Source organism: Prionailurus bengalensis, chromosome D2 (genome assembly GCF_016509475.1).
Source record: "Prionailurus bengalensis isolate Pbe53 chromosome D2, Fcat_Pben_1.1_paternal_pri, whole genome shotgun sequence".
Taxonomy (NCBI): Eukaryota; Metazoa; Chordata; class Mammalia; order Carnivora; family Felidae; genus Prionailurus; species Prionailurus bengalensis.
Genome location: NC_057351.1, coordinates 22,993,293 through 23,137,471, shown reverse-complemented (window position 1 = coordinate 23,137,471; position 144,179 = coordinate 22,993,293). Strand labels below are relative to the sequence as shown.

At 35.8% G+C, this 144,179-nt stretch overlaps 1 protein-coding gene across 2 annotated transcripts; it reads right to left on the bottom strand.

Moving 5' to 3' along the window:
• Window positions 1–23,485: 23,485 nt before the first annotated feature.
• Window positions 23,486–142,593, bottom strand: CABCOCO1 (ciliary associated calcium binding coiled-coil 1). 2 transcript variants are annotated; one of them, XM_043596431.1, is made up of 8 exons: window positions 142,273–142,556; window positions 129,769–129,872; window positions 123,987–124,156; window positions 112,537–112,681; window positions 107,298–107,370; window positions 29,624–29,746; window positions 29,058–29,198; window positions 23,486–23,879 (listed from the first exon to the last, which is right to left on the bottom strand). In XM_043596431.1, the coding sequence occupies exons 1-8, from the start codon at window positions 142,432–142,434 to the stop codon at window positions 23,805–23,807; spliced, it is 993 nt and encodes a 330-aa protein (XP_043452366.1). In that variant the 5' UTR covers window positions 142,435–142,556; the 3' UTR covers window positions 23,486–23,804. The 2 variants fall into 2 exon arrangements, with proteins under 2 accessions (XP_043452366.1, XP_043452367.1); XM_043596432.1 differs by lacking the exons at window positions 123,987–124,156; window positions 129,769–129,872 and having other exon boundaries at window positions 142,273–142,593.
• Between the last annotated feature and the right edge of the window lie 1,586 nt (window positions 142,594–144,179).

Sequence of the window (144,179 nt, the reverse complement as noted above, 5' to 3'; positions counted from 1 at the left end):
AGACACAGAATGTGAAGCAGGCTCCAGGCTCTGAGCTGTCAGCACAGAGCCCAACAAGGGGCTCAAACTCACAGACTGTGAGATCATGTGCTGAGCTGAAGTTGGACGCTTAACTGACTGAGCCACCCAGGAGCTCTGTTCTTAAAATCCTGACACCATAAGAAAGTATACACTTGTTGGTATACTTGAAAGTATATACTAAGGGGGATTGTCAGGATTTTCTTATACCCCATGGACACTTGGACTATGTGACACTGAGGGTGCCTTACAGTGCCAATATTATCCAGGAATGTGAAAGTTCTTTCTTCAACAACTTTCTTTCCAAGTGAAGGACATCCAGCTTTTGACAGAGTGTCAAAGGATAGGAAGGATGATAGGAAACCCACTACTTTAGCCAGGTATTGTTTGGGATTTCTGTCATTGTGAAGATTTATCTCCCTACCCCCTATTGCTTCCACAGAACCTCTCTTCTAGAAGAAAAAGGGCCCATCAAATCCCTCCTCACATGACAGATCTTCAGTGTTGTCTTAACTTCTCTGAGTCATTCTTCATTGGGCTAAACATCTCTATGGTATTAACTGCTGTCCAGGTGTTTTATCATCTTGACCACTCCTGTGGAAACTCCAGCTAGTTAGGGTCTATATTTAGAAGACAGCATGAGGAGCTGGGGGTGCTTAGGTGAACAGAATTGTAATATCAACACTGAAGGTGGTGCGGTATCCTGGATGTGATCTAACCAGTGCAGAGCAGGCAAAGGTTCAGGAATCTCTTTCTGGAATCTTCTCATGTTCTTGTTTATAGGAGAAACATCTGCCTCCAAATACCGAAGTAATCCAGGCTCGTAGGCAGTGCCTGAGATTTGATATTTCTGCTCTGATACCCAAAGAACCACGTAAAATCAAATTTATTCGAAATCTAAACCGTGATCTCTAAACTGACACCACATTCAGCTCCTCCTCCTGACTTTGCTATTTCTGAGAGTGAGACACAGATTCTTCCATGCATCTGTGGTTCCTCCTTTTTCTCTTTCCCCTCCTTCCAAATGGCTGTCATTCCTCCTCCGTGGGGCATCCTGCTTCTCCTAGTCCCAGTTGCTTTCCCGATTATTCAGATCTGCCTTTCTACTGATACTGGGAATGGAGAAAACATAGACATTCCTGTAATACTTTATACAATCAGACTTTCTTTGAAGGTCACACCTAGGAGGGAGTCCTGTAAGACAACGGCTCTTCGGCAGTGCTAACCTGGGTTTTCCTGAAACACACGTGCAAGAGGCAAAAGGGGCATGTGACAAGAAGAAAATGGAGAACGAAGCTATCTGTCTTCTGAAAGAGCCTAGTGTTGAAAGGGCCATGGGGCAAACACAACCTCAGACTGGGTCATCATCTACAAACAGTTAAAACAAAAGTTACTCCAGCCACTGCTGCACCCAGAGGAGTGGGGCAGAGGTTCTGATTGAGAACTTTGATTTCCCACAGATTGTTTGAGTCTTAAATGAAATTTGGAAAGGTTCCCTGACATCAAAGGCTGTTCCTTTTGGCTAATCGATTGAGTATGTTGTGTCTGTCCTCCCCCGAGTCCCCCACGACTGGGAACATATGTCAGATTCTCCCTTTGCCAGTAATTTGGAGGCTTGTGATAATAAAACATCCTTTTTCTACGTAAAAGGAAGGGTGGTCCTGGGGAATGTTAAAGCAGCAGAAAACAGCAATGATTTACTCCTCTCTGAAAAAAATATACAAAGCGTGATCCATCCATATCTGAATATCATTTGCATAATTTGAAAATAAGACATTGAAGGGAATAGGCCCAACCTCACGATCCTGTTCACGTTTACATCTGGAACAGCTGCCAGGGCCTCTCGGAGTTGATTTTGTTCAGTTCTGCAGGGCTGACTTGAAATCCAGGCAGAAAATGAAAGTGAGCAAATTTACCTCTGGCATTCAAAGAAATGCTTTTGGTCAAAGTGAGTATTTCTGACCATGACTCATTTTCAAAAGAAGCATTGAATTCGCTTTGTCATCTTTGCCTGGATCAGGCTCAATCGGCCCTTTTATGACTTTTAAAATATCCTGTATAGCCAGGATGGCATTTATTAGGCTTCAGCTATTCAATATTGCATTTCAATATATAAAAGTCACTGTTCAATTGAATATTGAGTTTTCTAAGGAAGTAAACCTAAAGAAAAGAAATTTGCAAGAATCTAAAATAAATGAGTTTGAGGAAGATCAAACTGCCCTTTTGGCTGTTTCAAAGATCAAAAGATCTCTCTTTTATAGAATTCAGGAACAACGTGAATAGCCTCTTTCCTCTACCGCAAAGCCCCATTTTTTTACGATCATTGATAGCTTGGGACTGCACCATAATGGTATGAAAGGCCCTGGGGAGGCGGGAAGATGGTTGTATTCCCGAAAAGCACCCAGGACTTTTGCGTCTGAAATAGCAGGTTTTTCATTTAATTTAATCTTGAGCCCAATAGAGTGAGAAAATGAAAATCTGTCCTCATCTCCTTCAGGAGGAGGGGTGGCCTTGAAAGGCTTGAGAGGGTCCCCTGAAAATTGTTTTTAAAGCCTGCGTGGTATTTTTGTCTCTACCTCTCACGGATGCTGGATTATATGTAAGGAGGCTCTCTTTGAGGTCATACTGTCCTACGGCCCACATAACCTTAGAGAGTTACCTAATCTCTACCTATGTCCCTATTGCTCCCTGTATAAACTGGGGATAATATGTACCTCTCTGACTTAAGTTTCCTCCAACCTGAGGGCCTTTGCTGGTGCTGTTCCTTCAACTTGACTAACTTGTGTGCAGCCCCCAAGATTCAACTGGACTGGCTTTTCTTCTGGGAAGTATTCTACAAAACCTGAGACCTAGTTATGCTAACCCCCTTCCCCCATCAGATAGGGTGCTATGGTTTTTCCTTTGTAGCACTTGCCCCAATTACAGTTGATAAAATTCTGTGTGAGTACTGGTGTCCTATCTGGTTCCCCCTGTAAAGGATTAGGAAATGGAGTTTGTTCATCAGTGTCTACAATAAAAGGAAAACCACTACGTGTCGAGTGAATGAAATTAATGGAGAAAAGTCCGTCACACAGAAGGTGATTGGGAAATGGCAATTCCTATTTTCCCAGTTGTGAGCTCCACAAGTATTGGGGTAGCGCCTCCACAGAGTGGCTGCTCCAAGAGCATCTCTGGCTGTGCAGATGAACTTCATTGATCATCTTTCCCTCCAACTGCCCGTTCTTCACCTGCCCATTTTTTTGTCTTCTCTCTGAGAGTATGTTATTGACTTTCAGAGAGATTCTTGTTCATCCCCTTATGATGCAAGTTTTCTCTTTCCAGGGATGGTCATGACTTCATAGAGCTCTCTCTCTGACATACCTGCAGCGAACGATGAGAAGCTGGGTGGTGACCAGGGTGTTTCCTGCCCTGGTTAGAGGATTGAGTGGGAGTGGGGAGGGTTGGGGACGTCAGCCCAGTAAACCTTACAAATTGGGTTCACTTTTAAACATCACCGTCACCATTGTCATCCCCATCATCATTAACAACTAGCAACAACTACTTTGCAGTTTAAAAACGCTTTGCTTCCCTGTCTAGGAACAAAACATTCTCATCAGCATTGTAAACCATTCATGTTTGGAAATTTACCATTAGAATCCTGTTGCTTGGGTTGAGGCAAGTACCCATGAGAAATTACTTTTTTAGTTATTAACTACCTTATTGTGAATTAATTTGTCAACTCATTTCATCTGAGAACATAAGGCACTTGGTTGTCTGTGTAGGAAGAAAGTGTCTTTGTCAGAGTTTAGTTGCAGTAACAGAATCCATTCTAGCTATTTTTAGCAGAAATGGAGTTAATGGACAGAATCAAGAGTTTACAAAAACCCCTAGAAGAGCTGGAGGAGAAATCTTTCAGCCAGATGTCCAGGAATCACACCCTAGATCAACACCCCAGAACCTGCCCAGAGAGGAGCTGCTCTCTCTGCCACGATCTAGAAAGTCATCCCCACAACTGCTGACTATTGTACCTCACTGTGTCTATTCCAGCCCACACCAGCAAAACACATGCCCTTTGCTGGCCTCTCAGTAGCCACGGTGCTAGGGGTTGGACCCTGGAGAATCTGTTAGAGTTCCCACCTGTCTCTACACTTGCTGGCTAGTGTAGCTCCCACCTCAAAGTCTACTTCCACATTTCCTGGAGGAGTGTCTCGTTGGCTGAAGCTAGGTCCCATGTGGAACCCAAACTGTGGAGCACTCTGGGAAATGATACCACTTAGCCTGTCAGCCTCTGCAGGGCCATACAATGTCAATGAAGGGGTACAGATGGACTAGAGTGAACCAGCCTGGAGATTCTACCACAGGAGCTGTATGGTGGGAATGCAGGGAAGCTTTTTGAGAGAGAAATGGAGAAGTTTTTTTCTATTTATTTATTTATTTATTTAGAGAAAGAGAGAGCACAAGTGGAGGAGGGGGAGAGAGAGAGAGAGAGAGGAGAGGGAGAATCTCAACCAGGCTCCACATGGTCAACGTGCAGAGCCCTGTGAGATCATGACCTGAGCCGAAATCAAGAGTCAGATGCTTAACTAACTGAGCCACCCAGGCACCCCAGGACTGGAAACAATTTTGACTGACCTCAAAACTATGCCTAGACCTAGTCCCAGTTATCAGTAAATGCAGTATCGGGGAGACATTATGGTTTTCTTTGGATAGGTGGTTTTAAGATCTGCTTATAAACTTATTTGAGTAAATAGCCTCCTTCTCCTATGCCCTTGACATTTACGGTGGGGTGTTGGCTTGAAAACTGGTTCCCATATAAGGAGGGCAAGGAGAGACCCAAGAAGGAGGCAAACCACTCCAGATGGATAGGTGGAATATTTGGTAAACAAGGCAACTTCCATATGAGGCTTGTCTTGGGAAACTGCAAAATGAGTAGATGTCTGTACCCTCCTGCCAGAATCCTTAAAAGTTAAAATAGAGGTCTTAACTGGGCTCAGTCATGTATACTGTCCAGATGGTCTCAGCAACATATTGTTCTCTCAAGGCTACTTCCCTGAAACTGGCTCCCAGTGTGGGAACAATGGGTAGAATCTTTGTTCCAAGGACAGGGGAGGTGGTGGGGAGCCCCTGATTGTCGGGGTCCAGTTCACAGGTAGGCTGGTGGTCAAGTCCCCTCAAGGACCTCCTCCAATATGTTTTGGTTCCTTCCTTACCAGGGGAGGCAAGGTATTCAGATTCACCTGCAGCTGAGTGGCCTCCCTTCAGGTCTATGTCTATTTGACTTAGAAAACCACCACAGAAACCAATTCGACAATAAATTTCATATAAAAAAAAAAAAGAAAAGAAAAAGAAAACCACCACAGTGGTTGAAAAGAGAAGCTTTGGATGTTACCCAGGAGTGTGTGGCACTTTTTTACCTACCAGGTAAATCTGTTTCCCTGATGAGGAGATCCCAAATGAAAGCTCAGAGTTACTCATTTTGAATGGATCATGGAAATCCCTCCGGGTTTTGGAAGCAGGCAGTCAGTAGTGCTAGCCCGCCATCTTCTTTTTAACATTCAATCCAGCAAACACCTTAAGCTTTAATAAACATCTTCTCCTTTAATAGTGTTGACTCCAAGCTAATAAGGCAACTAACGAATCAAGTGAAGGTAAATTTCTCATTAACAATTTATTTAACTTTGTTGAAGAGAGCAATTCCAACTTCTGCTAATTGAGTTTGTAACAAAAAGATGGATCCATTTTACTACCACCCTCAGGACCTTAATCAAACTCTGGGAAAGGTAAAGTAACTCTCATTAGCAGACTAAGAGGTAAAATCCAGGATGGAACGGAAGGTACCAGAACACTGTTAAATTCCAAAAACTTCAACAGGATTATAAAGCAGAGGCACAGACTGGCATTTCACAGTATTTTGAATTTTATTTGCCAGAGGAAGAGCCCTTTGACTTGAAGCTAAAGCCGTGTGTAAGACTTTGAAGATGCTGGCTTTAGGGGGTGGGTGATGTGTTCAATTTCTCCCCCTTTACTTCAGATCCCTCTGTGGAAGGTGAAAACACGTGCTGGGTAGACCTGTAAGGGGACTTACCCTTTGCAGCTGATCCAAAGCCTTTCCCTCTGGCTCCAGGAGGTGGCTGTAATTTAGGAGTTTTATAACGAAGGTCTGAGCAGGACTGCCTAACGGGACAGCCCTGCAGGCAGAGGGACATGTGGCGTGTCTGTGATCGGCCAGTGATTGAATTTGAAGGGATTTAATAATTCTTGAAATTCTCAGCTTTTTCCTGAGACTTTCCTCTGGAAGCCTGATTAAATGCGTATTATTTCTTCTTAAGTGATTTTACAGGTCGTTTATTTTGGATTTATGAGTATCAACACATTTTAAAAGGTATTAGTGAGCAGTACTGCTGCATACTTGTTCTCTAAATCATTAACTTTACTCTCTATCAGCATCAGGTAATAAGAAATCTTTCAAATATTACTTTGTTTTTTCTTCTTATGTATTCATTCAGGCAACAAATATTTTTTAAACACCTTCTGTGTGCTAGGTCCTTGAGATATTCCAATGAACAAGACAGGCATGGTCTTGCTCTTACTACATTGTAGAAATTAACAAAAAAAATGTTTAGTAAAGTTCATATTATTGTGAAGTCATGGAGAATAAATTTGAATTTAAATTAGTCTTCCCTTCCCAATCAACACTGCAACCAACAAATCAAGTTCTATATGGAGAGGCACAAACAGGATATGATTCCTCTGTATTTTCACATATGCTACTGTGTGGTAGCATTTAAAGTAGGAAGATGAGGTGAATTGGGGGAAAAACTCTCCCTTTTCCTCTGTCACCTTCCCCTAAGGTACCTGTTGTATAGAATTTGAAATTGTCCCATTGTTCTAAGTCTATAGCTCCAAAAGAGGAAATGTCTATAGTGCTGGCAGAAACCCTTAGGTTGTCTGTCTTGGGAGGCACATCTAGCTTTTACACCTGCCTCTAAAACCTGCTCTTTGTCTGTTCATGGGGCTGGGGTTGTAAGGTTCTGGGACCAAGGTAAAGGGAATGTGAGTGACTCATTTGAATCATGATGGAGAAGAGAATCAAAAGGTCCAAACCAGATAACTAGAATGATCTAGGAAACAGGAGAGGTGAGGCAAATAATAGCAGAAAGGCTAGTCATGAGGTCAGAAACAAGGTAGGTCCAGGTGAGGATTCAGAATGGGGGCCGTAGGTAATGTTGGGCCCCAGGGAGTGTTGGTTCTCTGTATTGATCCGAAGCCAATTTTTGTATGTTGTGGGTGGAGCCTTGCCAGCGAGAAAGCTCCTGTTGGGACTCAGTATGTGGGGCTCCCCAGAAATGGCCAGCTGTGCCAGCTGGAAGTCTCCCTCAGAACAGCCTGTTCTCTTCACCCTTTGGAGAAACCTGGATGAAGAAGGATGAGGCAGAAGAGCCAAGGATGCTACCATTTTCTCAGAAGATAATGCAAAACAGAGAATTCAGCCATGTCTATGAGGCTTGAGACTTGACAAAGTACTTTCCCACCCATCTCTCCCCATGGACCAGATGCAGGTGGGTAGCTAGGGGAGTGTAATTCTCCTTCCTTGACAGATGATGAAACACAACGAAGGAGCAAGTGAGTTTAAGGTCACATAACTATATCGGGTCAACTTAGGGCTTCAGCCAAAATCTCCTCATTCCAGCGGCAACTCTCTTTTCAGTACAATTTACATAATATTCAAATGATATGTAAAAATAAGCAAATGATGAAGCAGAGCATTACAAACGTATTGACTCATTGGTACGTAAGTTGTGGGATTGTAGCCAAGTATCTGTGATTCGTTTAAAAGCTTTGGCAATTCCCCCTGGCTGTCTCCTTTTCCACCATTTTGGCCCTGATCGGCACTGGCAGAAATGTGTCTCTGAGTGTTTACCACACCTTCTTCCAACAACATGCAGACCGAGCATTCCATCTATGGCCACAGTCTTCAGGGTAATTAAGATCTGGAGTACCAGGAAACATTTTATTCAGTAAGATTCCACTCATTTGCTTATTCAGTTGCTAAATTATCTTCCAGAAGTAAATCAGAAGGTTTTACCATTCTATTTGCTTGCTTTAGTTGGAAAATCTGAGGGAAATGAGTCTAATTCACTCTTCAAATTTCTAATTAAAACTTCTTACATTTCAAACTTTTTGACAGAAAAAAAAAGACAAGAAACATTGTGTAGAAGGCAGCTCTGAGAAGACACAATCCATGTGTGATTGCTTGAGCAGGAAGGGTTAAATGAGGCAACAACAAAAAGCTGCTTGTTTTTGCTTGCTTAAAAAAAAATTCAAACCATCTCCAAATGTAGCTTAATCCATTTTCAGACTCTATACATTATGCATCAAGGTTTTGTACAAAAGGAATTTGAGAGGAGTGTTTGCATGAAACCACTTCAGTGGATTAAATTTGCAGTTCAGCATATTAGACTCAAAAAGTATACAAGACATTTGAGAGTCCTGCCTCCTTCCCTTGTGTACAAGGTTCCTACTTCAGGTAAATAACTATAACTTTTTAAGAATGGGTAGATTCCATCAGCTGTCCTCAAAAAAAAAAAAAAATAAGAAAGGATTTTGTGTCCCTTCCACTTAGTGATGACAACAAAAGCTTAAAGAAGAGAAAGAAGAGAAAATTGAGAAGGTTGGTCTCAGTGATTCTGCAGATCCTGAGGTTCTTTCAGGCAAAGCCACCCTACCCACGGTAGAAAAGCTAATGTGACAAGTCATTCCCAATAAAAGGAGTGCACACAGATACCTCTGTAGTAACTATAGACGTTACTCAGCTTCAGTGCAAAGTTGAGTTGCCACTATGGTTAAACATCTGGATCAAAAGCTCAGAAGTGGTCACCCAGATGTCTTCACCTAGTGGATGCCAAAAATCATTGAGACCATTTCTGGGTGTTTGTAGGGCCAGCTGTATTTTTATTTCCTGTTTAAGTCATGAATTGTTGGAGTCTTGGAAACATAGTATCTCTTTCTTCTTTTAAAAAATTTAGTTTTGGGGCGCCTGGGTGGCGCAGTCGGTTAAGCGTCCGACTTCAGCCAGGTCACGATCTCGCGGTCCGTGAGTTCGAGCCCTGCGTCGGGCTCTGGGCTGATGGCTCAGAGCCTGGAGCCTGTTTCCGATTCTGTGTCTCCCTCTCTCTCTCTGCCCCTCCCCCGTTCATGCTCTGTCTCTCTCTGTCCCAAAAATAAAAAAATAAAATAAACGTTAAAAAAAAAATTTAGTTTTTATTCTTTATTTTAGTGACAGAGAGAGAGAGAGAGAGAGCACACAAGTGGGGGAGAGGGGCAGAGGGAGAGGGAAAGAATCTTAAGCCGGCTCCATGCTCAGCACAGAGCCTGACATGGGGCCTGATCCCATGGCCCTGGGATCATGACCTGAGCTGAAATCAAGAGTTGGATGCTCAACTGCGCCGCCACGCAGGCACATCTTTATTTCTTTTTTTTAAAGGATGATCCACACTCAGCATGGAGCCCAGTGTGGGGCTTGAACTCATGACCCTGAGATCAAGACCTGAGTGAGCCAAGACCAAGAGTCCAACGCTTAACCAACTGAGCCACCCCGGGGCTCCTATTTCTTCTTACCCAGAGAACATTCACCACTGAAGGGACACCCTTTATGGTGGCAATCAAGCAAGGGTCTGGAGAACCTCCAAAGCAACCCATTTCTGGACTGTTAATGATGGGAGGTCCTAAACTGACAGGTGAAGTCTAACCCTGGCATCATTACTGTTATAAGCCATGGGCTGTCCAAACAATCTAGAAAGCATCTGAAAGTTTCTATAGTAACTTGTATTTATTTTTTTTAAAGTGTTGAAAAGTTCCCAGTAGCATGGCTGGTTGCCTGGGCTACAATGTTGTGTTGACAGCTCCGGTCCTTTTCCTGGCGGCTGAAGACCCAGGACAGTGACCAATGAGAGGGCAGCATTTTTTCCTGAACTTTTCATTAGGCTGGTGATTCATTTTGAGACCCACATTTTATGAAGGCTGTGAATTCAATGCAATGTAGCTGTTGAGGTGTCTACATTCAAATTGGATTCCATTAAGTTTATGACGTGATTAAATGTCTGAATCATAAGGAGTCGGGGTTGAATTTATGTGCCTTCTGAAAGCACTTTCGAAGACTGGCAGCTTCGATGAGTGTAATATGATGCATGGGATTGAGATAACAAACCTAAAGAGACACCAACTCAAAAATAACAAGGATCTGAGAATTGAGGTGGGTGTCACTCTTGGACATAGAGAGTGGAACTGTTATTCAGCGTGCATATTTTTTTTCCTTCAGAATATTTAATTTGGAGCATTAGAAGGGACTTGAAAGCATTGATTGGGGTGCTTGTTAAAAATGCCAATTTCTAGGTCCTGCCTTCTGATTTGGAAGGGATGGAGTTGGGTACAGGAATTTGAGAACTCACTAGGGAAAACACTGATTTAATCATCTTTCATTTAGTCAACTGATGTGCCTCTTCCATGACCTAGCTCACAGTTAGTGGTAAGAGCACAAGACTCAGAACAAGATCTCTTCAAGGTATCCTCAGAGATCTTTCATCACCCACTTAGTTCTTGCTCATCCACATTGATATTTATGATGTGGAAATGATCAGGTGTGACAGCTATGTGTGCCGTGTTCAAAAACTAGAGAACAACATGAGATGGCAGAAAGAGTGAGTCAACGGCATACTGCATGTTACCAAAAAGGAGTTCTAATATCTCAACAAAATTTTTGAAGTACATCTTAACATGTCAGGGTTAAATGGGAGTTGCACAGTGCTATTTGAGTCACTTTTAGACAATTTCTGGCATAATAGCACACAAAATACTTTCATTTCTGCATTTCCCTTTATTGATTTCTTTGACTTTAAATACATCAAATATATAGCCCTTGGAAATTCTAGAATTGATGAAGTTACAAACTTTTTCATTATTCTGACGATTTGTATTTATTCTTTAATTCTTTCATTTGTGAATCTGTTGTTCAGATCCTTTGAAATTTTTCTATTGAATTGTTAGCATTCTTTGTATTGATTTTAAAGAGCTATTTATATATTAAAGCTATTAATTTCATATCTGTCATACATCTTGCTGAAAGCGTTTTTTCTCTTTTATTTTTTTTCTTTTTCTTTTTTTTTTAACTTATGGTGAATTTTCTTTCACATGGAGCACTTCAAAATTTTTCTGTAGTTAAAATTATCCTTTTTGCCTTTCTTTGTGATGTTGTTTCATTGCTTTTATTTGTTAAAGCTTTTCCCATCACAAGATTAGGAAAAGAATCATTTACTCTTTCTTCTAGCTGTTCTGTAGTTTTAACATTTGCATTTGCATTGAATGCTTTAACCTATTGATATGCTTGGTAAAATGTAACAAATAGAACGTGGGTATGTAACAAATAAACATTTTTTTTCTCAGTTTCTCCTCCCAGCATGATTTCTTGTAGATTTCTTTATTTTCCCATCTCTCCTGAAACTAGAGTTATTTTTATCCCTATTGTATAGATGAGTGAACAGAGACTTAGACAGTTTACACTGATTTTATCTACAGGGGGCAGGTCTAGGAATGGATCTCAGGACTGAGGGACTCCAGATTCATCATCTCAGCCACCCAAGTAAATTTTGCTGTAAAACAAATTCTTGGTATGAAGGCCATTTTAGGGTTCTCTATTCTGTTTCACTAATTTGGCGGCTATTTTTTCACTAACACCATACTTTAAAATATTTTACCTTTGTAATGTTTTTAAATTGGAAAGCCCTTGCCCCTTCTATTCTTTCAGCATTCATGTTGATCTCAGACTAGCATTGGCAATTACAAACCCTGAGATTTTCCACTGGAATTACATTTGAAAAGACATCTTTACTATATTTAAACATTGCATCTAGCAAAAAGGCCCTGTAGGGGAGTTTTATATTTTTCTTCAGACAGGTCCTTTACATGTCCTATTTTCACCGTAAGTATTTGGTATGTGCGTCACTACTGTAAGAGACTTTTTTTCCCCATTATATTTTGTAATCATTGTTAATTTATTGAAAAATCAATAATATTTATTTTTAGCTGATTTCTTTTTTTTTTTTAGAATGGGGCTTCATGGGCTTTCAATGTAGATAATCTTATGATCTGAAAACAATAGTAATTTCAGCTTTGTGTTAATTACACTTTTAGTTTCTATATGATGTTTTATTGTAGTGGTAGGAAAAGCTCCAGTGCCAGTGGTGAAAAGAGCCAGCCAGCCAGTCGGCTTGCTTTCTGCTCTCCTTTCTGCAAAATATTTATGAAGTACCTACTTTGCCAGGCACCGTGCTAGACGTTGCAGACAGAGCACAGTCCCTGCCCTCCTAGAGCTATAGCCTGGACTGGGAGACAGATATTAGACAGGTATTCATACAGTTACTCCATTACTTACTCCCCTTGTCTCATTCTTGGCTTAAATGAGAATACATCTGGTCTTTCAATTTTAAGCCAATTTGAGACATTCTTTAACATGCTGTGTTCCTTTAAGACTAGTTTCTAGGTTTTGAAAATCTGAAAGTTTTAGGAAAAGGCTTTTCCGTGTCACCTCCTTTTACCAACTGTCAATCATTTTATAAACAATAAACCCGAGGCACAGCGGGGTAATGTGGCATACCCACCATTCTGTGGTTTCTCCTGACAGAACCCTCTGTGGAGTCCAGCTCTAGAAGTGGTCTCAGGACTAGAAGGGCAATGTGTCTATTGCTTTTTGAGAACAGTAGCCTTTTTGGGTGGCTCTTTGTGCTTCCCCTTGTCCAAACGGTACCTGCTGCTTTCTAATGGTTTCCCAGAGAGCACAGGGAAGATACCCAAGCTTCCAACAGCTTGGTCCAGAAGCTGGCAAAAGGGCAGTGACAATGCAGGCTAGTGTATAGCATCAACCTGTTAGAAGCAGTGTTTATTTCTCATTAGTTAAAAACATAAAGTTAATTAAAGTGTATAGGAAATACAGCAAACATTTTAATCATCACCAGTACTCTCACCACCAAGAGATAACCTCCATTTTGTTTGAATGCTTTTTCTTTGCCTATCAAATTTTCTGCAGAAAACACATTTCATATTAAATGATAGATTTTTCCTTTTTTTCATTCAATATTGTATCATAAAGAATTCCCCAAGTCTGTAATGGCCTCATCTTTTTGTTTGTTTTGTTTCCTCAGTTTAGCCCTGACACATGAGTTTTGCTTTGCAATGCTCTCATGATTCATCTGGCTATTCATTTTGAAATAGTTCTAACAAATAAAGGAGCCTATGAGGACACCTTGAATAAAGACACTTAACTGAATCTGAAATAGCCACACTTGGTTGAATGAATGATGGCCATGTCATCAAAATTTCAGCAGAAAGGAAATGGTAATAATAATTCAATATGAATCTAGCACCTTAAGAGCTGAAAAGGTTTGGTTTCAAAAATTTCTAGCTATTATTCATAGACATGTTGGAATGCAGGTAGCTTCTTCCATGGCAAACATTTAAAAAACCACACCTACCCATAAGAGGTAACAATCAGCACCAGTAGCGTAATCTTTGGAAAGGACAAGATTTCTTTCTCCCCCACCCCCCACCCCCCACCTCTCTCTCTCTTTCTCTCTCTCTCTCTCTCTCTCTCCCTGTCATCCATCTATTGCTCTCTCTAAATTTGGAATTTGAGAATTCTGAGAACAGTAGGATATTCCGAAGCATGAAATGTTGTGGATGGGGCAGATGTGTGGTTGCCTACCCGATGGCCATTCTTGCTTTTCTCTCTGACAGACGCTCAATTAAAAAAAAAATAATGTTAATTTAGTTTTGAGAGAGAGAGAGAGAGAGAGACAGAAAGAGAGAGGCAGTGTGAGTGGGGGAGGGGCAGAGAGAGAGGTTAGACACAGAATCCGAAACAGGTTCCAGGCTCTGAGCTCTCAGCACAGAGCCCGATGCAGGGCTTGAACTCACAACCTGCAAGATCATGACCTGAGTCGAAGTTGGACACTTAACCGACTGAGCCACCCAGGTGCCCCAGAATCTCAATTTTATAGTCTCAACTTTGTCTATGATCTGCGTGTGTCTTTTATTTTAACCCATCTACTATCCAAACCAGAATATTTCAGAAACACATGTTCATTTTTAGAAATAAATATGGTTAATATCGACAGCACCCAACATATCAATACTTCCTCTAATAAGGGACTTAGCCAAGTTCCTGTAGAGGTATTTAGTAAATAATTTTTAGTGAATTAAAGAATACTTCAGCTCCGGAAATAACCTGGGTTGAAAGGAAAAACTACTAGCAAATTAATAATTTAGAGTCTTATTTATACTTTTCTTATTATATTAGAGTAATCCCCAGCTAACCATAGACATTTAAAACTTCACAGGCCTCTCTTAAAGTAGAAAGTATTTAAGGTGTGTCCTCTCATGGGAAATTCCTGAGTGTGCAATTCATCACACTTGTGAGGCTTAGTCAATTATTTCATAGACTGTCAGTCTAGGAAGGGGCCGTGGGCTTATATAAACTAAGAAATAATTACCTTATGTAATAAAACTATAAGTAGGTCCCTAGTTAATGAATTTGCTAGTTGTTTTCCCAGTTTATAGACATTGACCCATGTGAGACATATTACATATGCATAAACACAGACATATTCATGGAGTTAATTAGGGCACGCTAAATTGCTGTAGCAGATAGACCCAGGAATGAAGTCACTCTAAGGAATGGAAGTTTATTTCTCCCTCATAAGACAGTCTGGACTTGTGATCCAGGTGGGAAAGTGTCTCCTGCCGCATGGTCACTTAGAAACCTAGGCAGATAGTTGCTCTATCACCTTCAAATTGTCACTCTCCTCACTGCCATCCAGCAGAAAGGCGGAAGAGAGAGCAGGGGGAGGAGTTGTCTGGTCTTGAGCAATACCCTTCAGGTAGCGCCTTTCCCTTCTGTTCACATTTCACCGGCTGGAGTTTAGTTACATGGCCACACCCAACTGCCACGTGACCTGGGAAATGGAGTCCCATCATTCTAGGAGAACAGTTTTTGGTGGACAGCTTCTGACATGCATGTGATGTTACAGACAGAGCAGTAGGCTGGAAGAGTCTCCTGAGTGATCCCACCCTGTCTAGGCTCTTTTCCACTCTCCCCCCTGTGATTAGAATCATCTGTGCACAGTGCAAATGTGCTTGTCCTTCATCAACAAGCCCCATATCTCTTAAGACCTTTCAATAACTCCTCACTGTATTTCCGAAAAAGACAAAACTATCCTGACATACAAGGCTTTGCATAATCTAATCTCCTCTTACCTAAGCATTTTCAATTTTGCAAGATATTCCTTCTCACTATGAGGCTCCTGCCACATGGTCCCCTTTTCACATTCTCTGCTTCCCGTGTTCCCTTTTCTCAGGGACTTTCACACTGGCTGTCTCTTTGGCATGAAAACCCTTTTCTCCCCTCTTTGCCTCATTAGTGCCTATTGATCCTTTAAATGTGACTCTCCCAGTGGAACCTTTCTAGATTTGGTCAAAATCCTCTAAATAAGTTCTCACTGTAGAAGAGTGTATCTTTTTTTTTTTTCCCCAAGCACCCATTACTCTTTTGCTTTTTGCCTGTGTGACTGATTAAAATCTAGTCTTCTCCCAATAGACTATAAACTGCACGAGGTCAGCAATTATGTCTCTTTTAGCATAGATTCTTACCCACAGAAGATACTTAATAACATGTGTTGAACATAAGTATGTTTGGATAAATGAATGAATGAATGAATGAAGATCTGTATTCTACTTTTGGCCCTGCCACAAATTAACTGTGTGATCACAAAGTCTTCCCTTTTCAGGGCCTCAGTTTCTTCATTGTGAAAGGGTCGAATTAGATGATGTTTAAGACCTTCAGCACCATGATCCTATGGTCCTACAATTTGAAAATTGAATCCTGTGGGTCATGAAGTTTGTTCAATCACTCAGTTACATTTCCTAAGCAGATGTAGCAAGTTCTGGGTCTGGCAAGGTAGAGTGAGAACACTAATTGTTTCATTTTGAGTTTCAGTGCAAACTTTATGCTAATCCATAAAGTCCAATAACAACTGAAAAGAAGATTGGAGAGGGTTAATGAAAAATAATAGTATTAGTTATTATACAGAAAAAGGTAAGTAAATAAAATCCACAAACATTTTGTTGATAGTTGTAAGATTAGCTTCTGTAGGGGGTTGGAAGATGAGCACTGTTACTTTCATTTTGGTTGAATTTAAAACTTGGTTTTATGAAGGTCATGTATTGACAATGAATGAATATTTCATTGGTGTAAGAACAGGTTTTTTTCCACTTTTTTGATTTTGAGATTGATATTCAATAAAAAGGATGAATATCCAAGCTATTTTACCCCCCTTCCTTTTTTTTTTTTTTTTTTTTTTTTTTTTTGGTGATAGAATGGCAGAAGATCATTTTCCATGCCTGATTTCAAGTTGTTGGTTATCACTTACCTATATCATCTATCTATCATCTATCTTCTCTCCTTTTATCTATTTAAAAATAGCAATTTCCATATTAAACCCATATTATATAAGACAAGGAATGCTCATTGAGAGAAGTCTTAGTAGGATCTAGAGGAAATTTGCCTGAGAACAGCTTGAGAGACTGGAGCCATCTTATTAATGGTTGATCTCTTTATTTAAGGTTGGCTGATAGACCATATTATCATGTTATATTGTGGAGTTGGGTACTTAAAAGGAACCAATATACCCTTGCTTTTATAAGTCATGCACGTCTTTAGAAAGTTTCAACATCTACCATGGAACTGAGAAGGTAAGGTGAGGCAAGACTGATGATGCTTGTAGTTTCTCTTAAAAATGGGACCTTTATGAGCATTTCTTTTTCCTCCTAGTTTGCAAGATGGCTCTATCTGATTTTTCATGTGTCACTAGAAAGGGGATGTCACTACACGAGTGGTGACATCTGATTGGGGGCATCTTTCCTTCTAATTAATTTTGTTTTGTTTTGACATAGATTCTTCTGAATTAATAGATAATTTTTAAGAACAGTTTTAGATATACAGAAAAACTGAGTAGACAGGAGAGACACTTCCCACATACTGTTCCCCTGCCTCCCCACAGTTTCTCCTATTATTACTAATTATTACTGTTATTACTTGTCTTACATTAGTATGGTACATTTGGTACAGTTAATGAACCAATATTGATATATTTTATTAAGTAAAGTTCATCTTCATATGTCTTTGCATTTCCTTTTTCTGTTCCAGAATCGCATCCATGATTCTACATTTCATTACTTGTCATGTGTCTTTAAGCTCCCTTTGGCTATTGACATTTTCTCACACTTTCCTCATTTTTGATGACCTTGATGGTTTTGTGTGGTACTGATCAGGTATGTTGTTGGATGCTCTTCTATTGGACTTTGTCTGATGTTCTTCTCATGATTAGTCTAGGGTTATGCATTTTGGGGAGAAGTATATATGCCATCAACATGATTTATGACTACTGATGTTGATATTAATCATACTGAAGAAGCAGCATTTGCCAGGTTTCTTAACTGTAAGGTACTCTTTCCATATTGTATTCTTTGGAAAGAAGTCACTATGTACAGCCCACATATAATGATGGCAGTTACGGTCCTCCTCTTTTGGAGTAGAGTATCTACATAATTTATTTGTAATTCTTCTGCAAGGGAGATCTGGACCAAGATTCTTTTAAGTAGGTGGGCTTATTTGGATTTGGGGATATTCTAATAAGCGTTTTGTGGCTATGATTATGCATATATATTTTTAGATAAGGCAATATGACCATGGCAACATGATGGGGTGGAGAAGGTACTGGATTAGGAATGTGAGGTCTAAGGTTGCAAACCAGCCAGGTTACTTATCAAAAATGTGACCTGGGTATACACATCTCCTCTGAGAGCTGCTTTGTGTGATCAGAAGTTCTACTTGGCAATATCACCTTACTTGCCATCTTCGCTGTCTGGAACAAATGTTCCATGGCGTGGCCCATCGCTGGTTTCTTTTCGTACCCTGGTTTCAGCTTGAAGGTCACCCCATCCAATCAGAGTTCTCAGAGCACCCCAGGTAAGGTACCTCTCCCAAATCCCAGAACCTTCTATCCCATGGCTTTGTATTAATCATTACCATCATTTATTGTTATCTAAGATCCTCTTATTTGTTCACTTGTGTATCATCTGCTTCTAGATTATAAACTTTATCAATTCTATGAACTCCTGGAAGTCAAGGACCTTATCTATCTTACTACATTTGTCCTACCTAGAAAGTGCCTTGAATATATTAAAAGGAAGACGCTGGGGCACCTGGGTGGCTCAGTTGCGTAAGTATCTGGTTGTTGGTTTCAGCTCAGGTCATAATCTCATAGTTTGTAGGTTCAAGACCTGTGTCGGTTTCCACGCTGACAGTGTAGAGCCTCCTTAGGATTTTCTCTATCTCCTTCTCTCTGTTTCTGTCTCTGTCTCTCTCTGAAAATAAATAAATAAACTTAAAAAAAAAGAAGAAGAAATAAACATCAAATGACCATTGGAGACATCTGCAGTGAACATTCTCTGAAGCTAAAAATTAAGTAAAATAACACAAAACTCTTTGGTGGCTCTGACCAAGAAACGAGATAAGCCAATCTCCACAGCTGGTGCTTCCATGAAAAAGGGAGTGATCCTAAAAACAAAAGAGATTTTTAGTATTCTTTCTTTGTTTTGGAATTTGAATTCCAACAAGATGGTATTATTTTGATTTAGATTCCTTTTTGCTTGGGAAACTTAAATTAATAGGTATTTTGGCTGCCACGAAGGAGTACTGACTTCTCTTATTTAACAAATCAATGTCCAAGGGGAAAAAAAAAAGACTTTGATGTCCAGAAGAGGGACGTCTTCCTGAGGCTCTCTGAAATTTGAGATGTCAGAAGTATTTCTCCTCTACAATTGTTGGGAAAAGGAGCACGTTTATTCTCTAGGGGAACTGAAGCATAATGAAATGCAATCTAAGAACACGCAAACTTATTATCTACCAGGATGGTTGAATGGTTCCAATCAAATGGAGGATAGAAATAGGGGCTTTATATTCGGATTTTGGAAAAATTACTCCACAGCTATATTTGGGCGCAACAGTGCCTGCAAATACCTGAAATTGTGGCAGTCTGTGGCTGTTCATAACATAATGAATATATTTTCTCTTTGAAACTTATCATGGGGGTGAGGAAAAAAGTGCCTCAAATTATTCCTGCAGATGGAAGAAAGATATCTTCCTGTGGATGGTAAGAGAAAGGTTGCTGCTTGTCTAAGTAATAGGTTGGTATTGGTTTTTAATTGGCTCTTCAAAAGGCTGCCTCTGTGCCAAAGACTGCTTAGAGTCAGTGAACCCTGAGACTTAAAAAAGTTAAAATTTTTCTTTACTTCTCCCACTCATAGGAATTGCTAAGAAGTGGAGGTTAGCATCATTAGCAGTAGGAATCCTTCTATGAAAATACTATTTTCCTTGTCTCCATGGATAGAAGTCCTAGCACCAGGGAGATGACCTTTCTAAAAAATACTAATCTGGTGTCAATTTCTACTTAAAACTTATCAACAAGTTTCCATTGTTATTAGTTTAAAAATGAAATTCTGTAATGTGGTCTATGGGACCCTGGGAGAGCTCTGACTATGGCTAAATTGTTCAGCCTCTCCTTGTGTCCCAGGGACTTTGTACATACTTCTCTGCCTGAAATTCCTCTTCCTTCACCTTCTTTTGTCTAGTTAATTCTATGTACTGCTCAGTCCCCAAATGTAAAAACCCATGGGACACATTCCCGACCTCCCAGACTAGATAAACTCCTTTGTTCAATACTCTCATAATTTCCCAAAGTTTGTCTTTATCACAGTTAGTATCTGTTTCCCCTATAGATTATCAGGGCAGAGACCAAGTCTGTTTGGCTCACTACTAAATGCCCAGGGATATAGTAGGTACTCAGTGGCTATATACTGGATAATGAATGAATGAGTGAATGATAATGAATGAATGAATGAACACAGCTGAATTGTACATTTCATTCTTGCATAACTTTTCTAAATACTTAATATGCTAATGATAAGATGAGTTTGTTCTTTTTTTTTTAATTTTTTTTTTCAACGTTTATTTATTTTTGGGACAGAGAGAGACAGAGCATGAACAGGGGAGGGGCAGAGAGAGAGGGAGACACAGAATCGGAAACAGGCTCCAGGCTCTGAGCCATCAGCCCAGAGCCCGACGCGGGGCTCGAACTTCCGGACCGCGAGATCGTGACCTGGCTGAAGTCGGACGCTTAACCGACTGCGCCACCCAGGCGCCCCGAGTTTGTTCTTTTTAAAAAAAATTTTAATGTTTATTTTTGAGAGAGACAGAGTGTGAATGGGGGAGGGGCAGAGAGAGAGAGGGAGACCCAGAATCCAAAACAGGCTCCAGACTCCCAGCTGTCAGCCACAGAGCCTGACGTGGGGCTCGAACCCACAGACCATGAAATCATGACCTGAGCCAAAGTCAGTTGCTTAACCGACTGAGTCAACCAGGCACCCCAAGTTTGTTCTTTTATTATATAACTAATAACTAATAAAAGAAAGTCCAGTGTTTACTTTTCAAAGTTTCATGTTGGCAATGAGAGCTCAATGAAGATAAAGGTGAAGAATGTGGGGTTTGTGATCATACAGGCCTAAGTTCAAAACCTGTTTCTACCACTTACTGGTAGTGTGATCATGGGAACAGTACTTAAAAATTTTCTGAGTTTCAGCTTCCTCATCTATAAAATAGATCAGGCCTGGGTTTGAAGCCCTCATCCATCAAGTAGTAATTGTACAAGTTGGTTCAAGTTAATAATCTCTTTAAGTTTCAGACTCTATAACTATATAATGAGGCCAATAATTCCTATCTTTCTCTGTCCTAGGCTTATTAGGAGGATAAACACACAGACACACACACAGACACATGCAAAGGCACACATACACACATTTGCCTATAAACATACCAATGGTGCTCAATTTGTGTAGAGTAAAAAGATAAAAGCAAATTAACACAACAGTGTGACATTATGTGCTACCTATCAGAATACCAAAGATAAGAAATTGGCCAATGCATGTTGTCAGTAACAATGCAGAGAGAGATAGGCATTCTCATACACTGTTGGTGAAATATCTTTTAAAGGCACTAAATTTGACCTAGAAACTTCCCTTCCTAGGAACCATACAATCACATGTGTTTATAAAAATGGCAATGTAGCATTGTGATAGTAAATTGCTGGAAACAATAAAAAGTTCATCAATCGGACTAGTTTAAAAGTTATGAAATTGATAAAATGAAATATTATATGGTCATTAAAATGTAGAATTATCTCCAAAATATATTATTTGATGAAAAGACCAAAGTAAACAACAGTGCAAATTACGTTTTTTAAAAAAGATCACTCTCTACAAGCATCCAGTGTTTAAATGGGTTAAAAATACTTCTCTAAGAATTTACTGGAAGCTGCAGTTGGCTTGTGGGGAGAGAAATGAGGGTGCCCAGATTGGGTGAAATTTATTTTTCATTGTCTGCACTTCGTTTTTGTTGTCTTTAACTGAGTGCATATATTCCTTTATAAACTCAAAATTAATTGAAATGAGCTGCTGCTACCATGGCTGCTCTTCCTCCTGTTATTAGAGGGTAGGGTTAGGCGACAACAGAGACCTCCGGGGTCCTCCAGCATGAAAGATGTAGGCGGCACAGTGGCAAAGTGGTTACCAGGGGAGGACACACTGGTCTACAGGTGCCAATAGAGAGACAGAGAAGGCCAGGAATTCTGGCAAAGAGGCTGATCAAACATTTGGGCAGTGGGTATGAGAGATGGCCTGTGCCTTTTCGGGTATCCTAAGAGGCGAACAGAAGCCAAACCTGACAGCAAGTGTCCTTTAATATGAATTTATTGGATCCTTATAATAAAAATAAGTATCATCCTCATTGAATAGATGAGGAAATAGAGGTTGTGTAGTTTGTTCAAAGTCACATACTAGCCAGTGGCGAAGCCAGTCTTTTCCAAAGGCATGCCTTAGGTGTGCTTATTAGTATCTATGTAGTTTTAAGGGATCTTACTCCTACTTTTTTATTCACTTTTAGACTGCCGGTACTCTTGTTCAAAATAAGCACTTTATTAGAAATGCGGGTCCACTCTGTGCCAATGATTGCATTTGAAGCTGTGCTTGGTGATTTCCAGGAGCTCCTTTATTCCATTTGTGGTTTCTCTAGTTTCACCTCTGTTTTCCCTGGAGAAAAGACTGCTTGGCAAAATCAAGCCTCACAAGCCCTCCTACTGATCTCCTGTGGCCATCAATGTTTTCAGCTGGGAAGGACAGCTCAAGGAAGAAGCACAGCGTATCTCCAGGCCTTCCAGACTAGGAACCGATGAACAATAAACATGGCTTTATCTTAAGGACCACTCTTGGCTTTACTGATCAGCACAGTTAGAAAACTATCAAATGCTGTCAGGTCTGTCTCTACCTCAGATGAATACATTTTGGGCAATCCATCTGATACTGATAGAGTTAGGCCCAAAGTTAGGATGTAGATAGAACATATTCAACCAAGTACCTCTGGTTCCGGTATAAACTGGGAATTTCTTTTTTTTTTTTTTTTTTATTAATTTTTTTTTTTTTCAACGTTTATTTATTTTTGGGACAGAGAGAGACAGAGCATGAATGGGGGAGGGGCAGAGAGAGAGGGAGACACAGAATCGGAAACAGGCTCCAGGCTCTGAGCCAGCAGCCCAGAGCCTGACGCGGGGCTCGAACTCACGGACTGCGAGATCGTGACCTGGCTGAAGTCGGACGCTTAACCGACTGCGCCACCCAGGCGCCCCTAAACTGGGAATTTCTTAAAGGAACTCTCCCCTTCCTAGTAATGTTCTCCATTCTAGGATACTCTGAAGTCTAAGAAATTTGGAAAGGATATAGCTCATAATTAATTTAATTTATCCAACCTGAAACAATCAATTGGCAAATGGATATTTTTCTTCTAAAATTATATTTTCATAAAGGTATTTAAAGGCTTGAGATGTTTTCAATCATTCTACTGCAATATAATGGTTAATTTTAAGAGCTCTGTGAGTTTGATTTGTATTTAAGATTTTTACAATCTATATATAGGTTGGTCTTTAATAACCATTTATACATTGCTTCTTTTTATATAGGTCATGTATTCTCCTGGGAGAGTAACAAGATTAGAAATAACAAATACGGTACAGAATAAATTAAAGTGTTTCAAACTGCATTATATAATTTCAGAAAATTGGTTTCACACTGAACGTTTAAATAAGAAAACCAAGCGATTTAAGGGGAAAAAAAACCCATAGTATATGCATTTTAATTGCTATTGTTTAGCAAGTTTTATCCTTGGCCATGTGGTTATCTGTTCACAGGGCTCCAGTAATGTGGCAGTTCATTGGGTCAATATGGATAAAATTATTATTATTTTTCCTTATTTAAAAAAAGCGGGCTTCATTCTCCCTGAAGATGAATAGCATTTATTAGTCAAAATGTCAAAGGAGTATCGTAAAAGTAATTGTATTTTTATATATAATTCTCCAAACTCTTGTATACAGAATGTTCTTATTACACTTAGTGCAATAAACTCAGAGGCTGTTATGGGACAGGAGATAGCAAAATGGGGGCCAATACTTTTCTAATTACTTAGGATAATAAAAAGTGGGGCTTGGTTTCCCTCTCCCAACGAAAGGAAGGATATCTGCTGCTCTGGAGAGTCTATTATTCTGGCTGGTTTTATTTGTTTCTCTGAAGTTTAGCATCACTCTCCCTGCACTAAGTCCTCAGGCCTTTTTCAGTTTTTCTATTCGTGCATTGAAGGCCTCTTCCTGTATTTGCAGCTTTTCGTTTATCTCGGTCTGTGAAGACAATCATAAAAAAGTGGTTATGATGAAGCTATCTTTTGCTGCACATTGTCTTTGCGGTTTTGACATACTATAGTGCCTAAAGACAGACATTATCCCTCACACACCTTCCTGTTTTGCAGACAGAGCCGTGTTTCGGCCTGTAGTGATGTGATAACACTCTATCATATTTCTCCGCACACTCCCCATGTATAGCGTGGCTGCTGCGAACAGGAAGTGGTATTTGGACAGCCATTTTTCACACAGCCTCTTGTTGGCAGATAGGCTAATTTATCTGTATTTTCAGACAGACTTTACCAATAAGCACCGAATCAGAATAACTGCTCTGGCCTCAGTTAATGCGCTCTTGTTGGTACCCCCACCCCTGTTCAATGATGTTTTTGTCTCCTGTGTAATACATTCTAAATGGGATCCCAGAAAGCCTCTGTTGTGGTATAACAACTCAAATAATCTCACAATTAGAACAATTCTGATAATTAAGAATATTCATCATACATTATAACTCTTGGAATTATGCCACTTTGTGGTATAGTTTTGGTATAAAAAAGTAAAGCGATTGCTGACAGGTTTTAGTGTTTGCTGCAGCTGTGATAGCATTTAGCCTCTGGCAGTGATATTCTGTGGGCTGACATTGCTACCTGCACAATTCCAGAAATCCTTTTACATTATCTGAACATTAGTAGTCCCGGAAATGTCTTCCCTTTTTCATGATAGATAATAAAATTAGGTATAGAGAAACCAGTGGTAAGCAATGTGGTAAATCTAGTGTTTTGTTTAGGGGATTTTAAAAATGTTTATGCATGTATGAGGAGTAGTTTCTACACATAAGTACTAATAAGCAATTCGAAGTTTAGAATGTGAACATCTGCAACGTAATTTGATGTCCTCAGGGTAACTGTATTTTGAGAAAACATCTATTATTTCAATTTTTACAGAATAAATTTAAAAAATCAAATACTGTTTTGGTCCACATATAAATTTTCATTCTTATTTATTTATTTATTTATTTATAAGTGTAACCATAACAGGTAGTTTCAAAATGTATACCCTGGTTACCTTACCTGATGAGATTTTGTTTCACCTTCACTTAAGAATCAGTATTTCTGAGAAGATGGCATTGGTGTCAACAATTCTGGATCCTCATGAAAGTATCCTTCTTCTTTGGTTCAAGTTTTATCAAGCCCTACAAGTTTTATCAAACTCTGGCCTCTGGTTTCCCATTGTATTCCTTTTTTTGTTTCCTGGTGTTTAGGTGGAGGAGGCAAGGAAGAATGAACTTGGTTCTCAGGGTTACAAAGGAACTCTGTCATTGTTTAGGAGTCACTGATCCCCTTGGGCATGATTTTGGTAGATCTGGAAAGAGCACTGGTCTAGGAGCTGGAGACCAAGGGATTAATTTAGTTACATAATCTTGGACAAGTCACTTGGCTACCTTGGGTATTAGTTTTTACCTGAAAAATTAAGTGATTGATAATTAAGTATGTTAACATTACATGCTAATTTTTAAATTCTTAATTCCAACTCTTGATTTTGTGATATATTCACCAGTGTTATATTTCATTAGTATGACTTTGTGAATTTGTAAAAATTTTTTTAGAGAGAGCGATCGAATGCAACTGGGGGAGAGGGGCAGAGGGAAAGAGAAAGAATCCTAAGCAGGAGCCCGATGCGGGGCTCAATCCCTCAACCTTGGGATTATGACCTGAGCCGAAATCAAGAGTCTAATGCTCAACTGACTTACCCAGGGACCTCCTTGAGAAATATTTTTAAAATGTGTTACTCTTGTTTCTTTCTGGCATGCAACATATTAGACCATATAGGTTTGAAGAAATAATCTTGTCTCAATTCCAGAGGATTGGGAAGCACTACTCTAACTAAACAGTTAATTCTTTCCACTTTCAATTCATGTGTTCTATGTCCACTAATAATTTCATTTCTTTTGACTACGGATATGTACTAGCATTGATCAGCCTCAGTTTCCCTGTGTCACCAGTGTTTTCACATTAACCTGTAGATCTTTCTGGTATTTCACTGAAACAAAATTCACGGACACAGGTGTGGGCTTTGGGGAGAAGGTTCATGTGGGTAAGATGTGTACCCATCAGCACAGTGCACTGACAGAGGGGAGCTACGTTTCACAGCTCTGGACTGCGGTGATCAGTACTTCAGTTCAGGCACAACCAGCAGAGCCTGGATGAAAAGACTCCCTGTCTGGTCAAGAATGAGATTGTCAGTCTACCATGTCTCCTTGTTATTCCTCAAACACTGCTGAACAGATAAGCTGTCCTAAGACCACTAGCAAGTGAAAGTTTCTATTTATTTTAAGGGAAGAATGGAAAATCCATGATCTGGGCTCAACAGCCTCTCAATGACCACTACCTTGTGGTGATGTCAAATTCAGCTTTTCTAACCTGGAAATTCAAATTTACCTAAAAATACCTAATGTCCCAAGATGGCAAACTTCCTTCAAGGTTTTCACATTATTTTACCCTATTGCTTAGACAGGGCCAAGAGCCAACATTTAATGTAAGAATTTAGTGTTAGTATTCATATTTCTCTGAAATGTAATTCTTTAAATATATTAAAGTTTGCTCCATTGGGTATAATTTTTATTATACAACTCAGGGCCAAAATAATTTCATCTTGAATGTATCTTTAAAATTAAAATACCTAAACTATATAAGCTTAAAATGTTTGCTCTCTTCAGTAATAATTTTAATTAACATCTCAGGGCCAAGATAACTTCATTCTTAATAAATCTCTAGAACTATAAAGTGAGTCGATGGGAAAGTAAGTGGATTAATATACAAAATGTAAAGATTCACACTACATTCTCTGAAATTTCTGAGCTATAGAAAGTGGAAAATGCCTGAAACCACACTGGAGAAGGAGCTCTAAAAAAAACTGAACCCAAAACATGAATTTTCTAACTGCCTTTTCCTCTAAAAATCATAATAACAGTATGGCTCTTAAATAAAGGAGGGGAAAATATTGGAAAATTTAAAACATCTTACAAATACTCATTCATTAAATGTTCCCACAGCAATTCAGTGTATTCATACCCTAACCACTTACAGGGGGCTACCTTTGAACAGGCATGCTGCAGTTTTAAGGGCCATTGACGCTGGAAGGCAGGGTTTAGAAGGCGAGAATAACTTACCCATCTAAAACAGGGGAAGACATTTAGGTAGGCAGAGAAATAATTAAACTTGGAACCTGACCAAGACACAAGGGTAAACACTGAAATAGTGCCACACCACGGTAGTATTAAAGTATCCAAAGTAGCTTGGTCATGATATTAGGGGTTATGTGGTTTTTGTGGGTAACACTGGAATTAGAACTAGAATCCAGGTCATAGCTTCCACTTAGGGCCTTTCATCAGTTTCTGACCCTGGAAACTCTGGACAAATGATTTAGTCTTCCTGTGTCTATCATTTTTCAATTTATTTATCAGGGAAGTGCCTGGCTAATTCTCATGTAGTTTATGAGGATTATTAAGCGAAAATACATAAAGGGGTTTGTTATCTTGAGACATTGTGTAAATCCACATCACCAAGCCATTTTATTGAAAAATTGGCAGTAATTGGCCCAGGCTAATGTCCGTGAATACACTGAAAATGGAAATGGTTGTGGCACCTAAAGGATCCGCACCTCCCACCCCTCGTCCACGTTCTTTCTATGTCTAATCACACTGGGATGAACCAGCTAATGAACATCCAGGCCTGGCAAGGTTGGCTTCAGGCCAAAGGGACAATAACACACACATATAACAATCATACTCTGTTACAGAGGAGTGATATAAATGCTACAAACACTAACAGTAAAAAAAAAAAAAAGTCAATGAATAGTTAAAAATACACTGCTCACTCCATGGAACATGGCCTCGGTAAAGATGTTTTCAATTTGGGGGCCTGCAAACAATTCTATTACTGTCTAGTAGTTCCTCAGCAATAATTTCAGAGCTGTAGGATGGCAAAGGAGCCCAGGGCCATGATTATACATAAACTATATTTAGATGAAACGTTATCAAATCTATAAAGCAGATATGTTCTGAACTCAGTTTATTTCAACTGCACTCTGCCCTTCCACACAGTAACCAGCTATTACATTCATGGGGTTGTTAACAATAAAGCTTTGTGTGAAACGTGTTCTACCACTATTTCTGGTAAACACTAAACACCCCTTATTAAGCCGAGGACTTTGGCTGATTCTGTTCATATCAAATCATTAAACGTTCACATAAATAGTGCATTAACATTTGATGATTAACAAGTAACAAGGTATGCTTATGCCAAGCTAACTAATCTTTTGCTCTTTCTAAATTAGTTGTTAATACAGTATGCTTTTTATATATAGTCTCATGTTCAGATAACAATTAAATCTTTCCCTGAGATGCATTAATATTTGAAACATGTAGTATATTGTTCTATTGATTCATAGTCATTTCTATAAGAAATTATAAATCTTCTTCAAATTTGCAATTCACTTGGTTAATCATTTTGCCTGGAAAATGATGCAAGCCTTTGTGTTGAGGTAGAAGTGGTTTTTGTCTTGGTTTGCTTTGTTTTCTTGGACAGGAAAAATATCCACGCACAGAGTTGAACTGACGGATACATCATTGACAGTTGCTACCAGGACAGCTGTTCCATCACTATTTCCATGCAGCCTTTGGTGTAAATTGCTTATTAGTGATATGTAAAATGGAACAAAGTATCTGAGAGAAAACCTCTCTCAGAGAGTAACCTCTGAGAGTATCTGAGAGTACCTGAGAGAAAGATTTGAAAACCTCTCGTTAGAAATTTGGTGAGAAGACTTCCTGAAGAATCAGTGTTTACTGTTAGCAATGTACTCCATTTACTCTTGCAGGAGCAATGTTTACAGTATGACAGGCACTAAGTCTTTACCGTGTTATTTTTTCGGTATCAGTGCCAGATGATTTTGTAAACTGGCAACACACAGCACACTAGGTGCTGTTAGTGAATCTGTTTTGTGATCTTCTGGAATCTCCGATGACTCAACTGAGAATTATGTGGAGATGTTGAACTGAGGTCCTCCATCATTAAGCATCCCTCTTGTTAGCAGAGTGTGGATAATATTTACAGACCTAAGGTGGAGGTTGCCTAATTAACCAATAATAATAAAGTAAGTGAGCACGCTATCAAGGCTGAGTACCTGAATGCCGATTAAAATATCATCTGTGACTTGACCCAGCACTGATTTTATATCTTCAATGGTGAAACCCACTAAAGGATCCGCATCGGAAATGTTGGCTTCTGACTGGAATTCCTCAGGGACTTGTTCTTGATCCAACCCCTGGAATATCAAAAGAGAACAACACTCAAGTGATTTCAGGAGCATTCAGTGATCTATATGTAACCTCAAGTTCTCTTGGGTACTTTTCTACAAGGAATGATGCCAGTTCGAAGGAGAATTTGATTTGCTATTATCCTGCATTTTCATTATTCATGAGCATCTTGACAGATCAAGTCACGGTGGCAATCAGTGCTTACTCTTAGGAAAGTGGAGGTGGAGACTGGGGAGGCTGGAGAAGGAGAGATTAAAATTGCTAAACCGTTCTCATCTGGCCCATCTGTGAAGCAACCCTAAAAGAAGTATTTGTATTGAGGTAGGAAAAATCAGAGGGGAAAGAAAATGGAAGAGCATTTGCTTTCTTTCCTCCTGCCCTTAGAGAATATAACACTGAGATAAGGTGAATTAGGAGACAAAAGGAAACATACCTTCACTTCTGCATCCAATGTTGGGGGTGGTTCTATGAATGTTGAATAAATGTCAAATGAGATTCCTTCTTCTAGAGGATCTGGGAGGAGACCACCTGAAGGCTTGACAACCTCTATCATTTGCTGGAGGGGAAGAAAAGAACTGTATCATGACAAAGCCTTTGGTGAGTAACCACAGTTTTGGCCAATCCATTAATTTCTCTCTATATATTATAATGAATATATAATATATAATACATAGCATATATTATATAACATATATAATAGGTAATCAAATTAATTAAAAGTATATGCGATTTAATATATAATTATATATAATTAATATAACTACACATATAATATATAATATTTATATTTATAAATATATAATATTTATATATTAAATATATATTTATATAGTTCCAATTCTATTATATTTTAAGTGCTATCTCCTCTGAATTCTTGACACCGCTGCCCTGTTAATTCTCTATTGCTTTTTGGTCTCTGTATCTCTGTATCTTATAATTAGCATTTTATTCTTCCCACTGTCTTATTCTCTTTCTATACTATGTGGTTAGAACTTTATTTTATACTGCCTTGATCTTTAACTGTTTTATGTGTCAGTGTGTCCTTCCTGCTGCCTACAAGCTCTCTGTAGGAAACCATGTTTTAGATCTTCTGCATGCCTTATCCAGTTCTGGCAGAGGTTGGGTTCTTGAAACACCCAATGACAGCCTAATGGTGATTGATGTTACTCAGCAGAGTGCGGCTGTTCTTGGGGGCAATAACAGAGTGGCCACCAAGAACTTCGTGATGAGGACAATAAAGGCTCTAAAGGTTAATGTATAAAAGCCAGCACACTGTAAATCAGGGGGGATTTGCAAAATCAACCAAAAACACTGGGGACAAGACAAGACTTCACCGTGAGCATTGAATAATTCTAGCAAATGTGCAAATTTCAGGGAGGGTGATGGGTGGCCAACAGCAAAAATGAAAAACAGGAGTCAAAGAAGTCAACTTAGGCAGTGTCCATTCCACCCTGACTCGGAGGTTAGAAAGAGATGAGGTACTGATGGGATCAAACATCTGAATCATTTAATTAGTTCCTTTTGTTCTGATTCCATGTTTGACAAGCAATGTTTTGATCACAATTTGACTTCCCATCTCAATTGATCTGTAAAGACATGCTCAGTTGAGTGCTTTGATTTTCATGCCTATTACATTCTTCACTGTAAATCAGTACATTGATGTTCTAGTTTGTATAGTAAGCTCTCACGAGCTCATTTTTGAAGCCCTGAGGTGAAGTCACCCACTGTCTGCTGACAAACTCAGACCCTGAGCATACAAGTTTAAAGACAAAACTCTAGAAATGCAGAATATCACCAAATATTCACCATCCTATGGGACCTGGAAAATCTGAAGTCATCATACATTAATTTCTGACTTCTCCACAATAGTTCATGTTAACTTACCTGTTAAATATGTAATAATGTATAACTTACGTGTTATAATATTTCATCATTTGAATATTAATACTATTATTTATTACGATAGGTTTGGGAAGGTCTCGGAAGCTAAGCTATTATCTAGCCATCCCCATATGTTTGCATTGAATTCATATTATTAATTTTAATTCAATTTTATAGGAAGTTGCTAGTTTGTATAGATATATAGAAGGACAGAAGTGTTAAAATTTATAGTCAAGGCAATGTAGAAACCAAGCAATTAAATGATTGTCTTATGGTCAACTCATTACTAGTGACAGGATGGGGATTTAGACCCACTGTGCCAACTTCTTGGCCCATGTGGTTTTCAGTATGCACGTCATCATGCCACCATACTTGGAAATTATTGATATTATCAATTGCTTAATCTCTTCTGTTAGGTGACATATTGTTGTTCACCAGATTTTCATCTCAAATTGACTAAAGGTTAATCAATATAGAATACAAAAAAAATATCAGAGCAATTCTTTTCTCTCATCATGTTTATACGTGATTTTTTCCCCCCAAATGGGATGTACAAGCATTTTCATCTTCCCACAAAATTATTTGTACCTTTTTTCATCATGCTTGTTTTTCATCCTCCCAAACCTTACATTGCTCTTTATTTGCCCAAACTAGGAAAATGAAACAGCTAAATATATTTTAGTGTCCTTTGCAACATTACAGGTAAAATAAATAAGTTGCACATGGGAATCCAGAGACAAGGGCAGATGATGAGGTATTTATTTAGTAGTATAGACTCTAGCAGAAGGTGAGGAATAGGAATTTGGGGGAAGTGGAGTTGAGTTAGACATTGGAAAGAGAAGAGAAAGGAACTGAATGGGGTTTCCTGAGTTTACTGTAAGCACTGAGAAAGAAAGCATGAGGTAATCTGCAAAGTAAAACATTTCTTTTCATGAAACAGAATTTTATTTTGTTGCTCTTGCTAAATATGTCTTACAGCTCTGCTTTTCTACACACAGGTAGGGCTTTCTGCTAATTTTCTCTCACCCCTTGGTGGAAGTTCTCAGTAGGTCACCCCTGCATCCTGGTGGTAGCAAATTCTTCCCCCTGCCCCCCTGTGCCCTTCCTTCCATCGGATCATATACATAACTGCAAGCAGATATGGGTGCTCAGTTTTTTCACTCCATCCCTCACATCCCCTTGGTCTGCATTTCTTTATATGGCTCATCCAAAATACCTGCCAACTGCCAGTCTTCCTGGTCTCTGGCACTGGTTGTGTGTGTGTGTGTGTGTGTGCGCACGCACTGGGCACACACTTGGGAACTTGGGTCACTCCCAGCTCTACATTATTATTTTTTTGGTGGAGTGAAGCTCCTGTTTATCTCAAGAACCTCTTTTGCTTGATTTTTATGAATATAGCTCATACGGGAATTCATTTGATTTAATTCCTGCACAAAAACTGGGGGTGAGAATTTCTCTTCTTCAGAGTGTCTTGCATACTATCAACGAATCAAATCACAGCTACATTTTTCTCTTTCACAAAGAGTTACATTTGGCTGTGTTAGTAAAAACACTGTAAAGGAAAGAAAAGTCCGGTTTCAGATGGGAGTAAATATAAAGTCATTTCATTAATAATAAGAAATGTACTGTCAAATATATAGTTTGAAATAAACATAATACCAGAAGCATCATAGTGATTTTTCCCCCCACTAAGTAGTCTTTTTCAAAAACGAGTTTAAGGAAAATTAGAATCAATAATTGTGGTGAGAGCACAGAGCCAGCAAATATGTTTAAATGAAACCGTCTGATGAAATACTTTCTTAAAAAAATACAATTAGGCCTTTGTATTTTTTTTTAACAAAACCTCATGTTTTACAACATCACTGGTTCTGTAATAAAATCTATTTAAAACAGAAAGACATGGTCAGCTTTATTAAGTTAGATTTTCTGAAAGAACGTTATAATTTCCTCAAGTCTATGAATAGTTGAAGCAAATTAAATAAAGCTAGTTTTATAACTATTTTTATACATTCCTGTAGCATTGTAATTGTCTCATATTTTTTTTCCTCAAAAGTCTAATACGTTACCTCTTAAACCTCAAAAAATAAAAACAGAAGAAAGATCAAGTGTGTTTATTAAAAAAACACTCCTCTTTGGTACCCTGTGTTAGCAACACCCTTTCTTCTTCTATAAGAGAATAGCACCCATAATCTTCAGATCAAGAAACAAAGGAAAAGACTTTAAGTGACTTGCCTGGGGCCTAATGCTGAGATTAAAAATCAGGAGTTTCTGATTATACACATACATCCATTTGGCCAAATGATTGGTTTTGCTTGACTTTCAAATACCCCCTAAATATTACTTTGAATGTAAAGCAATAAATGTGTTTCTCTTGCCATTTTTGAATGCTTGCACACAAATGGATATAATAAAAACAATCATGTTGTTCCATGTGAATGCCATTTATATTTTTTCTGATAATGAGCAGACCATTTGAACCAAGGTGAGTACATTAAAAGCTCTAATAAAGAAGAGAATAGATTTCTAAACAGAATAATGGACTGTTAAGTGAACATACAATAAATAACATCTACAGATGTGGTCGCTAGAAAATTAGTTTTGCATAACTTACCACTATACATTTCCCCCAGATGTTATCTGTTACATGAAAATTAACTTAAGTTAGTTATATTGTTCATTATGTGCATACTGCATTAGCATTATTTAAGATGGTTTACAATCTGAGCTTTAGTGGAATTGTACTATGGTATTTAAAGAATATCAAGTAAATGGTTTTTTGGCATAATTTAATACTCGTAAGTACAAAATTTCATCGCTGAACATTATGTAGGTTTTAAAAAATCCAAGATCTTTACTTTACAAGCCAAATGAAATCACTAGAATACTTTTAAGACTTTACATATTCAGTATGAAATGGACATCCATCATGGGAATAAATGGTAGGAATTTTGAACCCCCTTGGAACTAAGTACAGGGACAGTTTAGGTTTACAAAATGCTGACAGGAATTAGAATCTCCTTCAGATCTTTACTATGTCTGAGAAAAAGTATAAAAATTTTATCTGAAAACTGCATTACTTCCTGCTTTCTTTTTCTACTTTGTGTGTTAACATCATTGATAGTATCAACTCTGGTTAATTGTTTTTGCTATTTATTTGTTTTTGTTATTGTTTTGTTTTTTATTGTTTTTATTGTTACTTATTTTACTGTTATTGTTTTCCATTGGCAAAAAAGGGTAGATGATTTGTGGGTAGTGTTTGTACTGATGAAATCTATGATCAAGGTGGCAATTATTAAATTATTAAATACAATTATTAAATTATTCAAGATATTAAAAAATGTCATTGAAATGAAAACTTTCCACTGTTTTGAATGGCAGGAAGCAAGATAAATCTGTTAAGCCTTTTCTGAGCGATAGAAATACATACAAAAAACTGGTATGCTTTAAAAAGACATTTGTTTCAAATTGTCAGATGATGACTTCATATGTAAATCAAAACTTACTACAAAATGTCAAAGTTTCAAAAAGCAAACTTTATTGCACACATTTCCCAATACTAACTAAGGAGAAAAGGCACAAAAATTCCTGTAATGTTTTAACTATTTTCTCCCCTTGAAAAAAGGCATTACTCATTTGCAAGTCTAATGAAGTGGTACATGTGTGGTTCTGGAAATTTTTAACAAAAATCGTAACCCATTGCCCACAATATACTACACAAAAAGTAACAACATATGAATGCCACCTGTAAAATGCAATAAACTCTGGTAATGTCATACTGAGGCCATAAATTTGAAATCAAAAGAGAGGAAATTCACAAGCTAAGATTATCAGAGAAACTTCAATTAATCCATTTCTAAAGTGTTTTCTTTTGTGTTCAGGCCATTACAAACTTCTTAATATACCCTGTAAATGTAGAATATCAATTCTGCTACAAGAGCCCTCCTCCCCTTTGCATTTTTGACTTGGAAATAAATTTGCAAATGCAGCACATTAATTTTCTTTCCTGTGCTTAATATGCAGTATTTACATTTTGAAAAGGTTCAAAATGTTGCCAGGCTTCTGCAGGGTATGAATAGACATCTAATAGCAACTTCTATTTTTATCCACAACATACTGGCAGTTTGAACATCTATAACTTAATAGAGCTTTGAGACCACCAGATCCACACGCTAATCACCTGAACGGTGATGGGTGACACAGGACAAGTTAGGACAGGAAATGAAGACTACCCATTCCAGGGGAAGCTGCAAGGAGGAATTTAAGTTGGCAGGCTGCAGTAAACCAAATTGCAGTCTGGCTAGGACACTTGAGTTAACACCTTGTGCCCATTTTTATTTATATCCCCTGATTTGATCTTGTTTAACTTGGGCTTGAAATTTTTTTTAAAAGTTAAATAACTAAAGGAACTGATTCCAGAATATTTTAGACATCTTTAGCATTTCCAAGCCATAGTTCTGCTTAAGGCCAACATTACAATTTGAAAAGAAATCTGAGTACTCCTATCTTAATGACCTCCGACAGCAAAATCCTCTCTAATGAATTTGGAAAAAAAGTACCTTCTCATAATGTAAATGCAATTTAAAAGAAAAAGATGTTTTGATCTGGCTGTAGCATAAACATTTCCTGAGGGATAGAACAATTCTTCAGATACCCAGATATTTTCTAAAGATGGCAATAATCTGGAAGATAGACCACTGAATTACAGGCTTTAGACTTGGCTCTATTCCTAATTGTGTGATGCTAAGAAAATCCCTAGGCCTCAGTTTGTTTATCTGTAAAAGTAGGATAATGATAATTGCTACCTGGCTACTTCGTTGAATTGTTTCAAACACAAATTAGGTAATGTGGATGAAAATTCTGGGAGTTCTTCAAAGGGAAAGTATTATTAAACCCAAAGGTGTATTATTATTATTTATAATTACTGTTATTATTGAAAGGATCATTTTTCTAAAGCCAGAACTGAAAGAGTAGAGTAACCATATTAAGAATACTGGTCCATGCTATGTCTATATGTAATTGTTCACATTGCCCAAAGAGTCCAGCTAACTCAGAAGAATTTGTTAATAAGTACATGCCATCACCCTGTTTCTAAATAGTCACAGCCTTTAAATTACCAAACACATATCCAATGCCATCTTATTTGAAGAATTCCTTGGACCCAAATAACTTCTCTCTGGAGACCTAGATAGCATGACATACTTCTTTGTTGTGTGGCACGCTCAGGACTACAGCAAGACACCTATTTAGAAAGGGAGAATGTTTACATCTAACTTTCAAAAGTAGAAAATCTGCTTCTCCCCCGACCCGCCCACCACCCCCCCCTCAACCCCCGACCCCATTTATCATTCTTTTCACCTTTTGTTTCTCAGCAACCAATGTGGTCTGTGGTTGTCCAGACTGAGTTCATTTCAGAAAGATTTCCTTTAACAGATTTCATCAAAAGTAAAGAGTTAGGGCACACAGGACACATTTTTAGCATGTCCTTCTTGTGAAAATTGAAACACTGGAGCTCTTGAACCTGCTAAATTCAACACTTGTACTTCTGATTCTTAGATTGACCTTATCTTGTAACTTCCTAAGGGTCAGAGAGCGAAAGTCTGGCTGGTTCTATTAGATATAGTTGGGAAATAACTAATGCTTTTCAAAAGTATTTTTTAAAAGCCACTCAGAGTATATTTGCTTAGCTTATACGTTAAAACGCATATCCTTGAATTCAGTATAAAGTATTTCAAAAAGTTCTGATCATGGATAAATTTGTTTTGGTTTTATCTTGGTGTTCCATGTAAAGTTTGATGGTTTTTATTATTTAAAATTGAGGAAATACTCTAAATTATCTCCTATTCTAAGAATTTGAAATTAAGTATCAGTATCTGTAAATTAGCATAATAAAGATGATTATGCAATTATCTTTGTGGAAAGCTTGTTTTGAATTTTCAAATATAAATTTTAAAAATTGATTTTATATATGTTGCATTTTAATTACATCGTATGATAACTTCTGTGAAGACAAAACTATTGTATGGTCTTAACACTATACTGAAATTAATTTCATTTAGAAATATAAAGCTTTTTTAGGCTAAATGAGAATATCTGTAAAGTACTCTGAAATCTTTACAGAAGTCAACATAATATTATTATTTCTGACCTCTTGGACAGAAGATGTCTATTTTAAGTAATCTGACATTAAAAATGTGCTGACAAATATAGATTAAAAAACAACACAGGAAGTTGTAAATCAGTTGGTAACCCTTAGCATCAAGGAAATAAGAGACCATGAAAATGTAGTCATTTACTTTAGTCAACCTCAACCTTAATTTTTAACTAAAGAAAATTCACAGAAGGCATGATGTTTACATTTTGGATATTTTATTCATAGTTTGTGTGTTTCCTTTTTCTCCAGTGGGCTCATAAATTATTACAAGGAAACATGTTGTCACAGTTATAAATATTTCCCCCTCAGCTTAGCTCCCTTCACCCACCCCACCCCCCTTTTTTAAATCTCCATTAACTGATTCTTTAACTGCTATAGTCATTCCTCTGTGATCAGCGGGTCAGGCTTTTCTTGCTTAGGAGGGAAGTGCTGCTGATTACTCTTGTGGGCCTGGCATTTAGAAACAAAGCTCTCTCAGGGAGCACCCAGGCCCTTCCTTCCATGCAGGGCAGTCCATTGTTATATACATGGGGGTGTCATTATTTCAGTAACTGAACAAGAGTCTTGTCTTTCCTTCCCAGGAAGAGCTCTAGGCCCTCTAAGTTTCCGAGGCTTTTCACGGAATCTAAATTCTTGGAAATTAACTACAAGACTGATTTTGTGGACAATGGCACATACAGCAATCGATTTTTTTCAAAAAGGCCCTTTCACCTATACTCTGTTAAAAACAAACTGAAATAATAGCAACTCTGAAAATCTTAGGTGGTGTTTGTATTCCAGATTTGAGTGTTTTAGCAATCTGGATTTTTTTCCCTTTACATGCACAGTCAGAGTCTTGGACTGGATCTGTCCCTCAGTAGAGAGTATCTCGGGAACATGTTTTCTTTATTTGTAAAATTAGGGGGTTAGACTAGGTCATCTCTAGTTCAGTCACAGATGCTGTATCCTATGTTACTAAACTTCAAGTGGCCTTTTCTCTATTTACACAAGACTCAAAGTTGCCAGCCTGTGCCGATCCTCAGATTCAGTATTTTTCTGTCACAAAGTTGGAGACTATTTGGATTACAGTCTTTGTACTTAATGGAATCTTATACAGGTTGCAGCTTGTCCATTTATTTCTACTTAATTATCTCCTGCAAACCTGTTTCTCCTTCATTTTCTTTATCTCTCAATGACGTCACCCTTTTCTTGGTCTCAGGACTCAAAATTTTGAGATTGTCTTCAGTTGTTCCCTCTCCCTTAGCCCTACCATTCAATCAGGTGTTGGGGGCACCTTCGGATATCTGTCACACCTTCTTCCTTCTTCTTCTTAGCATTCCTACCATGTAGCCTCCAGATCCAAGATCTTGCCTTTAGAGATCCTGAGCTCCAGCCATACTGGATTACTCCCTACTTTCCCACTAAGCATGCTGCTACAACATAGTGGGTGCTCAATAAATATTCGCTGTATGAAAAGAGTGAGCCAGCTAGCCAGACATCATGGGTGGGGGTCCTTTCCCAGAAGCGAGTCTTGCTTGTGCTGCCCTCTTTGCTGGGAGGGCATTTCTTCCTCATCCAAGCTAGTCAATATTCCATTTGCCCTTCCAGGTTAGCTCATTCACCTCAGTGGAGTTTTTCTTGATCCCCTTGTGCTTCAGAGTTTTTTGTTTGTTCCCCTTCTACAGTACTTGTTACCTTGTACTTTGAGTTATAGCCATGCATGAGATATCTCCCACCACTTTGTGGAAACAACTTGAGGGTATAGACCATGCCATTCATCTTGAGACAGTAGCTCAGGTCTTTGTACAAAGATGGCATTTGTTACGTGTTAGGTACTACATTAGGGTAACATTTCATTTAAGAGTTTTCAGGGCTGGGGTGCCTGAGTGGCTCAGTTGAGCATCGGACTTCAGCTCAGGTTATGATCTCATGGTTCGTGAGTTCCAGCCCCTCATCAGGGTCTGTGCTGACAACTCAGAACCTGAAGCCTGCTTCAGATTCTGTGTCTCCTTTTCTCTCTGCCTCTCCCCCACTTGCATCTTTCTCTGCCTCTCAAAAATAAAGACATGTAATAAAAAAATAAAAAAAAGTTTTCAGGGTTGCGAATTTGTTTGATGTGCTATGATTCAGTTTAAAAGTTTGTCATTGGGGCGCCTGGGTGGCGCAGTCGGTTGAGCGTCCGACTTCAGCCAGGTCACGATCTCACGATCTCGCGGTCCGTGAGTTCGAGCCCCGCGTCAGGCTCTGGGCTGATGGCTCAGAGCCTGGAGCCTGCTTCCGATTCTGTGTCTCCCTCTCTCTCTGCCCCTCCCCGGTTCATGCTGTCTCTCTCTGTCCCAAAAATAAATAAACGTTGAAAAAAAAATTTATAAAAAAAAAAAAAAAGTTTGTCATGAAAAATTATGCCACTTGGAGAAGGAAATCTAATGGTTTGTTGTTGTATCTGTGCAATACCTGTATTTCTCAGTTATGAACGGAGTCCTGGGTATTTGTTTGATTATCATAATGCCAAACGACAAAACAAGCTCTCACTGACTGGATTGCATTGCTTAAACTAACTAATGGTTGTTTTACACAGCATAGTTTAAAATTCTAAATCATTCATCAGAGATACCACTTCCCCCACATAGCTCCTGATGGATGTACCATCAGAAAATCCTTAAGTTTTCTGAGTTGCCCAACTCCAGGCTCCCATGATTCACATTGCTTTTCGTAGGCCACCCGCCAGCATCCCCAATCCCCCAAGTACTGTGAATTGAACCCAGTGGAGTTGTGGCAGCACTGGTCACCAAGCAGTAAAATGAACATTGATGATGAAGAAAAGAAGCTCTTGTTTATTGGGAATCTACTCTGAGTTTGGAATGGGACTAGTTAGAAAGCACACTATAAATATTAGGTACTTCAATTCATACTACATTGTGAGGAGAGGTTTTATTGAACTCATATTTTGGATGAAGAACGTAAAGCTCACAGGGTTAAGTAACTCAGTCAAGGTCACACAACTAGAGAATGACAAATTCGTCAGAACTTGAACCCACATCTCTTTGGCTCCAAAGCCCATGCACCCAACCCTTGGTGGCAAGTGGAATCCCGTGTGTGTGTGTGTGTGTGTGTGTGTGTATTATCCCAAAAATGATTCTCTCTGGTTTACAGGTGAAAAAATGGGTTCAGACAAGTAAAATGATATATACACACTAGGGATCTGAAAGTATAAGTTCTCAGGGAATTTCAGAAAGAGTTTGTTCTCTGGTTCCTCACAGTCCTACTGTGCACAGTTCCAAAATACTCAACAAAAGATATGGAGGATTTATTTTTTTTTAAGATGGCAAGATATAAAAGGCATTTGGCTTATAAAGAAATTTGAGAACATGCTTAATTCATTTCTGTAAGCAGGAAAGTATACGAGCATCGGTTTGCTTTTGGTGACGAAAACTGCATGTTCCTGCTCAAATAGCATTTTGTCTCATTTGTTGTAATTGTAATTACTGTTTTCTTTGGAATCACAGTTTTTTCTAGGAACAGGCATATGCAGAAAAGCAACCAATAACATAGACAGTTAAAAACACATTGAGAAATGAGTATGGTTATGTGAACAAATCTCTTGTGATTATTCTTCCACTGTGTGCTGTAATGTGCTTTAAATCCATTTCCATATTTTTAATTAACACTTAGTTCCAAAAAACTTTCTGGAGGCCATTTAAATCACAAATGGAGGAAAAAACAAATTTGCTTTATCAGAAAATTGACTATAGACTATTTTGGTGGCTTTTATTATTTTTACATTTTAATGATTAAAATTAAATATAGTCCGATTACTCACAACAGAAGGCAGTGAAATAATTTTCATGGCTGATATAATTTTAAAGTCAAACCTGGGTGAATGAGATATTAGTTCTCTTGTGGATGAGTTTCATTGTCCATCCTGTGGCTCTAATTCCTGATCAGTCCCATCCACTTCATAAAAGGAATTAGACAACTGTACCAAGTTACTCTTCTAGCAGAGCCCAAGTGGTGCATTGGCTTTATCTCAACAGCTGTCCTATAGGGACTATAGTGTTTGTGCTGTCTTATAGATTTTAGACACCTGTTTTAAGTTTGAATCATTATTTTTTAAATGTCTATTTATTTATTTTGAGAAGGAGAGAGAGAGAAAGGGGCAGAGAGAGAGAGGGAGAGAGAGAAGCCCAAGCAGGCCACCTTGTCAGCACAGAGCCCAATGTGGGACCCAGACCCATGAACCATGAGATCATGACCTGGCCAAGAGTCAGATGTCTCACTGACTAAGCCACCCAGGAACTCCAAATTCATTTCTTTTGAGTGAAAATCAGACTGAACAAACATTATTTTAAAATTCTTTGCCCCCAAAATACGATCTGCTATTTTGAAACACAGTCATTGTCACAAGTAAAAGGCATAAGTGCAGCTCTCAGAGGATGGTTATTCATACCTGGTCCTACAACAAAGGCCACTGTCCTTGTCTAGAGAATGGGGATAACAGTCGTTCCCCACTGCAAGGGTTTTGTAAAGATTGAATCAACATGTGTAAAGCACTTACACAGTGCCAGGCATGTGGAAACAGCTTAAAAACATGAAGCTTGATTTTTTAAAATATATATTTTCATGTCACATATTTATGTCTACAACAACAATAAACAAAGGGTAGGGTAGGGACTTGGTCTGTTTTGTTCCCCACTTCATTACCTGGCAGGTGGCTGGTAAATATTGAAAAAGTAATAAATATTTACTGAATAATTAAATGTAGGAAATCTTTGTGGTCAATAGACCATTCTATTACCATTTTCCCCCCTGCTATTAACATAGTGCCAAATTTTAAGATTTTTTTCTGTTTCTCTTCCCTGCTACCAGCCCATGCCCCAAACCTCGATCCTCTACTGTGACCTATAACTAAGACTTCCCCTCATCTGCGCGTCCAGCCTGGTTCCTTGACTTGACATTTTCCTCCCCATTAATGGTTAGATTCTTCCAAAAGGTGCTCGTGTTAAATGGAGTCCTGCCAAATGAATACATTGTAGTGGTAAGACTGGAATATAAGCATGAGTGTAGCCGGTTCCCTGATGAAGAAATTATTCAGGACAGGAAAGCCCTTGAAGGATCGTTCTGGTTTTCACACTTGTATGAACACAGCCCTGGCATGAGGGGTTGCTAATGAAGCCAGAGAATGTGGCCCAGCATGTTAATTTACTTGATTCAGGGAACTTCCTGGTATTTATAAATGAACTTCATACATTAGGCAACTGATATTTAGATAAGAAAATCAGAAAACAGCACATGCTGTAATATAGTGCTTTAACAGATTGTAATATCGATTGATTCCAGCAAAGCTACCATCATTTAAGTAATCAAAAACAAGCAAGGACAATGAGCTACTGTTTTGAAATCCTGCTAGAAATAAGAAACCAGGACTGAAACCATTCAAATATTACAGGTAAATTGCAAAACTAAGTCATAATACCAATTGGGTTAATCTAATTATACAGTCTGCAACTAAGCCTTAACAGATTTTGGATTGGAGTATCATTGGAAGTTTCAGCCATCTGATTATCATCATTGCCCTAAGATGAAGCTTTTACCTTTGAAGGATCGGGTGTTCAAGGCATGTTTTGAAGAACAGATAGAGTATCAAAATGTTATGAAAAGGCACATTCTATTTCCTCAGCTTCTAGTTGTATTTGAAACATTTTATTTCTGTTCATCTCAGCAACGATTGCAAATACTAAGAAACAACTGGGAAGATGATATTTTACAGTAATTCGTTATTCTAAAGGATACCATTTTCCTTACAGTTTATTTGTTGTAATCAGTTTGTTTACTTGCTTATTGGAAAGTAATTTTATTTTTGGTTGTAGACACAGAAGCACAGCATTATAACTGATTTATTCTTTTATTAGATCGATTTTTCTGCTAGTATATCATAAGGCATTTTATTATTTTAGCAAGAATTTTTTAAAGCGTTTGCTGCTACATCTCTGAACTTCACCATCTCACTAGCATCTGTCAGATTTAATCACCTACAGAACTACCTTATAAAGATTACCTTATCAGAAAAAGTGTCAACTTGTGAGCTTAGGTGTGAGAATTGCAAAATAAAGCTGAGCTACACTAACAACTGCTGTGCTAATTTATTGTAAATTATGTTTTTTTGTTTGCAGAGATAAGACACAGAAGTGCTTCTATTTAAATTCATTTCCTATTATTTTAACATAAATACCAAATAGCTCGACAAAAAATGTGAGAACATAGAGTATTCCTTAAATAGGTTCCAGTGATAGTGAAATTTATTTTTTAAGCTATTGGTACCAGTCTTGTCACATTGTTCTAGGTGCAGAATCAGACAGCACAATTAAGGCAAAACACGGATGTTTAGAATATTATATGGAAGTTGCTGATTGTCACGTGAAGAGTGATGATTTATATGATATGAACTGGAAATAATTGCATAGCAAGCTGGTCTACAACAAAGCCTTAATTCACTGGACTGACACTATAAACTCATATAATGTGTCGACCTGGCACCAGCCATGATAGATTATGGCTGTTCAGAACACATAAGCACATCCCTTTCATGAGCATTCTGGGAACCGTAGTTCAGATGACCCCAGTAAAAACAACTACAATGGTTTTAGCCAAGCTCGTTCTCTAAGAAATGTAAAAATCATGATGAGTCATTATGTTATTAAAATTCAGAACTAGGTGGCAATGAATCACATGAAGTTATCACCTTCAAGTCATCAAAGGGAGTATAAATTGGGTCCTATAAAGTACCATGAGTCTCACTGCATTTTTAACTAGATGAACCTCTTATATAAACAAGGTTTTATTATTATATTTATTGTTATTATTATTAAAACTAGAGTGAAATTTAGTGCACATAAAAGTGAAGGGCTATTGTTGCTAGCTTGAGCCAGAAAGAGGATAGGCCTGTATTTGTAGACTGGTTACGTAGCACTGTCATTACATTTTGACCTATTCTTGTCCTTATGAGTCATTGCTAAACATGGGAATTTGTTTAATTCTTAAAAATGCATTAGTGGATGAGGCATGTGGTAAGAGGTCCTCAAATCAATTTTGTTTTTTAAGTTAAAATAAAATTTTAACATAGTTCTCTCAAGAGAACTTGAGAACCAGCTATAGGTCACCTCAAATGTTTCATTATCCTCTGTCCCCTCTTTTAATACACTGGATCTAGACATACCATTTAAGAGAAAAGTTAAAACACCATTTTGCTGGCTTTGCTATGACCTTCTGCTAGTAAGCTGTATGCTGTATCAGATCACATATTTAAAAGAGTTTTGCCTCGGGGCGCCTGGGTAGCTCAGTCCGTTAAGTGTCCGACCTCAACTCAGGTCACGATCTCCGGTCGGTGAGTTCCAGCCCCGCGTCAGGCTCTGGGCTGATGGCTCAGAGCCTGGAGCCTGCTTCAGATTCTGTGTCTCCCTCTCTCTCTGCCCCTCCCCGTTCATGCTCTGTCTCAAAAATAAATAAACGTTAAAAAAAATTTAAAAAAAAAAGAGTTTTGCCTCTTGAGTAAGATTTTGATTTCAGTTCAATTCAGTTGATCTGGGTGCATTCTATCCAGGTAGGACTTCTGCACTCACAGGGTTACAAATTATAACTGGAGGTGAAGTTAGAAGGCAGGGGATACAAAATCAATTATAACAATATGTGAACATGGCTACAACTGGGCTAGAATAGGGGACTACAAGATTAGTCATACTTTATTTAGCGAATGACTGAATGATGTACTAGGTAGGAGATCAGTCAGACAAAGACACTAGCAAGGAAGGGAAGGGCATGGTGGAGTATGCGGGTGGATACCACTGTCAGCTATCTACTCTTCATATAATGATCCAAACCCAGAGGAATAAGTGGCATTAAACCACTTGAATATAAAAATATCTTAAAACAAATTTGATTCTTGAAGAAGTTGAGCATAATTATTAATTTGAGCATATTATTTGATTATAAGGAAGCGTATAATTGATTATAAGGAATTGAGTGTATTATTTGATTATAAAGAAGAACAGAAGAAATACCATTTTTGTTAATGGTTACTTTTACTTAAAATGTTTATAGCTGGAGGGATACAAATAGGACTCTGGTCATAGATTATGGAAAACACATCGATAGCTAAATATATTTTAAAAATCCAAATATTAATATCTACTGACATTCATGTAGTCTTTTTTTCCCAAGCCCTTGACAAACATTACTGAAGATACATACAGGAATAGCACTGAAATGTTGCTACTCTTTCAAAGGACAAGATGTAGATTCAAGAGAAAAGTAGCAAATGGTTGATCTACTTAAATATAGGTCTGCAGAATATAGGTGTGCATTTGGAAATGAAAACTCACACCACAGTACCTCCCTCCCCAAGCATTTGTCATATTCTATTTCAACTTAATTGAATTAGTGGTTTTATTTAACTCCATTCTCTTACTAAGACACAGATGGTGTTTGTATTTTTTTCTTAGATGGAGATTGAGCTAGTTTAGGATTGTTGCATGACAGTGAGTACCTACCAGGGCTGATGGCATCTCCTCTCTGAGGACCTCAGCTCTGGCTCTGTAGCGCCTCCTAGCATGCGGAGGGCTGATATGCCAGTGCAACACAGGAGTACCTCCTAATGAAGGGCTAGTTTCGTTTGGTTAAGAACCAAGATTATCCTTAGTTATCTGCAAGAATCCGCCTGGCTCAAACAGGTTTCATTTATGAAATATTAGATGAAATGAATTGTTGCTGGGCCGCTTCGTGACACTGATTAAAAATATGCCATGTTTTTCATACTTACTTAAACAAAGTGTAAATTACATGGCAATAATCATTTTTAAAGACAAGAGAACATAAAACGTTTAATGTATACTCTTAGGGCTCTTACTGTAAAATATTAATTATTTTATTGCATCCTCAAAGTATGACTGGCAGTGACAGAAATATAATTTGTTTCTTTATATTTCCTGTAAAGATGTTAATATAAATCCAATATGTCTTCAAAAGTTCAGCTCAACTCCCAGCTCCTCCTTAAAGCTTTCATAATTTTTTTTCAGAAAACAAGGCACTCTGTTTCTAAAACTCTTACATATACAGTCATTTTTAGCATAGCTTCACTGAGCATGCACTAAAAGCCAAGCACTGTCTAGGCCCTGGGCATTCAGACACGACCAATGCATGTTCCTTGACTTTCACAGAGGTCACAATCTAGAGCATGGGTTGGGGGCTTGGTGGGGATGACATACAAAGTAATTTGTAGAATGAAATAATTATTAGAAGTATATGTAGGGTATCTTAGAAGGGTAGAGGGAAGACAGCCACTTCATTGAAGTGGAAGGGAAGAGGGGAAGAGTTAGGGGAAATGTGAAGGGGAGATAGTGCCTGAATTAAATCTTGAAGAATAAATAGGGTTAGCAAGCAGATGGGGTCAGATAGAGAAAATCTCACACAGAAAGACAGACACAATGGCATTTACAAAAACACACTATGTAAGAAGAGCATTCTAGGGTAAGAGATGACACAGTGTTGGTGACGAGCTGGGGTCACACAGGTCTGGGTTTAGTCCCAGCTCTGGTGTTTATTATTAACTACATGACCTTTGGGCAAATCATTTAATTTCTTATATGCCTAGGTTTTTCACCTGTCATATGGGGCAAGTAACCTACTGACTGACATTTAATCAGTAGAACCCATTTTCTTAGGGATTTGGGGGGAAGATATATCAAAAATTCAAAGCTCAGAGCAATGGTAATAAACATTATCATGTAAAAGTCTAACAACAAAATGAAATTCTGTTTGTTGAATACTAATGTTTTCAATATTTGGATATTTTAAATTTAAAATGTGATTTATAGGGGGATGGGGGTGCGGGGGAGGCTCAGTCAATTAAGCCTCTGACTTCGGCTCAGATCATGATCTTGATCTCACACCTTGTGAGTTGGCGCCCCACGTGGGGCTCTGTGCTGACAGCTCAGAGCCTGGAGCCTGCTTCAGATGCTGTGTCTCCCTGTCTCTCTGCCTCTCCCCTGCTCATGCTCTGTGTCTCTCTCTCTCAAAAATAAATAAACATTAAAATTTTTTAAATGTGATTTATAGTCATTTAGAGTATGTCATGTCCAAGAAGTAAGTGTATGTTTGTCTTTTGCTATAGCTACATTGAAACGATGGGAAAAAATAAAAAAAGAAATCAAAGGCTTTATTTTCCATATGTCCAAATAATATCTAGCAATTTTTAAAACAAGTTTTTTAGCAAAAGTTAGAACAATGCAGTTCCCTCATCCTTTGCTGAAAGGAAGCCTGCTTGATTAATGTAATTAAAGGCTTGCTTGTAACTCAAGACTCAATTAAAAAAATAAATTTGGCCTTATTACTTTACTTCCAACTGGTGGTTTTCCTAGTGTGATTTTTGAGCTAAAATCTGCGCCTGCTTTGTTCATGACACATGAATTGTTTTAGCACATCCTTTCCCCTGCTGTGCATATGATTAAGAAAGCAGAGGTTAAATAGTGCAGTAAAGAATTGGGTAAATTTATTCTATTTTTGTTCATAGTGCCTTTTAGTCCCCCCTCCCCCTTTTTGGGACTGAAAGAGTGCAGAAGCCTATTATCTTTTCCTGAAATAATTTAAGATAGGTTCTTATGCTGAAAGTGTAACTTTTCTCTCTCAACATTTTCTAGTGACTTCTAGTGATTTTGTGATGTCTGTGCTACAGACATTATTTGTATTATCAAGAAAACCAAATGCAAGCACATCCTACCATTTATTGAGTGCTCATGTGTGCTAGGCACTGTGATAAGCATTTTACATACACTGTTTTACTTGTGATAATTCTATGAGGTAAGGAGAGTCATTCTCATTTCTAGATGAGAAACAAGAGGCTCTGAGCAGATGTGGTATTTTTCCAAGATGCCACAATTAGCAAGAGACTGCTAAGGTGCTAACTCTGGTCTACTTCATTCTAAACCTGGGTTCTTATCCATTTGCATTTTTTTTCTTTTTGTAGGATGAGTTTGATTCAAGTGATTTAAATTGAGTTCTGGTAGAGCATCTTGTATGTTTGGTGTGTTACATGTTAAATTCAATTGAATAGAAATTTTACGCTCATGGAGGACAAAGAGAAGTGAGTTCTTACCCTCCTCGAGTTTACAGTCTAGTGTGGATGTGACTATAATATGAAGCATAATATGATAAGCAGCAAGGAAGGTGGAGTAGCATTGTGGGGGAAATCATGACAAACTCACCATGTCCTAAGGAACTTTGTTCCTTCCCTTAAACCTGCTCCTTCCCCAATCTTTCAGGTAATGGTGTTAATACCCACCTGGCTGTTCAAGTCAGAATCCTGGGGCCATCCTTGATTCCTTCCTCTCCCTCACCCTTTGTGTCCAACACTTTCAGCAAGTCCTGTCATATCTGCTCAGAAATCTATCTGATATCTACTTCTGTGTATCTTCCCTGCCACCACCCTTTCCAAGCACCCTGGACCATAGCCATCACCTTCTAGCTGTGGAAAGTAAGGCTCGCTGCTCCCGTACACAGTAAGGACCATGGACAAGGAGCAGCCAGAGTAGGTTTTGGGGAGCCTGGAACTAAGTTATGATACAAAATTACATACAAAAGTGAATGTATAGAGTGATAAAAGTAGTAACGAGAAATCACATATATCAGAGAGCTGACAAATTCTACAAATACCACAAAACAAAAAAACAAGTTAAAGATCATTAACTGCTTGACCTTACACCTGTAATACATTTTACTCTACTCTAATCAGCTCTTCACATGACAATGATTTTGTAATATTATTTTCCATAGAAAGAAAGGAAAGATTAGTCTTTCCTCTAGCTTGTTAATGGAATTTCAGCCTCACAATTCATTATTGGTTGTATCATGTACATGTCAGGATTGATGTCAAATTTCAGAAAACCTGTATCAAGTTTCCTTTCCTAAATGAATTGCAAAGTTTAAAATTCTCTTTAGGTTCTCTTCTTCAGTGAATAATATAAAATAATCTTTACTACTCGAATGGATGGCACTCATTAACCAATTTGTGTCAATGTCTTCATTGTAGAGCCATATTATAGGTTTGATGTTATCTTCATTGATGTTAGTATTTTTTATAAAAATGCAAGAAATTTAAATCTTTTTACAATGTGTTCATATGATTCACTCCTCTTCACTAATTGGACTATCAAGCAATCCAGAAGGCTATTCATTGTTTCAATTTAAAATGCACTTCTTCCCCTTATTTGATTACTACTTTGGTTATGATCTGAGATTTAGGGGCTTACAGTTACTCATGGATGTCAGAGTAATTTCTATTGATTTAATTGCTCTTCTGTATTGCCCTGGTTTCATATTCTACCAAACTTTGAATTTTTCTCAGTTCTTTAATAAATCAATTTAAAGATGACAAAAGAAGGTACTCTGAATATAAGTCCAAATCACAAGCTGTAATTCTCACTTGTTGAACTAAAACATTCCAAAAGTCTGCCCAAATTGCAGTTAAAATGGTATATTCAAAATTTATTGAATAAAATGTTTGCATTTCATTTGCACTTGGATTTTTCTTCCAAGTCTTCAAAAATATATTTTAGAATTCTTAAAATGTCATTTAACTCTTATTGCAAGACTTGAATAGCTTTATACACTGCTGATAATTATTAGAATTTTCCATTGACTCGCTTGTAGCTCAATACATTTCAAACCTGGTTTCTCTTCCACTACTTACATGTGTTTGGAGCCTGGTCCTAAAGGACACACTCACATTACAATATGACCTTGAACCTTGGACCTTTGTGTCAATATGTCACAGTGGGTGGTAGAAGCCATACCTGCCCAAAGATGGCTAGATATAGATCATTATATGAGAGTTCCCTCTCCCGACTCAATGACCTCTCTAATATATCTAGCTATATACCTCCAACTGTCTGTAGGAAGTTTACACTTTGTCATTCCATTATCACATTACATTTAATGTATTTAACACTACAATTATCATCACAATCCTTACTATCGTTATGAAAATGTCTTTTCTAATTATGTCGATGGCACAATTACTTTCAGATTTTCTTCCTCAAATCGGTACAAGTTTTGATTCACCTTAACTTCTTAGTCTTTCATATCTAAACAGACATCAACTTCTGTGCTACTTGTCTTTATAATATTTCTTACATATGCTCATCCCTTTCCATTTCCATTGCTATATCCTAGGCCTATTTTTTTTTTATCATTTCTCAATTTTATAATGTCCTCATTTATCTTTTTGTCTCTAATCCCTTTTCATTTCAAATGTTGTGTGTAACATTGCCAAGTTACTTTGATCAAAATACTGCTTTTATCATGCCAATCTCATGCTTCAAAACTGTAATCTAGAATTGCTTTTTTTTTTTAACATTTAGGTATGGGCTCTTATCAAAGATGGAATAAAAAATTAAGTTCAAATTTCTGAGGAATTCAAATTAATATTATTAATTTGGATGACTTGAGTGAAAAGCCAGTCTCATTTTGACAGCAGTCACATTATAGAATATTTTCTAAGTAGAACTTTACTTTTAAGTGATAGCATGCTCAGCCTTTCAGCCAGGAGGAGTTAGCCCTTGTGCCTAAGACATCCACTATTTATCACAAATTAACTTCTCTCCTATGCATATAGAATCTTACTATGTATCATTCTTGAAGAAAATCAAGAAAATAGTCACCTAAACAACTTTCTGTAGGACTTAGTTCTCTTGTAGAACCTCTGTTAAAGTAACTGAAATAAACTGCTAATAAAATATTATAAGTAGAGATTCTGCGTCTACCTTAAACGACTTAAAAAAACCCACTTCATTTATAATAACAATGGCCATTTGTATATAAACAGTGAATACTGCCAAATTCAAATCCTGTCCTACTTAAGAAAGCAATAGGCTGTTTATAGACGGTCTCCATGTAATATTGTCTAAATTATGTGTCTCTATTCTTTAGAGACTAAAATTTTACTATTGGCACAGACTAGGTTGACATTCTGAAATTCTAAGTTATTTACGTTTGAATTAGTGAAATTTTTACTGCTTATAATTTGCAAAAACACTCTAACTGCTGCAATGTATATTGTCCAACATAATTGTTAACATATAATGTATACTACCATGTTTATGTTAGAATTATATAAACATACAAATATTTTGAGAGGATTCTCAAATATTTGAAAGGATAAAATATGATACAATATTTTGACTCTGGGGCTATCATTAAAAATGTTTCTGGGGCACCTGGGTGGCTCCTGTTGGTTAAGCGTCTGACTCTTGTTTTCGGCTCAGGTCATGATCTCATGGTTGTGAGACTGAGCCTCACACTGGGCTCCACGCTGGGTGTGGAGCCTGCTTAAGAGTCTCTCTCCCTCTCCCTCTGCCCCTCCCGGATACACACTCTCTCTCTCTCAAAAAAAAAAAAAAATTTTTAAATTTAGTTTTTAAATTAAATTAAAAGTGGCTAACATTTGTTTGTTAATAATAAAAGGTAGTAATGTTGGTGTATTTGGATGGCAGTTAGCTGTTAAAACTGCAGTAAATCCAAAAATTCAGCTTTAACAAGATACCTTGCCTTCACATAAAAATCCAGAGGTAAGCAACAAAAGGCTATTATTTTGGGGTCTAGTTCCTTCTATCTTGCTGCTCCTCCATGTTGGCCTCCATTCCCAAGATTACCTCATGGTCCAAAATAAGTGCTCCATCAGAAGCCATCCCTTTTATATTCTAGCCAGAAAAATATGAGAAAGGCAGAAAGATCTTGTCCTTCCCCTTTAGGGCACTTCCGTTATGTTCCAAATTTTACTTCTGCTAACACCCTATCAGCCAGAATTGTTATGGCTAAGTTTACTTATTTATTTACTGAAAAAAAGTCTGGAAAATGAAGTCTATTCCAATCAACTATTTGCCCAGCTGAAAATCTATTAAGGGCAAAATGAAAGAGTGAATTTGGGGAGATAATTCAGCAGTTCTGCCACAGATCATATTGTCCTCATTGACAGTCTCCACTGTCTGATCATAAACCTTATGTGCTAAGGAGATGGTAAGAGCTATGCCAGCAAATTACACCTAGCTGTAGCAGGCAAAGTTTAATTTGCCAGTTTTCACTGATGCTGGAACATCAAAGTCACCATGACTGTTAAAAAGTAGAGATGCCAAGCCCTAACCTACATGTATTGAACTAGGATTATGGTGGGGGAGGTCAAGAGTTTATTTTTTAAAAGTTACAGATGATTCAGGTACATGGTGAGGTTTAGATGGCAGCATGATCCCTTGATGGGACATCTGAACCACTTTATTTCTGAACTGATAAGGGAAGAAAGTATAGGAAACATTGGATTAGAATTGTTAGCATCTCCTTCAATGTTCCTTTCTTCCCTCATTTGTCTGACCTGGTTACCTATTCTTCTCTTCGCCACCAGTCATCAAGCCCTCAGAGCAATTTGCCCATAGCTCACGTGACAAAGGAAGTAGAGGGAAAAAAGGAATTGAGGATTAAAAAAAAGTTTTCTGCAGGCAACTTAAGTGATAGATAAATGACATTGACAGCTATAAAGTGAAGTACTTGAAGGTAAGGGCTTCATCTTTTTCAAGAGGACCTCCAGGGACGATGGCCTGGAAGAGATCAAAAACTGTCGGTGTGAGGGAATACTAAGCTGTATTGGTACCAGACTGGTTTAGCTGGTGTAGCTGTTCCAGGGGCTTTTGGTGGGAAACTGAGACTCAATATTTAAGAGTTACCGTCACCTAGTCTTAGATGGTTTCATTTGGCTGACGTTATATGATTTTATTGACAGAGAACTGCTGTCAGACCTGCCTGGAGTCTAGAAAGAGACAGAAAGCTTCTTCTGTGCTGACTTAGCTTTCTGAGGTGGTCTTCTGAGCCCCACATGTTCCTTTCTGACTGTGGACCACGTGGTGCTTGTGCGGTACACAGTTCTGGGAGTTTATCCTAGATCCCTCTGAGGGAAACTTTCTGCTTGGGCCCCCATCTTACTCCACTGATTTTACAAAGATACTTTAGATTGTATAATTCCTTGTCAATGGAGCTTCCTATATTCCTGGACTTGGAAAATCCCATTTTTCTCCTAGATTCTCTTTAGAACATAGAAGAACAAGGATATGCAGTGCTAAGCATGCTTCATCTAAAATTTTAAGTTACTTTTTAAAAAAAAATTTTTGAGAGAGAGAGAGAGAGAAACCGTGAGTGGAGGAGGGGCAGAGAGAGACAGGGAGACACAGAATTTGAAGCTGGCTCCAGGTTCTGAGCTGTCAGCACAGAGACTGATCTGGGGCTTGAACCCACAAACTGTGAGATCATGACCTGAGCCGAAGTTGGACGTTTAACTGACTGAGCCACCCAGGTGCCCCATTTAAAAAATTTTTTTTGAACGTTTTATTTATTTGAGGGACAGAGAGAGACAGAGTGTGAGCAGGAGAGTTAGGTCACTTTAAGTTAGGTTGAGTGTCTCAACTATGGTTCTAATCTCATTTCACTAAAGAAAACTAACGCCATCCTCCACTCTGTTCCACATTATCTCATCCTATTTTTATTTTAAGATTTTATCCAACACTTCTAGTTTGGATGAGCTTACTTATAATCTCTTTGATCATGGCTATTGCTTCAGAAAGAGCTCCACTTATTTCTCTAGTCATGAATGTTGCCAGCTAACTAATGGTCTATAATTATAGACATTTAAACTTTGAAAAACCAGTGTTTTTCCCTTCTCATTTGCAGGAGACAGATTTAAAGAGATTTATGTGAAGAGACAAAAATCCATTGTATTTGTTGTTGACATAAAGCACTGCAGATAGCTTTCTGGTTTTTGTCTCAACTCTTGTTAATGTTTCCCCCCCACACCCTACTTCTTCAAGAAAGTCTTAATTAGGTTCTAGTGGTTCTTAACACCTGTTTAATTTCCCATTTAAGAAGGAAGGTGGGCTTTAGGCTTTGAGTAGTTAGCAGGCATCTTTGCATTAGCAAATGGAAAAGCTTGGGCAGTAAAGCAGTAGGCTACTGGAGGAAAAGACTAAACACAAAAGGAATAATCAGACACCTAAACCCACACATATGAGGATTTTGCACACATTGAACCTGATTGTTAACATGCACCCAGAGTAAAAAAGGGCTTGGGATACATATCCGTATGAGTGCACATGTGCGTGTGTGTGCTTGCCTCACATGGTAATTAACAACAGTTCCAAACCCCAGAAACTAAGAGTAAAAGGAGGTTTAGAACTTAGAGGTAAAACAAACAAATCAACTTATTTTGAAATAACTAATATGTAACATTAACTTATCCTCAGAAAAAAAAATTAAATCTTGATTTGGAAAAGTAAAAACACTTGAGTTTGAAGAAAGTTGCCTTTTGCATATTTTTGGCAAATATAAATAAGTATATATTCTAGACTAAACTTTTATTGTCATTTTTTCTTTTGTAGTTTAAAAATATTATAGTCTTTATGCTTCTCACAGTAAAACTCCATTTTCATTACATAAATCTAAAAATGTCTTAGATGAAGAATTTGTCTTTCTAGTTAAGGATTTGACTGTGCTCTTTATTCTTTATTATTTAATTATTTAAGGAAAAACCAAGGAAAGAAATCTATTTCAATAAAATAATTAAGAAATATAGATAACAAGCTGACATGCTTTAATTTGTATTTTGAACTGCAAATCTTCTGAACTTTGAATATATCTATATTTTAAAAGTAATTTAACATCTAGTTACAAATGAAAAAAAATGACCAAATTACATCAAACTTCAGTAATTTGAATGTAATGGTTTTGTCACTTAGTTTGAAAATCATCCTCATGGGCATAAAAATGAAGTTTTAACCAAACCTCCACAGGAGGGCACTGTAGTGTGATTCTCGTATAAATTGCAACTACAGCAACCCATTCTATCGTTATCTGGTCCTTGATTAAACATCTAAAATAGTGAGTCTTTCTCCTTAATTAGAAAATTCTAGTTTTCAAAACTCAAGACAGGCAGATTGCATATGTGTCAAATATTTTTTCCTTGATAAAAAGGAATATAGGTAATTTGATCTTTTTATGGCATATATTCAACATAAAATCTTATCTCAAGATACAGTAAAATTGGTATGATGTGTGGTCTGGATGAATATTTTACCAACAGTAGGGATAGTTTAGAACTATGAAGCTAAGCAATCAAAACTAAAAGACATTCAACAGATAAATGCATTATTACTTATAAGTGGTACATTGTTACAAGTAGTATATATAAATAATATATATAAATGTTATTACAAATAATATGTATTATAATGGTATGACTAGCTAACTAGACAGTAGACGGGTAAATCAATCTCAGTGAATGTAGAAAGAGAATCAAAATCCAAGTAGCAAAGCATTTCCAAACTGGTTTACCTTCTCCCAATAAGGCTTTAAAAACATTCACTGTAATGATAAAAATTAAGATTTTTAAAATGTTCCTGGTCATAACTTTCAATGTCACTACTGTATTTTCAAGTTGTTCTTCAGGAGATAAAATATTTTGATACTGAACCAGAGTCAAATCAACATGAAAGTAATTGTAATCTTGGCAGCTACCATGTAAGTCTTTGTGGGCCTTGCCTTGTTATTTTGAGGACTAACAGAATGCCATACAAGTCCAAAAAAGCTATACTGAATAGACAGTTGCATAACATTTGAAGAGTAAAAAGAGCAGTGGTTATAGATAAAGTTACACAGTTCTATGACTGTACATAACAAACCTGTTTCCATTAAGGAAATTAGTCATTTCATTATAGTTTTACCTAAAAATGTCAGGCATTTGGGTAAATCCTAATGATGAAGGAAAAGACTGGCCGAAAGTTAAATTCCTATATCAACCAGGCTTAACTTTTTGGTGGTACATATCCTTCTTTATGATCAAATACGGATAACTTTAATGTTCTGGGAATTCATAGTTGAAGCAAAATAACATAACTGGAATACAAATCTGACAGTTTTCTGAATCTACATTCTATATTAGAAGAAAACTAAAACTAAAACTTTTGATGCTTCACACCATCAAATGTTGGTTGAATAATTAAATTTGTTGGTAGTTAAAATGCTATTTCATCACTCCCCTGGGGATTCAAGACAGCCTGTTTTAATTTACATATCTTTTCTTTTAGCTCATAGTTACAGATTCTTTAGCCAATAAAGAATTGAAAAAGTAAATTGAAAAGTAATAAAAAAATAAGAAAGTAAGACTTGGATAATCTGTTTGCATATAATAAAAATTACTTTTAAATATTATCTTATGTAAAATTGGCAAATTACATAATCAGATACTTATCATAAATAATAGAGTCATATATCATCAAGGTTCTCTTTGCTTTTTAATATGGAATCTAGCTAACCAGAATATTCCATTTACTTGATTTTTTGTGTTTTAGAACGTCTGTTTAAAAAATTTTTTTCCCAGCTTTACTGAGGTGTACTGTTATTTATTTATTTTTAATTTCACATTTAATGGACACATTTTGATGAGTTTGGACATATGCATACACCCATGATACCATCACTGCAATCAGGATTATAAACATTATCTCCAAAAGATTTCTTATATCCCTTTTCTTCTTTCATTTGTTTATTTTTGTGGTTTTATCGCTTAGCATGAGATTTATCCTCTTAAGGAGTTTTTAAATTCGCAATACTGGACTGTTAACTATAGGCACTATGTTGCATAGCAGTTCTCTAGAACTTATCCATCTTGTATATCTTAAACTTCATATGCATTGAATAACTCCCCATCAATGCTCCCTTTATCCCCTGATGACTACCATTCTATTCTCTGCTTCTGAGTTTGACTATTTTATATCTGCCGTATAGGTGGAACCATTCGGTATTTGTCCTTCTGTGACTAGCTTATTTCACTTAGCATAATGTCTTCCAGATCCATCCATATGTTGCTGCAAATAGTAGAATTCCCTTCTTTTTAAATACTCAATAGTATTCCATTATATATGTACCATATTTTCTTTATCCATTCATCCATTGATGGACATTTATGTTGTTTCCACATCTTGTTATTTTGAGTAGTGCTGCAATTAATATGGGGTGCTAGTATCTTTTCAAAGCCCTGATTTCAATTCTTTTGGCTACCTATGCAGAAGTGGGTTTGCTGGATCATATGGTAGTTCTATTAAAAAATGTTTTTTGGAAGAACCTCTTTACTATTTTCCACAGTGGCTGTACCTTTTAACATTCCCACCAACAGTACAAGAGTTCTAATTTTCCATATCCTTACCAATGTCTACTATATCTTTTCTTTTAAATAATAACCATCCTAGTGGCACCTCAGTGGCTCAGTTGGTTAAGTCTCGGACTTCAGGTCAGATCATGATTTTACAGTTCGTGAGTTTGAGCCCCAAACTGGGCTCTCTGCTGTCAGTGCAGAGCCTTCTTCAGATTCCCTGTACTCTTCTCTCAGCCCCTTCCCTGCTTGTGTGTGCATGTGCACATTCTCTCTCTCTCTCTCTCTCTCTCTCTCTCTGTCTAAAATAAATAAATATTAAAAAAATAAAGAATAACCATCCTAACTGGTGTGAGGTAATATCTCATTGTGGTTTTGATTTGCAGTTTTCTGATGATTAGGTATCTTTATCATACCTGTTGTTGATTTGTATGTCTTCTTTGGAGAAATGTCTGTTCAAGCCCTTTGCCCATTTTAAAAGCAGTTTGATTTTTGTTTTTGTTTTTGTTTTTGTTTTGTTGCTATTGAAATGTAGGAGTTCCTTATATATTTTAAAATTAACCCTTTGATGGGGCGCCTGGGTGGCGCAGTCGGTTGAGCGTCCGACTTCAGCCAGGTCACGATCTCGCGGTCCGGGAGTTCGAGCCCCGCGTCAGGCTCTAGGCTGATGGCTCAGAGCCTGGAGCCTGTTTCCGATTATGTGTCTCCCTCTCTCTGCCCCTCCCCCGTTCATGCTCTGTCTCTCTGTCCCAAAAATAAATAAACGTTGAAAAAAAAAATTTAAAATTAACCCTTTGTCATATATATAATTTGAAAGTATTTTCTCCCATACTGTAGGTTACCTTTTCACTGTTTTGTTTCCTTTTGCTGTGCAAAAGCCTTTTTAGTTTGATGTGGTACCACTTGTTTATTTTTTGTTTTTGTTGTCTATGTTTTGGTGTCATAGCCATGAAATCATTGTCAAGACCAATGTCATGAAGCTTTCCCCCTATGCTTTTTTCTAGATTTACAGTTTCAGGTATTATGTTTAAATCTTTAATCCATTTTGAGTTTATTTTTGTGTATGGTGTAAGGTAGAAGTCCAATTTCATCCTTTTGAATGTGGGTGTCCAGTTTTCCCAACACCACTTGTTGAAGAGACTATCCTTTCCCCATTGTGTACTCCTGGCACCCTTGTCGAAGATTATTTCAGTTGTAGTCAAAAGACTTAATGTTAGTAATTCAAAAAATGCACCTTCTGGGATCTATATTAGGGATAGGCCAAGTTTCCATTGAATTTTATATCACTCTTGGATACTAAAATGTCTTCCTTAAAAAACAAAAGTTTTATTAAGGAAACTTTTTTTCCTTTTCCATCTTTCTCTCTTCCCTTCTCTCTTTCTTTCTCCCACTCTCTCCATCCTTTCTTTTATTATTTTTACCAAAGTCGGTAGGTGATACCAGTAGATTTTTCACAAGATCTAACATGTCAAAATAAAAGCAAGTTTTAGTTAATGAAAATGCTCCATTGCTTAAGTATAAGCAAAATTTTGCTGCAAAAATTTATTTAATTTACAAGTTTGACTCCACTAAAAAAAAAAAAAAAAGAAAAAGAATCAGTATTTTGAGGAGTGATTGTTGTTCCTATTTTAGAAACAAGAACAACCAGAAGGTGAAATATGACATTGAGTACTAGAAACCATCACAATACAATAGTTAAAAAGAAGAAGATAATGGGAAGTTTACAATCCTGGATTTTATATGGGCTTCATCTTTGGGTGAATGAAATGGTACACTGTGCTTCCTTGGGCAGGATTATGTAATAAAATCCAATATAAACAGGAGCCAGGACATGTGGAAGTAACTTCTCTGAAGGGCCCACATAAACATTTTCAGTGCTCCCATAATTCAGACTTTAAGATTAAAAAAAAAGATTTGGTCAAAATTGTTTTTTGTCTGTTTTACATTTTTTCTTTTGAAATAATTTCTAATTTTCACATAAGTTATAGAAATAATGAAGAATTCCTGAATAACCATTCATATTAAATTGCAGAGTAATGCTGCATTTCTCATTAGACTTTAGAGTACATTTAAGTAGGATGGCCCTTTCCTATATAATCACAGAACAGCTATTAAAATTAAGTTTGATCTAATATTGCCATATAATCTCCAGACTCCAATAGAGTTTTGCCAATTATCCTAATAATGTCTTTTATAGGTCTAGTTTCCAATCCAGAAGAGGCATGTTTGGTATTTAAATATTTCTTCAGTCTCTTTCAATTTATAAGCGTTCTTCACTTCTTTCCTTATTTTCCTTGACCTTGACATTTTTGAAGAGCCTAAAACAGTTATGTTTTAAGATATTGTTCTTTTAGGGTTTATTTGATGTTCCTCATGATTTATCCATTTTTGACAGGAGTACCCCAGAAGTGGTGTTATATTCTTTTCATTGCAGCTTATGAGGAAGCAACAATGTGAATTGATATTAATGTGTATTTCTTGAATAAGATGGTATTGGTTAAGTTTCTCTGCTGCAAAGTTCATTATTCAGCATATTATACTTATTATTCAATAAACAGTAAGATATGTTTATTGAATATGGGAATATGGGAAGATATTGAGACTATGAAAATATTCATTTCCTTATCAAACTTACACCTTTAGCTTCAGCATTCTTTGATAAATCATGCTGCAATCAATTATTGTTGTGATAGTTACCGAATGGTAATATTCTAATTTCATTTTTCTTTTTGGATATGTTAGTTGTTATTCTATTGATTTTAGTATTTTTTAGATTTAGATTTAGTATTTTTAGATTGTTGATATTAGTTGTTATTCTACTATTTCCCCCCATATCTATTTTTTTAATTCATGTATTTTTGACAGTAATGCTTCATGGATATGTATTTTATTCAAATGGTTACAGTTTGTTACTATTGTAATTTATTTGGATGTTCAAATTGGCTAGTAGGAGTCACTTCAAGCTGAATCCTGTGCCCTTTGAACAAGATTCCATCACTCTTTGTAAATTTCTTTGCTTTCTAGCACATTAACATATTCCAGATCCATCTAACTTGTTTTTCCCCAAACCCAAATTCAGCCATTTCTTTTATTGGATAATGGTATTTAGAAACCAAGAGCTGGGCACTTAGCGTGCTCACTGTTACTGAGGTATCATTGTGTTAGGTTCTCTCAGAAGATAATATTAGGAAAAGATTATCATTATGTTATCTATCTATCCATCTTAAAATCCATTAGTTCACACTGATAACTCCAATACCCTGTGGTTTATCGTAGTCTTCCCTCTTACCACATATGTAACTCCCTTCCCCTAGAGTGCAAAGCTCTTTTTTCTTGACATACTTATTTGTTCAATGCCTCCCCTTACCATATGCAGCCAATTTTCAAAGTTGTGCCAATCAAAAGTTCAACCCTCAACATATGCCTCCCTCTCTCTCTCCCTGTTCCCCCCCAGTCAGATTCCAAGATGGGAAAGGGAAATGGATGAAGAAAAGAAGGGGGAAAGGCTTAAGAATCTTGGCTCTGGCCACATCAGTCTCCCATCCTGCTGCTAGCTGTAGTGACTGAACGCTGGACTCTGGATGGATATACTTCATTTCTCCAGCCTCTTGCCTAGTGTGCTGGCAGAAGCTTGGCTCAGTCAAAATTTTTGAAACTCCAAATTCTGATATAATCTTTTGGAGTCTATTCAATATTAATTGAAACAATCAGGTTATCTATATAAGCATATAAAAGGGATTAATATTGTTATATTCTCTTTCCCTTATAATCTCAAGGGTTAAATATGTTTATCATCTTTTAAGGAAGATATAAAATGCATATAAATATTATATGTTATTCTTTCTTTTTAATTGACAAGGGGATATCTAATGAATTTGCTTATGAGGCTAGTTCCCCAATGATATGTTTTTGCCCAGAGATTCACAATCACCTGTGACATTGGTGCTGCTTTGTAAATACCCACAGGCCAACTGCAGTGCTGGCAGATATGTCTCATACTTCCATATTTTGAGAAAGATATTTTTATTGAAAAATATCTGAAAATTGATATGCCAAGTGTTAAAGGCCTTGATATAAACATGAGTGAGAACTATTTTGTATATTTAAAAAGAAAAACAAACAACAACACAAATAGAAAACTCAACAACGCATAAGAAGACTTACAGAGGTAAAAGGATCTAAAGAAATTAGATAGAGAGATATAATACCCATATCTTCATGTGCATTCAAAACAGGTTAAAACAAAGGAAGGTTGAAAAAATGGTTGTAGTCCTATGACATTATAGTCTAAAAACATTGAATGTGTATGACCCACAGATTTTAAGGCTCTAGAAATAAATTTAAAACCAATTCTGTAACAGATGTTAATGTAAATGATGCTTACAGGCATTGATAAAACACTTTGCCTTCCCTCTACTAACATATTCCATAATTATACTGTGATTTAAATAGTTTATATATAGAGAGATGAATGTGGAACAGGAGAAAAGTAGTCATACATTAGCATTTGGAGTAAGTAATTCAAACATCTAATTGTTCCAGCTCAAGGAATATTTAAAAATATTACCAGTTAGGTGTTCAGAATTATTTTGGTTTATTTTTTATTGAGTCATGCTGATCATTTACAAAATTAGAAAATGTTCTTGATCATTATAGATGCACATTACAGAAAATACAGAAATGGAACAGAATGACAGACAATTATCAGAAAAACATTTCTGCTTTTCTTTTATCCTCGATACATTCAAAAATCACTTTTTAAGACTGAGCTTGTGCTATTTGCAGAGTTATGGATGAAAACAGATATTTGTAGTTATTTTTTTTTACTGGAGAGAAATGTTGTGTGTAAGGGGCTTGATTGTACATTCTTTGAACTCCAGAGCTCTTTTAGATGAATTTTAATTAACTTGAAACAGTTTACATCTCTTTCTTCAATATTCTGAGAAGACTAGTGAAAATCTTACTCTTATAAAAATTATTCTTGAGATTTATGCAATGGCCAAGTCTTAAGTATTTCCATTTGTAACTAGTATAGAATCAAACTAAAATGAAGTCACTTATGTCAAGGACAAAATGGAGACAGTCAGTGCAGTCACATAAAGGAAACTTAACCTAACTTTACAGGAATTTACAGCTCTTTCCAGAAATCAGCAGAGGACACCTGCCAATATCCAAGCACCAGTACTGTTCATGCCATACCTGCACTTCCTGGTTCCCTTGCCTCAGCTACCCTGATCCAAATCAGAAAGAAGAGCAGTAGGCAACAAATCAGCTGAAAAAGCCAAATAACTTCCACATTTATCCCTAAAAAATCTTAGTGTGAGCAACTCAGAACTCTGTTCCTGTAGCCTCCAATTTCTGGGCTTGGAGGTCAAAAGCTTTGTGATAATCTCATCTTTCCACTTTCTTTTATTCAGTATGCAGAGTTTGGTTTTTGATTTCAGAATTATTTGAAAATTCCAGTTTGATTAGTATAGGTATAAAGATCATGATTTTTGTTAAATGGTTGCATAAGTTTAATTGGTTCAACTCAATAAACATTTACTGAGTACATCCTTATGTTAAAGTCTGTAGGAGATGCAATTAAATAAGAAAGAGTCCTAACTTCAAGAATTTATAATCTAATGGAAGGTGATAGCTTAAAAATTACATTTTGTCTTTCATTATTGCAATTTATACAAGTGTAGTAAATGAAGTGATGTGGGAGTTCAAAGGAAGTCATCCAATTCTGGGCAACCATACATGATTCCACGGAGAAAAATATTTCCTATTAGAATAAGTAACATATCACCTATCACAGTACTTTTTCCCACCAATGAAAATAAGTTTATTGCACTTTAATCATAAAAATGAACAGAATCATTCTGAAAGAGGTCAAGCAATACAAAATAGTAAAATATAAAAGAAAAATAACTAACAATCATCCAAATTCCATAAACCTTTAACATGTAAACATTTCCCAGATGTTATTCTATGTAATCAAATATGACGTAAAAATAAATCCATCTTTTATATTGCTAGGTTTAATATTGCACATGTGTATATTTTATTTTAAGAAATTAGATTGATATGATATAGGTATTTGATAATCTTTCATTGTTTATCTTGTGGGAAAATACATGAGCTCATTATTTTTAATGGGTATTATGTAGTCTTATATTGGATGGATGTATGAATATGTGCTTAAGCAATTTCCTATTGAGGAACATTATTTTCCAAATTTTAATAATTGTAAAAAGCAAAACTAGGATAAAAATCCTCATAGACTTATCCCGGTACATGTTGACTTATCTTCTTGGAATAAAGCCCTGAAATTGGAATTGCCAGGCCAGAGGATATGACTTTTTAAAATTTTGATACATTTTAACAAACTGTACTCTAGCAGAGTACCAGTTTAAATTTCCACAAACACTGCTGGAGAGTTGTTCACACATGGGCTAACACTCAGGATTGCCACTCTAATAAAGGAAGTGATATCACATTATCTTGTTTGTATTTCTTTGAGCCTGAATGTCTTTTTCGTATATCTAATGGCCAGTTTGTTTCTTCTTTTGTGAAGTGCTGTTTATGTTGTTTGTTTATTTTGCTGTTGGGATGTTTTCTTTCTCCTATTAATTTATAAGATGCTGGGGATATTAATTCTTTGTTTAACATGTGTTACAAATAAGATTTCTCTTTTAAAAATTTTTTTCAAAGTTACTTTTGGTGTCTCTTCCTATTAAAAATGTAATTATGATATTTTATGCTTACAGTCTTTTCCTACATGCTCAGATAGGCCCATCCAGAATTATAAAGAAATTAGAAATTAATTCACTCATATTTGCATCTAGTTCTAATATGGTTTAATTTTTTAACTTCATTTATTTTATTTATCTGGTATTTTCTTTGATGTAAGGAGTGTGCTGGTAATGGGCATTTCTCCATTTTCCATATTTCAATCATTGATTTGAATGCCATCTTTATCATATATTAAGATCCCACAAATGCTCACAGCTATTTCTAAATTCTTTATTGTGCCACAATGATCTGTGGGTCTTTTCCAGATCCTGTATCATTGTATCTAATAGGATAAGTTTCTCTTCATTATATAATTTTATTCTTCCAGCTGGAAGAACAATTTTGTTATAGTCTCTCTTGTGAATCTACATACCCTACAATGAGGGTACCTCAGCCACAAATTTTAATAGAATTTTGAATGGCATTGCATTGGATTTAAACATTAAGAGCTTAAATTTTCACAATATCGAGCATTTCTATCAAAGAAAAAGAGATGTTTCTTTTGCTTTTCTGGCCACTTTTTCATTGCTATCTAAAAATTTTCTTGGGGCACCTGGGTGGGGCTCAGTTGGTTAGGCAACTGACTTTGGTTCAGGTCATGATCTCACAGTTCATGGATTTGAGTCCCACATCAGGCTCTGTGCTGATGGCCCAGAGCCTGAAGCCTGCTTCAGATGCTCTGGTTCCCTTGGTCTCTGCCCCTCACCCACACATATCCTGTCTCTCTCTCAAAAATAAGTAAATGGTTAAAAAATTTAAAATTTTTCTTAGTTTTGCAAATGGAGTTTTTACTCCAATATGTACTTTCTAATTATACTGTTTAAACATAGAAATGCTATTGACTTTTATATTATAATTTTAATTATTAATAGCTACCATACTGAATGCTACTTTTTTATACAAGTTTTCAATTGATTCTCTTGGCTTTTTCAGATAAATAGTTACACAATTTGAAGCTAATCATAATGTTGCCTTTCCTTTTCCAGTACTAATATTTCTTGAACTGAATTGTGTCCTCCCACCCCAAATTAATATGTTGAAGACCTAAACCTCAACATGACTGTGCTTAGAATAAGATAGTAATTAAGGTTCATAACAGTAGAGCCCTGTTCCAGTAGGATTAGTGTCTTTATAAGAAGAGTGACCAGAGAGCTCCCTGTCCTTCCCTGCCACGTGAGGACACAGAGAGAAGGTGGCCATCTCGAAGCCAGGAAGAGCTGTCATCAGAAACTGATCATGCTGGCCCTGATTTCAGACTTCTAGCCTCCAGAACGGGGATAAAATAAATTTCTACTGCTTAAGCCATCCAGTCTGTGGTATTTTGTTATGGCAGCGAAAGCAGACTAATGTACTTCTTATTTTGTTCTCTTATTACACAAGCTCGAAGTCATTAAAAATATTAAATAACAGCAGGAATCCTATTTTTAATGGGATTGCTTGTGGTATTTATACTTCACCTTTAGGTTTGGGAAATGCATACTTTACAAATGTTAAGCATCTTTCTATTACTATTTTAATAAGAGTTCCTATCAGCAATGTGCATGACTGTTAGATTTTATCAAATGGTTTTTAAATATTTGTCAGTGGGATAACATAATTTTTCTTCTTGTCTATTAAGAAATGACTTATGTTGATAACTCTACTAACAAAACTAATATAACCCTACTCGATCCCAGCATGTTATTCTTAAGTATCACTGAGTTATACTTGCTAAAATTGTATTTGGGTTATTTGTGCCAATATTCACTAGTAAATTGCTTTGTAATTTTCTCTTTTAGATTACTTTTGACAAGATTTAGAATTTTTATCTTGGCTTCATAAACAATATGAGCAGCCTTTCTTTCTGTAGCCCTTGGAAGAGTTTAAATACATGTTAACTATCTATCATTTGAAGGTTAAAAAATTCACCTCTGAAGACTTCCTTGTTTTTAGTTTCCATGCTACAGCTATCTATTGGTGTAGGCTTTCAAAATCATCTTGTGACTGTTTGGATAGTTTGTTCTTTCCTTCCAACCACGTTTCTATGCAGGAATCTATGGCCATTATTACTTTTTAATTCATATTTAATTTTGTATCAGTGTTTATCCTTTATGTTTTTCTTTTTTTCTTTATGTTTTTAAATTTTAGGCTAGCTAATATTTTACCTAAGATACTTTCTTTTTGAAGAAGCAATTATTAAATTTATTAATTCTGCTGCTTTTCTTTTTTAAAATTCATTGATTTCTGGTTTTATCTTAATGATTTGCTTCTGATTTCTTTGCTATTACTGTTGTTTATTCCCTAAATTCTTGAGTAAAATGCTTTATTATTTTCTTTTTATTGCTTAATAGTAAACAACCTTAAGGTCCTGTGTAGAGTTTTCCTGTATCCAGTAGGTTTGCCAATTAGTGGTTGAATTGTTTTTTTCTAGCAATTTCGGTTTGGATTTATTCTTTGGCTATAGTCATTTTGGAGAATTTTAACATTTGCAAGTAGCTATTGTTGTGTTGTTTCTTTATACTTTGTTTTTCATTCATAATTTTAATGAATTACTGTCAGTGTATTATGTACTATTTTTAATACAGGAATTTGTAGAGGCTTTTTGGAGGGACTAAAATATTATATTTTTAAAAAATTTTGGTGACCGCTTAAAATGATGCCTTCTCTGACAGGGATGTCCACTCTTGCCACTGTTATTCAACATAGTATTGGAAATCCTAGCCTCAGCAATCAGACAACACAAAGGAATAAAAACCATCCAAATGGGCAAGGAGGAAGTCAAACTTTCATCTACACAGACGACATGATACTCTATGTGGAAAACCCAAAAGATTCCACCAAAAAACTGTGAGAACTGATCCATGAATTCAGCAAAGTTGTAGGATATAAAATCAATGCACAGAAATTGGTTGGAATTTCTATACACCAATAATGAAGCAACAGAAAAAGAAATCAAGGAATAAATCCCATGTACAAGTGCACCAAAAACCATAAAATACCTAAAAGTAAATCTAACCAAAGAGGTGAAAAATCTATACATTGAAAACTATAGAGAGCTTATGAAAGAAATTGAAGAAGACACACAAAAAATGGAAAAATATTCCATGTTCATGGAGTTGAAGAACAAATGTTGTTAAAATGTTGATACTACTCAAAGCAATCTACACATTCAATGCAATCCCTATCAAAATAACACCAACATTCTTCACAGAGCTAGAACAAACAATCCTAAAATTTGTATGGAATCAGAAAAGATCCCAAATAGCCAAAGGTCATTCCTGAAAAAGAAAACCAAAGCTGGAGGCATTACAATCCCGGACTTCAAGCTGTGTTACAAAGCTGTAATCATCAAGACAGTATGGTACTGGCACAAAAAACATATATCAGTGGAACAGAATAGAGAACCCAGAAATGGACCTACAAACGTTTGGTCAACTAATTTTGGACAAAGCAGGAAAGAATATCCAATGGAATAGAGATGATCTCTTTACCAAATGGTGTTCGAAAAACTGGACAGTGACATTCAGAAGAATGAACCTGGACCACATTCTTACACCATACACAAAAATAAACTCAAAACGGATGAAATACTTATATGTAACACAGGAAGCCATCAAAATCCTAGAGGAGAAAACAGGCAAAAACCTCTTTGACCTCAGCTGCAGCAACTTCTTACTCAACAAGTCTCTGGAGGAAAGGGAAACAAAAGCAAAAATGAACTATTGGGACCTCATCAAGATAAAAAGCGTCTGCACAGTGGAGGAAACAATCAGAAAAACTGAAAGGCAACCAATGGAATGGGAGAAGATATTTGCAAGAACATATCTGATAAAGGGTTAGTATCCAAAACCTATAAGGAACTTACCAAACTCAACAGCCAAAAAATAAATAATGCAGTGAAGAAATGGGCAGAAGACATGAATAGACACTTTTCTAAAGAAGACATACAGATGGCTAACAGACACATGAAAAAATGCTCCAACATCACTCATCATCAGGGAATTACAAATCAAAACCACAATGAGATACCACCTCATACCAGCCAGAATGGATAATATTAACAACTCAGGCAACAACAGATGTTGGCGAGGATGCAGAGAAAGAAGATCTCTTTTGCACTGTTGGCAGGAGTGCAAAGTGGTGCAATCACTCTGGAAAACAGTATGGAGGTTCCTCAAAAAATTAAAAATAGAACTACCCTACGACCCAGCAATTGCACTACTAGGTATTTATCCAAAGTATGGAAAGATATAATATATATAAATACATATGTGTATGTATACACACACACACACACACACACACACACACACACCGGAGTATTACTCAGCAATCAAAAAGAATGGAATATTGCCATTTGCAATATTGATGGAACTAGAGGGTATTATGCTAAGCGAAATTAGTCAGAGAAAGACAAACATCATAGGACTTCACTCAAATGTGGAATTTAAGACACAAAACAGATGAACATAAGGGAAGGGAAGCAAAAATAATATAAAACCAGGGAGGGGGGTAGAACATAAGAATATAGAAAGAAATATGAAATACAGAGAAATATAAGAAATATAGAGAATAAGTTGAGGGTTGTTGGAGGGGTTGTGGGTGGGGGATAGGATAAATGGGTAAGGGGCATTAAGGAAGACACTTGTTGGGATGAGCACTGGGTGTTATACATAGGGGATGAATCACTGGATTTTATTCCTGAAATCATTATTGCACTATATATTAAGTAATTTGGATGTAAATTAAAAATAAATTAAAAAATAAAAAATAATGTCTTCTCTGTTGACAATAATAAAATATAAATATAGTTTGTGTGTGTATATGTATCACATGTTAATGCCTACAGAGGCCATCCACCATGGAAGAACTAAACAACCAAGTAGACAAAATGACTCAGCCAGGTGACATCAACTAGCTTTTGCTACTAGGCTTCCCATTGCTGGCAAGATGTGCACACATGACTGGCTGTTTTGGCCCTGTGTGGGATGCTCTGATAAGTAATTCTCACTCCAGAGCTCTCCAATGGGGTAGCTGATGTTTTGTAGCTCATTGGCTGTATTGTTCAATATCTTTGTCCAATCCTGTTTCATCCCCCTTTTCTTCACATGTGTTTATGCCTAGTACAGATTTTGCATCCAAACCCCATCTTAGCATCTGATTAAAGGAAACCCAACTTGTGACACTGAATTCTATGGAATGCCTTATTACTTAGACCTCTGCTTCCAGTTGGATTTGGCCAAATGGAGCCACAAGGAGAATGTGAGAGAAAGAGCAGAGAGAAATTGAAGTCAGAGCATTTATTACCCTATTTCCTGCTGCTTTGGGATAGTTTTGGCCTACCCTGTGTTTCTTTTTGACTTCGGTTCCAGCTTTGTGACTCCTTTTCCACGATTCCATAACTTTTTAGACTCTAGTGACAACTTGCCCTTTCCTTTTCCATTCAGGCTTAGGGATAGTATACTCGTGAAAAAAAAAAAAAAAACTAGATTTGCTGCTGTGAAAAATTACTCCCAAATCTCAGTGACTTATAACTATGAAAGTTATTTATTGTTCATTGGTCATGGTGCTACTTCCTGATGTCTGATCTGGGATCCAGGGGATGGAAGAAGCACAAACTAGCTTTAAAAATTTCTGTCCATCTGTTTCATGACATTTCAGCTCACATTTTATTGGCCCAGACAGGTAATGGGCAAGGCTAACTTCAGGGGAGCAGAGAAGTATAAGCCTCCCCATGAAGCAGAAATAGATGAAAGTAATACAATCTGCCAGAGCTCTTAATGTCTTTCCTGCTGTTGCTGGTACATATAGGTACTCACCAGCTTATGGGGATTCTTGCCCCTATGTAAAATAAGGTTTTTAAAAGTTTTTTGATGATACTGTCAGTTTCATTGATACTATGGTATTCACTGAGACTTTTATCATCATTTCCTTTCAACATTATGTAGTTTTTTTTTTTAGAAATTATAATTACATTGTTTTATGCTTTGTTAGTTAGGAATTGGGCCTTAATTTTATGCTTAGCCAAATTCAGTACTCACCAACCATCTCTCATCCTGTGACTTTGCCATTTCCGTAGTTTTTATTTGGCTGAATCTCTCTATATTGACTGGATTGTGTAGACTAATGGATTTTTCAAAAATGTTACCTGGATATCTAGGAGATATGCTACCTCAAACTTTGTACATATTAAATTATTCCATATTGTCTGGACATCTGAATACTAATTTGACTGAATATGCAATTTTAGAGTCAAATCTCTTTTCCCTCCAAACTCCATTGACATTGTTCCACAATATCCTTGCATCTAAAACTGCAAAAGAGAATTCTTAAGTCTGTATTTTTGTTTTTGTTTTTTGTTTGTTTTTACTTCCTCCTTTGTTGGTGACTTACTTTTTATTGCTTGAGTGTTTTAGCCATGAAGTTCAATAACTTCACCTGGCTAGCTCAGAGTTTGTCATTCTTCACCTTTTTCTTCTAGAACAGTGACTCTTTTTGTTCTTTATATCCATCCTATCTTCCTTCACTTCAGAAATGTTATTTCAATTACATCTTTGAGTGATGTTTTTTATTCCATTAATTCTGCTGTTTTCTTCAGAGGTGGCAGTCCTACATATATTGGGTTTCCATTGGACCTGTTGCAATCGTTGTCTCTGTTCTTTCCCTCACATTTCTTGTGTGATTTTCTAAAGCTGGTTCTCTGTGTCACGGGTTGGTTTTTCTACTGTGTCATTTCCACTCTTTATTATTTCTGAATATTTTAAGTTCTTCCATGTCATTATTTTTCTCTCTCTTTAGAATGTCAGTTCTTTTTTCATTTTATTTTGTTTCATATCTTTATATGTCATACATGTTTCCTTAATTTCTTTGGAAATATAAAGCATTTATAGTTTAAGTCTTTTCTCTAAAGTTAGTCATTTTCATCTAGTTTTACTAGGCCTATTTATATGTTTCATTCATTTTCCCTCCCTCCCTTCCCCTTTCTCTCCTCCTCTTTCTTTTCTTTTTCTCTTTCTTCCCTCCTCTTCCTCCTTCTTTTCCTTCTTTCTGATTTTTGTTGTTGTTAATTATAGATTCATTTTTTTAAATGCTTATTTATTTTTGATCAAGGGACTCTTTTTCTGGTACGCATTAATGTCATCCCAAGTCAGTAATTGGAAGGTAAGGAAGCAAACCACAAGATAGAACAAACTCTTAACAGAGAGAAGCTTCTTCCAGTCTAGAAATTTCAAACAATCTAGAGAAAAAACACAAAAGGAAGGCTTTCATGCCCTACCATGTAATATTTGCCCCAAGATGGCACCACTTTTGATTAAAAGAACCCCTCAGAGATAACAGCATATTGTTTGGAGAAACCACTTCCCATCTGTTTGGCGATCTTGCTCATCTGCAGAAGAGTAGGCCCTATGCTGAGTATTTTCTGGCTTTTTAAAGCTAACAATAACAAAAAAGTAGGAATCTTTTATCGCAACTCTGTACTGTGTTATAAACTAGAGAGTTTAAGCTTGGCTCTCTGAATCCTCTCTCAATGTGGTAAGAAGAGTATTGTACCAAATAGCTGTTCTGTGGAATTTATAGTAGAGACCTAACTTTCCTTAGTTTCATCTGGAAAGCAAAGAAAAGAGTTTTGTAAACATGCCCATGTCATTACCTTTCTAAGAAGCCCATTACAATTTTCATAATTTGTTTTAGTAAGACCCAGGAAAGCAATGATCAGACTTAATGTTTGGTGTAAGATATAGGATGTCAGGGCTTTATTAATACTTTCTGAAACTCTGAGCCATTTAGAAGTAAATTATATATTGGAATTATTTTACTCCATTAGTACGTGTATCCAAGTGGTAATTTATTTAACCTAATGACTTTCTGTAAAATTAACAGTGTTTTCAAAGCATATTTATGAAATGAAAAGTAACTGATGAAAGTTTCTTATTTAGCAATATTGCTGGACTTTTTATAATGAATTTGGATATCAATTTCTAAGCACCCAGAAGATTGGGGCATTGGGTAGAAATAACCAATTTTTTGGTAAGAAATGTATCCCATCAGATTAATCAAATTTATTTCTATGGCAGAATGACAAGCTGTTAGATCTCAAGAAATAATTATTAATATTTTAATTAGATAAACTTACAGTGGCTTTTCACAGTGAGTTGGTAAATATATTGTTTTAAACTTAGTTTTTTGAACTTTTCCAAAAAATTGTCTACTTTGTGACCTGAGATAACTAACTTAATTGGTTGTATTGACTCAGTGTAGTACTAATCTGTCTTCTGACCCACACTTTGGAAATTAAAACTTATACACACACATACACACCCAAATTCTGACCTTTGCTTCATGTTTAAGTAATAATCTCCTTATGGAAAAACATGCTTATTTTTATACCTTTCTTTAAACAAGCTGGGATTGCTTTTCACAATAATTTGTAACTATTTTAATTTAAACTTAGTTGATTGAGTGTTTTCCAGTAAACTGACTACTTTCTGGACTGAAATGAAAGTTTGCCATGACACTGTGTAGCCCTAACCTGCCTCCTGACCCTGACTTTGTAAATTAAAACACCTACACACATCATCATGTTCAGGGACACAAATACACACCCAAACTCTGACCTTTGCTTCATGTCAAAAATAATAATCTCTTTATGGAAAATCATGCTGAATTTATGACAAACAAGTAGAAATCTTTCATTTCAACTGTACTTCAGGAAGGATTTTCCTATGTTAAAACTCAGTAAAGTTCCCTACTTCATTAAATAGTCTCACAGTCAAGTATGAAAATGGTTTCTAGTTGTTTATTGTACCAAGCCTGAACCGCACTGACTAGCATCCATTTAAAGCTTCTCATAATCTAGCCTGCCTTACCCATTAAATTATATTTTCCAATACTCTCCAATACACAGCGCTGCTCAAGATGAGTAGGCTCTTCCTGCTTATCTGGTTAAAATGTAGCATACTAGCCTCTATAACTTTGCCCATATTGTTACTAATTTCTATCTTCTTGAATCTGGAAAATTTATTGCTAACCTTTTCAAATCCTGCTCTACTTTGTAGGGCCATCTCACTTCCCAAGTCTTCTACCAAATTTTTTTTTGTGTTATATTCCACAGTGGTTCCTCCCTTTCCTGACCCTTTATCTTTTTTTTTTTTAATTAAAGCTTTCCCTAAATATTTATCTTGTCAAATAGACTGCATATACTCTGACATCAGGTACAAGATTACACTCTTAAAATTTTTCAACAGTTATAAAGGATAGCACTGAGCATGTAATACTTTTTTATTGTTAAACAGAACTATGAGAAATATATTTAATTTTCTCTAATTGTAGTACTGGACTATTGACTCTAGGTAGAGCGCAATTTTTTAAACTAAGTCACTGTTAAGTTTTGCTTTTGCTGTATGGATGAGTAAAGAATTTGATATTATATTAAAAACTACACAAAGGTAATGTGAAGCCTTTAAAATTCTATTAAGGTAGAAAATGGATGATTTTGTTTTCAAAAATAAGAATTCATGGGATAGACTGTATTTCATATATATATGAGAAATGTGGATTCTAATTCAGAGGAAAGATGCCTTTTTTTTCCTCCAGGGTCATTTCCTGGAAAAAAAAAAAAGTTTTGTTTTTTTTTTTTTGAGTCTGGTTTTCCTCATCAAGTAAGCCAACTTATGTCAGAATTTCAGAAGTCTTGGAACTGTTCAGGGTTCTATGGGTTCTATTTTCCTCCGACTTTTTTTGTTTCCTTTGTTCTTCATTCCTTGGTTATTTCTTCCTTTTCTTTGAAAGCTTTGTGGGGCTGTTAGGATGAAGTTTTCAGAGCTGTGCCTGGCACATGACTAAGAGCTCAGTAGTGTTACCCATTGTGTTATTTTCATTGTTTCTTTATTATGACACTCCCTCCATGTGAGCCTAGTGAAATATATACAAGCATTATTTAGTATTATTTTGCTTACTTGTATCTAAAAATATGATTAAGTCTAAGGAAGAAAGTAGCAAGTCAAATATTCTCAGAAGTACCTAGTATCGGCTTATTAGAAAGTTTGGATTTTATTCCAATTTTCCTCAATAAATGTTTATTAATCATCTCATATTTGTAAAGCAATGTTGGGGAGGCACATATAATTCAGAAATATATCCTGATAATTTTATACAATATGAATTTCTTATTTCAGCAACTAGAAATAATGTTATTTGAAATGTAGAGGAGATAAGACTTATATAAATAATTCAGGTTGAGAGTTAAAAGTGCCCCAAGAAAAGTACAGATAAAATGAGAGTTCACAGGGGGAAATGGAAGAGCTATTTTCAGTTTAGGGGGTTAATAATTCATAAAAGAGAGGATTTGAAATAGAGATAGTTTTGGACAAGCATAAATTTGAGGGAGGTGGGAAGATGTGATGGATTATGGATGGCTGCAAATCCTGGCACTTCCTGAACTGAGAGGTTGAATTCATTTCCCCTCCCCTGGAAGCCAACCTGGTTCTGTGACTGCTTTTACCAATGCAACTTGGTCAAAGTGACACCGTACTAGCTCTAAGCCTAACCTCAAAGAGAACTGGCAGCTTCCCCTTCCTTCTTGCGAATTTCACTAGTGGGATTCATGTAATGAACACCATGTAATGAGCCCAGCCCCACATAGAGAGACTATGTGGAGAAAGCATACACAGGGAGGTCAGCTTCCAAAAGTTTGCATTTTCTTGATGACTAACAAAGCTGGACACACTTTTTCATTTCTTTTGTGAAGTGTATGTTCAAGTTTTTGCCCATTTTTTGCCCGTTTTTTTCTTATTGGTTTATCTGCCTTCTAGCTTATTGCTTTGTAGCTGATTATCTATTGCAGATATGTCCTTTTTTTTTCTCATACATTTTATGACAAATTTTTTCTCCCAAACCAGTTGAAGTTTTAATTGTGTCTTTTGTTGGAAAGAAGTCTGTAATGTTAATATAGTACAGTTTACCAAGTTTTTCTTTTATGGTTAGTATTTTTTAAGGCCATTATGATATTTTTTCTGTTTTCTTCTATAAGCTTAAATGTTTAACCTTGATATTTAGATCTATACCTCATTTGGAACTTATCTTTGCTTATATTGTGAGCTAAGAGTCCAGATTCATTCTTTTATTTTTTATTTAAAAAAAAATTTTTTTTTCAATGTTTATTTGTTTTTGGGACAGAGAGAGACAGAGCATGAACGAGGGAGGGGCAGAGAGAGAGGGAGACACAGAATCGGAAACAGGCTCCAGGCTCCGAGCCATCAGCCCAGAGCCTGACGCGGGGCTCGAACTCACGGACCGTGAGATCGTGACCTGGCTGAAGTCGGACGCTTAACCGACTGCGCCACCCAGGCGCCCCTATTTATGGAGTTACACACTTGATCCAGCATCACTTATTGAAGAGACTACGTTTTCCTATCTGCATTACATTGTCACCTTTGTCATTAAAATGACCATGTACTTGTGGGTCTCTTTCTGCTCTCTTTTATTCTCTTCCAGTAGTCTTTTTGTCCAAAATTAAGCATGTTTTTTTAATCACTACAGATTTACAAATCTTGAAATACGGTAGCATAAACCTTTCAATTTTTTTTTTTCTTCAAGATTGTTTTAGCCTTTTTTTGCCTTTCACTATTCTTCACACATTTTAGAATTAGATCGTCAATTCATGCACAAAACCTGCTGGGATTTTTTTTAAAGTTTATTTATTTATTTTGAGAGAGACAGACTCAGCATGAGTGGGGAGGGGTAGAGAAAAAGGAGAAAAAGAACCCCAAGCAGGCTGCATGCTGCCAGCACAGAGCCCTGATGCAGGGCTCAAACTCACAAAACTGGGAGATCATGACCTGAGCTTAAACCAAGAGTTGGAAGCTTAACTGACTGAGCCACCCAGGCATCCCCTGCTGGGATTTTTAATGAGGTTATGTTGACTATGTAGATCAATTTAGAGAGAATTGGCTATCTTTATTATATTGAGCCCTCCAATACATAGCCACTGGTATTCCTTCATTTGTTTAGATGTTCTTTAATTTCATTCATTAACATTTTGTAGTCTTCTATGTATATAACTTCCAGTTAGATCTTATGCTTCTTGATGTTATTATAAATACTGTCATTTTATTAAACTTTATTCCTTATTGTTTCTTGCTGGTATATAGGAAAAAATATTTTTGTATATTGCTTACTTGCCTATAAATTTACAAAATTCTTTTTTAAGTTCCAATAATTTTTCTGTAGATTCTTTTGCATTCCAAATACACAATCAAGTCAAATGTGAAAAATTGTAGTTTTACATCTTATTTTCCCATTTCTATACCCCTAATTTTTTCCTGCCTTATTGCACTAAGATTGCCAGTGTATATGGAATAGAAGTAATGAGAGCGGACATCCTTTTTCCCATTTTCAGGGGAAGTTTTCCATATTTGACCATTAATTATGAGACTTATTCCACATTTTCTAGCAGATTTTATAATGGCTGGGTGTCAGATTTATGAAATGATTGTTCTGCTCCTGATGAGAAGATCATATGATTGCCATTCTTTATTCTAAGGTGTTAAACTGCATTGATTCATTCTCAAATATTAAAAAAAAAACTTGCATTCCTGAAATAAAAAACTTGTTCATGGTGGAGTATCTTTTCATATACCATTGCATTTGATTTGTTAATGTCTGGTTCATTGTATGTTCATACGAGATGTGTCAAGAATTTGTCTTTGTTGTAATGTCCTTACCAGGTTTTGATATTAAGATTATGGTTGTTAAGGTTATGGTTTTGATATTAAGGATATTAAGGTTGATCATTTTCTAAACTTGAAAAGTTTATATAAATTAGTTTTAATGCAGGGGCACCTGGCTGGCTCAGTCAATTAAGCATCCGACTTTGGCTCAGGTCATAATCTCATGGTCACGGGTTCCAGCCCTGCATCAGACTCTACACTGACAGTTCAGAGCCTAGAGCCTGCTTCAGATTCTGTCTCCCTGTCTGTCTGCCCCTCCCCAGCTCGCTCTCTATCTCTCTCTCAAAAATTAGTAAACAGTGTAAAGATTAATTTTATTTTGGGGGGCCCATGGGTGGCTCAGTCGGTTAAGCGTCCAACTTCAGCTCAGGTCATGATCTTGCAGTTGTGGGGTTGAGCCCTACATCAGGCTCTGTGCTGACAGCTCAGAGCCTGGATCCTGCTTCAGATTCTGTGCCTCCCTCTCTCTCTCTGTCCCTCCCCCCATTCATGTTCTGTCTCTCTCTCTCTCAAAGATAAACAAACATTAAAAAAAGATTAGTTTTACTTCTTTCTTAAATATGAAGATATCTGGCCTTGGAAATTTCCTATGGAAAATATTTTAAGTTAATTTAAAAAATATTTTATTTTAATTCAATTTATTTGATATAGAGTTATTTGAATTTTACAATATTATAATTTTTATATTGTATGAAATTTAGATATAATGTTGCTTATAATATCTTATTATCTTTTTAATGTCTGTATGATTTTTAAAGATCTCCAATTTATTACTAACATTGTATTTAGTGCCATCTCTATCTTTTTCCTTAAATAGTCTTGCTAGGACATTACTGATTGTATTAGTCTTTCTAAAATAACCTCATAGGTTAGTTAATTTTCTCTACTGATTGAGAATTTTTCATTTTGTTAATTTCTGCTCTTAGCTTTTTAATTTCCTTCCTTATTCTTTCTTTGAATGTAATTTGGTATTTTTTACATTTATTTTTCTGACTTGTCCCTGGCTCAGGAGTCTGGGTTCTTCTGCCAGCATTAATGAAAATATGAAAGCTAACTTATTAAGTGTGTAAAATCTCAGGCCCTTCACAGTTCTTGACAATAATATTCCCTTATTATCTTTCCAACATTTGTGAAAATTTTAGTAATATCACCTTTCTTGTTGCTGTTACTGGTAATGATGTCTTCTCTCTTTTTTTCTCCACTCAGTCTCCACAGAGACATAAATTTTATCAATATTCTAATAGCTCTGCTTTTTTTCCTTGTTTTATTGGTTTCTGTTGTTAATTACTGCTTTTCTTCTATTTATTTTGTGTTTAATCTTCTCTTTGCTAATTTCTTAAGGTAGAAGCTGAGGTCAGAGATATGAGATGTTTTCTTTAATAGTAGAAATTTCCCAGTAAATACTGCTTCAGCATTTATTCCACAGATTTGATATTTTTGGTTTTAATTTTCACCCCATTCAAAATACTTTTAAAATTCCTTTTTGATTTCTTCTTTGATGAGAACTGTGTTAATTACAAATATGGAATTTTCTGTTACTGACTTCTAATTTAATTCAATTGTAATCAGAAAACGTATTTTGTAGGATTTGAATTCTTTGAAATTAATTCAGACTTGTTTTATGGTCCAAAATATGGACTGCTTGTAAATATTTTTTTGTTTACTTTAAATAAATGTTTTCTTTCTTTCTTCCTTTTTTAAAGTTGACTTATTTATTTTGAGAGAGAGGGACAGACCTCCAGCAGGGGAGGGGCAGAAAGAGAGGGAGATAGAGAAACCCAAGCACGTTCTGTGGTTTCCGCATGAAGGCCAAGCTCAAGCTCAAAAATGATGAGCTAATGACGTGAGCTGAAATCAAGAGTTGAACACTTCATTGACTGAGTCATCCAGGAACCCTATGAAATGTTTTCTGTTTTTGTTCTTTAATTGTCAATTATGTCAAGTTATTCGATAGTATTGTTCAAGTCTTCTACATATTTATTTAGTTTTCTTATTCTGTTAATTATTGAGAGAAAGAGCTCGAAATCTCCCACTGTAATTATGGATTTATCTATTTCTCTTTGTAATTCTATCAGTTTTTGTTTCATAGATTTTGAATCTGTTATTTGGTACCTGAATGTTTAGAATTGTCCTCTTGAATTGACCCCTTTGTCATTTTGAAATGAACTTTTTCACTGGCCAATTCTTTACTCTGATATATACTTTCTCTGATATTTATAAAGTTATTCCTCCCTTGTTTTCGTGACTATTAGCCTGGAATATATATTGTACATCTTTTTTAATTTTAACTGATTTGTGTCCTTATATTCAAACTGTGTTTATTGTAGGCATCACATAGCTGGGTCATACAGTTGGCAATTTGATGATCTTTTATTTGAGTTGTTATATTTGATGTGATAATTGATATGGTTAGGTTTACATTTCTACTTAATGTGATAATTGATATAGTTGAGTTTAAATCTACCATCTTGCCATTTGTTTCTATTATCCTGTATGTCCTTTGTTCTTTTTCTTCTTTTTCCTCTTTTGGACTAATGGAGCATATTTTTATTTCATTTCAACTCTGCTTTCTTATTAGTTATATTTTTGGTATATTTTTAGTGGTTAACTTAGGAGTTATAGTATATACCTTTAATCCAGTCTATCCTAAGTGATATCCTGTATCACTCCATGTACAGAAACTTACAGCAATATACTTCCATTTCCCTCCTCTTGGCCTTAAACTACCATTGTCGCACATTTTAAGTTTCTTTATATGTTATAAATCCAATAATGTTTTTATTTTTGCTTTCAATGGTCAAATGTTTATAATTTTTTCATTATTTTATGTTTGTTCACATGTTTACTATTTCCACTGTTTTCATGCCTTTGTATAGATCCAGATATCCCACTAGTACCATTATCTTCTGCCTGAAAGACTCTCTTACATTTCTTGTAATGCAGTCTGCTGTTGATATCTTTTAAGGTTTTGGTATTTCTGGAAAACTATTTATTTCACATGCAGTTTTGAAAGATATCTTCACTGGATATAGAATTCTATGTTGATAGTTTATTTTCTTTTAGTGCTTCACCATCTTCTGGCTTGCATTGTTGCCCAGGAGAACTTTGCTCTCATCCAATAAGAACTGTGCTCACTCTTATCTTTGTTCCTCCATGTAAAAAAAAAAAAAGATGATGTATTTTTATTCTCTGGTTGCTTTTAAGATTTCTCTTTAACACTGTTTTTATAGCAATTTGGTTATAATATATCATAGTTTAGGTTTATGTGTCTCATTTTGGGGTTTCTTGAGCTTCTTGGATCTGTTAATTTATAGTTTTCAAGAAATTTGGTTAAAGATTTGCCACTATTTCTTTGAATATTTTTTCTCCTTCTCCCTCTCTCTTTCTAGGAGTCCATTACACATTTTTGGCCAGTTGAAACTCACTGACTTGTTTTATCTTCCTCTAGACAAACACAAATTAGAAGTAGATGATTTCAATCCATTTATGGGCTAGAAAATAATGGAGCTGGTTTTCAAACATTATTAAGGCAAGTCATGCCTTTAATTCACCTCTACTCTTAGGATATATCACTCCAGGATCCCAAATAACCAGTTATTTAAATTTTATTTTTTTAATGCCCCTCATAAAATAAGACTGCTAAAAGCTCTGCTTGGCTATACAGAAGCTATCTGCATAGCATGTGAGTCATCTGCCCGTCAAAGCTTAAGAATCAGCACATGCTTGGAGTGCATTGCTATCATAAAGTATCAGGCTCACTGATTTACACCTACCTTCCACTTGTGATTTTTATCTCAATCCTGACAGCCTTGGCATACTAACACTCTAATTTTTGTTTTCCTAGTCTTACAAAGTTGCCAAAAGTTCTACTGGCTTTTCTGCTTCTTAAAGACTGCCCTCTGCCCGTTTCTCAATTTCTTGCCTTGTACTTCCCAAAACAAATGTCTCAAGAGGAAAAGCAGCATACAAATACTGGGCTCACTTCTTCTGGGATTGTGGCCTCCTAAGCCCTGACTGCCTCGCAAGATATCCAAAGCCTTCAAATGAATGTCTAAAAAATTATCTACTTTTCTATTTGTTCTTGATAAGTGCATGGTCTATTACAAGGTAATCAATCCATCAGAGCTGGAAGAAGATGTGCCAAAATAATTATTTTTTGAAGTACTTTTCACATTGGAGAGATCTATAATTATCTCTAAAATTTATGCTTCATTGTTTATTGCCCCCAAAGAACATATTTCTACTGTTCTGAAAAGTGAGAATGTATTTTTTTCCTTTTACCTTTTGACTCTCTTCATCCATTTTCTCCTCCCCTCCTGCTCACACAACCCCTCTGGCAAACCACCAATTTGTTCTATCTGTGAACTTGGTTGTGTTTTTGGGTTTTAGGTTTTTTGGCTTTTTTTTTTTAAATCCCACATATAAGAGACATCATACAGTATTTGTCTTTCTTTGTCTGCCTTATTTCACTTTGCGTAACACCTTTGAAGTCCATTCATATTGATGCAAAATCTTGATTTTGTTCTTTCTTATGGCTGAATAATATTCATACACACATACATACATACATATGTACATATATACCACATCTTCTTTATCCATTCATCCATTGATAGAAACTCAGGTTGTTTCTTTATATTGGCTATTGTAAATAATGCTGCAATAAAATGGAGATGCAAATATCTATTTGAGTTAGTAGTGTTTTTTGTTTGGGTAAATATCCAGAGGTTGAATTGCAGGATCATGTGGTAGTTCTATCTTTACGTTTTTGAGAAACTTCCATGCTATTTTCCATAGTGGCTGTACCAATTTACATTCCCATCAACAGAGTACAAGGGTTCCCTTTTCTCCACATCCTTGCCAACACTTGTTATCTCTTTTCTTTTTGATAACAGCCATTCTAACAGGTATGAAATACTATTTCATTGTGGTTTTGATTTGCATTTCTCTGATGATTAATGGTGTTCACCATATTTTCATGTACCTTTTGGCCTTCTTTGGAAAAATGTCTATTCTGATCATCTGCCCATTTTTCTATTGGAATGTTTGTGATTTTTTGCTATTTAATTGTATGAGTTCTTTATAGACTTTAGATATTAATTAGTCCCATATCAGATACATGCTTTGCAAATATTTTCTCTCATTCAGCAGCTTGCCTTTTTATTTTGTGTATGGTTGCCTTTGCTATGCAGAAACTTTTTAGTTTGATGTAGTCTCACTTGCTTATTTTTGCCTGTGTTGCTTCTGCTTTAGGTGTCAGATTCAAAAAATTATCATCAAGACCTATGTCAAGGTACTTACTGCCTATGTTTTTTTCTAGGGAGTTTTATGGTTTCAGGTCTTATATTCAACTCTTTAATCCATTTTGGGTTTATCTTTGTTTGTGTTATAAGATAGTCATTGAGTTTCATTCTTTTGTATGTGGCTGTTCAGTTTTCCCAACACCATTTATTGAAGAGAATGTTCCCTATTGTATATTCTTGGCTTTGTCTTAAAGTAATTGACCATATATGTGAAGAGTGTACTTCTGAGCTCTCCACACTGTTCCATTGATCTATATGTCTGTTTTTATGCCAATATCATAATGTTTTAAAATTATAGTTATGTAATATATTTTGAAATCAGGGATCATGATGCTTCTAGCTTTGTTCTTTCTCAATATTGCTTTGGCTATTTGGGGTCTCTTGTGATGCCATACAAATTTTAGGATTATTCTATTTCTTTGAAAAATGACATTTGAATTTGATCAGGATTGCACGGAATCTCTAAGAATACTTTGGGTAGTATGGACATTTTAAAAAAATTAATAATTTCAATCCATGAACACGGACTGTCTTTCCATTTGTCTGTGTCTTTATTTATTTTTTTCATTAATGTCCTATAGTTTTCAAGATACAGGTCTTTTACCTTCTTGGTTAAATTTATTCCTAGGCATTTTATTCTTTTTCATGTAATTGTAAATAGGATTGCTTCATTAATTTCTCTTTCTGTTTGTTATCTAATAGTTTGATAGTGTATAGAAACAACAGATTTTTGTGTATTTGGCTTTAAATTCTGCAAATTTGTTGAATTTTTCTTACTGTTTTTTGATGGACTACTTAGGGTATTCTATATATAATATCATGCTTACTTTTGCTAAACATTTACCTTTCTAGTGAACTGCACTCTGTACTATGGTTTCTTATTACTAATTAGTGTCCTTTCCTCTAAGCTCATAGAAGTCCCTTTAACATTTCCTTTAAACATCAGTTTAGTGGTGATGAAGTCTATTAGCTTTTGCTTGTCTGGGATATTATTTATCTCTGATTCAATTCTGGAATATTCTTAGTTGACAGTTTTTTTCTTTCATTTTTTTTCTTTCTTATATTCTCCATCTCTTTGTTGAAGTGCTTATCCATTCTTTTCACCAGTTCAGTAAGCATCTTTATGATGATTATTTTGAACTCTCTATCAGGTACATTTCTTATCTCCATTTCATTAAGCTTTTTTTCTAAGGTTTTATGTTATTCTTTCATTGGAAATCTACTCCTCTGTTTCTTCCTTTGTTTGATTCTCTGTATTGGCTTCTATATGAGATAAATGCCTTTCCCAGTCTTGAAGGAGTGCCCTTATGTAAGAGATGATCCTTGTCACTCAGCCCTGCCTCTGCTCTTTGTTGTCTCTCAAACCTTTGTGCTTGTCCAAGCAACCTATTATGTTTTTAATAGTTCCCAGTAGTTGAAGATGTGCCAAGACCTGTCACTGTTCCTAAGGGGAGAATCTCAGCTCACTATATATTCAGGGAATGTCAGCAGCATCACAACTGCTTTTAGGATCCAAACTGTTCAACAGAAACTTAGAGTTTCTCTAGTTAAGTCTACGAGCTCATTAAAGAAGCTAATATAATGAAACCTTTATTATTATCTCTGTTTCTATCCATGTCTGTACACACACACACACACACACACGCACACACACATTCAGTATCTAAAGCTTCCAGTCACAATGCTGTATTAGGAACTGGAAATCTCTGGCATAGAACAAAAGGCTTCCATTGACTACATACACAAAAAAAGCTCATTGGAAATTTTATTTAAAATAGTAAGTAGGTAAATTTCTCCTTTTTTGGCAAATTAATGCATTATACTTTTAAATCATTCTGTTTTCAAGTTAAAAATTTAAATTTATAAGTTATGTAAAATGCTTATTTTATGAAGTCACTCATGCTTTAATTCATGTCCTTCATCCTTTAACTCATTTTATAATTTTGAAATGGCAAGTGGAGCTTATGTTACCACAAACATTTCCTTTAATCTGAAAAATGTGATTTCTGAAAAGCCACTCAACACAAATAAGCTCTAAGTAAAGCTTCCTTTTCTAAATCAGTTTAAATTACTTATATTTTAGATAGTGAGGCAGTGCTAGAGCCCTACAAAAAATGAGTGAAGAAACACTGAGTTTTGTCAATTATATGTTTTATTTTTTGTTTGAAGGGAAGAATATATATATATATATATATATATATATATATATAATAAATCTTTTCTCTTTTTGTCTTTTAGTTTTAGTGGTTTATTGGTTCTTGGGACTCCCTTGTATTTAAAGGGAATTTGTGTAAAGGCACTGATTTCGTGTTTGTGAATTTGTGTAAAGGCACTATGAATTTACCATTAAAATTTGAGTTTTTATGGTTATGGCATAAAGCTAATAAAACAACCCAAATATTGTAGCAATGTTTAATCAAAGGTAACTATCTTAAACTGATTTAATTCAAAATGTCTGGCCCTATTTTAACTTAATGGCTCTATGTCTAAGCAACAATTTAATTTTAGGCTTTTTGTTTATTCCAAGTAAAGCCAAACTATATGTACATTTGTTAGGAATAGTCTTTGGGCAACACCTGAGTTGATGTATCCCATTACAAATGATTTGGGGAACTTCTTTTGAGTACTCTATCTAAACTGTCTCTTCTTATGATTTGTGTAAATAAAAGGGAAAAATTAATTATATATCCTTTGTTATCCTTTTGTTTGTCAAAATCAACTGCTGAATGTTAAATATTTTCCACATCTATACATTTTGGATTTATTGAAATGTTTCAGAAGTGGGGCCTCTTCCAAATTCTTAGAGAATTTGAACCATAAAAGGCTTAAAAATATTTTTCAATCCCATAGGCAGTAATCTGACATGCAGGATTTTTTTTTTTTAATGAATGGTGTACAGGCTTTCAAAATTAGAAGTTCATGTGTGATCCATCACAGACAACATTATTTCAGTACATATAATGTGCCAGGCACTTGAGATACAAAGGAGGAATAGAAAAGGAAATAAAATTTATGGAGTATTCCATATTTTCCAGATCTCATAACTGTTATATAATTTAATTTTTATAGCACTTCTATGAGTATACAAAGTGTTATCTCAATTTCAAAGATGAGGAAACAACAGCTCAGTAAGATTAAATAATTTGCTCATGATTATAAAGGCAGCAGATGGAGATGGAATTTAAACACACAGAAGGATGGAAAGAAAGGTAAATCATAAGCTGACCACTTCCATTTCATTATCAGAATAAAACATATACTCATTCATTCAATTGCTCACACAGTTGGCCTCTGATATGTGTTGACACTGGGGATCCTAAACTCAAGGGGTTTGCAGTATGGTATGTTGTACTAGATTGCAAGTGCTATGAGAGAGAAATGCCCAAGGTGCTGGAGTTCAGAAGATGGCAAACTTAATTAGCTTGTGAGTTGAGTTGCTGTCCTCTTTTTTTTATCCTCACAACTATGAGAGGCATATATTATTCTTCTCATTTTGTGGATGAAGAAATTGAGCTTCATAGAGATTAAAAGAATTGTAAATGATAGCCCAAATGGTAAGTGGCTGACTTTTGGACAAAGCTCATGTGTTAGCTTGTGTTTTCACTTTGAGCCAAACTTGAAATAGGACTCAGTAATTTTCTGTATTGGTTATCCAGAGTACATTCATTAAGGCATTAGTGACCAGTGTAGATTCTACTGGAGATATTTTTAAAAGAGGATTTCATTGCAGCGCTCTTTTCTAACTGATATTATTAAAAATTCATTTAATGGTTAAAAAAGTATAAACGTGTCATAGGAAAGGCAAATGTGATCCACATCCCAAACACAGTTCTCAGCCTCACTCTCCAGCTCAGAGTTAGCCCACAGAGAACAGTCACCACAGTGACTATCATCACCAGTCATCACCAGTGATGGTACTGATTCCCTCAGCAATATATTTCTTAATGCCTTAATGCCAACAATCCAAAGGACACACTCAGGAGTAATGGTTAGAAAGTGGTTAAATAGGTTATACATCATTTCCTCTTCCTGAACCATCTGAATCCTTTCTTTGCATTATAGGAGGGAAATTCTGACACATCGTTCTAATTGACTGTAGGCCACCATTGAGTTCAACCTTATAGTTAGCCAGTCTAGCAGACTAATAAAGCCACTTCTGGGTACTCAAGCCACATTGTCAAGCCCTGAATCCTGAGTAAGTGCACCTACATCAATACATTCATCTTCCTCAAGTTCTATTGTCTCATCTTTTGCTTTATCTTCTTTGTCTAATATCATGTTCCTCAGTATTGCATCCTTGCTTCCCTCTACTCTTGCCCAATAAGTTATCTGGACACCACATATGTATCTGATCAACCCAGTTCAGAATTCCACAAAGGCTAGTTTCTGAGGCCATTCCTATTATCAATTACTCTATAGTCAGGTTCTTTAAGGAAATAGGTCACTAGCCCTGGGTAATTGATGATGGCTTAAGAAAGGGGCTATTTACAAAGATGCCAGCTGGTTTGGGAAGAAGTTACAAGGATGGTTCAGCACCCTATCTGTTCTTGTCCCTGCACCTAATGAGGGAAGAGGTTGGAGCAGTTTCCAGAATTTAGACAGAATGGCTGCACAGATAGGATACGAATCCTATCGTTCTGTGGAGGACATACCCAACATGCATTGACCCAATAGAGAGGGAGCTGGAGGAAAGCCAGTTCAGCCTCTCCCCTCCCACTCATGCCCCTCCACTGTCCCAGCCAGAAGTCAAACCATAAAGGAGTCTACTGATAATTTCCAGAAATGTTGGCCTTCTAAGGCACAAGTAGGATAGAAAAGGGTAGAATGGATCTTAGGGGGCAAACAAAAGTTATCCAAATAATTAGGCCAAATATTTAATGTAGCATTGTCTACGGTATTACAAATGTATTTAGGAAACAGCTATCTATGTTCAATTATAATTGCTTTTACCTAGATAGCTAATTACATTGAATAGGTGACTGCATTCATTTGTGAAAATGGAGCAATTAAATATTCAGAATTTCAGTCAAAGAGTTTATCTTAAGGTACATTTTAAGTTTTAAACAATTTATATTTGTATCAGAGTTATGCTTATGTGCATTTAATTATCACATGACTCCAAACATTCATTACTTGACAAAGAATAATAAAGTACTTTCCTTTCTCTTTTCTCAGTTTTGGCAGTAATTTAATATGTAGTAACAGTGACCATTTTCAGAAACCATGTGTAAGCAGAGTATATATATTTGGTTATCAGTATTTATTGTAAAAAAAATAACATGGGGTTTTGTGTAGAAAGCATAAAGAAATTTAAAAAAACGTAAAAGTAATTAATAACTTAAAATTTTATAATAACATTTATATCATCTTATTTTTTTAGACTACATATTTGGAAGGTCATAAAATTAAACTATGTTCTATTTGTGTTTTAATTATTGAAACTTTTGTGGGTAACCAATATCATGGCATGCTACTTAGCTTAAAAGTGGTCTAAATAATGTCTTGCATTCAGAGTTGTCTTTGGTGCCTGTAGAGATGAAATCAAAGTCTCCACAGAGGAATTCTGGGACAGCAGTAAGCATGTGGACAGTATTCCTCAGGTTTATCTTAAAATGTGGTTACATTGGGGCCTACCTCCTATGGTGAATATTACATATGTTGATACCTAAAGTGCTTAGATAGTTCCTGGCATATTGTAAATGCTCAAATAATTTAGCTCCCCTTCCCCCTAAACTCTTGCCTAGTTACCTCTTATTATCCTAGATCTCCACCCAAAGATAATTAGCTCAGAGCTTTCTGTGATTCACTATTCCTCAGATTAGAGAAAGCTTTGTAATACAGGTCTTTACTGTAATCTGTATTTTTCCTGTACAGTACTTGGCTTGTAATTACATGCCTGTGGGTTGATTAAATCACTGTCCATTTCTCTTGCCTATTTAGCATTATGAGTAACTGTGTTTGTTTTGCTAACCCATGTCACAAAATGATAGCAGAAAAAATATTTGTAAACAAACTGACTTGGAGAACTGAGTGCAACATCCCAATTGTTTAATAATGGTCTTACAAAAGGTGGCAATAGACACCAATCTGAAAATTACTGACAAGACCCAAAATTGGAAATACATTTATAAGACAGTGATCTTGAACCTGTAATTGTTCCTCAGGATAAAGTGCTTGTTGAGCATTGCCAATGTGTAACTTAAATGCATACCTAACCTTGGTTCCTGAAGCCAAAGAGTGCACTGAGTCCAATATCTGCTTGGCACAGGTACCAGGTGAAGTTGTACAGTTACCAGTAGTAAGCCTTGCTTACAAAAGGCTTAGCTTCAAACACTTAAAATGCTTCTCTCTATAACTCCAGTCTGAACTAATAAAAAAATACTATTTTTCAAATGAATGATTTTTGTTTTCATTAGGCAGAAGAAATTGAAATTGGTTATACTATGAAGAGATATTTATTAAGCACCTATTATGAACAATCCAGATTGCTATATAAGCCTTTCATGGTGGAGAATTTGGTTGTTTTTACTACAATTACAGCAGGCTTCCTCAGAGTGAAGAGCCATCAAAACAGGCTGAGTGGGCTGTGTAACAGCAGCTTGACACAAGGGAGGAGAAAAATGAAAGAAGATGAAAAAATGATCATTGGAGGGGGACTGAAACATGAGGTAAGAGAGGGAGATATCAGCAATTGCTGTAGATGGAAAATATATGACTTATCTGTTGCTATGTAAATTATCCCAAATTGGCAGCTAAAAACCACAAACATTTAGAATCAACCATTCTCTGGGTCAGGATCTGGGGCTGCCTAGGCTGGGTAGTTCTGGCTCAGGGGTTATCACCAGTCAGGCTGTTGGTCAAGGCTGTAATCATTTCACCTTAACCATTTCACCTTGGGGAGAATCCTCTTCCTACATTATTCATGTGGTTGTTGACAGGCTTCAGGTCCTTGCCAAGTTAACCTCTCCAGAAGCTTCCTGAGCATCCTTATGAAACAGCAGTTAAGTTTGCTTACTTCAGTGCAAATGATTCAAGAGACAGATAGCAAGAGAGTGAAAGCAAGCCTCATGGTAATCACAAGATGGAAGCCATTGTTTTTTATAGCCTTATTTTATTTTATTTTATTTTAATTGTTTTATTATGAAATTTATTGTCAAATTGGTTTCTGTACAACACCCAGTGCTCATCCCAACAGGTGCCCTCCTCAATGCCCATCACCCACCCTCCCTTCCCTCCCACTCCCAATCAACTCTCAGTTTATTCTCAGTTTTTAAGAGTCTCTTATGCTTTGGCTCTCTCTCCCACTCTAACCTCTTTTTTTTCTTTTTCTTTATTCCTTCCCCTCCCCTACAGTCTTCTGTTAAGTTTCTCAGGATCCACATAAGAGTGAAAACATATGGTAGCTCTCTTTCTCTGTATGACTTATCTCACTTAGCATAACACTCTCCAGTTCCATCCACATCCACGTTGCTACAAAAGGCCATATTTCATTCTTTCTCATTGCCAAGTAGTTTTCCATTGTGTATATAAACCACAATTTCTTTATCCATTCATCAGTTGATGGACATTTAGGCTCTTTCCATAGTTTGTATAGCCTAATTTTAGAAGTGACATCCCATCAGTTCTGCCATATTCTATTCTCTAAAAAAGAGTATTAAATGCATCCTGCATTCAGGGAAAGGGAAATTAAGGTCCACCTCCCGAATGGAGAAGTGTTAAGGAACTTGTGCACATATATTTAAGAGTGATAGAGGAAACATGAAGGGAGAGGGAAATATCCAGATCTCTGTGTGGTACCTTATGCCTAATGTCTGTGCTGACTTTTTAATGAAAGCTTACAATACAAAGTAAGATTAACTATTTCCCTCTAGTTCCTAGGAATCAACTGCGGGTGTGTGTGTGTGTGTGTGTGTGTATGTGTGTGTGTTTCAAAAGGCAGGGCAAGACTGAAGGGAACCCTCCTATAGTCAGATAACACACAAATTAACACTGTAAGGCACAACGTTTTAATGTCAAATCCCAACAGTGGTCAGTAGGAAGGGAGGATTCAGCATGGTTTATGGACGTCAGGAATTGCTTCATAGAAGACACACAAGTTGCTTCAAATTGTAAATATTAATATGTGATATATGTTAATATATTTTGCTTTTTATGAAGAAAAGATAATTCAAGTTAGATTTTTGCTGTTTAAACGGAGCAAAAATATCTGTGTTCGTTTGTTAGTTGTGTGTGTCTTTTCCCGTCTAAAATTTTGTATCTCTTTAGTTAAAAGGCCTTAATTCTTTAAATTACTGAGTGCTTGGGGCGCCTGGGTGGCGCAGTTGGTTAAGCGTCTGACTTCAGCCAGGTCACGATCTCGCGGTCTGTGAGTTCCAGCCCCGCGTCAGGCTCTGGGCTGATGGCTCAGAGCCTGGAGCCTGTTTCGGATTCTGTGTCTCCCTCTCTCTCTGCCCCTCCCCCGTTCATGCTCTGTCTCTCTCTGTCCCAAAAATAAATAAACGTTGAAAAAAAAAATTAAAAAAAATTACTGAGTGCTGAATAAGGACTGAAAAACATTCTCTGAATAATGGATAGTTGCACCTATTTGGTTCTTCTTGAGAGAGAGAGAAAGACAGAGAGAGAAAAACAGAGAGAGAGAGAGAGTCTCCACCCATAACCATTGGCATGATTCTGTGTGTACCAGCAGGCATGCAAATCGTGAAATAAGGGAAAGTAGGTTGCTGTTCCCATCTAAATTCTTATTAGTCCAAAAGCCATGCTCTGGGAGCTATGAAACTCTATATTCATCAGTTAAACTTGCCACGTTTGCTATGGTCATTAGTGCTTCAAGAAAACAAAAGAAATAAGCAATTAAAAAACACCCAACTAACCAACAAACAAACAAACAAAACTTTACCTCACCTACCCTTATATTATTTCCTTGATCTAGCACAGAGCTAGTTTGCCACAGAAAACTTTGGGGTTTTTATCCTCTTTACTCCTATAGTGTCAATGGTGCTGATGCAGCTGCATAATTTGCATAGAAAGTTGCTTGATTCTGTAGTCAGAATACCAATAAGGTGGCCTCTTTCTAAGCATGTTTATTCTCTCTTGATTGACTCTTCACTTGCATGCTTTTTTGCACAATGCACACTTACTTGCATATTCTCAGCCATCTGTCAAACACTTACCAAGATTTAAGTCTGGCCTCGTAATCAAACTTGAATGCTATGGAAACATTGGTAAATGTATGGCCCAATACTATAGAGCTGTGACCAAAATCTTCTTCTTAAATAAAGTAATCAATAAAAAATGTTACTCTACATACAATCTTGGTTGATTTCGTTTGATTACAGAAATTTATAACATTTAAGCCTACATTTACCAAGATAGAGCTAGCTATACATATATAGCAAATGACTTCCTAAACAACTGTAATTTTCTATCTACACCAACTGTAGCAGTCCAACGTAATTTTGAGGCTGTAGAAAAGAATCTACTTTGTCATTTTATTAGTTATGCTGCTTAGAGTAAGACCAGCTCATCATAAATTTTGGACTTTTCTAACAAGAACAACATTTAGAAATATACTCAAGGCAAGAATAAGACAAAATAGCTTAAATTGGAATTATACTAGAAAATCCTAGAAAAATCTAGGATAGATGGCCACACACTTATAGATAACTGACTCAATCACCCATCTAATGCTTTAAACAATTAAAAAAAATCTTTCCACAAAAATCATGCAGCTGAATCAGAATATACTCAATGAAGACATAATTTATTACCTCTCAATTTATTCAATAAAATTTAATATTTGCTTTTTGTTTGCAAGAACCTGTGCTAAGAATCACTCAAAGTGTGGAAGGCATAAGCTCCTGCCTTTGCACATCTTATCCTTTCCATTTCTGGATAATCTATCATTTCAAAAGTGATTGCATATACCTAAGTCAAAATCTGCCCCCAAAATAGCCAGTTACTGGTCTTTGGTGTACCATCTGGGAGTTACACAGACAAGACAAATCTCTTTTTTATCTTGCCAGAACTTTAGATCTGGAGACAGTTATTATATCTTCTCTGAACTTTTTCTTCTTCAGAATCAGTCCTCTGGTCCTGGAAAATCCAGGTTATTTTTCTCTGAACACAGTGTGATTTGAATATGCTCCTTTTCAAATGTGGGCTGCTGAACATTATATAATCTATTTTAGACATGTCTGGACATCTTAGAAAAGAACGAAAAGATCACTTTTTCTTTAAACCAGGAGCTTGGGTTATTAATGGATTCTGCTGAGTATGTAATCACAGTACAGAGATATATTGATTTTTCTTAGACTCTGTTCATCCTGCCACTTCTTACTATCTACTGGCCAGATAGTATCTTAACAGAGTAAATCCCTGTAACTAGAGTCCTTGTTTTCTAGGTCTTGCTGTGATCACTGTGGACATTTTGGTGATTTATATAACTCATGAATAATAAGATGCTCATCCTTGAGTAATAATTAAATTTTCATTTGCAATAGAACCTTTTGCTTTAGAGAAAAAGAACACTGCCTAATCACATAAACATGAAATGCAGCTCTTCAAAATAAAACAGACATTTTCATAATGTTATGCAATCTTTTAAAGTTAAATAAGAAAGAAAAGAGAAATAATGCTGAATAAGGAAAATAAAAAGAAATAAGATAAAAGATAGTTTAAGTCTTTACTCTGAAAAAAAAGCTATATGCTATAAATACATGATAATTGCAAAAAAAAAATCAGGACATACAGACAAGTGTAAAGGGAAAGCAGAGATTACCTGGTACATTATGAACATCAAATGACTATAGCTAACAATTTGGTGTATGTCCTTCAGAGCCTATTCTCTATGTGTAGACAGATGATGATGATAGATAGATACATACATACATACATAGATACATAGATAGATAGATAGATAGATATGGATATAAAGTTTTAAACTGCAACCACAATAAACACATTTAGGAGTCTGTTTTTTTTACTTTAAATAGTATGAATAATTTTCCATCATAAGCACAATACTATATGAGTACTTTGTTTTTTAGAAACGAGATTCTTTTTGAAAGTTTATTTATTTTGAGAGAGAGACAGAGAGCGAGAGAGAGAGAGAGAGAGAGAGAGAGAGAGAATCCCAAGCAGGCTCTGCACTACTGCACAGAGTCTGATGATGCAGGGATCAATCTGTGCGATCACTGAGCCAAAACCAAGAGTCAGAGGCTTAATGGGCTGAGCCACCCAAGTGCCCCGTTATATGAGTACTCTAAATAAAATGACAGAATTATATTAGAGGTACCGCAAATTTTTAAAAACTTCTTTCTAATGATAGACATTTAGGTATTTCACAGTTTGGGTTCTATTTTTTTTCCCACTGTAAACAAATATATGCAGCCATAGTTCTTTCTGCTCATTGTCTGATTACTTCCTTAGGATAGACTCAAAGTACAATTGTTGGCTCAAAAGGTGAACACATTTCAAAATTTGATATATCTTGCCAAACTGCTCTCTGAAAAGTTTACCAATTTACACTCTTCCCATCAGTATATGAGAGTGTCAGTTCACCACCCTCTGACAACACAATGTGTTATCATTGTGATTTTTGAGAATCTGATAATTTTAGTTCAATTTGCATTTCTTTGAGTACTAGTGTGAATGTCTTCATATAAATTTATTGGCTTTTTACATATTTATCTTCTAAAAATGCTTTGTGAGTTTTTCCATTAGCATGGTCACCTTTTTCTCATCGAATTATAAGAAATTACATAGAATATTAACAATAGTTTTGACTTTCTGTCATTTGTACTGCAAATTTTTTTTTAGAATTTGTTTGATTTTTGTTTGTAGTGTTCCCCTCCCCTAAAATAGAAGTTATAAATTTTGATATTGTTGATATATTAGTGGCTGTGGTGTCTTAGAGTCTCAATTTATAATGACCATTCCCATTATACAATAAACATTCCCAAGGTGGTGCATATAAAGCGGATTCTTCATAATTAAAAATGACTAATGTAAGCATATTTCTTCTATATCAGGTTTTAATTTCCTAGTAATGGGTTTAATGACTGAGATTTAAAAAGGTTGATTCAGATTTTTTACTTCACACACCAAAATAACATTTTCCAAATAACGTTTTGGATTTAGTTAATGAAATAAGATTTTTCTTCTTTCACATTAACTGATTCGGTAAACAATTATCAAACACTGGAGAAAAACAATAGAAAAAATAATGCCAGTTACCCTGATCTCACAGAACTATGTAATTAGTTCCCAAGATGTAGCTCTATATTTAGAAGGCATTTAATACTGATGAAATAAAACGTAAAAAGTAATGTCAGAGAAAGTATTCTTCCTTCCCTCCCTTCCTTTCCGTCCAGTCTACCCTCCCCCTCCCTTTCTCTTTTCTTCTTTTCTTCCTTTCTTTTTCTATCTTTGATTCCTTGAGAGAAGTGTCCCTCAGGCAGAGCTGTAAGGGAATAATAGGTTTGGATTGGCAGAAAAGAGGTTGGGGAGCATTTCAGGCAGTAGGAAGAGCTTACTTCAAGGCAGCAATAAGTAGGAAACCTGCAATTTTGAAAAGGCCAATCAGAGAACTGGTCACAGAGGAGCTGCGATTAATGCCAGTGGGCAAACTGATGAAGAGACTTGAGTGACAGGTTCAAGAGTTTAGGTGCCATGTGATCTGTGATGGAAACCATCTTTAAATTATGCTCTGCCATTTATCAATTATTTTACTGGAGACAGATCCCTGAATTTCTCTTAAAAGATTTATATTTAGGGAGGGATGATTATTTTTCTGTGCTTTGGAGAAAAAGGACTAGAGTGAAGTTTGATAAATTGTATACCCAAGCATCAACCATTTTCTTTAAATGATAGATTCTAAAGTCAGTCACACATGCCAGGTAGAGCAGATAGAGTTATTTTAACACAACGATTTCTGATTGATTTTCTTTAGCAACACCCAATGTGAGTAGGTCAAACTACAAATTATGTCCTGTATGATTTTCCCTTCCAGCAGTTTGCTAATAGGATCATACAACAAGAAAAAAAAAGCCTTTCTCAAGATTAAAAATATCATCTGGATAAATTTAGATTATTTTGATAGGTACATCTCAAGGGTAAACTGAATAGAAAAAAGATATCTTTATACCTATGCTTCAGCTGCCTTTCTCCTTTTCAAAATATGATCAGACATGCAATGTTGTTTTTGCTGCCTTTTTTTCCCTTAAAGAGGTAAGTGTTTACATAAGTCTCATATTTTGTTTATTCAGGACACCGTAACTTTGGAGTTTAAAAAAATAAAATTTATGTTCCTATCTGGTTATTGCCACCACTCCCCACACAAAACTAACAGTTTTTAAGTATAGTGTCATTAACACCCATAATCTGTGTGGGTTTTGAAATAAGGAAGAAAAAAGTGTTTTCTTTGTTTTTCTTTAGGAATAAGTGCTCAGAACATGAAATTATATACAACTGACATTCACTGATTTTAGGGAGGTCTGAATTTTCTACAGTTGCTGACGTTAAATTGTATTATTTTGGGTTATGAAACGCTGCCGAAACATGGCTCCAGGCAAGGTAACCACTTAGGTATATTTATCATTCTCTTTAAATATCTTTCTAAGTATACCATATGTATAATACTATGATTCTGCTGGAGTACCCCTTGTGCAAACAGGGCCTCCACCAGCAGCTGCACTGTCGGCACAATGCACAACCCCACTGATCACACAGACTAGAGTGTGACTGGTGCCTCCTGGAGTAGTGCAAAGGGGCTTGTGTGAAGATGTCTGCATGATAAAGCAAAATCCTGAAACATATTAAGTATGCTGGCTTAAACGGCAAAAAAATCAAACTATATCTCTCTATTATATTTTGTAAATTAGGGAACTATCAAAGCAGTCTTATGAGGTTTTTATATTCAAACACAAATATGTTCGTGTGGGGGATATATGTATATATATATATATATATATATATAAAACCTTTGAAAGTACAAATGATCCAAGATTTGATGTATTGTCACTTTGGTAAAATTAAAATGAATAAATATTTTTAAAATGTACTATGTATACATAATTCATGATATCAATTTTATTTTCTTAGGAAAAATTTGGGATGCTATAGCACAACGCCAGATTTTTACTCTATAAATGACTTTTCAGCTAAACCTAGTTTATACTTAAAATGTGGCAGCAACACACTTGCAAAGTATTTAATTTTATGGATTGAGAGTTCACCTATTTTTTTCTATTCAGTCTTTTAGTTTGTCAACACCCAGATGATCTCTGTCTGTCAATTTATTAGTATGGGAACATGTTTATATACGCCTGCACTTAATTTACAAAATGTGCCCAATACTTCTTGGGAATGTTCTAGGGAGCTCTACCTCCTTATTAGTATTTGGTGCTGTCAGTGCTCCAGCTGGCCATTCTAATAGGTGTGTAGTGCTATCCTATTGTTTTAATTTGCATTTCCCTGATGAAATATGATGTGGAACATCTTTTCATATGCTTATTTGCCATCTGTATATCTTCTTGGTAGTGGTGTGTGTTAAGGTGTTTGGACCATTTTATAATCAGACTGTTGTCTTACTGTTGAGTTCTAAGAGTTCTTTGTATATTCTGGATCAAGTGTATTTCTTGCAAATATTTACTCCCAGCCTGTGGCTTATCTTTACATTCTCATGATATTGACTTTCCCAGAACAGAAATTTTTGATTTTAATGAGGTCCAGCTAATCAACTGTTTCTTTCATGAACTGTGCCTTAATGTTGTATCTTAAAGTCATTGCCATACCCAAGATCATCTAGGTTTTTCCCTGTCATGATCTAGGAGTTTTATAGTTTTGTGTTTTACATTTAGATCTATGGTCCACTTCAAGCTAATTTTTTATGCAGTGTAAGTTTTGTGTCTAGATTCGTTTCTTGTTCCAGCACCATTTGTTAAAAATGCTACTTTGTTCCATTGCATTACTTTTCTCCTTTGTAAAAGATCAATTGAGTATATTTAAAAGGGTCTATTTCTGGATTCTCTATTCTGTTCTATTAATCTATTTGCCCATTCTTTACCATTGTCACACTGTCTTGATTACTTTAGCTTTATAGTAAGTCTTGAAGTTGGATAGTGTCAGTTCTCCAACTTTCTTCTTCTTCTTCAACATTGTATTGGCTATTCTGAGCCTTTTGCATCTCCATATAAACTTTAAAATGAGTTGTTTGATATTCATAAAATAACTTTTTGAGACTTTTATTGTGATTGCATTTAATCTATACATCAAATTGGGAAGGACAGGCATCATAACAGTAATGAGTCTTCCTATCCATGATCATAGACCATCCTTCTCCATTTATTTAGTTCTTTATTTCATTTATCAGAGTTTTGCAGTTCCACTCATATAGACCTTGTACTTATTTTTTCTAAATTTATACCTAAGTATTTTATTTTTTTGGACAAATGGTAAAGTGGCAAAAAGAACTACTGAAGATAGGCCTTTAGTAATGTGGTGGTGAGGTATGAGGTTAGAGAACATGTTCTATGGTTCTATGATTACATCGAACATGTTCTATAGTTCTATGATTACATCTCAGTCTTTTAGGAAGCCTGTGCCTCTGGACTGCAAATTTCACAAGAGTTTTTGCCTTTTTCTCCCTCTTTAGATGGGACAGGATGGCTAGAGTGGGTTGAAGTTGGGTGTTTGCATTTGCCCGGGTTGGTCAGACTATGATAACACCTCAGCAGGTTAGACTCTGGTTAACCCCATTCCCTTAAGTACAGGACTTGTTAAGAATAAATAAGTGATCTGGCATATTTTGATATGGTTCTTTTTCCTCTCACCCTGCCAGAAGCACAATGGGAAGGATTAATATTTACTATGGACTTCTGATCAGGCTCTGTGAGGTAAATCTCACAATAGAGTGGGGCCCCTCAGGACTGGGTCCATTTGGAGTTTTTAACTCTCAGAGTTATTGGCACTGAGCCTCCACTGAGTAGTTCATCAGTTATAGTTCAGGTTTTCCTAACTTGGCACTGGGTCCTATGGCAGTTTCCACTCATAAGTCTGTTACAATAAGCCACAATGGTCTGTATTTGCCTATCTCTCTAATCTTGGGGGTAACCATTTGCTCTGTGTCCTTCCCTCTCATATGGATCCAAGAGTTGTTGACTTTCAGTCTGTTCAGTTTTTTACTTGTCATTAGGATAGAGTGGAGAATTCAAACTCCTTACATGCAGATGTGGAAACCAGTACTCCCACCTATGGTTTTTAGAAATTTTACTATGGAATGTTTAGATGTGGACATTTGTATTTGGAGTTCACAGTGAATCAAATCTAAAGTGGTTTAAAGTTTGTTATTTCCAGAAAATGAACTCTTTGAATGTTGTGTCTATCTCCTCATTCTGGAATTGACTTGTTTATCTCTATGTCAGACCTTTTTCACTCTATCAATATTCTTCTACACCTTTTACTGTGTTTATCATGATAGCTTTTGCATACCCATGCTTCATCTTAGTATTTTATTTTGACTTATCTTCCAATTTACCAATTTTCTCTTCATTCATGACTAACCTGTTGTTAAACACATCTATTTGGTTATTAATTTCAATTATTATATCTTCTAATTCCAGAATTTCCATTTAGTTTTCTTAAAAAATTTTTTTTTAACTTGTATTTATTATTGAGAGACAGAGAGAGACAGAGCATGAGCATGAGGGGCAGACAGGGACACAAAGAATCCGAAGCAGGCTCCAGGCTCTGAGCTGTCAGCACAGAGCCCAGTGGGGGGGGGGGGGGGGGGAGGGGGGTGTCGGGCTTGAACTCACAAACCTGATCATGACTTGAGCGGAAATCGGATGCTTAACTGACTGAGCCACCCAGGTGCCCCCATTTAGTATTCTTAATATTTTCTAATATTCTGCTGAAATTCACTGTCTTGTATTTTATTTTCCAGAATATTTCTTATTTCTTAAGCGTAATTATTTTACAGTATATGGCTAATAACTCCATTATCTGAAACACTTATGGGTCTGTTTCTATTTCTGTGTGCCTCATACTTTTACTGAGTGATAGACACCGGTTACAAAAACAGTTGGTATTATTTGAAGTGTAGCATGAGTTTGTTTTACTTACAGACGAGGTTAACAGCACTATACATGGATAATCTTAAATTTACCAAAAACTGAGATAACTTGAAGCTGAGGTTCAGTTTATGTGAAGGCTGATTTTTTAAAGTATGGTCCTTTGGAGTCCCAACATGCAGCTTGTGGGATTTGCTATATTTCCCTTCTCCTCCAGTTTTTGTTCTCACACCAAACCATTTCTGGCTCACTTGTTGAGCTCCAATTGTTTTGAGTTTTGGTAGCTCCAATACCTTCAAACATTTTAAGTCTTAAAAAAAACTTGTCCAGCTTTTCTAGTTGTTCTCAGTGGAAGTATTGGGGCAAATTATAATTTGTCATTATAGGATATGTCTACTGTTATAGGAAATAGATTTGTTAATAGGTTAGACTCATTTTCCAGTTTGGGGTGAGGTAGAAATCTAGCTTTTTAAATGAAACACATAGCCAATTATCCCGACTGGTTTTAAATGCCACCTTTCTAAATACTTGTATATGTTGTATACTAGAAATACACATATGCATGGGTTTAATGATAAATTTCACATTGAAGGAAAACTAAACTATCATATATAAACTATATAATCAACCAAATGCTAATGGTGATGATGATGATAATGAAGGAGGAGGTGAAGGATGGGGAGGAGGAGAAGAAAAAGGAGGAAGAAAGGACAAGAAGGAGAAGGAGGAAAAGGAGAAGGCATTGCCATATCATATTCTAAAACAGTCTATAAAGTTATGGTAGTTAAAATAATATGGTATTAAGACAGGGACTGGCAAACAGAACGATGAGAACACTGGTCAAAGATGAGACAACTTGAGGATTAATAAGAATAGTAATTAAAATGGATCAAAATGCAAATAAAAATGTGTGCTATTAAGTCAAAGTCTATATTAGTTTCCTATTCCTGCTATAGCAAATTACCACAAACTTGATGGCTTAAAACAATGCAGATTTATTTATTTTACAGTTATGGATATGAGAAGTTCTCAACTTAGCATATTGACAGGGCTGCATTCATTCTAGAGGCTCTAGAGGAGAATGTTTCCTTGCCTTATCCATCCCCTAGAGGCCACCTTAATTCCTTGGTTCCTGGTCTTTTCTTCCATTTTTAAGGCCATCAGTAGCACCTTTAAACTTCTCTCCTTTGTCTCTGACTCTGACTTCCCTTTTTCCCTTTCTCTCTTATAAGAAAATTTATGATTACACTGAGCCCACTTAGATAATCCAGGATAATCTCCCCCTCTCAAATCCTTTAATTTAGTCAATCTGCAATGTCCCTTTTGCCATGTAAGGTTATAAATTCAGAGGTCCTGAATTTATTGAATTAGCATGCAAGCATCTTGAGGTGGTGGGGGCATCAGTCAGTCTACCACAAGTACTTTTGGAGGATATTAAAAATCCAATTTATTATTCTGAAAACTATTAAAGAAAGGAGAAGAATCTAGCACTCATCCTGTCTTTTCTATATGAACTGTATCTCAGTTGAATCAAATAATTGAAGAGTGGAAGTTTCTATTCATGGAAATATCCAGCCCATAAATGAAAAAAAGCATGATGACATAGAATATCACCATTTTTTAACCCTTAATGAAATAATAGATCTAGGTAATAATGGTCAGTGGTTGCTAACATCACAAAAAAAGAGAAAACCAGACATTATTTGCTTCCTGATATAAATATACAAAACCACCTATAAATTCTTCTTGCTAAACATCTGAACTGAAGTCTAGCCAGTCTTCTGACATTTAACTACCCATTTGCTAGAAACATGGAAGGTAGAGAAATGTTAAGAATACCACAGGAATGCAATTGTGAAAGTAGCTGTGGAAAATTCTATAGGATAGAAGATGTGGATACTTCAACAAACAAATTACAAAGAAATTAAAAAATGCAAATAGTGAGGCTATAAACTTAAAATGACTTAAGAATCTAATTGCAACATAGGTATTTTATTTGGGTGCTATTTCAAACAAACAAACATACAAACAAACAAAGTGATACATAAATAAAACACAAATACACACCAGTTATAAGATAATCAGGGGCTTTTGAACACTGGCTGCACAACTGATGATATTGAAGAGTTACTTTAAATTCATTATATTTTAGAGTCACATATTAAAATACTTAACTATTATGGGCATAAGCTCACGTATGAGAGTTAATATCTAATTCCTTCTATTTTATATATGATTGAAATGTTCCACAACAAAAAAAAAAATTAAGAATTACTTGGTAAAGAGCCACCATAATCATAGCACTATGACTGTGATTACTCTGAGTTTATAGGTTAATTTGAAATGACATGATATCTTCATAAAACTGAGTCTTCTAAACTGGAAACATGTTTTACATTCCATTTACTCAGAATGAAAAAAAAAACTATCTTTACTGAAACTACTCAATTTTTTTTTTTGTATAATTCTGTAACATTTTTGTTAGGTTCATTTATAAAAATGTTATGGTTTTTATTTTTATCAATGTGATCCTTTTCTATTGGGTTATTATTAATATAATAAGAAAATATTTTCTTAATGATGGTTTTATATCATACCATCTGCAAACAATGAAAGCTTTGTGTCTTGTTGTCAATACTTATCTTTTCTTCTATTTCTGACTTCTTTTTTGTTTTACTACATTGGCTAGGAACTAAAAAGCAATGTTGGTAATAATAATTAGCCTTGTCTTGTTCCTGATGGGCATTTTAACGTTTTCATTAAGATATTTGTAGAGAGTTTTTTGTGTTGGTATATTCTGAGTTAAGAGTGTAATTATTTTTTTTTCAAAGAGTGTAATTCTATATTACTGATTAATTGAAGTCTAGTTAAAGTGAAAAATGAGTGTCTAATTTTCTCAAATACTTTACCATATCTATGGAGATGGTCACTTGGTTTTTCTTCCCTTAATCTGATAATGTACAGAATTACATTAACAGATATCTCAGTGTTAAATAATCCTTAAATATGTGGAATATATCCTATTTGAAGACCCAATCCTCTGCTATATTTCACTTCCTAATATTTTATTTAAGATTGTTGCATCTATTTTCATACCTGAGATTGCCCATAACTTTTATTCTTTTTTACTTTTGGTTATAATTCATTACCAATTCATGGAATCAGTTGAAACATTCTCAGAATTATACTAACTTCAAAGAATGAGTTGAAAGTTCTCCATCTCCTTCTATCCTCTATCACAATTTACATAAAAGGGAATGATCTACTTTAGAAATTTTGGTGAAACTAGCCTGTAAAATTGTCTAGGTCTGATGCCACTTTTACATTTGGATTTTTCAATATGTTACATAATTATCATTCTACTAAGATCATCAATATTCTTTTAAGTAAATATTGGTATAGTTCCGAGTATTGTTTTTTTGTAGATTTTCAAACCTATCAACATGAAATTGTACCTGATATCTTAATAAGAGTTTTCAAATCTTATTTTAAATCTCAAAGATCTCTATTAGTTAATTTTTCAAGAATACAGCAACCTTTAAAACTCTCTTAAGACTATTAATCGGACTTCAAGTCTTCTACCACTTGCTCTATCAACTCTGTTCCTTAGCTATTCTTTGATTTGTTCATAGAGTTTCATGTCTATCTATGATTTTGCTTTCCTCAACTGCTTGGTGATTTGGGGCTGCCATTTAAAATCTTTACATTAGATAATCCTTGTTCACTTGCCTGGCGATGTTTGTGTGCCATAGCTTGCCACTAGAGACTGTAGGAGAGGGGCAAATAAGAATGGTAGCTAGATGCACCAATAAGTTATATTTAGGGTATATTCATGATCTCTCCTGGAAACCTCAGAACTGCTCTCCTCTTCGGTGGCAATGTCCACAGTGGTTTCTTCAGTTTTGGGGAAAATGCTATGGAGTCCCTGTGCTCTGCACAGGCAGCAGAAGTGAAGGAGCTGAATGGCGCAGTTGCTCTGAAAGCAGTTCCCTACATGCTTTTGGCTTTTTTCCCACTAAAGCTTTTCCTATTTCTGTATCAATTGAGCAATGCCTAAGGAAACTTCACTAACTCTGTAGCATCTTCTTTGTGCATACAGGGCTGTGGTTTCATCTAACCAGAAATCTATAATTTTACATGTCATAAAATCTTTTATCCATAACATTGTGGATTTTGAAATTTCTGGCCTCGCATGGGATTTTGGATGGAAGAGTTGTACATGTCGGCTTAATTCACTCTTTTGATAAAATCACTCATCCCTCTTGCAAAGACTCTCTCTGTTTCTTTTGGGGATTTCTTTATCCTCTGTCACCCACTCAATAAGTTCTACTTTAGTCTTTGGGTAGCATTACTCCACTCCTCTGGCCACAGTAGTTAATCAAGGGTGGACACGTGGCATAAACATAGCCAATAATGTTAACACTGTGAGGAATATTTCCCCTTTTTCATAGATGTGCTAAACCAGAGCTGCTTCTATCAGGTCTCCCACCAGTTGGGAGGAAGACTGTCTGCAGTAGAGGGGAACGAGACCAAAGCAAAAAGAATCAGAGAAAAGAGATGAAAAACATCTAAGAGAGATGAAAGATTGAGATACATGCGTGTATACACATACACTCTTAACTACATTGTTTGACTACAATTAACCTCTGTCCAGCTCACCCCTGTATTTACCAGTTAGTGATCACGTAATACACCTTTCCTTTTTTAATTGGTTGAACTATTTTGAGTGGAATTTCTTTCACTGCACCAAAAAACTTACAGTACACTGACTATCTCATTCACAACCTTCAGATTTCCTCTTTGATTTCACTTGTTCCTAGAAACCCCTATAAGCTTAAATCTACAAGTTAGGTGTTCCTCTTTGTCTTCTATTTGTTCCCAGAGGATCATAATATTTGGGGCCCTATACTATAATGAATTATTTAATCACCTCTCTCCTCTCATTAGACAGTCAACCCCTTGAGGACAAGAATTGTTGCTTATCACTGTGGATCTCTGGAAGTTAGCACAAAACCCACAATGCCATAGGAACTGGGTCACATGTTGAATGAATAAATAAATAACTTATAATTGTATCATTTAGTAGATGCCTTGTGCTAAATACCTGAGTAGAACCATGACTTTGGGTATCTGCTATGAGTTTTTGATCATCACCATTGCTAATACCTGAAAGTATTCTTTTTGTGTGCAATTATTAAATGTTATTTGTGGTTTTCAGGTAACAAAAGAAAGAACATAGCAGTTTCCAGATTTCTCTCTGGATGGGGCCTTAGGCCAAGGAAGGATATAGATCATATCCCCTAAGGAGAGTCTGTTTCCCTTACAATTCTTATGTCAGAGGATCTGTGAGCTAACTGCATTGTCAAAACAAGTCTTGGTGAGCTGGCTTAAATGACTGAAAGGCAGTCCTCATCTCTTTAAAGTGAGTGAAACTCATACACTTCATCCTTTCAGGTGGCTACAGCCACAGGTATTTGCTGCCTCCATTCTGTCATTATCCTGGTTTGTTCCGGTTGCTTACTACCTTTTCAACGTATATGATCTGTGAACCACTGAATGAACTACAAAACATGTCGTTTATAGAACTCTATCTATCAGAAATATTCCTACATTATGCAGCATCTCATGTCAAGAATAATAATTTACTGAAAATGTGCCTCTATGATCTAAGCACAACATGAAATTTTTTGAAAAAGGTGAGTAGAGATTAGCCAGAAACAATTGCTAAATGCAAACACCAATTCCTTTAAACTAAAACCCAAGAAAAGTATGAGTATGACTTATTTATGTCCTATTAACAACTAAAATTAATATTTAACAATTATTCATAGAGGGGATTTATATATTTTGTTATAATTGCCTATCCACAATTAAGAGAGAAACTAAATTTTGTCAGTGTTCTTTAACTTGAACACCAGCCTGAGAGTTAAGCTTGGAACATTTATGCATTTGTTGTGTGGACCTTGTTTGCTCTCAGAGCACTGAGGTCAGCATGAATAATCACATTAACAGGGCAAGCCTCTGCATCCTGTATGAAAGGTTGTTAATTAAAAAACAGATATTAGCACCAAGGGTTATCAGACACTTCAACAATGTCATTAAATATTATAGTATAATACCTGCTTTGGTTAATCCTTTAAAATTCCAAGAGTGGCCTAATTCCTGAAGACCCAAAATCCCTTCATTAAAGATTATTTTTTATAACTCTGGTCAGCTTGGAGAAAATGTAAATGACAAAGGAAAATAAAAGCACCAATCCCAGTCTACTTTCTCCATTTTATCTTTCCATAAGCATAAATGTCACCTAAATATATCCTTACAACAAAGAAGAAAGGCACGATTGTGCAACTAACAAAGAGAAAAGGGAATTCAAATTCCTTTATGAAACTTTTTCTTGATGATTCTAAGTATCTGCTTATGCTACTGGCAAAGCCATTATCATTTTCCCAAAGTTTTGCTGAATAAATTATATAGCATTGTATTCTAAACTGATAATTTTTGCACCTGTTGCACTATATGATGTAATTCTCTCATGGAAATGTTGTCAGTGAAACTTTGTCAAGTGACACCTAATTTAAGCTCGTATGAGGAGACCACAAAGAAGAAATTTTAGAGAAGTCAAAGGCACAAAGGGCTCCTTGTTTTCCTTCAATTAACTTAAAAGGCCCACATGAGAACAAGTACCCAAATGGAAGATGAGTAACAGTGACTGAGGTGTTTATGAAGTAGGCATTTTATTAAATCCAGAACAACAGCACCCTGGCAGATATAATAGTTGGCACATTCCACCTGGTGCTTAGTATCAAGAAATTAAAAAGATAACATAAATATCCCTTTATTCACCATTTATGTGATTTAATTTTTTTTAATACTTATTATTTTTTAAGAGAAAGAGAGAGGGAGGCAGAGCGTGAGTGGGGGAGGGACAGGGAGAGAGGGACACACAGAATCCAAAGCAGGCTCCAGGCTCTGAGCTGTCAGCACTGAGTCCAAGGCGGGGCTCGAACCCATGGACCGCGAGATCATGACCTGAGCCCAAATCCAACGCCCAACCTACTGAGCCACCCAGGAACCCCTATTCATTATTTATTTGTGACCATGGCCACTCCTATGTCTGATACTTCTAGGCAACATAGACTTCTCAAGTAGTTGGGAACCTAAGGAGCACTTTTTATGGCATCTTTAGCCTCCTTAAGATGTTTTCTTACCTCGGATTAATTTGTAGCAATTATGAACATGTGATTATACATAAAGCTGTTCCAAAATATCTTAAGGTAGACCATTTATTGTAGAAATGCTATTGTATTCAATGTCACTGAATCACTTATGTAGTATTAATTGAGGGGCCACTATGGTTCATTCTACACTATGCTTTGGTAGAAAGGCATCACCTCATCCTTGCCTTCAAGGAAATTACAGTTTGGTTGTGCTGACTATATCAATCCACAAAAAATAATTAGAAAACCATATAGCACAGTGCATATTTATGTGCTTATACGTGTAAAAAGAGTAGCCAATATTCAGCAGAAAGAGATCAACCAGAATAAAATAATAGAATGTGATTAAAGAGTTTGTCTAAACCTTTCCTTTGAGATGTGATGCAATTAAGGAAGGTTTGCTTCATTGAGGAAGTGGGATTTGAATTAGACCTTAAAAATGATTAGATTGAAAAAATGCGATATTAGAAGAGATTTAACTGAATTAATTTATCTCACTTTTCCCAATTTTCTTTGTATGAAGACATACATAACCCGTTCAGCTTTTCTTTGTCAAATAATCCATAAATACATAAAGTATATGTGATTAACAATGCCTTTAATGCGAAAAGACAGCTTATTTTCTTAATCCAATGCTCGCTTTATGTAATTATTCTTTTTGCAAACTACTAGTTGGTTATATTAACACTCGAGTAATCTTGACAAGAAGTTGCTTTAAGCAGTTAAAGATCCAGATGCCGATCAGCATGCATTAAGTGATTCAGCTTAATTGGTTCCATCTAGATAAATTACTTACCTCAGTTCCTATCACAATTTCTTCCCTGGTAGAGTAGAATAGAAACTCATATAGCTTGTAGTGTTGAAATAAGCTGAAATACAAAATAAATGTGCAACTCTGATAAATTTATTTTAGTAAAGAAAGCAAATATGTAAGAGTATTTATGAAAGGGAAATTGTTCATATTGAGCAAGACATTAAACACTAACATGGAGTGAGCTACCTGTTTTATTCCAAATGAATTGTCCAGAAATGGTAAAAAACTAAAGATTTACTTTTTTGAGATGTTGACAGTATAACACAGTACCGAATATAAGATCAGTCAATTAATCTGTGATGAATGGATAGGTTTGGGATAAGGGAGCAATTAAATTGCATCTGGGCTTTTCTTGGTTGGCAATCAAATAATGCAGTGTCCCTAAATAACACCAAACTGCACATTATTTTTCATGTTTTGCTTTAAACTGGAGTCAGTTTCCTCTGGAATGAATGGACTGAAATCTATAATCTACATCTGTATTATTTACTTCTCACATTCTCAAACTGATTCAAGATTAAATTAATCTCTGATAACACCTGAAAATGATGCAGCATGTACTGAAATCCATTTAGGAGTTGTCTGATTTTCCTGTAGAATATTTGTTCACACGTCAAAGAGAGGAATTAATATAAGACAGGTAATTTCTTCAATTTTTACCCTAAAGAGCAGGTGGTCAGTGTCTAAAGACCATGAAGAGCTAAAGAATAGGAGCCTCTTAAAACAAGTATTTCTGGTAAGTTTAAAGATCTCAGCAATGTGTTATTGAGAGTTAAAAATTTACTGAAGGGCTGATTTCTAATATCCTGTTTGTGATAATATTTGAATTTTTCTAATTCTTTTCCTGCTGGTTGGGAAAATTAATAGACTCATAATACAGCAAAATGCCCAAGAACAAAAAAATTGTCTTACTGGTTTCTCTTTCACTCTGGTGCCTTTTGCTATTCAAGAAAATTGATTTTAATATAACTTAGAAATTAACATTTGCAAAATGTAGCTACAGAGCATGTATAATAATGGCTTCTCCTGAATGCTGTAATGGATCAAAGTTTCAATTCATTTGAAATCAATGAAGAAATCCTCAGGCAGCTGGGTCTCTCTGAGTTATATCAGCAGTTGATTTCACTACTAACACAATCCATTAAAAAGTGATGGGTATGCAGACTCAGTCATGGTATTATTATTCTTTTTTTTTTTGAGGCGGGGTGGGGGGACCTCGTACATTCAAATTATTCCTCAACACTCAGAAAACTAACTTAGCTTTTGACATTACTTTGATTTGTTGGCTAGAAAATACATCAAGATTAGTGAAGTTTGATGATTCAATGAAGCAAAATAAATTCAAATTCTCCTTTCCTTACATTGCTTACCTAGAGAAAGCTTTAAGGTTAAAAATATTATACTGGCAATAACTGATTGAGTAGAAAAAATAAAGACTGTAGAGTATTTGGAAACAACTTGGCTTCTTCTGTGTGAATTAGTGTAAAATTTTTTCTTCCATCTTATGTTACACAAAGAAGTTAATTCATAAATCTTCCTTCCTGCAATTTTATAATCTTTCAGCCTCACTCTCCTCATTGCATATAGGAATTAGATTGTCTCATGCTAAAGGGGAAATTCACTTCTCACAATGAAAATAAAATGCATGACTTGGATGCAGTGGTCAAAGAAGCGAGCTGGGGCAAGACCAGGACTAGGGTAAGATAGATGAGAGGAGGAAGGCACCTAACGAGGCACTTTTCAGGGGTGGGTCAAGTTGCCTCCATTACTTCGCTCTGGTCCCCATCTTGGTTGGGGTCTGTAACTTTACCAGGGAACTATTAGGTAACTTCCTCTGGGAGTGAAGTGACACCTCTGTTATGGGAATACATTTCTTCCCTCTTCCTTTGGAAGGAAGACTTCCAGCTGACTCAAGCCCCTAGACTATTTTGTCAAATACCTTGTCATAGTTCTAAATAAAAGGGAGAAGCCTAAGAAATAAAATGGGTCAAGACATCTGGGCTCACTGCCAGGAAGTATACCCTGTTGTGCACAGAGGGGCAGTGTTGATTTTCTTATATTGAGTAAATGCCTATGCACATTACCTTCACCTAATTTCCAAGGAATAGGTAGAATACACAATGACACAAGTGTAGTGGGACCAGATATATCTAAGTGATGTCTTATATTAAAAAGCTGCAGTAGCATTTATATGCATATGTATATGCATATGCATATGCATATGTATATCATATGTATATGCATATGCATATGTATATGTATATCATATGTATATGATGGAATATACAATTTATATTCTATTAACAGTATCAAACAAAATTCCAATTTTATTGCTAGTTAAGTTTCACGTGGTATGGGTCATGTTCTAAAAACTACTCTTCCTGAATTGACGAGGGCTTACATTGGTTGAGTAAATTTAATATCAGATTAAATTGAAACATGCTTACACTATATAAAACATAATATGAGTTAGCTTCATATTTATAAAACTTCTTTGTAGTCATTAAAATGAAAAATATTATATGGTTTAATTGCCATTAAATGTATATATGTGGACCTATGAGGCATTCTAAATAGGTATTGTAGAAAAGCACATTTCTTTTTATACAACTTCAGTACCAATTCTAGATATCCTACTAACTGATATTTTATTTTCTGTAAAAGGTGCATTTAAAATGTATAAGTTCCTTGGACAGAAGACATGAATAGACACTTTTCCAAAGAAGACACCCAGATGGCTAATAGATACAAAAAAGATGCTCAACATCACTTGTCATCAGGGAAATACAAATCAAAACCTGTCAGAATGGCTAAAATTAACAACACAAGAAACAACAGGTGTTGGCGAGGATGCAGAGAAAGGGGAACCCTCTTGTACTGTTGGTGGAAATGCAAATTGGTATAGCCACTCTGGAGGACAGTATGGAGGTTCCCCAAAAAACTAAAAATAGAACTGCTCTACAATCCAGGAGTTGCACCACTAGGCATTTACTCAAAGGATACAAAAATAACGATTTGAAGAGGTAGTGTACCCCAGTGTTTATAGCAGCTTTAACAACAAGAACCAAACTATTGAGAGAGCCCAAATGTCCATCAACTGCTGATTGGATAAAGAAGATGTATATATGTACAACGGAATATTACCCAGCCATCAAAAAGAATGAAATCTTGCCATTTGCAGTGATACAGATGGACCTAAGTGTATTATGCTAAGCAAAATAAGTCAGTCAGAGAAGACAGATACCATACGATTTCACTCGTATGTGGAATTTAAGAAACAAAACAGATGAACATATGGATAGAGGGGAAAAAGAGGAGAGAGGAAAACAAACCACAAGAAACCCTTAAACACCGAGAACAAACTGAGGGTTGATGGAGGAAAGTGGGTGGAAGATGAGCTAAATGGGTGATGGGTATTAAGGAGGGCATTTACTGGAATGAGCACTGGGTGTTGTATGTAAGTGATGAATTACTGGAATCTACTCCTGAAACCAATATTGCACTGTATGTTAACCAAAATTTGAATAAAAAATTTAAAAGTGTATAACTTATTTGAAATCACAATATGAAGATTTAATGTCATCAAAAATAGTTCTGATTTGCTTCACGTGACCAATCTCTCAAACATTTTATGGTTGTTGTTGTTGTTTTTAGAAATGAGAATAGAAATTTTTGGTAAGTAAAGTTACTCTGGTTAGCATTTAATGATGACTAACACTGACATCCCTTCCTAACTTAATTTTCTGAAATGAAATGTCAAGTAATAGACTCATGAGCATCCTTCGATTAAAGAGAAAAGAGGTGCAATCTTGCACCATCTAGAAGATGTCAGTAGGGCACCTGCATAGAGTTGTGCTGCTATGGTTAGCTATCAGTCCTGGTGCCCATCATAAACCCCCTGGGCTTAGAGCTCAGATGTAAAAATGTGTTCTTCAAAGAGAAACCTGGCAGTTTCAAATAGATAAAGAAGAGAAAGAAGGTTGCTATACAAATATGCAGAAAATTCCCCTCACCTAGGGATTACCAAACTCTGATGGGCAAAAAGACCTTGGGGAGCAAGGTTTCCAGTTCTGGATTTCCATTCCCTTCCTGCCTCCAACACAGGGACCTTGCTTTACTCTAATTGATATGAAGGGTACTGCAGCTCTTAGCGAGAGACACACATTAGGAGGTATATATTTTACATTAAGAAATCAAATTATATCCAATGCTATTATATAAAAACATTTTATATCATATTCTATTATTAATTCATGCCAGAAACCAGCATATAAACCTTATCATATTAAACACATTAATATTTAAAAAGCTTCCAGACTACAGCCAGGATCCTTGCCAAGCAAATCATGAGCATGTCTAGGACATCATGCAGCACCCTTTATTTTGGAATTTTAAAATTTAAAATTGGAAAACACTGCAGTGTATAGTGTTGGAGGAAAAAAAGATATTCTGCAGAAGCTTTTAGTTAGGCAAAAGACAGATTTTTTTTACCAACTCTTGTTTAAATATTTGCAAACTCTCAAAATGTCCTTTGGGAAAGATGCATGCCTCTAATGCAGACCTTGTGACAGATTATATAAAAGGCCAATTTCTTAGTTCACCACTGAAGAATCACTGTAATAAAAATATTTCCCCTCAATTCACCATAATTTCCTAAGCACAGAGAAAAACTTAATGAGTTTAATTGGTTAATACTACAAAGTATTTCAGGGCACATAATAAATTTGAGGAAGCATGGATATATACCTCTCTAACTTCTAGCACAAAGAATTTCAAATAAATGTTTAAATGGAAATTAATGTTGTTCTAAAATGTAAAATTTTGATGTCAAGGCCCACTACCTAAAATATAAAGTCCATTGTAATCAAGTTAGATTAATGTGAAAGAATAAATTTATTAATAAAATGTTATTAATTAGAGATTAAGAGAAAAAATAAATTTTTGTATCATTTATTATAATTCTACATGAAAAAAAATAATTCTACATGAACTTATACTTTTTAAACACAAACCTTTTTTTAAGAATGCAAGATTAGCCAAAAATTCAATGTTTTGAATTTTATTTATTGGATTAAAGATTTTAATATTATCTCATTATTGGCTGGGCTTATTATAGCATAAATACTGTGAATGTCTAAAAATTGAATTGGTTTCTATTTAGTAGACATTTTATAAAATAAAATGAAATGAAAAATAAATGCTACTGAAAGAAAATCCATACCTGATTTTTAAGTAATCGATGATAGCATTGGCTTGTTTTATATTAAAAAAACTCCATTCTTCATTTTTCTGTGAATGGGGTGGTCCTATTTCAGCCATAACTTCTCCAAGCCATTTTATGCTGTCTTCTAAGGACATACACAGTGCTGAAATAAAACCCAGAGACTCTTAAGCATTATTTTGATAGATGTTTTGGGAACAAAATAATTCAAAATAATTCAAGATGTCCTTAACGTCCAAATATTTACTTTTCCAATATTGGTAAGGCCAATGCTAATAGCAATGTTGTTTTTTAATGATATGTTAGTAATTACATTTTTGTAAAAGAACAGCAACTGACACATCCAACAATAATAAATTACTGTCATGCTACACAATTGTCTAAAGATTTTGTTTCCATTTTAAGATGCACAAATAATTTAAAATCTACCTAAAGATAACTTTAAAATGGAAAATATACTTTTTAAATGATCTTAGAATAAAGGAAAATATGGAAATGACACAATGGTGGTTTGAATTAGCTGCTAAGGAACACCTACGTGGTGGATTCAGTTACTGTAGACAGGAGAGCTGAACTCAGAGCTGAAAATGTAGATTAACAGAGTCAACCAACACTTGGCTTTGGCTGATTGTTACCACGTGGCGATTTGGGACTGAAGATTTTCATTAGATGCCAGAAATATGTATTTTTACGGAAAACATCAAGATATTTTTTTTTCTCCAAGATACAGACTTATAACTTATGTAAGCTGTTTCTCAAATGCATGGTGGTGGTGAGAGCCAGATGACAGCACAGAGCGAGGCTGACACCACTTTGCCACCATCACCAAAAATAAACAAGTCAATGGTTATGGTCTATTCTCCTGCAACTAAAAACAAACAAGAAAGGAATAGTATCTTTTATGGCATGTGTCAAGTTGAAAAAGAAGTAGATAAATGTCAAAAGCCTTAGGCTCAACATTTACAGTGTCTATAACACAAATATGAACTTCCATCTTCGTTTCCTATTTAATTATGCTCATTTTTATTTGTGGCAGGCAAAATATTATTTCCATCACTCACACACACACACACACACACACACACACACTGACAAGTGATGAGTGTATGGACATGAGACTGAAGAGACTGAGGTGGAGAGTTGAAAATCTCTGACAAAGATGAGATTGGAGCAGCTTCTTGGGTTGGGGGAGGTGTTAGCTGGGGGTCTGGATGAAGGCTCTGGGGAGCACTGTGCTGCTCAATGTGAGCCCCACCCTCCCGGATCCAACCTCTATCTCTCTTAGGAAACCAGCAGTAAACTTTCTACTTCTTGCTAATGGAGTGCATCTTTCAGGGAGGTCGGAGTGGGTAATGCAGAGGATTTATGAGAACATAAGCAGATTGTTGGATCCAGCCACTTCTGGTAACACAGCTACTCTTTCACTCTGGGATGTGTTATGCCCTCAAATTACTGATCAAATAACAGTAAAATGATTAAAAATCTTAGGAAGACATGATGAACACTAACTTGAAATTTGTTTAGTCTAGATTCTTTTCTACCTGTGGGAATGAGAATGAAGCGAAAAACTGTGTAACAATTAAAATCTGGTTTGATGAATGACAATTGGTCCATTTCTCATAGCGCCCCTTCAGATTTTCTTTTATATATGTTAGACACACAAGTTATTGCTGGGCTTTACTGTATCATTCTAAGGGAAGCTCAGTTATTATTGTACATTTCTTTTCCTATGATAAACTTGAAACTGTTTGGGGATAACTTCAGAAATGAAAAATTTGTTGGATAAAAGCAATTCAAAAATGAATGGATTAAAAATCTGAATCATTTAATTACTAAAATGGTATTAATTAGAGATGCTGGAGGAAAAAGTAATTCTTAGATGATTATAATTCTAGATGTAATTACGTGTATCAAGCACAAAAATACATTTATATGACTATTTTCTTATGTTGAAATATAATTGACACTTTAAAACTGTTTTCTATGTCTAATGTCTTTCTATAGATAATGGCTTTAAAAATTAGGAAAGTTATCACTTCACTTATCTAACTGAAATATTTGCTTTTAAAAATCATATTTAGTGATATGATTAAAATATGAAAGATTAAACCATTTAAATAGTAAGGGCTATTAGAAATCAAAGTTATTCTTTGAAAATTTAGGATAATGAACGAACATGCTAGAATAATTAGTTGGAAGACGTAAGATGGTACCTTATAACTGCCACTTACTAGCTAGGTGATCTAAGTTTCATTTCCTAAATCTGTAAACGAACATAAGACTGACTTTCAAAATGATGGTGCTGTTGTGAGGCTCAAATAAGGCATGCATGTTAAACTCTTGGTAAACTGAAATATGTACACTACTATATTACATGTATATAGAGCTTTCTAGAGTCAGCTCAAAGCTGGCACATTTGATGTAGCAGTAGGAAGGATGAATTCTCAGTCACTGGGGTTGATGCTTGTGACCTTAAGGAGTTATTTAATCTTTCTAAATCTCATTTATTTTTCTCATTTTTAAAATGGGGAGAATAATAGAACTATTTCAAGGTTGTGTGTGAATTAATTAGACAGTATTTGGAAAGCAAATGCACTGACTGGCACAAGATAATCCTACACAAATGTTACCTATTATTATCATTCCTATTTAGGGGGAAATAATTAAACTTCGTGGAACAAAAAAAGTATTCTGTGGCTATTTGCTAATATTCATGTTATATAGAGGAGAATCAATCTAGGCCCATCAACCTGGACAGGGGTCAAATATCCAGTCTAATACTCAACAGCTTGTCCTTGGTCAGACCCTGGAAAAACTAGAGCCCAAAATGAATATTATTAAGACAATCCTATGTTGCATTATCTTTTAGTTTTGATCCAATGTGATTCCAGGTGAGTTGTCTGCAGAATGCCTTGTGGATAATGAAGCACAAACTTGAGACAAGGAACAGATCAGAAACTGAGTCAGTAGAAAATGCAGTTCCTACGCTAGAATTTTATTAACGGTCAACCACGCTGCAGTCAACAGCCTAGACATGTTCTACGGTGCTTTTTCTGTTAAGATGTTGCTGGATGCAAATGTTCACTGTGTGCTCAGGACTCTACCTCCTCTGAGTCCAAGTATAAACAGACTACCTCTTTCTTTGACACACTTACCTATGATTATATTCTTTCACGATGATAACTATAACCTTCTTATGTTTAAAGGTTTGAGGGAATTTTTTTTTCCTGCCCAAAGGGAAAACTAGATCCCTTGCTTTTTTTCTGGTTAGATTTTACATATGTACTTTCACGCTCTCTTAGTTTATGAGTAGTTGCATGGGTCCTGCTCAAGTTTTTAAAACTCATTTTTGAACTGATATCAACAATATAAAATTTCACATAAAAGAAATATTTTTGAGTCATTTGTAAGTTACAGAAAAAAATAAAATGGAAATATCTTGTCAAATTTGGAATGTGAAGATTCATGAAAATGTTTTACTTTCCTTTATTCTGTTTCTAGATTGTGAACATTAAGCTAAGAGGTTGCAAACCATAGGACTGTTCACGTCATATATTCTTTTTTTTTTTACCATAAGTCTGTCTGACTTATTTCAATTTTTGCATAGGTGATATATTCACATGGTTCAAAAAACATAGGTGAATGTATATTGTGAAAAGGCTTCCTCACCTTTGTTGCCCACACGTCCACTTCCCACATCCTTCCCTACAGAAAAAATTCCCCAGTGCTATTGAGAAATAATTGACATATATCACTGTGTAAGTTTAGGGCACACAGCAAGATGGTTTGATTTATTGTCCAGTGGTTACTGCAGTAGATTTAGGTAACATCCATCTTCTCATATAGACACAATAGAGAGAAAAGAAGACAAAGGAAAAAAATTCTTGTGATGAGAACTCTTAGGATTTACTCTCTTAACAACTTTCTTGTATATCACACCTGGTAACTGTCATCAGCATGTTGTTCATTACATCCCTAGTACTTATTTATCTTGTATGTGGAAGTCTGTAGCTTGACCACCTTCCACATTCTGGTATCCACAATTTCTATGGGTTTGGTGTTTTGTTTCTTTGTTTTTGTTTTAAATTCCACATGTAAGTGCAATTGTACAGTATTAGTCTTTGTCTGATTTATTTCATTTAGCATAACGCCTTCAAGTTTCATCCATGTTGTCACAAATGGTGAGATTTGTTTCTTTAGGGTGAATAACAATGTTCCATGGTTATGTATATATACTACAACTTCTTTATCCATTCGCCCATAGATGGACACTTAGGTTGTTTCCATATCTTGGTGATTGTAAATAATACTGCTATGAACATGGGGGTGCAGATATCTTCTTGAGTTAATGTTTTTGTTTCACTTGGATATATTCCCGGAAGTGGGGTTGCCAGATCATATGGTTGTTCTATTTTTAATGTTTTGAGGAAACTTCATACTGCTGATTATTTATATAAATCATTAATTTCTATCAGTATAGATTGGTGGATGTTAATTTTGTACTTTGGATTATAATTCAATACTATCATGCTATTTTGTTCATATTGTTCCAACTTTGGACATTGGAAACTTTTCAGTTGGTTTCTCTATTTCATTGACACACCAACCATCATTTTGATTTTTGAGCATTTACTCTTGGCCACTACAATATGCCCCCAGGCTCATCTTTTATGTTCCCTGCTCCAGGTCTACAGTAAGCCTTCTCTCCTTTTCTTGGAGAATTAAATTATAAACCAAGACCTGGTTCCTGGGTATGCTCATTACTACTGGGATGCTGTCGCTTCTAGGCCTTCTCTGCAGACAGAGCTAAGAAGTATATGTACATACACTTAACTCTACAAATATATGTGTATCTACATTAAGTTAAGTGAGTTCATGCTGATTTATCTCCAGGTGATATTTCTCATTTTTTGCTTTTACAAACATGACTGAAACTAACGACTTTACTTACACGTATGTAAGTCAATATGTAGGATAAATTCACAAAAGTGGAATTGCTAGGTCAAAGGGGACAATACATTAGTGAATTTGATAGATAGCTGCTAACCTAAACTCCTCAGGAGGGTTTTAAATACATATTTCCATTAGCAATATAGGATAGTACCTATTTTCTTATAGCTTTGACAGCTGAAAATGCTACCAAAATTTTAAAGTTTTGTCAATCTGACATATGACATTTCTGTGTAGTTTTAATTAGCATTTTCCTTATTATCTTTAATGCTAAACTTTTCATTTAAGAATCACTTGTACTTATTTAGTCATATCCTTGGCTTACTCTTCTATTGAAGTATTGGTCTTTTTCTCCTTGCTTTTTCATGCTTTTTTTTTTTATATTATAGAACTTAATTGTTTGCTGGTGTCTGAGATACAATAATCTCCCCAGTTTCTTATTCTTTTTTTGATTTTTCTCTTGGTATTTTTTCTTTGTAGACTTTTGGTTTTTATATATCAACTTTAATTATCTTTGTTTTTATGGCTTTGGAATTTTGAGGCATAGTTTTAAAGGTCTTCCCCATCCAAGGTTATAAGGCATTTATCCACGTTTTCCTCCAACATTTTTACAGTTCCATTTATTTTACATTTACATTAAGTAAAAAAAGTGATCCACTTGTAATATACCATGGTTTATGGAAATACGGAGGGTTGGATCCAATTCTATTTTTTTCTAGATGGACACAGTATTATTTACTAAATAGTACATCTTTTCACCATGGATATTTCAGATGTCATTTTATAAAATACTGAATTTCAATGCTTGGGTCTATTTCTAAACTTTCCATTGTGTTCTATTGGTCTGTCTCTTTAGTCATTAATCACTGTGTTCAAATATTTGAGATATTATAACACTACACTACTATTCTAATCCCAAGATAGGCTATAGTTTATTATACTTTTTATTTTTTAAGTTTATTTATTTTGAGAGAAAGAGATAGTGCATGTGCACAAGAAGAGGAGGGGAGAGAAGAGAAAGAGGCAGAAAGAGAGGGAGGAGAGAGAAACCCAAGCAGGCTCCACACTGCCAGTGCAGAGCCTGATGCTGTGCTTGAACTCATGAGATGTGAGATCATGACCTGAGCCAAAATCAAGAGTCGGACACTTAACCAACTGAGCCACCCAGGAACCCCTACACTTTTTAAAGGCAATTTGTATTTGCTTATTTTCTATATTTTTGTTAGAATTACCTTGCCTAGTAAGCCACCTCTAGGCAAAAACATCAACAGAAAACTTGGTAATTTTATTGCGATACTATTATTATACATTAACTTAGTGAGATTTAGCATTTTTTTTTGATGTGGAGTATTTCCATGAATATTGTCAAGTTCTTCCAAATGTTGAAAACTTCCTTGTGACCTTTAAAAATTCTCTGAAGTTTTTTTCATATAGAACTTGTACATTTCTTTTTAAAGTTTATTCTTAAAAAGTTTGTCTTTTTTGTTAGAGCATATATTTTTTTCTTCCATTAAATCTTTGTTTTTATACATAAGTATATATTTTTAAAATTATTATTAGATTTCCTTAATTTTACTTAATGTTCTTTTTCTGTTTGAAGAGCCCATCTAGGATACCACATTACATTTTGGAGTCATGTCTCCTGAGGTTTCCCTAGAGTGATAATTTCTCAATCTTTTCTTTTTTTCAATAGCCTTATTAGTTTGAGGAGTACTGGTCAGATAGTTTGTACAATGTCCCTCAGTTTGGGTTTGTCTAGTGTTTTCCTCATGGTTGACAGGACTTATGGGTTTTGACAGCTTTGCCTATTTTTAATAGGATTGTTTTCTTATTGTTGTTTTGAGAGTTCTTTACATGTTATAGAAACAAGTCTTTTGTCAAATACCTGATTTGCAGATTTTTTTCTCTCTGTAGCTTTTCCTTCCTTTAAGAGTGACTTTAATAAAAGAAAAGATTTAAAATTTGGTGAAATCTAATTTATCAGTTTTTTCCTGTATGGGTCATGTTTTGGGGGTCATGGGTAAGAACTCTGTAAAACACCAGGCCATGAATATTTTCTTCGAATTTTTTTCCAAAAAATCCAATTAGAGCTAAGTGTATCAAGTAAAGGGTTTAGGCTGATGTGTATTTTTTTTTTTAGCATAGGTGTTCCAATATTTGTTAAAAAGATTGCCCAGTTCAGTTGAATTGCTTTTGCATATTTATCAAAAAAATCAGATGACCTTTTTTGTGTCAGTGTATTTCGGCATTCTGTCTTCTGTTCCTTCTGTGTGTCATCTTCACTAATTCAACATTGACTTTATTTTTTTAACTTTACAATAAGTCTTAAAATTGGGTAGTATGATTTATGCAGCTTTATGCTTATTTTTCAAAGGTGCTTTAGCTATTCTGAGTCCTTAGCCATTCCATGTAAATTTAAAAATCAGCTTGGTATATCTAGAAAAAAATCCTGCTGGGATTTGGATTGATACTGCATTAAATGTACAGATCAATTTGGGAAGAAGTGACATCGTTACCATGTAGAAACTTCTAGTCCAACAACACTGTATGTTTTCCATTTATTTGGGTTTTCTTTTCTTTGATCATCATTTTGTAGTTTATAGCATACAGATTTTGTACATTTTTGTTAGATTTATACTTAAGTATTTCTTTTATTTTTTGAGCTATTGTGAATAATACTATTTATTAAAATTTTGATATACAATGTATATGGCTAATACACTGAAATACAATTGACTTTTTGTATTTTGACCTTATTCTTGCAAACTTGCTTAACTTATTAGTTCTAGGATTTTTTTTTATTTTGTGTATTTTTTATATAGACAATCCTTTCATCTGAGAACAGGGACTGTTTTATTTCTTCCTTCCCAATCTGCATGCATTTTATTTTTCTACTCTATTGCACTTATTGCTAAGAATTCCGTCCTATGTTGAATAGGAGTGCTAAGAGTAGACATTCTTGTCTTGATCCTGATCTTATGGGGAAAGAACTTGGTCTTTTACCACTAACTATAATGATAGGTTTAGGTATTTTGTAGATGTCATTTATGACGTTGAAAAGTATCATTTCTTGTCTTAGTTCTCTGACATTTGTAAAATAATGAATGGATGTTGTGTTTAGCCAAATGTTTTCTCTGTATCTATTTATCCCATGTAGCTCGTCCTCTTTTGATCATTTACATTGATGAAATTTTCAAATATTGAACCACCAGTGAATTTCTGGGATAAACCCCAATGGGTTGTGTTATTTTTTTTATATGTTGCTTGATTCATTTTGATAATATTTTGTTGAAAAAATGTTTTGTGCATGTTCATGAAGGATATTGGTCTGTAATTTCTCCTCCCCTTCCTCCTCCTCCTCCTCCTCCTCCTCCTCCTCTTGCTGTTGTTGCCTCCTTTTTTCCCTCTCTTTTTTTTCATACTATCTTTGTCAGGTTTTGGTATGAAGATAACTCTAGCCCCATAAAATGAGTTAGGAAGAACTCTTTCTCTATTATTTCTAGAAGAGATTATGTACAATTGGTGGCATTTATTCATTAAATGCTTGATAGAACTTTCCAGTGAAAATATCTGGGCCTGCAGATTTTTTACTAGAAGTTTTGAGCAACAAATAATTCAATCTCTTAAATAGTTCTAAGACTATCATGTCATAAGTTTCATCTTGCACAAGTTTTGCTGGCTTGCAGTTTTGGGGGACTTGGTTCATTTCCTCTTTGCTTTCTAATTTATGTATATAAGTAGTATTCTCCTAATATCCTGTTAATGTCGGCAGAGTCTGTAGTGATATCCCCCTTTTTTAATACCTGATAATGATCTGTGCCTTCTCTTTTTTTTTTTTCTGAGACAAGTTTTTCTTCATGTTTAGCAATTTTATTGATGTTTTCAAATATCCAGATTTTGGTTTCATTGATTTTTGTCTATTTTTTTTTTTTTTTACAATTTCATTGATTTCTGTTCTTTATTATGTCTTTTTTTTCTGCTTGATTTCTGCTTATTTTTTAAAACTGCCTTTTAAGGTCTAAGTTTAGATTGTGAATTTTAGACTTGTTTTATAATATAAGCATTATATTATAAATATATAATACAAACTTCCCTCTTCTCATGGACTCAGCTCTGCCACATAAATTTTCATACATTTTATTTTTACTTACTTAAAAGTCTTTTCTAACATCTGTCAAGATATATGACCTGCATACTATTTAGAATTGTATTGTTTGATATGTTTGAAGCTTTCCTGATATATTTCTGTTAATAATTTCTTGTTTAATACCATTATGATCAGAGAACATATTTGTATAATTTCAATTATTTTAAAAGTAAAGTTGTTGTATGGCCCAGGATATGGTCTGCCTTGGTGAATATTCTGTGTGCATTTGAAAACAATGACTATTCTGCTGTTTGGGGGTAGACTGTTCTATAAATGTCAATTAGACCCAGTTGGTTGATGGTGTTTTTCTTTTGGGTTAGCCTGTTTGTAGTCCAGTCAGTCTCTTGAATTTATGAGCTTATGCCTTTTGCCAAATTTGGGAAGTTTTCAGCCATTATTTCTTCAAATGTTTGTTTAGCAACATCCTCTTTCTCTGGTCCTTTTGGGACTCTAACAATACGGATATTAGAACTTTGGTTGTCCCACAAGTCTCTGAGGTTTTTTTCATTTGTTTGCCAATCGTTTTCCTCTGTATTATTCAGACTGGATAATTGTTACCACTTCATATTCAAGTTCACTAATTTTTCCTTTGTCTTCTCTCCATTATATTCTTTCTACCTAATGAGATTTTGATTTTGGTTATTATATAATTTCATTCTAAAATTTCCATTTGTTTCTTCTTTATACCTTCTATTTCTTTCATGATTCTTTTTAACACTTATTTCAAGGATGTTCATGATTGTTCACTTAAGCACTTTTATAATACCTGTTTTGAAGTCTTAAACATATAATCTCAATATCCATTTCATCTTATTGTCGGCACCTATTTCTTATATTCCATGCAAGTTGAGATTTACATGGTTCCTTGTTTGCCAAGCGATTCTGGCAATGGTATTGAAAAATTATTGTTTAGATATATATAGTACTCAAAGATTCTATAAATATTTGATCTTTGTTCATGAGAGGGGAAAAAAACAGCCTTAGTCTGATCAGTTAATATCATACAATTTTTTTTCATTATCAAGTATAATTATTTTTTCTCCTGTTGGTACTATTATTTATCTGTAACGTAGCACTATATACTTATGTATAAGCAAAGATAAAATTCCCCCACTTGCAGAGAAGAAAAATAGTGTTTTCTTTTTCTCACATACAAGAACTACTAACTCTTCCCTTGTAAGGCTGACTAAAAGCAGGAAGTGTGCATAAGGCATGAGTGGCTTCTCTATTAGTTTTGCTAATTCACTTAAAATTTCTCCTCCTAGAAACTGATACACAAAATGTGACCACAATAAGGCATCTATATATTTTGCCACAGTGATGGTGACAATTCTTTAGGAGGAGCAAGGTCTTCTACCTGCTGAATTAAAAAAAAAAGAACTAAAAACAAGCAAACGACCAAAAAGAAAAGAAAAGTTTTAAAAAAGGAAGGAAGGAAGGAAGGAAGGAAAGAAGAAAGGAAGGGAGGAAGGAAGGAGCTATCAACTGACATTAGCATGTCTTTCAGTTGAGACACAAATACCTTTATGTTTATAGTGCTCATGGCCTTTTCATTATATACTGGGAGATTCAAGTTCTAGTTCTGCCACTTCACAGCTTGCAACCCTGCTCTGTGGACTACTTGCTCAGCTCTGATATAGTGGTTATAATACCTCCCATGTGGGAGTTGCTCTGAGATTCAATAATGCATGTTAAAGATTAGAACCAAACATAGTGCCTAGCACACAGAGTTGGCAATATATCAGTGATAGATTTCCTTCTTTTCTTCCTTCCAAGAAGCAATCCTATTTATTCTGAAATAAAATTTATCATATTTAAAAGGGCTCTAAGGAAGATCCGAATTTCCTATAGTAACTCATTCTATAGAAAATATAGAAATATATAAGAAAAAACTTATATATAAGTTATATAAGAAAAAAGTCACAAAATCTAAGTGAATGTGAGTAATGTCCATTTAATGGGGTTTAGATATTGACTAAAGTTACCTCCTCTCATTAATCATTCTGAGATATCTAGTAATACTTGTAGGTTAGATGAAATGAAACATCTCAAATAATTAAAAAATACCTAAATAAATGTGAACTACTTGACATTTTGGGGATAGATGGCATTGACACGATTTTTAAATGAAGTTAACATATCTTTGGCAAGTTAAGAGAACTTTAGCATTATTTAACACTACTTGAAATTTTACAACTTAATGAAGGTATGAACCAGATCTTTGATCTACCTGGGGAAAAAAAACCATAATTTTCATTAAAGGAATTACAATAAAATTAGGAACTTTTGTGTAAGAACATTCATTTAGACAGTGGACTAAATGTTTTCTTAAAAGAAAAAACAATGTACTTACTTCTAAGATTATGAAGTAACATATCTAGTAAAGTCATAAATTTTGAATATTGAGTAACAGAAAAGTCCATTCCTCTAGCCCACAAAAATCCAGATACATAATAATCTAGTAGAATGGCTTCCTTTAAACAGGTTTGAAGGTTTTTGAAATTCAAAAACTCTTTCAGTTTTCTGTAACGAAAAGAAAAATCCAGACATTAAAATCAGATTAGTGAACATTTCCTCTTCTACGTTTTAAAAACGCAGATATTTTTCTTGAATTAAAATTATATAACGCCCTGAATCTAAAAATATCCCTAAGTTACGTCAAAATCCTAAGTCTAAAATGACATTCAAAAGGGAAACAGAAAAAACAACAACAAAAAAGGAAACAAGAGAGGTAAGAAAAGAAAGAGATGAAGAGAACAAGCATGAGCACTCTTTTTGGGCTTCTTCCTCCACTTCTTCTATTCTTCTCATTGTTCTCTTCACCTTCTTCCTCTTCTGCCCCTTCCATCTTCCAAGTATAGTAACTTTACTAGCATTTTTTTTCTCCAAAATTCAATTCCTTTTTCCATTTATATGATCAAATTTATTTCTGACAATGTTCTGGAACTGTATTGTGAAATATTTGTTCTGTTTTCTTTCTTTTTTTAATATTTACTTAATTTTGGGAGAGAGAGAGCATGAGCACGTGGGGGAAGGGCAGAGAGGGAGGCACAGAATCCCAAGCAGTCTCCGCAGCTGTCAGGGCAGGAGCCTGAAGTGGGTCTTGAACTCAGGAACCGTGAGATCATGACCTGAGCTGAAACCAAGAATCAGACACTTAACTGACTAGCCACCCAGGCGCCCTTGTTCTGTTTTCTTTTTTAAAGAATTCCAATTATGTCTATTTTACTCGTTTTGCCTATAGCTATAATTTCTGTTAACCTTCAAAAATTTTTCAAATCATTGCCTTTTCATTTATGTATCTTTCTCAATACAGTTCCTTAGTGTTTTCAGCAGTTTCAAACCCTTGGGCTGCTTATAGATCTCACCTCTATAAGAACTTTGTTTTCTATTCTTTGCTGTTTTACATGTTTTATCACCTTTTATCTCTTGTTATCTCTTCCTTGAGTTTTTGTATCTCTGTTTTATGCTCTTGTTGTGATTGTTTCATGTTTCTTTTTAGTTCATGATAAATATTTGACAGTATATTTTATGTACTCATGGCTATGTTCATTTGGTTGTATTTTCTTTGCCTGCCAGGTTTTTTACCCCTTACTCTTCAATTATTTAAAAATTTTTTTTAAATATTTATGTTTGACAGAGAGAGACACAGAGCATGAACGGGGGAGGGGCAGAGAGAGGAAGACACAGAATCTGAAGCAGGCTCCAGGCTCTGAGCTGTCAGCACAGAGCGTGATGCAGAGCTCAAACTCACAGACTGTGAGATCGTGACCTGAGCTGAAGTCGGATGCTCAACCGACTGAGCCACCCAGGCGCTCCTCTTCAATTATTTTTTAAATGTCATTGTATGCATATTCTTTGTTTTGTACTCAAACCTGGCCAAGTGACAAGCTACAAAATAAGTTTGTTCCAATTATTCCAGGTTATTACTCTTTTTTCAATTAGTGGGTTAAAAGAAAAGAAAAAAGTAGGATAGGTATTCATTACCATCACATAAACAATCTATTTCTTGTAAATATGGCAATTATCTGTTCCAAGCCTGTGCCTCCTCATCCTGATGTTGCATACAAGGGTTCTTGAAATGGCACTTCAGGTTTTTATTCTGATCTAGGAGAATACTTATCTTTTTTTTAAGCTCATTCTAAGATCTTTAACTATGTATATCCTTCTTGCTCTTTCTCCTCCACTCCTGCTTGATCTATAATGCTTCTGGCAATCATCCTCACATTTTGTAGTTTGGATTTACAGCATTCCCCTTGTTTGGACAAAGAAGTGATTGGTATTTCCTCATTGCTTAATAGATTTCTGAGGGAGCATATGTGGGTGTGTGACAACTTTATACTGCCATTTTCACAAACAGGAAGTCTTTATTATTAATAATATTGAAATAGATTTTATGATCAGAATGATAAATACAGCAGGATTAAACAAGTTTGGGAACAAATGAAGCTGGTGTTGTGTTTAACTCTCTAACATCCATCTCATCTATAGTGGTATCAAAGTAGACCTCAATGCCAAAAATGAGTTCTGACTCTTCTAAACCAATTGTGATACTCTCACCCCCATCCCATCATGCCATAAAATGGCATTCCGTATATGTATTCCCTATAGTAACTATTGGTGTATGGTGAACACTCTCCTAAAAGTGTTTGAATTCATAACTAAGGATGAGGTTTACTTTCTTCTGTGGAACAGAAATACAAAAAAGTAAATAAATACATTTGACCACTACTGGTACCCATCTTATAATCATAAGAAAAATCAGTCCCCAAATTATACTCATTTCTTGATGATACCACTGAGGCCTTGCATCAATCAACTCTGGACTCAATCTATCTTTGAAAGTTGTTATGTATATTTTACATATACATAACATTGTCTTCTGTTTCCAACAGTTAGTCTTCCTTCTAACTGCACTCTTCATCTGCCATCTCCATACGTTGTTTTTTTTTTTAATTTTTTTTTCAACGTTTATTTATTTTTGGGACAGAGAGAGACAGAGCATGAACGGGGGAGGGGCAGAGAGAGAGGGAGACACAGAATCGGAAGCAGGCTCCAGGCTCTGAGCCATCAGCCCACAGCCCCACGCGGGGCTCGAACTCACGGACCGCAAGATCGTGACCTGGCTGAAGTCGGACGCTTAACCGACTGCGCCACCCAGGCGCCCCTCCATACGTTTTTTAAATATTAAATATTTTACCTAAATAGTTACATGTGCTCCTTGCCTTTCATTTTCATTTTTTCAGTGTTTTACTGTATGTAAATGAAGGCAACTATTTGTCTAAGAATATCTTAGTGAAACTTCTTTGGCATCCCTGTATCTTTGCTCTCCCTCATCCCCCTGCCACCACTTCCCCTAACACCATTTGAATCTTAACCTTCAACTTGAATTGCAGGGCCGAATATTAACCATTTCTATTCTTTGTTCAGTCATTTCACCCCAAAGGAGATTATGCAGGGAAGCACTTGGAGCAAGATGCTGCCACAGTCTGAATGCAAAGCTTCCACGCATTTTACTGGCAAACTTGTAAGTTCTTCCTCTGGGGATAAGAAGAGACGGGACATGGGAGAGGGGAGAGATGGCTATTGTTGTGGCATTAGAGACTATAGGAAAAGAGAAAGATGCTTCACAGGGATCTAGGAAATTGTGCTATAGTGATAGGTGATGTAACTATCAACTTTGTCTCACCAAGAATTCCAGTGAAAGCATTACATTATTCCTACATGCTCTTGAAATTGGAGTGCATCTTATTTTTTAAATATGATGACATGCAGAAATAAGCCTTAAGGCAGGAGCTGCACAACGCATGAAGGCCCAGTTATGGAAAGGTTATTAAAAGATCTTTCAGGGTTATTTCTGTGTTCAAATAGTTATTTTCAATTTAGTCCTTATCCTTTTTTTCAAAAGGGATTTGGGCGGATCTGTAAAAAATCAGGGTTACATTAAAAGCATGAATGATTGATAATAGTTAGGAGATCATGAGAAATGTATGCAGACATTTAACTTCACTTGAAGTGTACTCTAGAAATATGTTTTAATGATACTATAATGTTTCATTTGGTTGGCTGCTTTCATGAAACACAATTTTTAATTTTAAAAGCTAAGGAAATGTGCTGATTTCCTGTAATTTATTTAAATAGGTTTATAGCTTTGTAGACTGTATGATTTTGGCATACTTCTGTCACTTGGTGACAGGATACCTAAATTATATTTTTGTCATTTTGAAAGGTATGTAATCCCCATGTATAATAATGCTATTTTAAATAGAAATGAATGATTGATTGCAAATATTTCAGGATTACTGTTCTAAAAATCACATAAAGAACCTCAAGAAAATTACTTTGTGAAGAAATGGCTCCTGACATAACACTGTCATTTATCCAAAATTGATATCCTAAAATATGAGATTACTTCAGGTGAATTCTATTAATGAGAAAGTCTAAAAGGTCAACCTGCATTGAACCTCATTGCTTCTATACTGCTAACTTCTGTATCACCCTCTGTATCATTTCTTTTATCCTAGAAGTCACCTCTTAAAGACTGAAAATACTTTTAAAATTTAAATATTTAACAACAAACAGAGCCAATAAGTGGAAAAAAAAAGATTGTCACACAAGGTATGGGATGCAGTAAAACTTAAAATTTGGTAAGAAATGAGTCTAAAAACAATTTGTTTGCAATACCTTTTATTTAATATTAATTGCATTTAATATAACATCTTTAATATTTAATACAAATAAATTGTAAAATATATTAAATATCTGTCATTTGCATCATATTATTTTGCCCAGTATTAAATAACCTATGTTTTGCATTTCAATGACCAACATTTGAGACTACCTAGAAATGGAAAATAATATTTTATTTACTAAGCACAAATAATCAGGGATACCATTGCAATGAATGCAGTTTACTAATCAATTCTCACACTAAAAACCAAAATTCCCAATGGGTATTCATTTCTTTAAAAATGGTAAAATCATCATGAGATATTTGTTTAAATATCTGTGACATTTTTTAATTGACTGACTAATACTTATAAAGATATAAGCAGTATGGCCAAATCACAGGTTACCAGGATTTCTAGCAGGATTTGCAGGCCCTGAAGGTAAAGAGCATCGTGGGAAAAGGCCTGTCAGTGTCATTTGCCTGCTCTTAATATGCCTTCTCTTCTCAGATTTCTCTTCCAGCCAGTACATCTGTCATATTTTCTTCTCAGTAGTAAATCACCTCTATTTCACAATATTTGTAAGATCTGCAAATGACAGACACTGACAGGATCATTTTCTGTTTGTCCATTATGGTCCACAATACCCTAACATCCGGACGACAGGCCTACAGAAATCTTATGAGACATTATAATCCAGAACATCACATCATTCCCACTCTCTACACATTATAGTCAATGAGGTTTCCATTATTAGAGCAACATAACTTTTGAAATGACTGATTATTCAAAACACGTTTTAGGAACTTGTGTGTTAGATATATCTAACTAGAATTCTAAGTAAATAATTTGCTGTAGAAATCAATGGCCTTAAGAATGAGATGTACATATACTAGAATTGTTGCCCATAAATTCAGTTTTACTCACATTTTTAGGCAAAATATATGAAATCAGAGTATTTAGTATAGATTCATATCTGATAAGAATCCCAGGTAGATGGCTTAATACTCAGGATTTCCAAAATATTAAAATGTATTAATTATTAATATTACAAAAAGTACAACTTATCCTTGTCACAATGAGACAGAAGACCTAAAGGTTATTGTGCATATTGAAAGTTTTATGAATGAAAAAGAAAAGAAGCAGAAGACAGCATATGTTAAAGGCTGCTTTTAACAATAAATCCTTACTCTCTCTTAACATTAACACATTGATCTGAAACACATTTCTCCCACAAAGAAGATAGCTGAGCAGTGTAAAAAGTCAGTTGTTTGAGAATTTTCATGTTCCAGACTCTGGATGGAGATATATATAATTATATATACACATAATCTCCAGAGTATATATATTTGCCTGATACAATAACTCTTTTTTAAAAAGTTTAAAATTTCTAATAGCATTTCATGGCCATTTATAGATGCAGAACTAGAACTGTTCTAGATTTCGTTGTAATATTGAAGTGCTTACTGTTGAACTCCATTTATGTCTTCTGTTAGCATTTCAGTGATTTGAGCAGCTGAAAGAAAATCTGGAGACAGAATCTTTCCATGCTCCTGGAATTCAGCATCTCTCTACCAACAACAACAAAAAAAGGTGGAATGAGTTATTTCAATCACATGTTCTACATATTAATCCAATGATATGAAAATTTGTTCTGTGTTCTAGTTGCAATAAGAAATAAAATTTAAATATGACAGTCTTCCAGATAATCATTTTTCTCCTCTGTTTTCAAGTAATGGTACCTCTCTTCTGAAAAGTTGAATTTCTAGTTAATTTGTCTTTTACACATATTTAAAACTGGGTGATGGCTTTCAGTTAACAAACTTCTTTATGATAGTTTGGCTATCATAAATATGATATTTATGGCTATCATAAGTAATGCTGCAATAAACACAGGGGTGCACATATCCCTGTGAATTAGTGTTTTTGTATTTTTTGGATAAATACCCTGCAGTGCAATTACTGGATCATAGGGTAGATATATTTTTAATTTTTTCAGGGACCTCCATACTATGTTCCAGTGGCTGCACCAGTTTACATTCCTCCAGATAGTGGATGAGGGTTCCTTTTTCTCTACATTCTCACCACTTGTTATTTCTTATATTTTTGATTTTAGCCATTTTGAGGTGATATCTCATTGTAGTTTTGATTTGCATTTCCCTGATGATGAGTGATGTTGAGCATCCTTTCATGTGTCAGTTGGCCATCTGGATGTTTTCTTTGGAGAAATGTCTGTTCATGTCTTCTGCCTGTTTTTAATGGGATTATTTGCTTTGGGGGTATTGAGTTGTATCAGTTCTTTATATATTTTAGATACTAACCTTTCATCAGATGTCATTTGTAAACATCTTCTCCCATTAGTATTTTGCCTTTTAGTTTCAGTTAGTTTTGTTGATTGTTTCATTTGTTGTGCAGAAACTTTATTTTGATGTAGTCCTAATAGTTCATTTTTGCTTTTATTTTTCTTGCCTCAGGACATATATTTAGAAAAATGTTGGTATGGCCAATGTCAGAGAGATGACTTCCTGTGCTCTCTTCAAGGATTCTTATGGTTTCAGGTGTCATATTTAGATCTTTAATCTATTTTCAGTTTATTTTTGTGTATGGTGAAAGTGGTCCAGTTTCACTCTCTTGCATGTGGCTGTCCAGTTTTCCAACACCATTTGTTGAAGAGACCGTCTTTTTCCCATTGTACATTCATTCCTCCTTTGTTGAAGATTAATTGGCCATACAATTGTGGGTTTGTTTCTGGGTTTTCTGTTCTATTCCATTGATCTATGTGTCTATGGTATGCCAGTACTATACTGTTTTTAAGTACTACTGCTTTGTAATATAACTTGAAACCTGCAATTGTGATACCTCCAGTTTTTTCTCTTTCAAGATTGCTTTATTTGAAATCTTTTGTGGTTCCATACAAATTTTAAGATTGTTTATTCTAGTTCTATAAAAAATGCTGTTGGTATTTTGATAGGGATTGCATTAAATCTGTAGATTTTTTGGGTATTACATACATTTTAACATTGTTGTTCTTCCAATCCATGAGTATGGAATGTCTTTCCATTTTTTTGTATCATCTTTCATTAGTGTGTTATAACATTCGGAGTATAGGTCTTTCAGCTCTTTGGTTAAGTTTATTCCTATATATTTTATTGTTTTTGGTAAAATTGTATATGGGATTGCTTTCTTAATTTCACTTCCCACTGCTTCATTATTAATGCACAGGAATGTAACAGATTTCTGCACATTGATTTTGTATCCTGTGACTTGACTGAATTCATTTATCAGTTCTTATAACTTTTTGGTGGTGTCTTTCAGATTTTCTATATATATAGTATCACATCATCTGCAAATAGTGGGTTTTACTTCTTCCTTACTAATTTGGATGTGTTTTATTTCTTTATGTTGTCTAATTGCTGTGACTAGGACTTCCAATACTATGTTGAATAAAAGTGGTGAGTGAACATCCTTGTCTTGTTCCTGACCTTAGGGGAAAAGCTCTCAGTTTTCACCATTGACTATGATATTGGCTGCGGGTTTTTCATATAAGGCCTTTATTATGTTGAGGTATGTTCCCTCTAGACTTACTTTGTTGAAGTAGGAATAGATATTGTACTTTGTCAAATACTTTTTCTGCATCTATTGAAATGATCATATGGTTTTTATCCTTTCTCTTATTGATGTGATGTATCACGTTGATTGTTTTATGAATATTGAACCACACTTGCATCCTGGGAATAAATCCCACTTGATTTTGGTGTATGATTTTTTAATGTATTATTGGATTCAGTCTGCTAATATTTTGTTAAGGATCTTTGCATCTTTATTCATGACCGATAGTGGTCTGCAGTTCTCTTTTTTTTTGGTGGTGCCTTTATCTGGTTTTGGTATCAGAGTGATTCGGGCCTCAGAGAATGAATTTGGAAGTTTTCCTTCCTCTTGTATTCTTTTGGTACAGTTTGAGGAAAATAGGTGTTAACATTTCTTTAAATGTTTGGTAAAATTTGCCTGTGAAGCCATCTATCTGGTCCTGGACTATTGTTTACTAATTACTGATTCAATTTTATTGCTGGTAATTGGTCTGTTCAAATTTTCTATTTTTTCCTATGGCAGGTTACATGTTTCTAGGCAATCCAACAAGGAGATAACCACCCAGCAGTGACCAGCCTGCCACATGCCTCACCCAGATAAGCTGAAAACCCAGTGCAACCAGGGGTAGCAGGGCCACTTCTTTATTCTAAGAGTTTTGGTCAACAGGATTGGCCACCAATCCTCAACACAATACCAACATTCCGGAACTGCCATAAGGACACATCTACCCAGCACTGGAAAAGAAAGAAAAAGGGTTAGAAGCTGAAACTCTATTGTAGGGAAAGCATTTGGTGGGTCGAATGTGCTGCTTATGGCGAGAACTTCCCAGAGAGTCACCAAAGGGCTGATCTTCCCCTCATATGTGTCTTGGTTTCTCCCAGTGACAGTCTAAAACCACTGTGGGGCTCGGAGCACTGGATGATCAGTTTTACGTGTGCATCCCAGACAAGCCAAAAATGAATTATCATGGGGGAGATCTCCTCTATGGGACTGACACTTCCCTCAGTTCTGAGTCATCTAAGAACACCTTCTGGTGGGAAGGAGCAAGTGTCCTTTGTCTTTGGAGCTAAGTGAATCAGTCTCTTATTCTAGCTAACAGGCTTAAGAAAAACTGTCCAAGAGCTGAACCAGAGTCTTATGATTAAAATGAGACTAGGTTCAGGGCCAGCTAAAGAAATTTAGAGCACAAAGAGAATAGGAAGTGAGAACAGGTCTCCATATCAGTTCTCCCAGGTTTTCTTTTCCCCAGTGAATAGTTATTCAGAGAAGCACAGAGGCAAAAATTACATTGGCATTAAACCAACTCTGTTTCCCAGAGGAGGAACTTACTGATCCTAAAAGGTCAAATAAGTGGTGCTGTGCAGACTTAATTTGGGGGTACAACTGTTCCTCTGAGGGTCCCCTCATAATCACCAAGATGATTCAGGCAGCCCAGGTCCAAGGAACCCAGAAGTGGACCATTCAAGTGGGTTGTTGGCTTCCCACAGGATGGAAATCAAACATGAACCAAGAGGAAGAACAGAGTTTAGACAGAGAGACATAGAGAGAACATATAAACAGAGGAGAACAGATACAGAGGATCTGGAAAACTCAGAAAGGAAAGGAGCATGAGTCCTATCTTTGCTTGAGTATTCTGGATTTTTTATGGAGGACAATGGTCTAGAATATGTATCTTCTTAGGCATCCAGGAATCGATAAAACAAGAATGAGTCAATTTACAAACTTTAAAAAATATCTACATCTTCCTCATTGTGCTTGGGCTTCAAGAGGAGGCAAAGAAAAGTAAAACAAAACAAAACGAAACAACTTGTTAGCCTCACTATCTTAACGTCTAGTGGAAGGAACAAACCAAGGGTGACTTTAAGACAAGAAAATAAAATGAAAAGTGAGCCATAATAAAGGAACAAGAACAGAGACAGGCCAAGGAAAGCCTATAGACACGAGGTCCAGAAATGGATGTTGGTGAGATTGGGCAAGAATGATGCCCCAGGTGGATGAATCGGCAACAGGATACTTGGGGACTGGTTCTATAAATATCAACTAATTCACACAATGGTGCCATGGATACAAGTCAGGGACTAGTTGGATCTAAGTGGGAAGTGGGCATTGGAAACATATTGTGGGAGACCTCAAATTTAATAATTAAATAAATATTTGCTGATTACAACATGCAAGATACTGCACAAGAGATCACAAATATTTTAGACCTTGGCTGGTCAAAGAGTGATAGGCTGAAGAGTTTGTTTTTACTAATATAGGGAATAAGGAACCCATGAAATTTTTTAGCAGTCAACTGACAAGATAAAATTGTGCTTTAAGGAAAGGCATTTTGTAGGAGGGTGAAGGACAGACAGGAGCAGAGAAAGGACTTAGAGGAGAGTTCAATGAAAATGTTTTTGAACTTTTCAGGAATGAGGCACCAGACTGCACTGGGTTCCTAGCAGTGTGCATGAAAAGAAAGGGGTGAATGCAACATATTATATATGGGGGACTACAAGAGGCCAGAATGAATAGAGGGTATGAGTTTTTGAAATAGATGACTGAAAGAGAAAGGCGGTGATTCTTAGGGCCTCCAATAGCACCTATGCCACCTTTGTGTGACCAGGCAACCTCTGTGAGTAGAGGATGTGTTAAAAGGTTTAAGGCTGATACAGCCCTGCCTCTAAGTGCACTACTTGTGAATACAGTAGTTTTACCTCCTGTTCAACCCTCAGCCATGTCCTGTTGTTCAGAGTACAGTCTGTAAGAACCATACGTGGCACTCTCATTACACCAATAAAAATGGAAGCATCAGAAGATGATGCTGGTTTTAAGAAGGCAACGTGATGAGTTTGATTTCAATGGTTGAGTTTAAAGTGGAATATGCATATCAAGGAAGAAATGCTTAGAAGGTAATTAGAAATGGTAGACTCAGAAAGGTCAAGTTTTAAAATGTTGCTTTAGGAGTCACTCCAAGTGTGAGGATGGATCAAACTGCATAGAGCCAGAGCATGAGGACAAGAGCTGTGAATGGGGGATGGAAGAGGTGATGGAGAAGTAGAAATAGGAAGCAGCAGCTCCACAAAAATCAAGAATTGTGAGATTTGGAGGGGCGGGGGAGGGAGCAAATGTTTTCAACGCAACAAATGGTTAATTATCCTTCTGTGTGAATGGGTTCCAATAAATAAGAACAGCAACAAAATGCTTTGCTATAGTTAACAAGATAACATCCCACATTTTCCTTATTTCTTTTCAAGAGTAGAGAAATCCCAAAGCTAACACTTATTGGGAATGGTAATCATCTTAATGTTTGTAATTTAATATTAAATTATTGTATTTTTATTTTTAAAAATCTAATTCAGACATACAATAATGTACTTTATTACCTATCTTTTTGTAACCCAGGGTTAGCAAATTAAACTAGGTCATTCTATTAGATTATATACTCAATAAGAAAAAAATACTTTTATTACCTAATATAATATCTTGCAGCTAGTAGGCCCTCAGATACTTGTAAATTGAGTTATATGCACTCAGTTTTTGGATAGGACAGCATTTTAGTCTGTAACATATGACTATATATTTGTTAAATGTTTGTTGGTTATGTTTTTTATTATTGGCAGTAAAGTATAATTATTCTTGTACTGTCAACTCCATTAGATTGTAAATTTATCAGGGACAGTCATTCAATCTTTTACTTCTTTTTAGAATTCTGCAGATCCTAGTCATGTCAACATAGGTTGTTAATCAACTGCCTGAATTCATCTCTATCATCTGATGCCATTATAGGTGAAGGAGCATGATGAACAGTAGGACTTGGACTTGGAGGGCTCATGAGGCTTTGACTACTAATTTTGTGACTTACAGCAAGTCATTTGAACCTAGGTTTGAGTTCATGTTAAATATCATTATGATATTTTAACAAAGATTGCTGTCATTATTAACAAATAAAAATATGCATGAAAAGTACATTGTACATTCAATAAATTTTATTAGATGTGAAAATGTTCACACAGACATTAGAAGAAAATAGGTCACACAAGAGCTGTCTGAAAGAGACTACAACAATCTTAAACCTTTTTTACAATAATAACTCTAGCTAAGATGCTCAATATTAGTGTCTTTTTGCTAAAACTCGACAGCTTACGATAATCATCTTGTAGGAGGGCTTGCCTCTGGTTTTGTTGTTGTTTTCTTTTGTTTTAAATTGAATTCCTGAACCTATTTTAAACTATAACTCTTTTTTTGTTTGTTTATATGCTGCCTTGCACTTGAAAGAATATAAGGTGGTAAAAAATCTTTAATCTTTCAACACATATATTCTGACTTATAAAAATTAAAGATACAATAGAAAATTCATGAATAGCCTAATAAAAATGTGGATATATAATTTGGTTTTCTCTGTAAAATTACATCTCTGACTAGAAAAATATGTAAGCTAAACTTCATTGTAACTCATTTTACTCCACCACCTGGTGGATTTTAGCAATTATTCCAGAAGCAATAAAACTGTAAGCCTAATATTATTTGCCAGATAATCTTGTCTCTGAATTTTTTCTCTAACTCACCTAAAATTTCCACATTGTATATATGTCTTTCTTCTAGAATTAAGCTTTCGGGGCATCTTTCTACACATCACCGGTAGTATTCTCAAAAGATTCTTAATAAATGTTCATTAAAAGAAGGACAACACAATTCATCAAACATGACTAAAGAGGGGTTTCACAGTCCTAGAGAACATAGACTAGTCTGCAATTTCCACACTCTGAAAGGCTCTCTTCAAGCATGAAAATAAATGTACTAAGAAGCAGCGCTGTGTTGAGTGATGTCAGAGCCTAAGGCAAAAGGAAAACTCAGTAGCTCTGATGCTGTCTCTATGTAAAATTTTGATCCATTATGGGCTTTTTGTATTAACTTTCAATTTTTAAAAAATGCCTTCAACTAAAGTTCATCTTGACTACTAAATTTTGGCATCCCTAAATTTTGTGCCCAAAGAGACTGCCTCACTCACCTCACTACAGTCCAGGCCATCCTAAGGAGCCAATGTAAGAAATAGAAAAATATATATTTTTTTAAAATAATAGATGAAAGAAGGATAAGTCAAAACCTTTGGCAAATGTGATTAAAAGAAAAAATAACTATATGTCACATTATATGGAAATACATTTGGAAATTATAAGACAATGGGTGATTTCCTAGAATATAGAAGTTGTCAAATTTGAGCAGAGGTGAAAAAGGCAATGGAACTGACCAAATTAAACTGGAAGTCTACTTTTTAAAAAGTCACCATGCCCGCACAGTTGTACACTTGAAGTTCTACCTAACAATCAGGAAGACATAAATTCTGTTAGTCTAATAATTACAGACTGTAGACAATTTATTTTTAAGCAGTCAGCATAGTCCACACAGAAAAACCTAAACTAGAGCAAAATGGAAATTATAAACCAAAATCATTAATGAATTCAGATGCAAATATTTTAATTAAAATATTATCTTAGAAAGTTGTGTCCAACAGTGTACTCAAAGAAAAATAAGCTGTGACCAAATAAGGTTAATTTCAGAGATGCAAGGATGGATCATCATTAACAACTGCAGCATATTTTTTATGTCAAATTAAATGATTAAAATGGTATAATTATATAAGTAAATAATGAGCAAGCATTTGCTGGAATTCAGCAGCAAAACTCTTAGTAAAACATGAATAGAAAAAAAAAAAACTTAAACACAAAAATAATTGGTTGCCAAAACATCAGATTGAATGGTGAAAAACTGAAGTCATTCTTATGAAACCAGAAACTAAAAAGGGATCTTGGTTAGTAACATTATTGTAATTCAACACTCTACAGAGAACCTAACTAATATAATAAGAAACTAAATATGTGTCTTAAATATTGAAAATGAAGAAGTAAAAAATCTTTATTTGAAGATTACAGGGTTGCATACCTAAGAAACCTGACATTGTACTAACATGGTTTGAGTTAATAAGAAATTTGATAAGATGGTTACATAACATAAATATATAAAGGCCAATGGCTTTTCTCTATATTAGAAACTAATCAGAAATGGAAATGGTAGAAACTTGATTAAACTATACTTGGTTATAAATATAATAAGAAAGATATAGACCTAAAGAAGTTATAAACTTTATCAAAAGTTTAATAAAAAGGCTTAATAAAGGAGATTCACTGGCAAATTACAAATTAAAAAATTAAATCCTTCCCACATCATAAATGTAATGTGATGACAATTTTGAATCTCAATTGTATCATTCTGGAAACTTACAAAATAATTTTTTAAAATTATGCAAGAATACATACATCTTCAAGAAGAAAAATAGTGAGTGAAACCTTTCCAAATTAGGTCACTGGAAAAGAAAGGATATTAAAAATATAATAATGTACAATATATATAAGTTTTCAGAAATTCAAAAATACATATATATATATATATATACACACACACATATATACATACATATACATTTATACACATACATGTGTACATATATAAGTTTGGATTCTCTATTCTGTTCTACTATTCTGGCCATCCTTGCATTTATTCATGTGTATATACATACACATGTGATAGTGACAGTCCATTTTCGATGGAAAGAGAGGACAGTTTATTTAGTAAATGAAGCTGGCATAACTGATGGTTCATGTCTAGAAGAAGATAAAATTAGATCCTCCTTTCAAATATACCAAATATATCTATCAAAAATTCATTTTAGCGATGTTAAAGACATAACTGTAGTAAAATAAAACTTTTTTTTAATTTATTTTTTTAACGTTTGTTTACTTTTGAGACAGAGAGAGACAGAGCATGAACAGGGGAGGGGCAGAGAGAGAGGGAGACACAGAATCTGAAAGGGGCTCCAGGCTCTGAGCTGTCAGCACAGAGCCCGACGCGGGGCTCAAACCAACAGACCGTGAGATCATGACCTGGGCCGAAGTCGGACGCTTAACCGACTGAGCCACCCAGGCACCCCGTAAAATAAAACTTTATATGTTAGAAAAATATTAAAGTTTACTTGCATAATCTTAAAGAGCTGAAGAGAGGAGAAGCAGGACTTTTAAAATAAGAGAGGAAACTCAAAGACCACTAGTAAAAAGAAAGACAAGCCCAAATGTCTGTCAATATCTCCAAACCCACAGCCACTATTCCCAGAGGTTCTAAATGTTTTATAAATAATACTACTGCATATTAACATTTTGAAGAACATTAGTACTATCTTCTCAACAATATTTTAAAAAGTAATATTTTTGGCATCCTCCCCATGGTTCTGCTCAGGTTTTCCCATGGTATGTGCTAAAAATGGTTTCAATAAATATCTCTTGAGTGATACAGAAATTGCAAGACCCTGATCATCTTGCTGCTCAAGTTGAGCCCCAAGAGTTTCTCTCTAACCTGTTGATGATGCAGTGAAGTCTGCTTTCAAGGTCTGTAGGGAGATCACCTAATGTAGAGAGAATTGTCTATGGCCTCCTCCTGGACATGTTGAAGATCTCCAAGACAAGATCTCCAAGTGTAGATCTCCAACACTACCTTTCCATCCAAGATTATGTAAGTGCCCTTACTTCAGTAAGTAAGATAAAGTCTCGAAGGCACTGAGTAAATGTCATCCATTAGGAATGGGGTAACACTCAGAGACATAATTCAGAAGAAGCAATTGGGCAATAATCATTTATGTTTTCTTTTAGGTCTCCAATGTGAGTTGAAGTATAGTCCTTTTATGTATATACTACTTAAATGATTATATTTCCTAAACAGTATTTTTTTTTAAGATACTAAGAAAGTCAGTTTATGTATGAACAAGCTACTGATAAAAGACTACTGATTACAGTCTAAGTATTCATTTATAAACTCATTTATGATTTAATTTATAAATATTTATAAACACCTTTCATTTTCAGATCTATACATCGCAAACATTTTCAGATTTTTGTCATTTTTGTCTAGTCTTATGAATTTACACAGGTATTTCCAAAACATTTAGTCTTATCTTCTAGAGGGAGGCATTTACTCCCATGTTACTAAAGAAACTGGAATGTCGAATTCAAAAAGTTGGCAAAAATAGTTTATGCATTGTTTACAGAAAAAAAAAAAAATCCTGGACCTGCATCTCATGCCTGCTTGTTCACAGTATCTCAATAGATTTTGGTTTATGATAAGTACCTTCCTTGGAGTATGTGAGACCACCTGTGATTTTAATTAGTTATCATGTTTTACTGAGTGCCTACTATGTGATCAGGATAATTGTTTTTATTCTAGGTACTGACAACACATAAGTCTGGAAACCTCAAACTACTGGAAGCTTATGCTTTATTTTTGATCGACTTGGCGAAAAAGGAAATATTTCACTACTGTTTGGCTCAGATGACTTAGATGGTCTACTGGCTAAGTCAATTTGGATACAGAATATATTAGAAATGACACCATAAGGGACTAGGTCTTGGGGGATCAACTCTGGAAAGAATCTGAGCTGAGCTGCTTTTCAGTATCTAACTGAAAAGCAGTAGCCTTGGGAACAGACTCAGAGAGGTCTTTGCCATCTTTTCCATCTGCCCCCTAAAACACATTGTGGGCACCAGTGGACTGCAGGCAGGCCTTGTCACTCTAATGAATGCTAGCTGGATGGATCAGCTGGCTTCTCTGTGACCTACAGGAACTCTGCTTTCATTAGAATGGAAAATGGCATTCCTACCAAGCAGCATATCATATGCCTGTTCCTTTCAGTACAGGCTAAGTGAGTACAGCTAAGTGAGTCCAAATTCCATCTAGATTTCTTCAGTTTGTTACTAACTAAAAGAGTGAGCATTTTCTGAATTGCTTATTACAGGGAATACCTGCTCCTCCAGGAAATTAACAAATGTGCCCACTGACAGGTGCTAACATGGCAGATAATCATCTAAGGTCTATAACTAACTCATTCATCTGACCCAATCAAAAAAAAAAAAAAAAAGGTGATTTTCTTTTCATGGAGTATTGCACTTCTTTGCATCTTTAAAAACGATTTGTTTTTGTTTTTTTTTTAAGTGCAGATTCATTAGCCCCAAATTTAGCAGTCTTCTTGGAAAGGACATATCTACGTGGATAAACAAGTATATGCAGTGTACAATGCCAAATGAGCATTTTCTTAAGTAAGTTTTTGTATATATTTAAGTAACACAATTTAATTGGGAAATTTCCTCTGCCACTTTTGAAACTGTATTACTTACATTAGAGGTCACAAGGGAGTAACTAGCTTAGTAATCAGTTTATCACATTAAAATGTGTTTTTAATATATGCTAATTTCAAAAGGCTCATAGGAGAGCCAGCATGCTTTAGCGGTCTGCATACAGTATTCAGAAGAATCTTGATTGGGAACAACTTGTATATATCTCTGAAGCCAGGCACTAAATTATTGACTCCGTGTTTCCTCATTTATAAAATAGCAGCTAATACTTATCTTCTGAACACAAAAAAATGTTATTTAGACTAATAAGAGAGTTGAGCATAGCAACGTTAATTATAACATTATTATGCACCTTCAGTCTTAAAAAAAAAAACAACTGAAGACAAACTTCATAGAACAACATGATGGACTCAGTGCATGAAGATTTAAACTTTTTTTTTTTTTAGCAATATCTGGCAAAGCAGATATGTCCTTAATTAAAATCATAGCATACTAAGCTTATGAGTAATTAAAGTTACCTAAAACCCATTTATTATTGAGAGTTGGTGTTGGGATGGGTCTAAAGATAAACCTTTTCTTTTTTTAATTTTTTTTTCTTTTAACACAGGAAACCACTGGGACCCAAGGAAGTTAAATAACTTTCCTAACGACAAGCTGATGCTGTGCAACTAAGCCATAAGCACAAGGTCGAGTTTCCAGCGCCCCTCCTTTGTCCTATCATGTGTTTCTTTATTTAGAGAAGTGATAAAATAACCAGGGAGACACCAAGCCCTGGCCTTCAAATATTAATCTACCAACAATGAAGAGTTATTATGCCATGACCTTTGAACAGTAAGAACAGTGATCATTGCAAAAAAATCAGTAGCACTTTCCAAAAACGGACTGGCCCCTTTTAGATTCCAAGATCCCCTTTCAAGTGCAGAGAAGCGAAGAGAAGCGCGCCGTCGTGAGGTCGCGGGGACCCGAAAACGTCCAAGGGAGTTATTTCTACAGTTTCTACCCGAGGGCACTTCGCGCGGTCTGCGGCAGGGCTCGGGGGCGCGGGGCGGTGCCTCCGTGATCCCCGCCTGTCTCTGGGACCCCGACGCCGCCCTAGGCCCGCTCTCAACCCGACCTCATCCCGTGCCGCGCTCCCAACCCGGGCTCTGGGGGCCGACCTCAGCCGCGGACCCTGCGGGCCCGGGGCGTGCACTCGGGGGGTCGCGGGTGCGAGGAAGGAACGGCGTACCTCTAACTCCGGTGTGGTTCCCGCCGGGGTCGTCGCCGCGGGGGTCGTTCCCCCGGGAGTAGTCCCCACAGACATCGTCATTAACTCGCCGCGGAGTTGCGGCCTTTCGTCGCCTAGGCAACCGGGGCGGGGCCGGGGTCTGGGTCTGGGGAACAGATTCATCTGCGAAGCGGCTTCCGGGTCGGCAAGAGGGCCCCTCTGGGAAAAGGCAGGGGCGGGGCCGGGGCGGCCGGAGACCCGGGTCCCGGCTGCTGCGGGCAGCTCTGCGAAGTCCCCTCACAGCAGAGCTTTGAATCATCGGGTAGAGAGACAGGCTCCTTCCTTTTAGTAAGAGTGAAAGCAAGGGGGGGGGGGGGGGGGGGGAGGCAATTTAAATGGCAGTATCTAATGCTAACATAGCCAGTTCTCAGTAAATACTGAAATGAGACATATTATTGGAACTTGGTCATTGATTGGTATTGAGATTTTACTGTATTGGTATTGAGAAATTACTGTAATTTTAAGGTGTTATTGTCACGTTTAGAAGGAGAAAGAAGTGTCGTATTAGAGATACATATTGAAAGATTTAGTGTTGATGGGATGATAGAATGTATGCATTTACTCCAAAATAATGAGGGAGGAGGGGTTTGCGTCATTGAGTGAAAGTAGAGTAGATGAATCAAGACTGGGTACGTGGAGGAGGGTGCTCATTACACTACTTTTTCTATTTCGGATACATTTGAAGTTTTCAATGATAAAAGTATTTAAAAAATAATATATTAATGGCAGTATTCGTATTCTTCTCTGAATGACAATACCTGCTTTGAAAATCTACCTTGTATTTACCTGCGTGGAAGTTGCTATGCAGAAAGTTTCCTGTAAAAATCAGACATTTTTAAACAATTTTTTAAGGTTTATTCATTTTTTAGAGGCAGAGACAGAGCATGAGGGGTAGAGAGAGAGGGAGACACAAAATCTAAAGCAGGCTCCAGGCTCTGATCTGTAAGCACAGAGCTGGATATGGGGCTCCAAACCACTAACTGTAAGATCATGACCTGAGCTAATGTCGGAAGCTCAACCAACTGAGCCACCCAGGCGCCCCAGAATCAGACATTTTTTAAAAAAATGTTTTGGTTTTCCCATCTGTAAAATGAGATAATAACAGTGCCTGCCTCCTAGCCTTACTGTGAGGATTTAACACGTTAATATACGAGAATGTTTAGAACAATGTCTGGCACCTGTAACTGCTAGATATTATTAGGATTACCATTAGTTTGTATTATATTTCTCTTGACTTTAGTCCACACTGTGCATAGCTGCCAGGATAATATTTCATTATGGGCCTCTTATACTTGCCCATTGCCTTTCAGGTCAAACTGAACACAAGCATAGGCTCGTGAGAATTGTGCCCAATTGCCTCACAGTTCAAATTATGCACAAAATTTGTACTATCAGTCCATGTTCATGAATTCTCTTGTGTATGTTCGGCCAATGTTTCAAGTGGATTGTAGTGTCTTGATATTTTCATCCCTAAAGAAACTGGTTTAGTTCTTAATACAGAGTAGTCATTCAACAATGTGTTTATGACTTCCAACCCCATTTAAAAAGGACTACATTAGAACTTCCGCAATTAGTGAAAATATAGTCAATTTATAGTGATTGCCAGAGTTAATACAAGAACTACCACCTCACAAACTCATTACAATGCTTAATTATCTGATTGTTTCCTTATGATAGCTACTTCAAAGAAACTGAAAATAAAAAGTCACCTTCTGCTAGGTGAGAGCACTTTAATGCTCTCTTTAAATTTAGCATTTGGTAGAGTGCTAAAGCATTGATTTCTCTAAACTGCAGTTCTAGTTTCCTCAAAGACCTGATTTATTTTTCTGGCCTTTAATTGTCTTGCTATTTCTTTGACAGTTTTTAGG

Coding starts and splice junctions, on each gene's coding strand:
- CABCOCO1 (XM_043596431.1), bottom strand. CDS start 142,434: ATGAATCTGTTCCCCAGACCCAGACCCCGGCCCCGCCCCGGTTGCCTA. Junction 124,157..129,768: donor GACATAAATGGAGTTCAACA/GTAAGCACTTCA, acceptor TTTTCGTTACAG/AAAACTGAAAGAGTTTTTGA. Junction 112,682..123,986: donor GTTACTTCATAATCTTAGAA/GTAAGTACATTG, acceptor GTTTTATTTCAG/CACTGTGTATGTCCTTAGAA.